Here is a 144,179-nt window from a genome sequence, read left to right on the forward strand (position 1 = left end):
ATTTATCCACATGTTTTCCAACAATTAATTTAATCAACATTGTTTTTATATGATATTCGTTAAATATTCCAAGCCGATATTTAACGAGTTATTCATTAACTTCATTGTCGAATTAATAACCTGTATGGCATGTAATCCGCTGCATTAATATATAAAATAATGTTAAACTGACGTATCCAAATTTTTAGAATTTTAATTGCCTTAGTATTAAACAATATTAGTTGTAATTAAGTCCAAAAAAGTATTTTCTGATCTAAAAAGGCACCTTATTGGTTCACAATTGAACGCACGTGAAATTACTAAAATTGCACGAGCTGACGACAACTAAGACATTTAAAAAGATATTTAAAATATAATCATTGCAAACAATAGGTATTCAAAACTAAATGAAAATATGAAAAAAATCAAGTTTCTAATTCTACTACTTTTTGAAATATAACACAAGGAAGTTTTTTTAGTTTCCGCAATTACCAGCTTCAGTAGCTGTTTCCATGGTTACAGCACACCGCTAAATTTCTACGACCTCATTTGAAACCTCAATTTGTTGCCGTACTGTATTTCTAAATAGGTGAAAAAGTTTTGTATGTTGGGTAAATTAAAATCCTTACGGAGGGCCCGTACACACGAAAGCTTCCTGAGTTAATATTGCTGTTTAACATAAAACATAAAAATCTATATTGAAAAGGGTTTACCCACTACAGCTCAAGGGTATGCTTGACTGATGGCTTCCTAACGTGAAAGAATTACGCATCCCTTATTGGGTTTCGAACCCACATCTATATTGGAGTATTACATGTTTTGCTTAATATCTTGAAAATATTTAATCAGTGAGAAAGTTTAAAATGTATCTATTAAAATATTGTCGTGGTAATGCCTGTCTCAAAAATGTCCATAATTTCTTAAATACTTTAAATAATAATTTGAACTTTACGAGGCATCAAAGACCGCAGATAACTGAAACAATACTGCATTTGGTGATGCAAGCATGAAATTTGGCATGTGTACTCGTCTGAGCCTACTTTTTTCAAAAAGCCCGTTAGCCACTTGAAAATTCAATATGGCGGCTATTTTTCAAGATGGCAGCCACAAGAAGTTGATTTTTGACTTGAACAGACCTATACAGAGTTTATTTTTGTCAATTTTGAGGAAAAAATATCTCTTAAGATGCTTTGCGTGTGCAAAACCTACTTTTGAGACATAAATAACTGATTTCAAAATCCAATATGGTGTCTTTTTTCAAGATGGCCGCAGTTTTATGTGAAAGAACTAATTTGCCATTAACACTGACGTTCCTAGTTAAATCAATTTTAATGTTATAGACAAATAACATATTTAGAGTGTTGAAGGACAGTTTTGTCTCGCCTGCGTCTTTTGAAACAGAGGCGTAGCTTTTCCGACGGCGACGGCAATGGTGACGGCGGCGGTGACGTTTTCTTTTCCTCAGAAACTACTATTTTTATCGGGTTGAAACTTTACACATGTCTTCATGGTCATTAGGCACTATACAAAGCCAATTTTCATATTCTGACATGAATTTCAACAAAATTACCCCCTTTTAAAATTGGAAATTGTAACGATAAGTTTTTGTGTCTCTGCATGGAATATATTTTTATCATGTCCCTTTATGGCCGTCACTGCTTGATTGGAACGTGTAGTCAAACTTTATATAAGGCAGACATTTTTAAAATTAAAGTGTATGTAGTGATCCACGCAGACACATCAATTTTGATAAACAGAAGATCTACTTTGTGTCATAGGTGAAACAATGCAGATCTACTGTACTTGTTTCCTCTGGAAGGCATGTCTCAAGACTTTATATTTTTGCAAAATAGTTGTCACATTTGCAGCTGTATGGATCTGTACACGGGAGTCCAAAACTATTGCATTTACACCTACCACAACATTCTGTTTTACATGCACATTTGGTCAGTTCTTTACAGCTATTAGCAACTGGTGGATTGTTGTCCAGTGTATCTGCCAAAGGTCACCATGTTTCTCCCATCCCCATTCAGCAGGATTCTCTACTTCCATTTGGCAAAACAGTGCAACCAGTTTGGTATGCAGCACGCTTTGTGTGTTCGGCAATGACTGCTGGAGTTGATGGAATAACATCATATGACCTCTGTTTTGGGGCAAACATGTCCAGTCTGACGCAATAAGGATGACAAACTTTTCAAGAACCATCTTGCCCTCATACGTCATCACTGTCCGATATACTCCTAGGTTCTCAAAGACAGCTGTCACTTCCCGGCAAATATTCCAAGTTCTACAGCCTTTTTACCCTTTCCCCAGAAACCTAACACTACTGATTGACATGGCCGATTAATTGAATGACGTCATGTATGGGAATCCAATTCAAATTCGTTCCCTGTTTGAAGGCTACCCACAGCTGTTCAAGGCTAAGCCCTTCCAGCTCAGAAAATACATAAAAAGCGATGACAACAAAAACGAAATGAGGTCATGGCGCTAGACGAAGGGTTACTAGCAGCGGGAAAATCTCACCCAATTGGGGTAGTTTCTTGGGGGATAATGATAACTAGACTGATCTTTTTTTTATTTTTCGGCCGACAGACATGTTGACATGCACACACAAATAACTGTAATTTTGACCAGAGAGGAAAAGACTGTATGCAATCAGGAAAATCAGTCTTGAAGGTCTGACGCCATGCAGTCATGAGGAACTCGATATACGGATGTTTATGCATGCATGCTGTTGTGGAGGGTCATAAACAGCTTGCCAGTAAAGCTACAGACACCGCTATTCATGGCTATTCATGTATTTTCTCAGCTGAAAGATCTTGGCCTTCGATAGCCTTCGGACAGGGAACAAATTTGAGATGGATTTCCATAAATGATGTCATTCAATCAATTGGCTATGAGAAAGCAAAAGGTATTGCTTTCTTTCATGCGTTTACAGGTTTTGATGTTTCCGGGGAAAGGTAAAAAGACTGTTTGACAAAGTTTTTTAACTTGGAATGTTTGTTCGGAAGTGACAGATGTCTTTAAGAACTTTGCTGTATATCGGTCAGAGATGAGGACAAGGGAGTTCGTGAAAAGCTTGTCATCTTTATGTAAGACAGGTCAAGTTTTATAGCAGATATTTATCGCGTCAGACTGGACATGTTTGCCCGAAAACAGACGTCATATGATGCTCTTGGCCCGACACAAGCAGCCCTTGCCAAACACACAAAGCGTGTTGCATACCAAGCTGGTTGTATATGGGGACAGGCATTGTTTGCCAAATGGAAGTCGAAAATCTTGCTGAATGATTTATACAGCTGCAAATGTGACAACTATTTGGCCAAAATATAGTCTTCAGACATGCCTTCCAGGGGAAACAAGTACAGTAGATCTGCATTGTTTCACCTATGACACAAAGCAGATCTTCTGTTTACGAAAATTGATGTGTCTGCGTGGATTGCTATATACACTTTAATTTTAATTTTTTCTGCGTTTAACTTATATAAAGCTGGACCAAAAGTTCCAATCAAGCAGTGACGGCCATAAAGGGACATAATTGAATAACAATCCATGTAGAGACACAAAAACTTAACGTTACAATTTCTAATTTTAAAAGGGGGATAATTTTGTTAACATTCATGTCAGAGTTATGGAACTTGGCTTAGTACAGTGCCTAATTGCCATGCAGGCGTGTGTGAAGTTTCAACCCAATAAACCTAATAGTTTTTGAGAAAAATACTTAATAAGACAACCTAATGTTAACACTTCTAAGTTAAAAAGGGAGATAATTTTGTTAAAATCTAAGTCAGAGTTATGGACCTTGGCCTGGTACAGCGCCTAATGACCACAAAGGCATGTGTGAAGTTTCAATTCAATAAACAGAGTAGTTTCTGAGTTAAGGACTTGACATACAAACTTAACGTTGACGCCGCCGCTGCCGTCGTCATCATCGTCCCGCCGAAAAAGCTACGCCTTAGTCCGCCATCAGTTCCTAAAGTCTCAGGCGAGACAAAACCTGTCCTTTAACGCTCTAAATATGTTATTTGACTATCACATTAAAACTGATTCAACTAGGAACGTCAGTATTAATGACAAATTAGTCCTTTCACATAAAACGGCGGCCATCTTGAAAACAAAACGCCATTTTGGATTTTGAAACCAGTCTTTTGTGTCTCAAAAATAGGTTTTGCACACTCAAAACATCTTAAAAGGTATCTTTTCCTCAAAATTGACAAAATATAACTCGGTTTAGGTCTGTTTAAGTCAAAAATCAACTTCCTGTGGCGAAAAAATTAGCCGCCATATTGAATTTTCAAGTGGCTAACGGGCTTTTTGAGAGAAGGAGGCTCAGACGAGTATACATGCCAAATTTCATGCTTGCATCTCCAAATGCAGTATTTTCCCGAATATATGACTTAATGAGTCTGCCAAGCTACTATGTTTGTTTTATTTATAATTTGCAAGAAAGCTTCAAGCTCATCTGAACCACTCTCGGGTCCACTTCCTGGAAAAATCAGTACTGGTATCATATGAGAGGTCGTGGTCATGCCCCTTCCCCCCCCCCCCCCCCCCCCCCCCCCCCCGCATTTGGGCATTACCAAGGGGAGCGGTGGTCTAGTAGTTAAGATGTCAGCCGCTAAATCCAGGAGTAGTGGGTTCGAGCTAGAAGGCGTGGTATCTTTTCCCTATATCTAAATAACTAAATAGTGAACTTGTTACAAACTGCTTTCAAAATATATATGAAAAATTCTCAACCTGTTTGAATTGCAATATGCTGCAGGAAAATGAAAGTAAACTAAACCCCCAGATGCACAATCTCACATCCTGAAAATCCTGCTTGTAGATCATAATGACATAACTTTCTGCGATACGAGCGACACAAACTTCTTAAGCTCTTATGCATAGTTTTGACAAAATTAAGGTCCATTACTCTGGTCTTGCTGAGAAATCCTAAACAAAACCTCAGCATACTAGAGAAACAAATCTTTGTTTCATGAATTAAAGTCAAACACGTAGATATATGAGACACAAATTTGACGGACAGGCGCGCAAGAGCATATTACGTACATTATCCTAAAATGGTAGGAGAGGGGCAAGAAAATTTGAGTCCATTGTTACAATATTGAATACATAACTTTTATCCCTGGATATACTCGATATACTCCAAAACAATAAATAAATAAATGTTCTATATCAGAATAACATTAGCTGATCTATTTTAAAAAGTCAACATGACTGCAATCATTATGCCTCGAATTCTGTCATTTTGGTTAAGGTCCACACGTACAGAAAAATTGGGTGAAGTATAAACTGGGTGAAGTATAGAGTTTTACACATTTGTATAGACTAAAAAATTACATGGTCTTACCCACGGACATACTTCTTGAACCAAGACAACTTTCAAAATCGGGTAAATATTGCATTGGATTACTTTTGTTTTCTAAACCTACAATACTTCGACAATAGTTACAGGCATTCTGTACAGATACAATTAAGAATGGAAAATCTAACAAAATGTAACAATGAAAATGTACTGTAGTTCTAATGGTAATTACCCCGGTTTCTGTCATCTACCTTCTTACATATATCTTCATTACATTATCATATCATAAACAAATAAAAGAAAAAAACGGAGAAACCAGTATCAATCAGCATATGTACAAATTTGATTAGTTTAATGTGCACTAGTCTTTTTCAACATAACAATAAATATTAACGAAAACGTATTCTGAAAAATACTCAGAACTTCTTGCTTTCATGATATGTGAAGGTCAAAGCGTTTTCAAAGCATTTTATAGATTAAACTACATATGTATTACTGACAACAATTACTTTAAAAAGGCAGCCATTTTACTTATATTTAACTTGAACTGTATCGATGGCTGAATTGTCAATATACCATGAATAAAAAAGATTATGAGTTTACTGTTTGCCAATTTTTAATTATATCAAACTACAATTTAGGAACTTATATAATCTGATATTAAACGTTTTGTGTCTGCTTTTCAAATAGCTGTCTACTCTTATTTTCCTTTCAAATTGACCACTCCAGAGGAATAAACAATTATTCTACTGAAGAATACACTGAAAAGTATAATCTTTCCCTTGTCTAAAATGGAGATACAAAATACATAAATAAATAAAGATACATAATTATGAAAGTATATGTCTTGTCTTCGACAATCACTTGCAGGTAAAGCAAGTTTGGATATCATCGCATGAAATGGTATTGGTGTCAAAATGATACATACAAGACGAACTATTAAGGAATGTCCTCTGACAGAAGCGTGAATACGTGTTGGCTTCAGTGAAACAAGTATAAACTCCTACGTCTTCAAAGTGAGAGAATGTAAATAATCCCTTCTTTGACCAAGTCCTCAAAATCAGCACCAACCAAGACATGCACACGAAAAATCCATAGATCACGGACAAAATTATATTCAATATCTCTCGTGTTATAGCTAGTAATGCTTTTATTTTCTCGCTAGAAAGAATGTGAGCTATCAAAAGGATCATCGCAGATATTTCAAGGAAGTCCTTTACACCGATATATCTGAATTCCTCCAGAACAAAACAATTAAAAAGTAAGATACACAAACAAAAAGCAAATGGTGCATTTTCCATAACGAATGCTTGAACAAGTATTAGCAGGATATACAAAATGTTTCCTAACTTTAAAGATAGTGATAGAATACATAGCTTAACTGCTTGTAGTGCGTCTTTAAAGCTTCTTGGCGTTTCTTCAGTGGCCACGGTTTCTGTGATTGTATGAGTTTTTCTTTTTGTAAAAGAACTTGTGAAGAAAGTGCGTTCCTTTGTAACTGTACCGCAGCATAATTCAGGAAACGTTGAGGGAAAAAATTTCCTCAATTTAGGATTTATTCTTAAATCATTTGGATCTCTAAGAAATATCTCCGTCGTGTTTTCATTGTTTGTTCTTTTTGTCAATATTTCATTTGAATGTGGTCGCGGAATTGTTTCTAATATTTCCTCAGATGCTGCAACTTCACTGTCTTTTCCCTTCTCTTTGTCATAAAAGTGCGTTTTGCGGTTTTGGTTAAAGTTTTGTTGTAAACTGGATTTTGAAATTGTTGAAGATGTTTCTCCCTTTTCCATCCGTTCATGGCAACAGGTATTTACTCGGTTCTTTTCGTCACTATCAGCTTTTGTTATGTTCCAAACGTTGTCAGTAGCATCCGTTGTGTTAATGCAACTGCACTTCTCAATATAGACATCTAGCAACATGGACTTCCAACCATACTGTTTTATATAAGGTATAATGATGTAACATATCTCGTACCAAAGCATCATTAACACGTTGGATGCTTTGAAATACCCTATTGTAATATTAACCAAATCATTATGATTTACTGCGTGAGTTTTCTTGATACTCAGTCGTTCCATTGCTTCGTAAGTCTTTAGCGAATTCGCAATAGAACATAGGTTTGGAAATCTCCTTTGCATAGCGTCTTTGTTGTAGTATTTTCTGATGCAGACTGAAACAATACCAGCCATATTTTCTGTCACATAACTGATTGTCTGAACAAGGTCATGACTCACTGAACTTTCAATCATTTTTCCTGCAAGTAAGTTTCTATCTGGTATCATATAATTTGGTAAATGTTTTCTCTTGATACCTCTTTGTAAGAATAATAATGCATCCAGCAATCTATCAAACAGGCATTCTTCTCTACATTCTAAGGCTGGATGTTGCTCTGACAACCAAAAAGCCACATTCTTCATTAAATATGACGTAATAGCTGGACAGATAGGCGCCAAAATGTGTTTTGCGATCAATCTCAGCAGTACCAAGAGTTTTATCTGTGTTTCATTTAGTGAATGCACAAGGTGAATCTCTGCCGGTGTAAAACTTATTCGCCATTGAAGATCTCTATCCTCACTGTTAATCTGACCAACCGGGACTACATAGGCAGGTAATACAGCTACAGTGCACTGGACTTCCTTTGATGGCCACTCAAACTCCCGGTCCCTATTTAACCACTCATCTAGATGTTTGCTACAATGTGCCGGAAATGCACGGACAAAATCTATTTCGAAAGAGCCAAACACCTCTTTTGGAATCGAAGGACCTTTTCGTTCCGTATACTGTGTATTAGAAGCTACATATCCCATCTTTTGAAAATAAATGTCTTCATTCTTTCTTACAAACTTATCGCTGGACAAATAACGTCTGCTATAAACAAGTCCATATTCAATACTTGTATAATATACAGGATTATACTCATGGTCAGGTTTTATGCGCAGAAATGCGTAACCGGGTGGTGTATTTTGATATTCAAGATTAAACACCACTCGTTTCTCTGCAATAGCATTATCTGTGTATTCTTTGCAAACAATTCCATGATTTATTTGCATAATATCTGTATCAGAATTACCAAGCGCCAGTCCTTCACGCCTGCTGCCAACAATAACTTTCTCTATATGATCAGCATCCAGAATTTTTCTAGTGGCAGCCGACAGTGCAGTTGACCGCTTATCGTACATCTCAATCCGCTGTTGAAATCTTTCTTTGCTAAATCCCACATGGTCCAGTTGTGCGTGCAAGAATAGAGACAGGGACGCTGTGTCGGTGGTTTTCATTGTTCGTCTGCTGCAGAAAACAAAATAGGATTTAGATGATTCATTTTAAGATGTAACGTTATTTATGACTTTTCAACACCTAATTGGAGTACCTGCAAGGCCTAAATTGCTTCACAATGAATCTTAAATAAATCAGTACAAACTAATACGTCAAGATAGTCTTTTTTGTTCATCAGACTAACCCCTGTCATCCGGGAAGAGGTGTGGCGATCGTGATAATGTAACTACTAAAAACGAAAAAAAGCAAAGGCAGATAATCTCTACTTAAACTTTAAATGATTTACCTGTTTCAGAAACTACAACAATGTGCTTAATTTTAACTGTATCCGTATGTTTCCATTTCCGCTGCACAGTTTGTTTATTTAATAGCCTATATATAGCTGTAAGATTTTTTATTATAATGAATAAGTAGAAGTAAACAGGTAAAACAGGTAAAACAAATTAGCGACCGCATCTAAATATCCGATGAAATTTCCATTTCTATTCGATTTGTTTACTAGAGCATGAATTATATGTTTTACGCACACATCATTTATTGATCTATCTCGGGCGTAGAGAGATCATAATTTTAATACGTTCTAGAAAGTATGACATTGTACAAACATTCGGTGTACTTTGATTTGCTATTGATATAAAACTGATAAATGTTATTCACTTGTTTGAGACCTACACAACAATATATTGTCAGAAATAAATTGATATAATTATGCGAAACTTTAAACTACTTTCGTTTTCAGTGACGGCAAATAACACAGAAATCGTCCTGAAACCGGTGACACTATGCTCGCAAATCCGTTACCAAGGCTCATCCGAAACCATTTCTTTGTGTGACCGACATCCTTAAGTGCGGACTTAGCTACGAAACATATAGATATATTTCTATATCAAAAAGGGGCAAGCAAAACATTTGAGCCGTGCCATGAGAAAACCAACATAGTGGCTTTGCGACAAGCATGGATCCAGACCAGCCTGCGCATCCGCGCAGTCTGGTCAGGATCCATGCTGTTCGCTAACAGTTTCTCTAATTGCAATAGACTTTGAAAGCGAACAGCATGGATCCTGACCGGTCTGGATCCATGCTGGTCGCAAAGCCACTATGTTGGTTTTCTCATGGCGCGGCTCATTTTATTAACGATTCTTTATATAAATCGCCGGTCCATAGTGTGTGCTATATGACCGGTCTATATTTAAAACATATTTTCTGGACATATACAGTGCAACCTCTGTAGAGCAACACCCTTTTGGAGATCACTGACTGTTATGTAGAGGTTGTTCTGGAGAGGTAAATTTGATGTAATATTTCAGCTTAGGGATATTGTGATGATGTTGTTATGAGAGGTTTTTGCTTAAGAGAGGGCTGCTCTGGAGAGGTTGTACTGTATGTCAAAATTTTATAAATAAAACTTTGAAAATATATTTTTATAATGACTTATTGAATTGATTACCGATACTTCGGACGTGGGCAAATATTATTGCCTATTTACCGTATGACTGGTGTTAATTAAATGACTTATCTATAACTTATAGTGAAAGTACGACTCAAGTTTATTTCAGGACCATGTACTGTATTCAAATGTGCTGACAGTACTATAGAAACTGTTCATAAGTATACTTACCTAATAATTATTTTACACAAATATCTTGATTTTAATATTACAGCCAAGTGCAAACCCTACTTTGTTTAGGTCTACTCAATGCTAAATGTAAGCTTGCGGGCGGTTTTACTTGACTGTGTGACACTGTTGTTTGGCCAGTAAATTCTTACGGGGCATCAGTCTGGGCCATAGAATTTAATTCTGGATGAATCTGTAGAAAAGTTATATCAATATTTTATCGGAGTTTGCAAATGCAGCTATTACAGGGGAGCCGCTCATAATGAAAATATGTTGCTAATTGTTGGACCCGTTTGACTAACAGGCCATTCTATGTTAAATAACGAATTGCACTTTCGGCTTAATGTCAAATCGTGATATTACGAAAACTGGTTCTTTTATATTAGAAAATATTTGTGTGATAATGATTTATCTGAGTTTTGTAACATTGAAAGTCCTATATGTAACGTTTGTTAAACAGAACGCATGACTAGCTGTACTGAGTAATGGATAAGTAAATACAAATGTAGCAGACTGATTCACATCGGTGAATATTGAGACAAGTCACTCTGGTCGAGGACTAAACAAACTAACATTTTGCAACTGAAAGCTATTAAAAATGCGCTTACCTAGTTTATATGAGGAGTACCTCCATTAAGAATAGAAATGGATAAATTTGAAAACCAAAGGGTAGAAGGTCGCAAATGTCCATTTGTTGACTCAGTAGGAAATATTAGATTGTACAACGTGTAGAGATTTCACAGTAATGCTTTTTAGGAAAGCTTCTTCATTTTAAAAAGAATTCTGAATGTTATCGAGGTTGGTTAATTAAGATTGTTTTTCGCTCATGCTTCTTTAGTACGACTTTGTGCCAAACCCCGTTTTAATAGATTTCAATGACGACTTTTTGGTTAATGCGTATAATGCCTTACTAAATTTCATCTCTGACCATGAAACGTTGCTTAAACGCTTGGAAAAGGACTTCGGGATCATTGGCAAACCACTACAGTGGATGACTTCTTATCTGAATGACCGCTACCAAACAGTCTCAGTAAATGGCGAACTATCTACTCCAGTCCATATGAAATACAGTGTACCACAAGGATCTGTCCTAGGACCGGAAAACTACATCATGTACACAAAATCCGTTAGTTCAATCTGCAGATGCCATGGACTGAATCATCACTTTTATGCCGATGACTTACAACTATACTTATCGTTTAAGCCAAAAAGTATTTCCCACCAACACGAAGTCCTATTTCGGATTGAAATCTGTCTCTACGACATAGTTTCTTAGATGCATCAGAACATGCAGAAGCTCAATACTGACAAAACTGATGTCATTTTGCTTCACACAAATCACACAAAAATACCCGAAGATATCTGCGTGAAAGTAGGACCCTCTCAAATTAATGTGTGAAGAATGTCGGTGCTAGAATGGATTCAAACATGGTCATGACACAGCACGTCAACACTCTCTGTAGAGCTAGTTACGCACAACTTCGGCAAATTGGCCACGTCAGGCAGTACATCACAGCTGATGCTACAAAGTCTCTTGTGAATTCTCTGGTTACATCGAAAGCAGACGACTGTAACTCGCTGCTGTATGGAATTTCCAAAGACTCACTGCAAAAACTTCAATGTGAACAGAACACAGCGGTCCGCATCATAACCAGGACTCCCAAGATACGATCACATCACGCCAGTCTTGAAGGTGTTGCATTGGCTTTCGGTTCAGCACCGCATTGTGTTCAAAATCTTGACACTTACATACAAAACCATAATGTATCTCCTAAGTACATTGTCGATATGCAGAACATGTACAAGCCTCGTAGAGACTTAAGGTCGGCAAATGGTCCAGTGTCTTTGGTTGTACCGAGGAGTCGAACAGTAAAGTATGGTGACAGAAGTTTCAAGCATGCAGCTCCAAAGCTTTGGAATGCCCTCCCAGCAAGCATCAGAGATTCAAGCTCACTGTCCGCATTTAAAAAATCTTTGAAAACGCATCTCTTTCACATATGTTATAGATAAATAACAAAATCTGAAATACTGTTGAAAATGGCGTTAAACCAAATCACATTCACATACTAGTACGTTATCAATAAATAACAAAATCTGAAATACTGTTGAAAACGGCGTTAAACCAAAAACCATATAAGGTTTGTTTCGTGTTGAGAAAGGGATTGGAAAGGGATCTCGTAATGTAATATAACGTTGAACATAATTTATGGATGATCTTGTTTTTAATTACTATTCATTTTAATCTGTTACCAATATATTTTCTTGTATGTAGGTGCATGTATGTGTTCTTTATGTTTTTGTAAAGCACTTTTGAACGTACATATTTTGTATGAAAAGAGTGCTATATAAGTTAGGTATAATAATAATAATAATAACCTGTCTGTTTATATCTATTACGAGAAACAGCTGCTAATTTGTTCATCATCGGTTAAACCTAACATTTACACCTAACATTTAACAATAAATCAGCACCTGTTTCTCGGATTCACTATGTAAATACCTAATGTATTGAACTTGATATGATTCTTACAGACACAGATAAACGCAATTTAAGTCTCTTATAACTCTTATACTGAATGGTCAAATACAATTGCTTGTGATACCGGTAGTTTGAAGTTTAATCCAAGTTAATGAATTGTCTTAAACATACCTAAAAATAAGGAAAAACTAAAGTATAACTTATATTACCAAAATACCTATCACTTGACATATCTGATGACCTCTCCTGGAATAAACATATAAATAGAATAACATCTAACTCTAACTAAACTCTTGGTTTTCTTCGCAGGAACATCATCAGCAAAAATGAGAAGATCGAGCAACTAGCCTATAAGACTCTTGTAAGACCGCAACTGGAATACTCTTCATCTGTCTGGTCCCCAGTATAACATTGATAAACTTGAAATAGTCAAACGTAGAGCTGTCCGCTTGGTTTGGTTAAAAATAAAAATTATAATTCATATGAGGACAATGTAACCTCGAGTCTGTGAGAAACGAACTTGAGTGGCAGATCTCGAAGGACAGACGAACTGAAGCAAGACCTATTATTTTTCACAAAATTGTTAACCATCTAGTTGAAGTCCCTCTGCCGTCATCATACCTTGAACGCTCCATGAGAATGACGCGCCATATGCATCCCCTCTGCCAATTATTTCGAGTTTTCTTCTTAAGTTGTTCGGTGGAACACATTACCTACTTTCTTGTAAGTGTTGAAACGGTCTCCGGATTCAAACCAGGACTGGCTAAATTAATGTTTACACCACAATTTTAATATTTGCTCTTATCTTGTTTTAACCCTACTAACGTCTTCCTTTCTGCACAAAAGTTTATGTGTGTATTTATTTTGCGGTTGAGGGGATAAAAGTTTAAGATGTTAGGATTTTGCATCTTTTAGCTCACCTGAGCCAAAGGCTCAAGGTGAGCTTTTGTGACCGCTTGATGTCCGTCGTGCGTCGTCCATCGTACGTCTGTCAACAATCTCTTGTCTGGACGATAATGGTTTCATTTTATGATTTGATTTTAACCAAACTTGCACACAATTTGGTTCTTTCTTGAACCTACCCTATCCCAACATGGGTTCCAGAGTTACAGCCCCTTTAAATTCAAAAATTGGTCATTTTTAGGTCTTGCACAATAGTGGGCTCATTTATGATTTGATTTTAACCATACGCATAATAGTGGGCTCATTTATGATTTGATTTTAACCATACGCATACTTGCACACAAATTGTACCACCATAGGATCTCGGTTCCTTTCTAGAACCAGCCATGTCCCACGATGGTTTCTTGAGAAACGGCCTCTGAAAGGGCCTGACAATGGCTATTTTGGTCTTGTCTGCACAATAGCAGGTTCATTTATGATTGGATTTTAACCAAACATGCACATAAGTATATAACCATAAGATCTCGGTTCTTTCATTGAACCAGCCATATTCCGCGATGGGTTCCAGAGTAAGGGCCCTTGAAAGTCCCAGAGCTTAGATATTTAGTATGTAGTATGCTCTGTAGTATGCTCTTGTGGTTCTATATCAAGATGGTTCAAATCATGACCATGTGTCAATATATGCCAGGCCCAGGGGAGGGGTGGGGCTTTTTTAACATTGACTGATATAAGAAAAATCTTCTCGTCCAGAACCGTAAGGCCAGGACCTTAGACATTTGTTATTTAGTATTGTCTAGTGGTCAACTTTAAGTTTTGTTCAAATAATGACCCTGGGGTCAAAATTGACTGCGTCTCGGGGTCAACAGGTTTTTGCATTGTATCATATAGAGGAAAACTTTAAAACAAAAATCTTTTCTCAAACAACATGGCCAGAGCTTAGATATTTATTATGTGGCATGCTCTAGTAGTTCCCTGCCAAGATTGTTCAAATCATGTCCATTGGGGCAATATAGGTCGAGCCTGGGTGGTCAGTTGTTTTACATAGACTTATTTGTTTTTGAAGCATTTACAAAGAAATTTGGACCACAAGTATAATGTTTGATACAAAGTTCAATACACATCTTGTGTCTTTTTAAGGTACAGCATAGAATTTGGATCAAGTGTATAACTTTTGATACAAATTTCAATACTCATCTTTGATAATCTTGACCACGGCCTGCTGACATACTTCCTTTTTTTAAGCTACAACAAAGAAATTTGGACCACCTTGTATTTTTGACAGATTTCAGTTGTTATCTTGAATAATCTTTACCTTGACCTAGTCAACTAGTTTTTGTTTTTGGAGCTTTAGCAAAAGAAATTTGTTCAAGCGAGCAATTAAACTCCGGTGAGCAATATAGGGCCGTCATGGCCTTCTTGTTTATCACAACTGTTAGGTAGCACCAGGCGGACTGAGTAACCGTCTTTTACTTTCTCTAACCCCCACGTATGGTCGTAATGTATCAATATTGAACGTTTGTCATGATGATGAATATTAATTTTTATGCTATCAATCAAAATATCAGTATTAATACTGTACCTTAAAATTTTAATACAGCTAGTATCTGTAATATATAATTTTATCATCAAGTAGCCGGATTTCTAGATCCGGAGTCTAGAGGTCTAGCGTTTGCCTTAACAAACATGACATAATTAATACATTTGAAAGGGCTTCATATATCGATCTCTATGTATTTTTTATTTATCTTCATTAATCTGATCACCTTTTACATACCAGATTCGATTTTCGTGCATGAACAGTTTCCTGCAAAATGTCTTAAGAAAAACATCCGACATCATTATTCTCTTTAAGAATCGTTAAAATTCACCTATTCAATGTTTTTGTTTTTTGTTTGTTTGTTGTTTGTTTGTGTGTTTTTTTTTTGGTGGGCGGGAGTGGGGTCTGTTGGCTTTTTTGTTTCGTGTTTTACCTGTTATTGGTGGTGAAGGCCTGCTTTAATGGAATTTGACCATGCATGTAGCTAACCGATAAATGGTACGGCTTATGACAGAGCTTGTACATGTCTCCCGCAAAATGCGTAACTAATGCTGTAGAAACTAGGATTTATTTGATTTTACACAGTTATAAATCTTATAAGTACAAATGTGTGTATGTCATTTGAATGAATCTATGTTTTTATTTTAATTACAGATTTCTTAGGGATATTTGATATATATGATTATTTTTCCTTTTAAAGCTTTATTACGAAACTACGGATTGCGAGAGTTTCCAATGACGCTTCTTCGGAGGGAATTTCTGAAAAATCTGTGAGGTAAAAATAAGTTTTCGAAAATTATACAATGTATACGTTAATTTGCAGATAAAAGAAGTCTAAATTTCCAAAGAAGGTATCATTCAGTAGCCCTGTATTTCATGCTGTCTGCTCTTAACTTCACTTTTGTTGTGTCTTGCGAATCCAAGGCAAGGGAGATAATAGACTGAATTAGATTGATAGACTATATATTTACATGTTCATTTTACCTTCAACAGTCATTATCGAGCCAACTTCTGATTTACTTCTGTCTGTCACTCTGTGTGTGTTTGTCTGTCACAAATCTTGTTTAGTCCAAATAATTAGACATGAAAAAGTTGTCATTTGACATTCAATATTCCGGCGGCACGAAATACCCAAATCTACCCAAATCTTACCCAAATCTATCCAGATCTTTCCCAAATCTACCCAAATCTTGATAGGAATGATCAAATCTTCGTAGTTTATGAATATTTATAATATATTTCAACATAAATATGTCATTTTGATGTATTATAACGATAATTAACTAGAAAATTCGGCGTTGAATTGAAATCGCTCAATATTTGTAAATATCACAGTCAAGTATTCTTACATAGGTGCTGTACGTAAGAATAATTGACTGTGATATTTACAAATTTCCCCATTTGGAGATCTCTATGAATCTCTTTATTTCATTTACTTCAAAACTATGGGAAAAAATGAAAAGAAAATATATCTTTATCATGATTGATGAATTATATTAACGTTTTACAATCATTGTTTTGGATGATAAGCCGGACGAGAGGCAACATTCATTTTCAGGAGTTCAGGATTTAAATTTTCTGTAATTCAAGTCGTGAAACGTGATATTCTAAGTTATTTTAATACAAAACATACCATATATTGATGAACTTTGTGCGGTTACGTCGAATAAAAATGGCGGCATCCATCACGTTTTCGGTTGCAGCGCCTACGAGTTTAATCAAAAAAGGTGTTTTTGAATGAAGAGCAGTATTATTCTAAGGCCAAGAAATGGACAGGAAATATTAGTTTCCGCTTTTGTTTACATGGACCCCAAAAGAGTCTGGAGTAGCCCTTCCGCAGACACAATATCCGTCATGGAATGCACGTGATTCTTTCCCGCCAAAATGATATTTCATTAGAACGGACAGCAATAAACAGCAGACAACTATGTGCATATATGATTAGTTTCTTGTTGTGTACGACGCTTTCTATAAGATAAGAAAATGGAAGGTAGGATTGGGTAGGGGGTCTGTAGGCATGCCCCACAATTTTTGTAGGTACAGGCTTCAAATTTGGACCACATGCATAGTTTCGTGTTTGGAAATGAAATTTGACCTTGATTTTGACCTAGTGACCTACTTCCACATTTCTCAAGCTACAGCCTTCAAATTTTGACCACATGCATAGTTTTGTGTTCCGAAATGGAATTTGACCTTGATTTTGACCCAGTGACCTACTTTTACATTTCTCAAGCTACAGCCTTCAAATTTGGACCATATGCCTGGTTTTTGTACCGAAACAAAATTTGACCTTTACATTGACCTAGTGACCTACTTTCACATTTTTGAAGGTACAGGCTTCAATTTTGGACCACATGCATAGTTCTGTATTCTGAAATAAAATTTGACCTAGATTTTGACCTAGTGACCTACTTTCACATTTCTCAAGCTACAGCCTTCAAATTTGGACCACATGCATAGTTTTGTGTACCAACCGAACTTTGACCTTAAGATTGACCTAGTGACCTACTTTCACATTTCTGTAGCTACAGGCTTCAAATTTAGACCACATGCATAGGATTGTGTACCGAAACAAACTTTGACCTTGACATTGACCTAGTGACCTACTTTCACATTTTTGAAGGTACAGGCTTCAAATTTGCACCACTTGCATAGTTTTGTGTACCAAATTAAACTTTGACCTTAAGATTGACCTAGTGACCTACTTTCAAATTTCTCAAGCTACAGCCTTCAAACTTGATGCACATGCATAGTTTTGTGTACAAAGAACTTTGACCTTGAAATTGATCTAGTGACCTTCTTTCACATTTCTCAAGCTACAGCTTTCGAATTTGAACCACATGCACAGTGTTGTGTACGGAAATGAAATTTGACCTTGAGCTTGTCAATAAGTCTTGAAATTTGGAACACTCAAAAATGGCACATTGGTGGGCGCCAAGATCACTCTGTGATCTCTTGTATTAAAAAAATTCGTTGTTGGAACATGAGAACAAGCCAGTACATGATACCTTGATTGAAAGAACAAATCAGTACCTAAATAAAAAAGGCCAGGTGAGTTCGATCAAGAATCAAAACGCAATTTTCTTTAAAAAGTCGTGATTTCGTTGTGTTTTTTTTTTTGGCACGTAGCTAAAAAGCCCTTTTTTATTCAGGCCACTGGGTTTAGTGTATCACTATTACGAGTATAAATGAAAGAATTGACATTATCAGCCAACTGCTGTTTAAACATTAACATCCTTTCTTTTTGGAAGCTGATCACATCATTTATATACTTAGACCTTGAATGAAATATATTATAACCTCAACCATTTTAGAGACGGTCACTGGTCTACAGAAATGAAATAATTTCAAGCTCTGAAGCATGTATTTTCATTTGGTTGTAAAACATTTTGCTTACAATTCCATGAAAATTTAACATAGCTACTGACACGAAAATAAAATGCATGTAAAACGCGGTCAGTAGCAAAGGAGCATCATTGAAGGCACGTGCAATTTTCCCGCCAAAATAATTGAAGAAACGTAGAAGATGGCCTGATATTACGAAATATAACACATAAACAATGTACTAAATTTGCTGTTAACAGTCATGGATTACACGATATTTAAGTATATTTTAGTCGCGTTTTCGTTAAGGCTGGCTCTTTACAACTTACTCCCACGTGCAACCAAATATTCGGACAATTCTGCCCGTCAGTGTAGGAAAATGTATAGATGATCTATGCCGAGCTAGCATATTTTCTACGGAAATACGGTTTTGGAAAAAAAATCATATTAAGCCAAGGGCATTTTTATTCTAAAACTTGCACGTATCATGTCCCGACGCCGACAAGGCTTTCAATTGCTATCTAACTTTACTGTTGGTGATTTAAATGAGTGGAGTGATCCTGCTCCGTTGCATTTTTCATTGTATTGTACATAAATTCCACTAAATTTAAACTTTCGGAAGGACAGCTCGAGAATTTGCTGTTGAAAATCGAAAAGCGTTTGTCACGTAAACTGTTTCGATTATAAATATCTATATTTTGAAGCCATTATTCACTACTTCAGCTATAGCACTATTGGTTACGACGATGGGAAAATGTCTTTATTGCCGCGGCAGTCCCGAGTTTGATTCCCGACGCGGTCGTCTTTTTTCTTGATTTGGAATTTTTTAAATATTTTAGAAACAAATATTCATATTCTAATGTTCATGATATGACCAAAACTTCAATCTGAAAGAAAAATTATTTTTTTAGCCAAATCTGGAGGCATGCTGCCTCCATTATAAACGCCACGTGCATGGCGGGAAAATGAAAAAATCAGTTTTATAGACATCTACTCAAGTGCGAAATACAGAAAAATCGGTGGCACGATGACATCTTGATTGACATAATTCTTTCGGTGACCATCAACGCTCTCAATGAAATTTAAAGCATGATCAAGACAGCAATTCCCTTGTTTTACATCTGAGGATACTTACGATAAATTTGAAATGAGATTGATTGTGCACCTTGTGAAAACAATTACGTTGTGGACACGCCGAAGTTATTAGCATTTTGGCGGGAAAGAATCACGTGCATTCCATGACGGATATTGTGTCTGCGGAAGGGCTACTCCAGCCTCTAAATAAATCAAAAGCGGGAACTAATATTTCCTGTCCATTTCTGATCCTGAGAATAATTTTGTTATTCATACAAAATCATTTCTCCCAATTAAATTCGTAGGCGCTGCCACCGAAAACAATATGGATGCCGCCATTATTCGATGTCACCGCACAAAATTCATCAATATATCGTATGTTGATATGAAAATAGCCCAGAATCTCACGTTTCACGACATGAATTACAGAAAATTTAAATCCTGCAAATGAATGTTATCTCTCGTCGCGCTTATCATCCCAAACAGTGCTAACTGTAAAGCGTTACTATAATTCATCAATAATGATAAAGATTTTCTTTTCATTTTTTTCCCATAGTTTTGAAGTAAATGAAATTAAGAAAATAGATCTCCAAATGGGGAAATTTGTAAATATGACAGTCGAATATTCTTACGTACAGCACCTATGTAAGAATACTTGACCGTGATATTTACAAATATTGAGCGATTTCAATTCAACGCCGATTTTTCTAGTTAATTATCGTTATAATACATCAAAATGATATATTTATGTTGAAATATATTATAAATATTCATAATCTACGAAGATTTGATCATTCCTATCAAGATTTGGGTAGATTTGGGTAAGATTTGGGTAGATTTGGGTTTTTCGTGCTGCCCCAATATTCTTACATTTTACCACAGGAGCCTGAAATTCTATCCAAAAGCCATGAAAAGTCTGTAATGCGTTTCATTCCTGGTGTTTTTTATTATATAGAAGGGGAGTCGTTTTTCATATTATTGTAATTGGTGATTATTCAATATAGCCCCAGACAACTTACCAATAACCTTAGATGGTAGATACAAGTGTAGATGTTTCTCTACAGGCAGATTACTGGGTTATGTTTATGAAGGACGTCTAGCCGGCTGGAACGCTCCACAGGAAATCACCCTTTTCAGCTTTCGGTAGGGCTATCCTCACATATGTCGGACCAGACCAGACAGGCACTACACTCCTCCCCGTCCTATAGAAGGAGGTAGTCTTAGACCATGGGAGTTAGCCATGGTCTCTTACTCTCAAAAATGAGAGATTCCTGGGTAAAACCAGTACTAGTATTGCGGCTTTTATGTCACAATACCACAACTACCGGTGACCATGGACATTTCATCCACAGTACACCGGAGTGAGCCCCTATGGCTTAACCGGACTCATCACCGTACATTGAGACTGGAGGGAGCTTCTCAATGTACAGTCTTTTTGCGTTATCACTTGCCAACTTGAGGAGGTCACCACAAGATTGGCCTCTGGCCTCAGCTACCCTGGATGCAACCCATCCAATCATATAGGGATTGGACTTTTTACAGCGTGGCGGGCTGAAATAAGGAGCATCCGTTTCAAGGAGAAAACGGGAAGACTCTAGTTTCCGGAGCATGTCTAGGTAGTCACTGGACTTACAGATCATACTTGTGAATCCAAAGTAAGTGTTAGGGAACACTTCTAACCATTTCTGTAATATGTCCAAAGACCCTGTAAAGCAGTGAAGGTGAATCAGCTGCTCCTTACTGACTGAGGGATGACTCTGTAACAAGTAAAACATAGTTAACAAAGACTCATCTGAAAGGTTTGTCAAACTTCTGCAATGAATAACGAGCACATGCTCCGGTTGCAGCAAAGTCAGGACTTGCTCAACCTTGCGGAGCTGTTCAGCCCATTTTTCAGCAGGTTCAGTTCAATCAAGACCTATCTCCCCCAATCCTGCTACCTCCGGAAATTGGAGAACTTCCGCCAGCTTACTGAACCCTTTATCGGTAAGCGCCTTCCGGGGGTGGAGTCCCACGACCGGTACGACACCCTGTTCAGACCATGATTTAATACCCTCCTGTGTAGGGTAAGTCTCAGGGTCACAGAAAACCCCTACAACTCCCACGAGGTGAACCTCGTGAGACTCTAGCGGGTTCAGATTACTCATCTCTTTCAGAGATGGGTTAGTCATCCCCCACTCCCTCATAGTCCTGTCAAGGTGACAATGACTATCAAAGGCCTCAGGCAACTTAGGGAGATTCTGTTGATCATCCTGGGACAGCTGAAATAAGTGTCCAAGTTTCTCAACCTGATGTCGCTCTAACATTGACATCAATGACAATAGAAAGTGCCAGTGCACCAAGGCCGTGACATCATTACCCTCCGGTCTTAATATCACGTCCCTAGCAACCGACACCCCCAAAGTCCTACCCAAATCAACCATTGCCTGCACAGTGGAGGCATCTGGCTGCTCAACCGAGGATAGTGGACTCAGCGATTCAATATAAACCAGTAAGTCACTGAGCTCCCGATGTGCTCCTGAAAGCCACCTGCAGCATAGCTTCAGGGCGCTTAACCTGCGTTGAGATATTTCATCTCCCGAAAGAGCCAGATTAAACACACCAGGCAAATGACAGAGAAGCGCATGTTTGCGACTAACACCTGCCCCACATCCTCCTACCGGACACCTAGGACACCCTGGTTGCCCTGTTTCTCCCAAAGACAGCTTTGGCCTCTTTGCAAGGGTTTCTCTACTCAGCGTGAACTGAACGGCTTTAACATGGGACCCTTTCCCCGGACCAGCAGGCTGCTTCCCCTTACTCGGCACAGTAATGACTAGCTGAGGCTTGTCTTGCCGAACAGAAGGTCTTAGTGCCCTCTCTGCCGGACTTCTAGAAACAGGGCCTTGGGGAACCTGCCCTGTCCCAGAAGCACTGTGCTGGGTCTTACTCTCGTCTCACTCACGCGGACGAGGTTTAACCGGACTAACCGGCTTCCCACTGCCTGAGGGTTTTGTTGGGCTGTTACCTCCCAACAACTTTTCGGCAGTTCCAGAAGAAACCGATTCTGACTCGCTGTCAGCCTCTCCCCCAACAAGCAATTGCTGCTCTGCCGGAGGGACCGACTCGAGATTCTCACCAGTCCGTTCAATAGCCGGATCTGTCCCTAATCGGATGTCCCTACTCTGTTCACGTAGGGCATCCTGCCACTTGGATTTACGAATGGGCCCCAAACGGCTCACATTCTGGGAAATCCACTCACGGGAGTGACACTGTAGAATGTCTAACTCCCTGGCCAGATCCCTTAACCAACTAAACTTGCCTGTTTCTGGCTTCACGGACATGGTACAACAGGATTTCAAACCTGTTCGGTCGCCTACTAGAGGTGATTTTTACGGCGAACTCCTTTGGGTTCATCAGGTTGCCCATCTTGAGCACCTTCATTACCCTGCCCAGACCGTCCCTGTATTCTTCAGCCATGATTCTGAAAATAGACCCAAAAAATGATCAATTTTGAGCCCTCACTCTTCTTAGACAGTCCGGACACTTATATTGATTTATGTCTAGTGCATCTGAAGCGGTTATGTTCACACAGGACCCATGGAACCACTCTTTACAGAAATCACACCGGATCATAAATCTACCCTGCCATGGCTTTCGACATAAGCAGTAGACTCTGTCGCTGCCTTTAGCAGCAGTTATGTCACCTGGATTTTGCTCCCAGTGCTTAATCCACCGTGGCACTTCCCTGTCCTTACACTGTTTTAGTCTATCATGGTTTACTACCAAAACAGCATTTCTTAGTTTAACACGGAAGAGGAATGATGACAATTTGGATACTATCACCCCTGGTCCCTTCCATGGTGGACAGAGCTTGCGGCATTTACCCTTCAATACCGCAGTATCAAGTAGGTAGACCCTATCACATACCTCATAATTCCTCTCAAGTAAACGCAAGTCATAATTGCGCTTCATTCTTTTTGAGGAAGTTTTCATCATTTTGCGAGCTATATCATGTGCCTCCCGCAACTTTTGGACCAATACATCTGAGTAATCACTAGGGGACTGGCTTTTACCAGATGCTGAGGAAACATTAGGTGAGCAGGCGCATTGACCTCCCGACCTAACATTAACTTATTGTCCGTAAACCCGGTCATACGGTTCACAGATAATCTCAACGCTCCAGCTATTTGCTGAAGGTGCAAATCCCACTGGTTTTGTGATTTGCCAATGAAACACCTAACCGCATCCATCAGAGTGCGATTATACCTTTCTACCTGACCGTTGGCAGAAGGTCTATACGGAGTAGTCCTTGCTTTGTGTATTTCAAGAACTTTACAGACCTCCGTAAACAGTTTCGATTCAAAGTTTCTGCCCTGATCTGAAAATATCTCAAAGGGCACTCCAAATCTAGTAAAGAAACCGTCCACAGCTGCCCGTGCAGTAATTTCTGCGGACTGGTTAGGGAGTGGTATACATTCCACCCATTTGGTGAACTGGTCCACCATCATAAGCACATACTCATTGCCCCTAGGAGTTTTAGGTAAGGGACCTAGGAAATCAATATGTACTCTTTCCATGGGCGAACCTGCCTGGTATTCAGTCAATCAGCACTTTCCTTGCCGATCAGCTTTCTTATTCTGATTACAGGTTTCACATTGCGACACATACTGTCGAACGTCCCTGCCTAACCCAAACCAGACAAATTTCTCCTTAACCCTCTCCTTAGTGCGTTTCACACCCTGATGCCCCGAAGATGGAAGTCTATGGTTGAGTGCTATAGCTTCCTCTTTCAGGCTTTCTGGTATAACAAGACGAATGTCATCTTGTTCTGAGTCATTCTGGTATAAAACACCATCTAACAGAAGAAATTGTTCTTTGTTTAACCAATTTGACTTAGCTCCTGGACTGGCACGAAACAGATCGGACGGATCCGGATCTATTCTCTCTCGTAACCAATTCAAAACAAACAGCAATTCCACATCCTGTTTCTGGGCATCTCTCAAATCTGCTACTGAGAACCCCCAACTACACAGCCTTGATTTATCCCTCAGAGTTCCTTGATCTGGTACCTGGGTCGAACTCAGAAGGCTAGACCCCTGACTCTGTGTAGAGTCGGAGTTACCTGTCACACCCGTAGGCACGGCAAGTCCTTTGTCCTTTCTGGGGGATCGGACCTTATACTGTGCACTTGGTTGCCCTGCAGTAGACACTGAACCTGATTGTCCAGAATCGACTTTATTACCGAGACCCTTACCCGCCTCAGTCTGATTTTTGGCACCCTTCCTCGTGGTTACCATATTAATGCTTGTAACTTCAGTTCCTGGGCTGTGCTCAGACACCTCCCAGGGAATGAGTTCTACAGCATCCCTGAACATATCTACCACAATAGGGCTTACTCCCCCAGGGTGGTCTACATCCATGCCAGATAAAATTACTTCATCTGGTAGGCTACTCTCAGAAATGCATTCTGCATCTGAGACTTCTATTGCAAGGGCTGGCTTGCCACTCTCACCTTCAGTCTTAGTGGTGGTTCCGTCTTGATACCCGTAGACAGTCGTTCCCATGCCTTTGTTGGTCCCAGGCTTCCCAGATGCTCCGTGATGGTCAACCACAGAGGTATTGTCTGGGTTACCCTTATTTACCAACGGCACTGCGTCGTCTACTTCTTCATAGAAGTTTTCCCAACTTTCATGGGCCTTCTTACAATATTTACACCCGCCACAAGGCAACTGTTCCAGTCGTGTACCAGCATGATACTCTTCGCAATGCCCGTCCTCAGCCGGCATTCTAGACAAAGCGTCAGCATTACCATGCTCACGACCTGCCCTGTGCTGCAGCACCATATTATACTGAGACAGCTCCTCTAGCCATCTCGCCAGTTGACCTTGAGGCTCTCGGAACCCCATTAACCACCTTAAACTCGAGTGGTCAGTCCGTACAATAAACGGTCTGCCAAGTAAATAGTGTCTGAACTGCCTGGTAAATCTAACTACAGCAAGCAGCTCCTTTCTTGTGACACAATAATTTCTCTGCTCTTTTGTAACAGCATAACTACCATATGCAATGACCTTTTCTTTACCATCTTGGACCTGAAGTAATTCTGCTCCAATAGAATTATTAGAGGCATCCGTGTCCAGGATGAATTTATCAGTTTCGGTTGGCAAGGCCAACACAGGCTGCTGCGTCAGAGCTTCTTTTAAAGCTTCAAAAGCTCTCTTTTAAGTTCTATTATAGTGCCTCTGAGGAAGGTTACTGCTGCAATATAGTTACATTAGTTAGAAATGATTGAAAACACTATTAATAAATGTGAAAAGTAGTAACATACCGTAAAATCATTTAATTTCGTGGGTATGAAATTTCGTGGTTTTGGTCAGAACGGCAATTTCGTGGGGATATGAATTCGTGGATTTCAACTTTTGAACATAAAATGAATGGGAATTTCACTTGTTCGTTGGGATTAAATTTCGTGGATTGACCACGAAATCCACGAAAATTAATCCCCCACGAATATTAATGATTTCACAGTATATATGGCTAAAAACTTCCCCTTTTTGCCTTAAAACAACTAAAAATTCTCCTTCCTGAGGGTATGGGTACCTGTCACCAAAAGTTGTCTAGTACCGTAAGTTATCAACGGAAACTTAAAAATAGGCGTTACAAATCAAACTGACCAGTTGTGATTTGAAAATGGCCATAATAACTTAAATAACGGTTAACCTTTCATCCAACTACTATATTCCCAGTTGATAACATCAGTAGTGACCAGTTACCATCATCCATTTTCTTACATTCTGCATAAAATTTCAATATAACTACATAAAAGAAGCAAACTATTGACCATTATTCAGAGCGAAAGACTCATAAAAAATATTTCAGCTGATACAGAGACAAAAAAATCAGATACGAGGTTAACCAAATGCGACCGTTTCGTCTAGCATCAATACCCCTAACTAGAATGATACTAATGCAGATGTAACCTGTGACCATTCCTCATCTTCAGATATCACCTGACCTCAGTTTGACCTTGACCTTGAACTTGACCTCGTTTTGGACTTAGGTTGCTTTGTATCGACAAGGATTCCACCGGGGGCATCAAGCGTTTATTGAACGCAGCTCCTTGTTATACTGATTTCAATACTCATCTTGAATAGCCTTAATCGTGATCTTCTGACCTACTTCCTTGTTTTTGAAGATACAGCATGGAAATTTGGACCACATGATAGAACTTTTGATACCGATTTCAATACTCATCTTAAATATCATTTACCCTGACCTACTGACCTATTTTCTTGTTTTTGAAGCTACAGCAAAGAGATTTGGACCACCTGTATAATTTTTAACGGATTTCTTATTGTGAAGAATCTAGCTTTACCATGACCTTCTCACCTTGTTTTTTTTTGAAGCTTTAGCAAAGAAATTTGTTCAGGCAAGCAATTAAACTCAGTTTCCTGCTTTTGGGACAACAATTTGAATAAGCAAGCATTAGTTAAAAACTAATTTATTTGTGTTTTTATTGCAAGCATAAGGATAATGTGTCTTTATAAATGGTAAGACGTTCGTAAGATTTTCTGAAAAAAACTAAGTATATACAAATATGGTGGATAGGGTGCATCAACCCCCATCATTTTATATTTTATTTAGAATGTTGTAAAGTAGCATTTTATGACAGTGAAAGCATTATAATAATTCAATAATATCATTCCATAAAAGATAAAATTTGAAATAAGAAATGTCACATCAATTTCATTTCGACATCCGAATAAAGGTTATACCAGTATTAGGCAAAAGACATTCAGAAATTTTGTTTTTAAAATCCTTATTAAATTTTACTGATCTATGTTGCTCAGAACAGCATCCATTCTCAAATGATACCTGAAGGGTAGTATGTTAAACATAATGTAGCTCATTCCACCAACCATTAACAGATATACATGTAGTTTATAGAGCCTTGTGACTAGATGGTGTGTCAATGGCAAGAAGTTCACTTTTTAGCTCACCGGAGCAATGCTCGGGTGAGTTTTTGTGATCGCTCGATGTCCGGCGTCTGTCTGTCGTCCGGCGTCTGTCGTCTGTCAACATTTAGCTTGTGTATGGGATAGAGGCTGTATTTTTCAACTTATCTTCATGAAATTTTGTCAGAATGATAACCTCAATGAAATCTAGGCCGAGTTCGAAAATGGGTCATCTGGGGTCAAAAACTAGGCCACTAGGTCAAATCAAAGAAAAACCTTGTGTATGCGATAGAGGCTGTATTTTTATGCCCCCGGCATCTACTGATGCGGGAGGCATATAGTGATTGTCCTGTCTGTTCGTCCGTCCATCCGTACGAGGTTAACCAAATGGGACCGTTTCGTCTAGCATCAATACCCCTTACTAGAATGACTTGATACTAATGCAGAACTGATGTATCCTGTGACCATTCCTCATCTTCAGACATCACTTTGACCTCATTTTGGACTTAGGTTGCTTTATATGGGCCAGACTCTTGGTTAACCAAATGGTACCGTTTCGTCTAGCATCAGTACCGCTTACAAGAAAGAATTGATACTAATACAGATGTAACCTATGGCCATTCCTCATCTTCAAACATCACCTGACCTCAGTTTGACCTTGACCTCGTTTTGGATTTAGGTTGCTTTGTATCGACAAGGATGCCACCGGGGGCATCAAGCGTTTATTGAACGCAGCTCCTTGTTCAATTAATCTTCATGAATTTTTGGGAAAATGATTACCTTGATGAAATCTAGGCCAAGTTTGAAAATGAGTCATCTGGGTTTAAAAACCAGGTCACTAGGTCAAATCAAAGAAAAACCTTGTGTATGCGATGGAGGCTGTATTTTTCAATTGACCTTCATGAATTTTGGTCAGAATGATTGCCTTGATGAAATCTAGGTCGAGTTTGAATATGGATCATCTGGGATCAAAAACTAGGTCACTAGGTCAAATAAAAAAAAACCTTGTGTATGCGATAAAGGCTTTATTTTTCACTTGATCTTCATGAATTTGGTTAGAATGATTGCCTTGATAAAATCTAGGTCAGTTTTGAATATGTATCATCTTGGGTCAAAAACTAGGTCACTAGGTCAAATCAAAGATAAACCTTGTGTATGCAATAGAGACTGTATTTTTCAATTGATCTTCATTAAATTTGGTCAGAATGATAGTGTGTGTGTTCGGGTTTAACGTCTTTTTCAACATTTTTTCAGTCATATAAACGACGGTGTCTACTTGTAGCAGTGAGCACAATGCCCAACTTTATAGTGCTGCCTCACTGGAATATCACGCCGTAGACACGTGGCATGATATCCCACCCAGTCACATTATACTGACACCGGGCTGACCAGTCCTCGCACTATCCTCTTAATGCTGAGCGCCAAGCGAGAAAGCTGCTAGTACCATTTTTTACATCTTTACGCAGCCAGGGATCGAACTCACGACCTCCCGCTCTCAAAACGGATGCTCTACCACTAGGCTGCCGAGGTGGTTTCAGAATGATAGCCTTGATGAAGTTAAGGTCAAGTTTGAATATGGGTCATCTGGGGTCAAAAACTAGGTCGCTAGGACAAATCAAAGAAAAACGTTTTGTATGTGATAGAGGCTATATTTTTTAATTGAGGTTGATGAAATTTAGTCAGAATGATTGCCTTGATCAAATCTAGGTCAAATTCGAATGTAGGTCATCTTGGCTCAAAAACTAGGTCACTAGGTCAAATTGAAGAAAATACATGTTTACACTTAAGAGACCACATTTTTGGTCCAATCTAAATGAAAATTGTTTGTTTGTTTGTTTTGGGTTTAACGCCGTTTTTCAACAGTATTTCAGTCATGTAACAGCGGGGTAATTGGTTGAAGAATATCTGTTTCCATGAAATCACTGTAGGTCAAACATGTTACGGTGTGTTTCTCAGGTGAGCGACCAAGGGCCATCTTGGCCCTCTTGTTTTACAAACGTTGAGTTTTAGTTGTTTGAGAGCATCATATTTCATTGACTTCGGTTAGCATTGACAACCAAACAGTATACAATTAACCAAAGAACTGAATAATAGTATTTAACTAAAAAGGAATGAAAATTACAACAGTGGTTTAAATTTTGTTGGTTTAATTACTTAATGTTTATGAATCATTCTCCTCGTATCATTACTAAAATGTGTGTGTCTAATATCTATCATCTCAAATTTTTGATACAATGGAGTGACCACAGTGTTGGGTGTCTTTTGGTAATTTGTCCTTGTCAGATTTTATGTGTGTATGATACAGGACACTGACTTAAAATAATCACTGATATTGCATTACCATGAAGAAGCAAAACATATTTTTCCATGTTATGGGGCAGGGGAAAGCTCTGACTTATGACTGTAAATGTATTTCTTATACAATTTTGGTCATTTCCCTTTTTTTTAAAAACACCTAAAGCATCACAAAAATGGTGTGGTTTTATTTTTATGCCCCCGTCATCTACTGATGCGGGAGGCATATAGTGATTGTCCTGTCCATCCGTCTGTCCGTTTGTTCGTCCGTCCGTACGAGGTTAACCAAATGGGACCATTTTGTCTAGCATCAATACCCCGTACTAGAATGACTTGATACTAATGCAGATGTAACCTGTGACCATTCCTCATCTTCAGACATCACCTGACCTCAGTTTGACCTTGACCTTGACCTCGTTTTGGACTTAGGTTGCTTTGCATCGGCCATCTCTTGGTTAACCAAATGGGACCGTTTCGTCTAGCATCAATACTGCTTACAAGAATGAATTAATACTAATACAGATGTAACCATAAGGTGCAAAATCTATCGGCAAGGATGCCTACGGGGGCATCAAGCGTTTATTGAACGCAGCTCCTTGTTCTGTCTCCAAACACATCTTTGTGATATGGCTGGATATTGCATATTAGTTCACCCTTCTGTTAGAATGAAGCGGTGTTGAAAGGTATCTTCTATTACTATAAGCAGTCTCTTAGTATAAAATGACCATTAAATTAGTAAGTAGGTCAAAGTCCTATTAACTTGAGAATCGAGATCTGTCTTGCAGTTTTTCAGAATTATGAGTCTTTAAGATTTTGGTGTAAATTTCTTAGTTGTTTTTTTTTTTGCTAAGGACTCGTCATTTTTTAAATGGCTTTTAAAATACCCTACCTTTGAAATTTTATGTTTTTTATTATCATTGGGTGGGGGAAAAAACCCGAGAACCTAACTATTTTCTTGCATGTATACTGCCTTATGTTAAGATATTACAGTGAGATGAGTTTTGGCACCTGCAGGCGATGCTGTTCTTGAGTATTGCTTTGAAATTGTTGTCAATGATCTGCATGTTCAAAACCTTTTACCCGAGTATTCCAGACCCTTTGGCCCCATGATTTAGCAGCACATCAGTAGAGGTCCACAATCAAATACCTTATCATGCTAGACACAATTGATTCTGCCTTTTCGAACTGTGTAGATCATGATCAGCCTGCACATTGCCATGCAGTCTGATCATAATCTGCACTGTTTGCCATACAGTCAGTATCTTTTTGGTAAGCACCCCTTTTAATAGTTAATGGTACTGTCCAAATTGAAAGATGGACAAGTACAGTTATGAAATTTAGCAGGGTAAGGGTTAAAAATGATACAAAATTTTCATGACTGACCCATCATCTTATGTTTATAGATAATAGAGAGATTACAAGGTTTATGGCTGTCATCAAAGACAGTTGTAACTCAGTTGAACATTCACCCACAGTGTCAATATTAAACCTCGCTTTAAAATTGGACACTATGTTTACTTTAAATAATGGGAGGATTTCTTAAATTGCTATCATTAAGGGTTTAAGCTTTTAAAGTCCTAAACAGGTTTTACTTAAATAGATACTAGTGTAACATTTCAGACACCAGTGCTTAATAAATTAAGAAGAAATGTTTTTGAAAATATTTTTTGTTGAGTGTTAGATTCCGAAAAGAATAACTATTATATAAAGTAAGAAATCAAGATTAGTCACTTTAAATGCTGTTAAAATTAGATGTTTATATCTAAATAATAATATTCAACAAATGCATAAATGAGAAGATAGTTTCAATCACAAAAATACCTTTATTTGTTAACAGTAAACTAGTTGTAACCAATCATGTTTCAGAGCTCAAAAAAGTTTCAGTCAAACAGTGGTAAATTATGTATATACCATGAATGTTTTATATCCATTTATTAAAATGATATTGAGTTATGATTTTAAGGACTCTGCAGACATTTTTTTATGATTTGAAAAGTAAGATATTTGATAATCTTGCGGTCTATCCGAGTTCCTTTAAGGGGCTGAATGGGTAACAGTTTTAATTGGCAGTTTAAGGGACTAATTCCCTCTCTGCCCAATAGGCTTGAGAATTTAGTAGTAAGTCTAAAGGCCACTTAGGAGTAAATCATGCATTATGGTGAGCATTATAATACCAATGAAAAATATTGTCCACAAAATTCAATTTGAATAAAGATATAGTTCTTCTGGAACAAATATGCAGATCCTTTTAATATGCAAGCAGAAGAAAAGTATTTGATTATTTAATGGAAGTTTGTAGTCTATTGATTTAAGTATATACTTGCTGCAGTCTTTGAATAACTATAACAAAGATCTTCGAAACACATTGATTTTTATCCGCAAGCTACGTTATACTTTATCTGTCTAATAAAGGTAATTGGACATGCAATTATACATGCAGGATTTCCGCTGTTAACGTAGACAGCATCAAAACACAAGAGTTTTAATTATCGTATAAATGAGATGTTACGATTCTGTAGCAGGACGACATTGAACGGAGCCTCTCCGTGGGATGTCGATCACTTAATTGGAAATCAATATCACCTGTTTAGAAACAAGGTGTTGTAAATATAAAGTATCATCTTGGGTCGTTTTAAAGTATGAATATGGGACATGGAACGTTAAACTTTAAATGAAATACGTTCATCAATATTTAATGAAATTCTGCAGGTTTAGGTGTAATGATGAATATCAGATATGCTTCATTGGTTATGATTAAATGAAATTAAGATATTATCAGAATATGAGGTTTATCTCTTGCAGTAACTGAAGTGGAAACTGTGCCGTTTTTGGAATTTTAACAAATCTATTCTTTAAGAATTTTCTTGAGATTACTTGTTTCATTGTTATAATCTGGTTATTCTGATATGATTGTGAATATTGTGAATATTTTTTGTCATTTACTGACATATTCTGTATATGGTGAATTTTTGGGGGCATTTAAATACCATTTACAAGGACTCAAAACAGTTACTTGGATATATTTCTAGGGATGATATACGTTATTGGGAATGTTTGAGACAAGTTATTTGAAAGATGGTAAGTAAGCTGTAATACCTTCAATACCGGATGTAAAAGTTCAGATTTGTGCGAATCATGATTTAAGTTTTGGTAAAAGAAAAAGGCAGGTTATTGTCTTAAATTTTATTGGTTTATGATATAAAGACAGACATTGTAGTAAGCTCTGTCAGTTTACATATTTTGCATTGGCAGTAGAGAAAGTATTCCGATATTATGACACTCAGCTTCTTTGACTTTTGACCAGCTCTTGGATAAAGGATTGTGTGGAGTCAGGTTAAATTCAAAGTTTAGTGGGATTCAATGTAATATAAATAATTGTTTTTAATGTCCATAACTAGTGAACAATAATTGAGCCACGCCATGAGAAAACTAACATTGTGGCTTTGCGACCTGCATGGATCCAGACCAGCTTGTGCATCCGCGCAGTCTGGTCAGCATCCATGCTGTTTGCTTTCAAAGCCTATTGCATATATAGAAATTGTTAGCGAACAGCATGGATCCTGACCAGACTGTGCGGATGCGCAGGCTGGATCCATGCTGGTCGCAAACCCACTGTGTTGGTTTTCTCATGGCACGGCTCATTATTGATTATAAAAATTCTATCTCATAAATAGCATAATTGTTTACTGAATGGTATTGTTTATTTATTTATTTTTTTGTTAATAGTTTATGTTTATTTGTTAATAACGATTTTGAATCAGATAGTTTGAAATAAATCGGTAATTTAATAATCATTTGACAAAAACTTTAGACAAGCATGACCAGTGTTAAGATGGTAAAGTTGTACATTTTGTTTGCATTCTTCTTTTTCTAGATTACTGTTTATTTGCATACTTTCTGAAAACATATTTTGGTGTATTTATATGATCCTTTTTGTCTTTAGCATGTTTACAGTTATGTTTTTAGGATCTGAGGATGATCTTTGAAGTTGTTTGCTGTGTTTTGGTCTCCGGTGATACTTTTTGATTTTTTGGTCTTCTGCGTAAAATCGGAGTTAAAATGTGTTAACATAGTTTTACATATTGTGCAGCACTTGCAGACAAGTGATGGCACCTGCAGGTGGTGCTTTTGTTTAGCTTTGTACCTCTAATGCTAAAATAGTGTTAATGCAAGTTTTTTTTGTGCAACAACATCAGTGTTGCAGAATCTCTCTGGATATGCCTAGGGATTCTACAGATATTATAACACAAGAAAAAAACGTTCATTACCTCTACATTGTAAATTTTGACATGAAAATTCACTATTTGAGCATGTTTTCTATAACCATTTTATTTTGTGTAGAATAAAGAACTAAAATCTGAACATTTTCGTTATATCCAGAAATTTGTTATAACTATGTTCAGTGTAACTTAAATTTACTCAGGTTATAAATATAATGTAGAGTTCATTTTCTTTTGAACAATAATTATTAAAGCAAATAATTATTTTTATGTTTCTTTGCCATTTTAGCTTTGTTTTACATTTTATGACTGTAATAATAAATTTATTAACAAATTCTGTACATAACTGTTAATTTAACTATAAAAAAATTACAGCCGCTATAGGTCTGCTTGATTATAATACTTGCCATAGCAAAAAAAAAAAAAAGACTAAACTATTGATGTTATATGTAGGGTATTCTTGAAAAATAAAAATGAAGTTAAGACTTAATGTAAATAATTATAAAAAAAAAATAAAGAACACTGAAAATGTGGTGGACTTGATAGTTATCTTAACCTCAAAGAGGCCAACAAGGTTCAAATGCTATCATTAAAGAGTCCAGATTTACCCAAGATATCTGACAGGTTTCATATCAATGGTTTTCGATGATCAGAATTTAATTTTGGTCTGAAGTAGGATTAATCAAGATTTATCTAGGGTAATATGTCCACAGTGACACGTTGTAACATTCTGGACTGTAGTATAGCTTGCTCGGGTTATCGCTTGTCAAAATATTGACTTAACGTCCATTTAAACCGAAGGTGGTTTTCAAGACATGCTAATTTTTAAATAGAGACTTATTTGAGATTAAGTAATTGACTGGATGGTTTTTAATTTCATAATTGACATCAAACAAGCCGTCATTTATATTTTTGAGGAACTTTTCATGGTATAGAATCTGATATCTGTTTTTGACTTATGACATCCGCAAAATTATTCTAATTGAACTGGTCATGTGATGCATGGAAATTTAAATTACACCTAGTCCTAGTGTTTTAAGTACATTTTCTTGTATGTATCTTTTGTGGCAGTTGTGCTCATAATGTAGATCAGGCAGTGTACCTGCTTGAGATTTGATGATTTTAACATTTTGTGAATAACTACAGTTTCACTTGCAGTGTAACAGTTTTAAAAAGTGGTTTAGTTATGTTTTTGCATGGATATAGTAGATGGTATCATATTGGGTAAAAATTTTGTAGCAGTTTAAATTAAGTTTCTATTGATAAATTGTGAATGGAAGTTTAATGTGATTTTTTGAATGAATGGCTCATTTAATGCTATGTAAACTTTTGAAATAATTCAAATTTGTCAATTAAAGTTGACAGATAGGTTTGAAAAGATTAAAGTTTTTGCAGTTTGCATTTATTTTGATGAGTTTTCTGAATGAACTTGAAAATCATGTTACTGTCACATTCTTGAAATGTTGCTTTATCACAAATATTGAAGCACAGATCTGTATGTTTTAAGACAGTCAAGAAGAGTTTTAATATATCTAAACAAGTGACCCTTATGTGGGGCCAATTTTTCACCCCAGGGGCATGATTTGAACATTTAACTTTGTAGAGGACCACGCCGCTATTAGCTTTAAGGCATTCAGGTTTTATGCAAGAATTTTTTTAATGTTTTTCTTATATTAAGGCTTTCTAATAAAATCTATAAGAAGATCTTTTGGAAACAAAGGATGCAACCAAGCAAAACAGTAACAGACTCTTGTTTGATTGAGTCTGTTTATGAAAGTTAAAGGAAAGTGCAACACCCCTCACGTCCCATAGCACTGACTTAAACGGAATTCTGTTACTCAGATATAGATAGGATTCAACGATTCCAAAAGGATCAGAAAATACTACAACACTGAAAACATTTGAGCCGCGCAATGAGAAAACCAACATAGTGGGTGTGCGACCAGCATGGATCCAGACCAGCCTGCGCATCCGCGCAGTCTGGTCAGGCTCCATGCTGTTCGCTTTTAAAGCCTATTGGAATTGGAGAAACTGTTCGCGAACAGCATGGATCCTGACCAGACTGCGCGGATGCGCAGGCTGGTCTGGATTCATGCTGGTCGCAAAGTCACTATGTTGGTTTTCTCATGGCACGGATCATTTAGTGAACCCCAGAGCTGGGCCTGTTTTGGCCTTGGACCTTGGTAGAAGACCACTAGACCATGTTGCATACATATCAACTATCTAAGCTCTGGGCCTTGCAGTTTTGGAGAAGATGATTTCTAAAGTTTTTCCTTTTGGTTGTAAATGACAACCAAGTCTGCATGAAATGTAATTCTTTGAACACTTTTGATATTTGATAGAGGACAATCCAAGAAAAATCTAGGCAAAGTTTCTTGATATTTTAATTCATTTATCAAAAAATCACCTTAAAGATATATTTGTATAGATTGTAATACAGATCTCTTGTTTTTTTTTCAAAAAGAAAATCCTAAAATTTGCCATTCTTTCCTAACATTTAACAAACCTTTGAACCAAAGGTCAACAGGTCTGAAATGTTTGTGTTACTAAAATGCTGAGTATGTTTCTTGAAATTAGATTAAGATACTAATTTCTAACATACGCTGAGCATTATTAGGAAGGATTTGATAAGTGTGCATGATTTTTCTAAAAAATGAAATAAAAGGTTGTCTATATATTTTCAGGATGGCTGACTGGAGTATACTGAAGTCCTCGGGCAATGATTTCCTGTCGTCATTGACAACATACAGTAACCATGACCCGACCTTGACCCAGTTTCACATGATGAGCAGTTTTATAGACAGAACATTCTCTTCTCAGAATATTTATAATGAAAATACATTCTGTACACCTGATAATGTAGATGAATGTTTGACCCATCTGAACCAGGTACTTGCCATTTTTGAGTGATGTTTTGTGGCCTTGACCCAGTTTTGTATGATCCGATTTTAGTGAGACTTTGGTCCGTATCTGTTACTGAACATGTTTGCTAAAATTTTATGAAAGGATTTTATTTCATTTTGCAGAAATTGGTCCATGTAGATAAACATAAAATTTACAAAGATTTTATGCTGTTCTTAAATATAACTTCAGTTTATAAAAAAAAAGCATCATGACAAACTGTACATGATAGTGCTTATATGACTGTATGCTTTATGCTGATTGCTATGTATTGGATAATTTAGATTATAGTAATTATGCTGTTCTATCAGAAATATTCACAGTGGATAGAGTTTTGCAGATTTAGTATTTTTACTATTTTGTGAAATCATAAAAAATTGTATTGTAATTAATTTTAAGGCTAAATTTTATGGCTTATGTGTTACCATATTAGACTGTAACTCTGTATTTGTGAAATTTTGACCGTTGTGAAGATGTCTGATTAAAAAGTATTAACTTCAGGAATTGACAGGGCTTGGTTTACAGCCAGTGAGTCGAGACGGCGTAGGATGCACAACATCACTTATTAACAGATTGGAGGAAATCCTACGAATGTACCAGAGGAGTAATAGAATAAAGGAGGAGCTAGAAAATAGGTAAACAGTTTCTACAGTTTGAATACAGCATGTAGTTACTCTTTTGATAAGCTTAGGTGTTGATCCATTATGTGCAATTTTTTTGTAATCATCAGTCTTGGTATTATGAAAACATCTAAGAAATAATGCATCCCAAACAGTGATTTATCATTGAATAAAATCATTGTTTCAAGTTCAGATGTGAAGGAATTGTACCATGAGGATACATTTAAGTGATATAATAATATGCACCTGAACAACGAATAATGATTTTAGTCAGGAGAAAGTCACTTTTGAGATATATTATTTTGATTCAGACATGAATCAATGATTATTTTATACATTCTCGATGATATCATTGACAACCACCAAATATTTGTCAATTTTGGGTGGTTTTCTTACTATGCCTCCAGCATCTACTGATGTGGGAGGCATATAGTGATTGTCCTGTCCGTTCGTTCGTTCGTTGTCCGTCCATACAAGGTTAACCAAATGGAACCGTTTCGTCTAGCATCAATACTCCTTACTAGAATGACTTGATACTAATGCAGATGTAACCTGTGACCATTTCTCATCTTCAGACATCACCTGACCTCAGTTTGACCTTGACCTCATTTTGGACTTGGGTTGCTTTATATGGGCCATCTCTTGGTTAACCAAATGGGACCGTTACGCCTAGCATCAATACCGCTTACAAGAATGAATTGATACTAATTAATACAGATGTAACCTGTGACCATTCCTCATCTTCAAACATCACCTGACCTCAGTTTGATCTTTGACCTTGACCTCTTTGTAGTCCTGTTTGACGCCATATAACCTATACTGTGTTGGTGCGCTGTAAAACCCAAATAAATAAATGACCTTGACCTCATTTTGGACTTAGGTTGCTGTATATGGGCCATCTCTTGGTTAACCAAATGATACCGCTTACAAGAATGAATTGATACTAATACAGATGTAACCTGTGACCATTCCTCATCTTCAAATATCACCTGACCTCAGTTTGACCTTGACCTCGTTTTGGACTTAGGTTGCTTTGTATCGACAAGGATGCCACCGTGGGCATCAAGCGTTTATTGAACGCAGCTCCTTGTTGTCTGCTGCTATGACATTTGACACTTTGACATATTAACAATTATGATGCTCAAAAGTGATTTGTTATGTAACAATACACAGATCTCAGTCTTCTATTTTAATAGGAAAAGTAATCAGGCCATGTTACATTTGTAGAACAAGCAATACCAGTAATAATTATTCTATTTGCTTACTTGATATAAAATTACTTTTATGTCAGAATTCATATGTTTTATGACGGGGGAGCTGTATTCCTTACATAAAAATTGTGGGGGACGGATAGCTCAGTGGTTTGCACACTGGCCTTCCAATCCTGAGGTCAGGGGTTTGATCCCCGGCAGCTACTCGGGAATTTTCAGAAACGCATTTCAGTGTTTCCCACCCAACTAGAGGTGTACTGGTCAGGAACCCAGGCAATCCTTGCGTGTATCAGTGCTATACACTGGGCACGTTAAAGAACCAGGCTGTCTAATCGCAGCGAGCTAGGCTAAGTTAGCCGGACAAGCCTGTATCTGATTTCTGATCTCTCTGTCATGGGGGCTTTGTCTCACTCTGTCCCTCTGGTCAGATCGCTCTGTCTGTACTAGTAGAGGGTGAATTATGCGCCCTGTGTGGCTGCATTTGAACTATGTAAAGCGCCTTTGAACGTGAAATTGATCATGAAAAGGGCGCTATATAAATCTGGTATAATAATAATAATAAAAACAACACTTTATAATGCATGATAAGTGAACAGGAACAATTAATACAGGTAGACGTATATTTGAATCGTTTTAAGTTGTTTTGATGGAACAATATTGCTAATTCATATTACTTTAATTGCGTTAAATGTCTGAATCTGTAGAACTTCAAGGGGCCTCCGTGGCCGAGTGGTTAAGGTTACTTCAAATCACTTGCCCCTCATCGATGTGGGTTCGAGCCTCACTCGGGGCATTGAATTCTTCATGAGAGGAAGCCATCCAGCTGGCTTACGGAAGGTCGGTTCGACCCAGGTGCCTGCTCGTGATGAAATAATGGACAGAGGGGCACCTGGGGTCTTCATCCACCATCAAAAGCTGGCAAGTCGCCATATGACCTATAATTAAGTCGGTGCAGCATTAAACCCAACAAAATAAATAAAATAAATCTGTAGAACTTCAAGACAGAAGCATACATAAAGATAGAGTACAAAGAAAGGGACGTAAAACTAATAGTTGTATTTATTCTTTTTTAACCAGAGTACATCGCATCAGCTGTGATGCCTCAGAGAACCAGTCAGTCATCCGCCGATTAAAGAACGACAAGGAGCGTCTGGAGCGAGGTGTGGCCCAGGAGAAGGAACAGCATAGACAGACACATAACAAAATTAAAAACCTCTCCACAAAGTTAAAGACCGAGAAAGATGAGGTATGAAGTGGTTTGTGTTTCAAGCAAAATGGCAGTTTGGCTTTTGTTTCGCAATTATTTGAGATCTTGATTTTCATTGCTCAGTACAATCTAACCTGTTTATAGCAGTGATCGAAGGGACAGATCGAGAATGATCATTTTAGACTGGTGACCATTATATCCAAATTACTCTGGAGACTGATGACAGCATTACAGTAAAACAAGTAGCACCTTGTTATATTAAACATACAATATTGAATGACAGTTACAGTGCATTTTGCTGACTTTTCTTGTGTCCGCTAACCATGTTAGACAGGGTCACACTATATAAATGGTCACTATATATAGGGAATTCCAACGGTAGCACCAGAAGGTGACCCTTCTAAGCAGGGTCATGCTGTATACAGGTGACCACTAATGCAGGTTTGACTGTAGGTTGTACTTTGTTTTCTTCAAGTAGACCTCTGTAGCCAAGTTGTTGAGGTCTCAGTTTTCTATGTCTATGGGCTGTTATTCTGGCTTGAGTTAAGTATTTCAATTGAAGATGCAATCAAGCTGGCTGGTTAAAAAACGATGGATCTACCTAAGTGCCCACCATTACCAAAATTAGGGATCTTCTTCAGCTAAAAGTTTTGAAAAAAGCCTTATCTGTTTTGATTGGACTTAATTTCCAGCAATTTGAAAACAGTTTCCTGCCTAGAAAGCGGTTATTGATGTGGTTCTTAAAAACTTGCGACTTGAATGTTAACTTTGTTGTTGCAGATTTTTTTTCTGTAATAAGAAAGAAAGAAAATGTGCCTACCAGTAGATTAAGGAATAAAATGCCCAAATTATAAATGAGACGACCATCTCATAAGCTTAGTGGAAGAGCGTCTGCTTTGAGTGTAGAAGGTTGTGGGTTTGATACACGGTGGTGTCGTACCAAAGATGTGAAAAACTGTACCAGTAGCTCCCTTGCTTGGCACTTAGCATTTAAAAAGGGAACTGGCTTCTCTTCTCTCATATCCTCGTGGCGATGGATTCAATCTGGAATGAGGTGTTGAGAGTGATTGATATAAGTTGTAGAACTTGCCTCACAATCCACCTAAAATAAGTATAAAATATAAATGAGATTTAACTTTAAACTGTTATTGAAAATATAAGATTGCAGGCTTTAATACATGGAGTTGTTATGTTTTTAACAACTATATTCAATATTTTGAGATAAATAGTTTTGTTGTTATATATATTTTTGTTGTTTTAGTCCTTAGCAACATTTTTTTGTTGTTTTTTCTTCTTTAGTTGAGACGAGTTCAGTCAGTTGTCAAAGACAGGGATGCTCAGTATAAGCATGAGTTGAAGAAGAAACAAAGGGAGGTAAACAGACTCATGGAGAAACTTCATCAGCTACTCATGGATAAAAATCCTGACAGAAGAATAGGTAGGTCATTTTACCATTAGGTGATTGAAAGTGTCATAATGGTAAGCCATCTTGCAGGCCAACAGGAGGTCAGAAGTTCTGTATTAGTAACTGTCTTTTCTTGAAATTATGATCAAAGAGGCTTTGGGGGTCTTTTAAAGTTAGAAAGTTACTACGGTAGACCTAGGTCAGTCAGTGTAACTTAAGACTCAATATGGACTAGTACACTTTAACATTTACCCTGCTAAATTTCTAAAATGGACTGGTCTATCATTCAATTTGGGCAGTACCATTTATTATTCAAACGGGTGTTCACTAAAAATTTACTGGCTGGATAGCAAATAGTGCTGACCATGATCAGCCTGAAAATTTGTGCAGGCTGATCTTGGTCTGCACTGCTTGCAAAGGCAGAATCACTAGCCGCCAGCAGGCTATAGGTTAAGGAATGTTTTGTGAAGAAGTGTCATTTTTCAATTATTTAAGATGTAGCAGTGTGCTTTGACACATATATATGTCAAAAGAATCGCCTGTTTGATAAACTGCACAAGATTACTGCTTCTGGTTTCTGCCCAGACATCGGGGTCAGATTTAAAGGTTGCAGGCATCCCAGACATAGATTTCTACAGACAGGTTAATTTCTGCTGCTCTCATTCACAATTCAAAAGATCACATCAATACCAGCACATTTCCTTCATACCTGAGAAATTTTAAAGAAAATTTTATGCTTTCTTAGATAGCCACAATATAAAACGGTAATGTGGAGTGAAGTTTCTATTATTAGCATTCATCTGAAACTTATGAAGATTGTTTCATGCTTGTCTTTTTCTGACTTATATGATTGTTTCAGGTTACATTATACTAATTCAGTCCCTTCTTTATTTCATTTAAACAATTTCAGCCTTCTTTAACCCTCATTTTTAGTACTTAAAGAGCATTTCAGTGATTTGAAAACCATATACAGCTAATTAGAATCACCTGTCTTCTTACCAAAGATAAAAGATGTTGAGATGTTATGTTACATGATAAAATTATACAAACAATAATCTGTCTTGAAAAACATTTTCTCAATGAATAAAGCTATCACCTGGAAATTTACATTGAAAATGGTCTATATCTTTTTTCAGTACAATAACACAAAGCCAGACATCCTTATATGACTCATTATACCATATTTCATCAACTAAATGGAACTGCATTTTGGAATACTTCCCATGTAAGACTAAGTAGCCACTCCCTAATTTGTGTAAACAGTTCTTCATTTTTATGCCTGACTTTTTTTTCGATGGGCTATTAAATATGATTTTTTTCTTCCACTGTATGGTCATAACATATATTTTGCAGGTATGGATATGGAGGGATATTTACGTAGAGGTGACAGTAAAAGAAGCACTTGGAAAAATACTGCCACCAGTAATAAGTAAGTTAAAAGAAGTATGATTTCATACTTACTCTTGAACGTGTATTTCTAGTAAATTTCAGTGCATGATTTAAAATGTCTGCTAAAATATGTCCAATGAATTTTATTGAGTTTATTAAATTTTTATTAATCTACATGTTAAATACTACAGACTTCAATAGTGGAGGAAGACTCCATTATGCCTTCCGGTCGTTATTTCAAGCACCTTGTTTGTGGGCAGAACTGCTGATCACCCACAAGCTGGGTGGATAGCTTCCATACATTAAAGAATTCTACAGTGTTTTGAACCCACAGTGATAAGGGGCAAGTGATTCAGTTACCATAACCACTTTGCCACAGAGACCCTGGCTCAGTTTTAACTACATCTACATTATTTTTATGCTTTTCTGCGTGATGGTTCAAACTAAATAGCTTTTAATATTAAAACTTTACAATTTCTTAGGCAAGAAGAAATGTATCAGTTGCTGATATCTAACTACGAGGAAAAGCAACAAGAACTGCGTGTAGAGAACAGTGATCTCAGGGACTGTCTGATAGACATGCAGAAAGAACTATCCTCTGTCTTAAATACCTCAAACACAAACATGACAAGTCTCCACTCTCAGGTATTTAGATTTTTTATGAGGAAAAACAAATACATGTATTTGATAGAGATATGCAAAAAGAACTGTCCTCTGTTTAAAGCCTTTCGAACACAGACATGACAAGTCTACGCTCACAGGTATTTAGATTTTTTCATGAGGAAAAACACATGTAGATATCAGGGGCTGTCTGATGAGTATGCAAAAGAAACTATCCTCTGTCTTGCACACCTCAAACAGAACATGACAAGTATGCAATCAAGGTATTTAAACTTTTTCATGACGAAAATCAAATACATATTTATATATATATCATAGATTGTCTTATAAATGTGCAAAAAGAACTATCCTCTGTTTTATACTCGGTCTTACACACCTCAAACACTTCTTCATGAGGAAAAACAAACACAAGTAGAAAAGAACTACCAATCTTATACACCTCAAGCAGAAACATGACAAGTCAACACTCACAGGTATTTAAATATTTTTCATGAAGAAAAATGGACACATGTAGATGTATGGGACTGCTTGATATATATGCCAAAAAGAATATCCTCTGTCTTATACTATATCTAACACACCTCATACTCAAACATGACAAAATCTACACTCGAGGTATTTAAACTTCTTCATGAAGAAAAAATAAATACATATATATACCATAAACTGTCGTATAGATGTGCAAAAAGAACTATCCTCTGTTTTATACTCTAACTTACACACCTCAAACACTAACCTGACAAATCTACATCTACAGATATTTCAACTTCTTTTGAAGAAAAAGAAACACAAGTCATGTAGATATCATGAACTATCTGATAGATATGCAGAAAAACCTATCCTCTTGTTTTGTTCTCTGTCATATACCTCGGACATGACAAATATACAATCACAGGTATTTAGTGCTCAGAAAATTGAAGGTTAAAATTGTAATAAGTGAAAACATTTGGCACATACAGTTCAATCTAGTATGATCATATCATATTATTTTGAATTTAAGATGTCCTTTCAGTTAAAACACATTTGCATGGCTTTCTAAGAATTTGACAAGCGTTTTGTTAGATTTTCACGTTTAACAATTTCATCGGGCATTTTGAATATGTAAAAAGAAAACCTGTTGAATACATGTATTTGGGATGTTTTTTTATTTATATATATTACTTACTTCTTTCTAAGCTGTAATACTTGTCTTTTGATAACAAAAATATGGAAGATATTTCAACAAGAACACTATTTGCTGAAGTCTTTATTGTTTAGGATTGAAGGAAAAAAATGTTGTCTGAAATTTGATAGTAGATATACATGGTTCTCAGTTTATATTGGATCTTTTTTGCGTTTCATGTGATACATTTTTTTCTTTTCAAGAATGGTGATATATCAGCGAGTAGCAGTGAGGAAGATTTGTCCACATCATCATCTATTTCACATGATCTCAATGATGGTATAATTATATTATATTTATAGTATTTCATTAAATACAGCTGCAGCTAAGTATTTCGAACTCAGTACAGTTGAAACTTAGTAGATCTTATTTCAAACTCATATATTTCAAAAAAAATATTCAGTTTCCTTCAACATTCTGTTCGTGTCAAATTGCACTTACTTTAACAGGTCAAATTCCTGTATGTATTAGACACTTTGCTTACATTATAGGCTTGAACATATTATAGGCAGTCATAGAGTAAATAAATACTTGAGGAAAAATGTGTCTCAGGTTGCAGAGTGCTCTCCGATTGTATGTCATATGTATATGTTATGTTTAAATGTACATGCTTTTGGGGCTAAAGCAACACATTTTGTGAAAAACACCTTTACCATGTGCTATATTTAGTCAATTCTAGTTATAATATAATGATTTGTCCCTTAGAAACTGAGGCACCAAATTCAACTGTATAAATACCTTTAAATCCACTGGGATAACTCTTTATCATTTTCAATGGCTTTGCTGTTATTTCTTGGTTAAGAACCATGAGAAAATAGGAAAGCATTGGTGAAAAACTTAGAAATAAAAGGAATACCATTGAATTGGTGAAGAATCAAGAAGTACGGAAGTCATTGAATTGGTGAAGAACTGTGAAATGATGGGAAAGCTATTAAATTGGTGAAAAAATAAGAAATAAAAGGAAAGCCATTGATTGGTGAAAATCCTTGCGTGTATCAGTGCTATACACTGGGCACGTTAAAGAACCAGGCTGTCTATTCGCAACGAGCTACGCTAAATTAGCTGGACAAGCCTGTATCTGATTTCTGATCTCTCTGTCCCTCTGGTCAGATCGCTCTGTGTCTGTACTAGTAGAGGATGAATTATGCGCCCTGTGTGGCTGCATTTGAACTATGTAAAGCGCTTTTGAACGTGAAATTGATCATGAAAAGAGCGCTATATAAATCTGGTATAATAATAATAATAAAAACCAAGAAATAATAGGAAAGCCATTGAATTGGTGAAGAACCAAAAAAGAATAGGAAAGCTATTGAATTGATTAAAAGCCAGGAAATAATTAGGAATCCATTGAATAAGTGAAGAAGCAGTAAATAGCAGGGAATTCAGTAGGTGAATAGGTGAAAAATCCAAGAAATGATAAGAAAGCCATTGAATTGATGAAGAAGCAGGAAATAATAGGAAAGCCATGAATTGGTGAAGAAGCAAAAATTTAAGCTATTGGAAGTTTTTAAAAGCAGTAAACAGATTAAAAAAAAAAAACTAGCAAAAGAATTGTGAAATTAATGCAAAAATTTAGCTGTTACTTTTTCAGATGGTCATTTTTTGCCAATGAAATGACAATTTTAGCCATAAATAATGTTATAATTTTTTTCAAATACTTCTGATAGGCCTCTTGATTTTGTAAAATTTAACAAGATGAGAATGTGATTTCTATTGAGTTACAATGTCCTTGCTAATTTTTAAAGCTATTAGGTGCTTTTTTGGAAAGTTTAATTATCTGTTTGTATTGACATAGATTTAAAATTCCTATATAGTTTGAACTGTAACTTGGGAAAGTTAATGAAATCTAAGATGTTAAATTCTTCTGATCTCTGTGGTTTACATTCAGAACTGTTGTTGTTTTTTGTCTTTTTCAGATTATTTTCAGATGCCTTATGATCTACTTAGAGAAAATCTTCAGAAGAGTTTTCAAGGCACGTGTAAACGTTTACGACAAAACATGAAAAAGTGTTCATCAAATACTCAATCCTGTAAGTTTCGATATTGAAATATTCTGAGAACTGATAAGTTTAAGACTAGTGGACATAAAAAAATATCTTGAAATTCATTTAGTTGGTTTGAAGGATTTTTTAGCTTGACTATTCAAAGAACAGGTAGAGCTGTTGGACTTAACTGTGCGTCAAAATCAGCACCCCAATTTGTTTGTTTGTGTGTAAGCTGGTATCTCAGTACCCATTATGGGAATGGATTGAAACTTCACACACTTGTTTACTTAGATAAACTTATGTACATTGTACAGGTTCCGTATCTCGGTTTTGCATTTTTAGCTCGTCTTTTTTAAAAATCTATGAGGTATTGTTGTCACTTGATTATCGGTGTCAGTTAAAATTTTTGTTTAGGTCCACCTTTTCTCAAAATCTTTAAGACCTAAAGCTTTGAAATTTTTCACATTTGTTTAGCATCATTATTTGATTATGTAGGTGAAGAATCATAACTCTGATTGCATTTTGTCAGAGTTATGGCCCTTTTTGTACTTAGAAAATTTGAGTTTTTTTTGTTAAAATTTTTGTTTAGGTCCATCTTTGCTCTAAAACTATAAGATTACAGATTATATTTGATAAAATAATTTTACAGTAGATTGAACAATTTATGTATTGCAGCACCAAAGTCTCATGTGAGACAGTCTAGTCAAGGTAAATCTCCATTGCACCATGTAGATGATAACCGGGAGAGTGAACGTAGACAGGAGGAGATGGAGAAGCTGAGAAAACAGATTGATAAATATAAAGATATTGTTAAACAACAAGAAGAACTTATACAGGTAGATTTCTGGGTATAAAGAACTTTATTTGATAAATTTGATTGACAAATAAGGAAGCGCTAACCGCCTCAGTAGCCTAGTAGTAGAGCACCCACTTTGAGTGGGGGGCGTCGGGGTCTTGGGTTCACATCTTGACCTTGTCGTACCAAGACGTGAAAAATGGTACTAGTAGTTTCCTCGCTTGGTGCTCAGCATTTAGAAGATAGTTCTAGGACTAGTCAGCCAAGTGTCAGTGTAATGTGACTGGACTGGGTATCATGTCACGTGTCTGTGGTGTCATATTTCAGTGAGTCGTGACTGTTGGGCATTGTGTTAACTGCTACAAGTAGACACTGCCATTTATATGTCTGAATTTTTCTTTAAAAAGACCAAACACGAACACACACACACACACACACAAATAAATAAGCCAGGCTAAATGTTCAGATAAATCTGATTTATCAGACAGTGGTTATCAATCCTATTTTCTTTCAGTATGTTCACTGACTATGACAATTGACACAGACAGAACTTCTAATGTTCATTTTTTTCAACAACTGGTACATTGGTGTGATGTTGTCAGTAACATGTCATGAAAATGTTAATGTTTCTGAAAGCTTTTTTTGAAATTTTACAGGTTTTTTTACATGAAAATGTTGATTTTGTGCTAACTAAGGTATGCTGAAAGTTGTATAAAAATTCATAAAAGTCAAAATAGAAATTAAAATAGTTTTGGTAAATGGCTGAAATTTTCAGTGAGAATATTACCATCGGAATCGTTTCTTTTTGACAGTTGTCAAAGGTAATTAAGATATTTTTAAAATTTGACAAATTCTTATTGCTAGTTTTTTTTTAAATGATACATTACATGAATGGTATAGTTGTATAACGGTATTTACTGAGTATTTCAGGAAAAACTTTGTTACTAGAAAAGGTGGGCCAAGTACAGTTACCTAAAGATGAGAGGCTTTAATCCTTGAATGTGCAGCATATGATTTTGGTTAGTTTTCAGAAGTTGTAAGGACTTTTCCTACCGTTCAAAATTTTGATGGGTTAGAGGGAAGGATTTCTTGAGTGCATATAAATTAAGAAGCCTGTGGACCACTTTTGCTTTTTCCCCCTAAGAATGTAACAAAAAAATTTAAACTAAAAAAAAAAAAAAACGATCTGTTGATACATAAAAAATAATAACAAAAAAAACCCAATCATTTTCAGCAATCCCTGAGTACTCAGTCAAGGTCAATGGAAAACACATTCCTTCAAGAATCTCAGATCCTCCAGGAGAAAGAGAGTCTGTCAGAACAGAGAAGGAAGTTTTACCAGGAAAAAGCTAACTTTGAAGAAGAGAGGAGAAAAAATGCAGAAATCTCCAGGCAGATTCAGCATGAGGTAATTTATTGAGAGGTAGAGATGAAATCTTTATTGAGGTAATTTATTATTGAGAGGTAGAGCTGAAATCTTTATTAAGGTAATTTATTATTGAGAGGTAGAGCTGAAATCTTTATTAAGGTAATTTATTATTGAGAGGTAGAGCTGAAATCTTTATTAACATTTATAATCATAGATGTTAAGGTAGTGGGTGCATTATGCAGCATTTTCAATGCAATTATGTATTCTTCCTATGAAATTTTTGCAGTCTCCAGTTGTTGTAAAAAAGAAATTTTCTGTTGAGATACTGTACCCATAATGACTATCGGTAAATTTCATACTTTCCATATGTGAATTCTGCAGTCTCTGTTCTTACGTAAAGGCATATGCTTGTTCAACTTCATTTATGCCCAAAGATAGGTTCCAAAATGAAAAACGAAAGTATGTAATCATACAAAAATTTCAGAGTCTCGGTATAGGTTTGCTACCTTAAGACCAAAAGGCTACCGAAAACATAATGGCATATAGTTGCCATTGCACTCCTCTTCCTTAAACGTTTTATCCAAGTCCATATTCTTCAACACATTAAGCCTGAAATTTAGATTTAGGCTTTAAAAGCTCTTTTGTTTGTTCAGTAACTGTTATGTTTTCACAGATTGTAATGAAACTCTTCTAGCTTTCAAGTGTTGAGAAGAGTTTAACGTTGTATTTCAACAGTATATCTGTTCTGTTGCAGGTTACAGATGCTAGTTAACTTATTCAGTATTCCTAGATTTGATTTAAGTACTAACCAGTGCTCTGCTTGTAACTGACAACTTCCCGATGTAAATTAGAGACTTAATGGCTTGAGACAAATTGTCGTCAGTCAAATCGTCACAGAAAAAATTCCTCTAAAATGAACTAATCCTGTTTTGTATACTGAATCAGTGTAAGTATCTTATATATTCAGTATCAAATTAAAAAAATGTATAAATATCTTAAGTAATGATTTATTTATTGTTGCAGAGGAAACAGCTTGAAGAGGAGAAAGCAAGCTTGCTGAGGACACAGATTATACACATGTCACCATACAGTAGCTCTAAACCTCCAACGCCTCCAAAATCTAAAGGTAGAATAACTTGTTAGAATAGTCTCTTTACTCTGTTTTGGTGAATTTATAAAAAACTTTTTAACATTAGGTGATTTTTTTAGCTCACATGTCACAAAGTGACAATGTGAGCTTTTGTGATCACGCAGCGTCCGTCGTCCGTGCGTGCGTGCGTCCGTGCGTGCGTCCGTGCGTGCGTAAACTTTTGCTTGTGACCACTCTAGAGGTCACATTTTTCATGGGATCTTTATGAAAGTTGGTCAGAATGTTTATCTTGATGATATCTAGGTCAAGTTCGAAACTGGGTCAACTGCGATCAAAAACTAGGTCAGTAGGTCAAATAATAAAAAACCTTGTGACCTCTCTAGAGGCCATATTTTTCATGGGATCTGTATGAAAGTTGGTCAGAATGTTTATCTTGATGATATCTAGGTCAAGTTCGAAACTGGGTCAACTGCGATCAAAAACTAGGTCAGTAGGTCAAATAATAAAAAAACCTTGTGACCTCTCTAGAGGCCATATTTTTCATGGGATCTGTATGAAAGTTGGTCAGAATGTTCATCTTGATGATATCTAGGTCAAGTTCGAAACTGGGTCAACTGCGGACAAAAAGTAGGTCAGTAGGTCAAATAATAAAAAAACCTTGTGACCTCTCTAGAGGCCATATTTTTCATGGGATCTTCACGAAAGTTATTCAGAATGTTCATCTTGATGATATCTAGGTCAAGTTCTAAACTGGGTCACGTGCCATCAAAAACTAGGTCAGTAGGTCAAATAATAAAAAAACATTGTGACCTCTCTAGAGGCCATATTTTTCATGGGATCTGTATGAAAGTTGGTCAGAATGTTCATCTTGATGATATCTAGGTCAAGTTCGAAACTGGGTCAACTGCGGTCAAAAACTAGGTCAGTAGGTCTAAAAATAGAAAAACCTTGTGACCTCTCTAGAGGCCATACTTGTGAATGGATCTTCATGAAAATTGGTCAGAATGTTCACCTTGATGATATCTAGGTCAGTTTCGAAACTGGGTCACGTGCCTTCAATAACTAGGTCAGTAGGTCAAATAACAAAAAAACCTTGTGACCTTTCTAGAGGCCATATTTTTCATGGGATCTGTATGAAAATTGGTCAGAATTTTTATCTTGATGATATCTAGGTCAAGTTCGAAACTTGTTCAACTGCGGTCAAAAACTAGGTCAGTAGGTCTAAAAATAGAAAAACCTTGTGACCTCTCTAGAGGCCATACTTTTCAACGGATCTTCATGAAAATAAGTCAGAATGTTCACCTTGATGATATCTAGGTCTTGTTCGAAACTTGGTCACGTGTTTTTAATAACTAGGTCAGTAGGTCAAATAACTAAAAAGCCTTGTGACCTCTCTAGAGGCCATATTTTTCATGGGAACTATATGAAAATTGGTCTGAATGTTCATCTTGATGATATCTAGGTCAGGTTTGAAACTGGGTCAACTGCGGTCAAAAACTAGGTCAGTAGGTCTAAAAATAGAAAAACCTTGTGACCTCTCTAGAGGCCATACTTTTGAATGGATCTTCATGAAAATTGGTCAGAATGTTCACCTTGATGATATCTAGGTCTTGTTCGAAACTGGGTCACGTGCCTTCAATAACTAAGTCAGTAGGTCAAATAATAAAAAATCTTGTGACCTCTCTAGAGGCCATATTTTTCAGTGGATCTTCATGAAAATTGGTTAGAATTTTTATCTTGATGATATCTAGATCAGATTCAACACTGGGTCACATGAGCTCAAAAACTAGGTCACAATATCAAATAATAGAAAAAAACGACATCATACTCGGTTTAAAACTGGGTCATGTGGGGACAGGTGAGCGATTCAGGACCATCATGGTCCTCTTGTTTATAGAAATGGTTGGTTTGGTGATGGTTTTTAGTGTTTTTTATGAAATTGATAAAAAGCTTCAAAATTATTTTTACTAATCTTTCTTAAGTTGAATTCTAACGCCTCAAACTAAAATCTGTGTAGCATTCTTTAGTGTTTCATTAATTTTGTTGCTTCTTTATGTCTTGTGGTGCTGAAGATCTTCATTGGATGAACTTGCTTCTTCAACTAATCTTCTGATTTTTCATTAGAAAAACTAGCTTCTTCAACTAATCTTTTTATTTTTCTATGCATTTCATCTCCTAGATAAAACACGTCTACTTCCATCCACTCCTGTATTTTCGCCAGCCCCAGGGAAGTCTAATAGTGCCTTAACCTCGTCGGCAGAACTTCTCAAAATGCTCAGTCTTTCCAAGAAGAAAAGTGTTCAGTAAGTGGATTTTCTTTTTACATTTAAGTGATGCAAGAGTAATTTTTTGTCAAGCTACGTCACATGTCCCATTGTAAATTGTATTGACAATTACTTGCAAAGCGCATAGGTAAGTATTAAGAGCAATAAAAAGGTGTTAAAACTTTTCTAATTCAGATTGTGAGTGTAATATCTGTGCAAAAGCTCCTTTAAGTCACACTTTCTCAAGAAGTACCAGTCTGGTGTATTTTAATACCACTGCAAACATGTTTTGAAGTTATGATACAGTCATGTAGAAGGTCTCCTCAATTGAGCATCCACTTGTCTTAAGCAGTCACATCTGCTTTTTACCAGTTTTAGCTCACCTGAGCCAAAGGCTCATGGTGAGCTTTTGCGACTGCTCAATGTCCGTCGTCTGTTGTCAGTCCTCCGTCGTGTGACGTATGTCGGTCAACATTTTCTAAAAAAATCTTCTTGAAAACCACTGGGCAGCATTACACCAAACTTTACAGGAATGATCCTTGGGTGGGCCCCCTTTCAAAATTGTTCAAAGAATTGAATTCCATGCAGAACTCTGGTTGCCATGGCAACCAAAAGGAAAAACTTTAAAAATCTTCTTGTCCAAAACCACAGGGCCTAGGGCTTAGATATCTGGTGTATAGCATCATCTAGTGGTCCTCTACCAGAATTATTCAAATTATCCCCCTAGGGTCAAATTTGGCCCCGCCCTGGGGGTCACATGGTTTATATAGACTTATATAGGGAAAACTTTGAAAATCTTCTTGTACAAAACCACATGGCCTAGGGCTTTGATATTTGGTATGTAGCATCATCTAGTGGTCCTCTACCAAGATTGTTCAAATTATCCCCCTAGGGTCAAATATGGCCCCGCCCCAGAGGTCCCAAGTTTTACATAGACTTGTATAGGAAAAAAAGTTTAAAAATCTTCTAGCCCGCCCGCTTAGCTCAGTAGGTAAGAGCGTTGGTCTACGGATCGCGGGGTCGCGAGTTCGATCCTCGGGCGGGGCGTATGTTCTCCGTGACTATTTGATAAACGACATTGTGTCTGAAATCATTAGTCCTCCACCTCTGATTCATGTGGGGAAGTTGGCAGTTACTTGCGGAGAACAGGTTTGTACTGGTACAGAATCCAGGAACACTGGTTAGGTTAACTGCCCGCCGTTACATGACTGAAATACTGTTGAAAAACGGCGTTAAACCCAAAACAAACAAACAAACAATAAAAATCTTCTTGTCTGAAAGCACAGCACTTAGACCTTTGATATTTGGTTTGTAGCATTGTCTTATGGTCCACAGCCAAAATTGTTCAAATTGTACCCCTGGGATGAAAAGAGGCCCTGCCCTGCGGGGTCCCAAGTTTTATAAAGACATATAGGAAAAAGCTTTAAAAATCTTCTTGTCTGAAACCATACGACCTAGGCTTTTGATATTTGTAATGATGCATTGTCTAGTAGTCCTTTACCAAAATTGTTCAAATTATGCCCCTGGGGTTAAAAGAGGCCCCACCCTGGGGTCACTTAGTTTTTATGTGAGTTATATAGGAAAATATACTTAAAAATCATTTGATCCTATTTCCAAGACTGTTTAATTATTATTACCTGATGACCCCAAGTAATATGATGTCACTTGACTGTGACCTTGACCTACTGACCTACTTTCTTGTTTTTTAAGATACAGCCTTGAAACTTTGATGACATACACAGTTTTGCACACAAATCATAAAACTGAATTTCATTGACCATGAATTTGACCCACTTACTTTCTTAATATTTTATCATCAGTTTGACATTTGAAACATGTAGCTCATATTATTCAGGTGAGCGATCCAGGGTCATTATGACCCTCTTGTTTATATTCAGAGCGAACTAACTTGTATTTGACAATAATCTGTCATAGCTCAGTTCCTTTTGCTCAAGGAAAAGGTCACATAAAGGTCAGCGGTCATGATCACAACATTTTACTTTCCCTGCATCAAAGCAGTGTCTTGGGGTATTAATTACCTTTAATGATAGCTCTTGTTCCCTCTCTTCAGAGTATGTCATTGGCTGCTCACTGATGTTGGTTTGAAACCTCGATTATTCTATATTTTAGTTTATAAGACAATATTATTAGTCATATTTCAAATTCATAGAGTGGAGAGCATCTCATAAGCGTGTACTATAAGAAAATGAAAAGAAAAAGAAACCCCAGATTGCATGTCCGATGTCTGGCTGCGTCTAATAAGCGAAAATATACAATAGGGAGTAGAATTTTTTCATAGACTGGCTTATGGAAAGTTGGTAGTTCGACTTAGGTGCCCTCTTAGGTCTGAACCATATTCAGCGAGAGATGCCTGGGTTCTTTCTCAACCATGAAAAACTAGAAAGTTGCCATGACCTGTGATTGTGAAAATGACCTGTGATTGTGTTGGTGTGATGTTGAACCCAAAGACAGTTATTTGGAGTATGTTTTTCATTAACTATGCCCCCAGCATCTACTGATGCCGGAGGCATATAGTGATTGTCCTGTCCATCCGTCCGTCGGTCGGTACGAGGTTAACCAAATGGGACCATTTCGTCTAGCATCAATACCCGTTACTAGAATGACTTGATACTAATGCAGATGTAACCTGTGACCATTCCTCATTTTCAGACATCACCTGACCTCAGTTTGACCTTGACCTCATTTTGGACTTAAGTTGCTTTGTATCGACAAGGATGCCAGCAGGGGCATCAAGCGTTTATTGAATGCAGCTCCTTGTTTTCACTTAAAATACACCAAAGTGTTTAGATTTTGTTATCCTAATAATTTATGTTGACAATCCTGAAGCAAAAATATATGATAGGATATAAAGACATACCTCATGTATTTCACAATAATATTCTCTGCAGGATCGTGTTGGTTATGACATTTGACAATTGGTCTCCGATCAGACTGAATTACTTTTCATAAGAATTATATTCCATTACTTGAGAACCACCATATTTTTATTGGCAGATTTATGCTTTTGGCATTGCATAAATGTATGTTTTTCAGAAATCAGCAGAAATGAACTGGTGAATATCAACTCTCAGGATTGATTTTTATCTGTCAGTCTATCTGGTTCCATCAACCTCCTTTTTCAGCTCGACTTTTCGAAGAAAAAATAGAGCTATTGCACTCGCCCTGGCGTCGGCGTCGCTGTTGGTTAAAGTTTTTGATAAAGTCAAATATTTCTGTTACTGTCAAAGCTATTGACTTGAAACTTAAAATAGGTATTTACTATCAAAGTCTATGCCAGGAGAAATAATCCCAATAACTGATTGAATTTTGGCAGAATTATACCCCTTTTTAACTTAGAATTTTTGGTTAAAGTTTTTGATAAAAGTCTAATATCTCTGTTACTGTCAAAGCTATTGACTTGAAACTTAAAATACTTATTTACCATCAAAATCTACGCCAGAAGAAACAATCCCCATAACTCTGATTGAATTTTGACAGAATTATGCCCCTTTTTAACTTAGAATTTTTTGTTAAAATTTTTGATAAAGTCAGATATCTCTGTTACTATTAAAGCTTTTGACTTGAAACTCATAATAGTTATTTTCTATCAAAGTCTACACCAGGAGACACAATTCCATAACTCTGATTTGAATTTTGACAGAATTATGCCCCTTTTTACCTTGGAATTTTTCTAATGGCAAAGCTCTAATTCAGAGTCAAGCACTGAGAAAAGTCGAGCGCGCTTTCTTACGGACAGCTCTTGTTTAAGTGTTAGGGACAGGAAATGTGTGCCATGGCTAGTGAAAGGTAATATAAGAATACTACTGAGAAAGTCCCTAGTAGATAGAGAACAAAATAAAAGCTGATAGCATGTTATGTGTAAGATAAGGTAAAAAAAGGGAGAATGTTAAAAACATACTTCATTACTTAATAGTTCAGTTCTGAGACAGCCTGCTTATAATATATGCATTGATGGATTATCTTAGGTGTACACACAAATGTTCCTCATGAAGAGACAATGTTTAACACATAATTAATGCTTGTTGGTTAAAGGTCAAGGTCTTTGTTTAAGGTCAAGCGAAAAGTTGTTTCTGCCCCATAACTTTTATTGCATCGAAGGGTTATTTTATTACTACACAAAAATTGTCCCCATGATTAGACTATGTGTCACACACATGATCCATAGTTGTCTGTCAAAGGTCAAGGTCACTATTGAAGGTCAAGTAAAAATGTGTTTCCACTCCATAAATTTTATGTGCATTAATGGATTATCTTAATACTGCAAACAAATGTTCCCATGATGAGACGATGTGTTGTCTACATGATCTATGCTTGTAGGTCAAGGTCACTATAAGTAAAATTAGTTTTTGTTTCTTAGCTCCTAAATGCCCTGTTCAAAGCATTGTTAGTCTTAACCACAAAGAACGAACACTAACGAAGTTTTATACCAGTACAAGACTTCTGTATTGCCACTGCAATACTAGATCACTTGTTTTCTCTTGCATTTTTCAGAATTATGGCCCTTTTTACCATAGGAGATTGAAGTTGGTATTGCTTGGTTAATTTTTAGATTCACTTTTCTGTGCTTGTGCAATAGCTTTGAAACTTATACAATTTTTCTTAATCAGAGGGCTTATAACACTGCATATTGCCTTTAAGTCAAGCACTTGCAGATGAGCATTTGAACATGCTGGCGGTACTTTTTTTTTTTTTTTTTTTCACTGTATGCTGTGTGTTATCTTCTCTAAATTGTATTTCAATCAAGTTTAGTATTTCCTATATTTAAATGAGATTGAAATTTCTTTACAGCATGCTGTATTCAGTGATTGAATTTTCATGCAACATTTCATAGTCACTGATTGACATTTTCTTGTAATGTGTTATTTTAATGATAGAAATTTTCATGCAGCGTGTCATACTCATTGATTGAATTTCATATACATGTTTTGTGTTATATTATTCACTGATTAACATTTTCTTTCAGCAGGTATGCTTTTATCATAGTATAGCAAAGCAAGAAATATAACTTGTTCACGAAACTTCATTTTAAAGTGTTATTGTCATGACTCACTTCTCTGTTTAACAACATATGACTTACTGATCTTATAAATGAAGATTATTTTTATCTAATGTTTGTGATGAAATTAGATTGTGACTGACAAGGTACATGAAATCTGGTTTCTTTCTGTTTTGTCTCATGAATAAAAAAAAAATGCAAATTTTGTTACTTCAGATATTGTATTGTTCTAAAGATTGTTCTAAGTACAGAAGAGCTATTTTCTATCAGTGTAAAGCTCCTAATGAATCTCTTTTATTTTCTATATTGCAGCAAGTCCCCAGACAAACAGTCCATGACAAAGTGTAACAGCACTGATTCTCTCTCCAGCTCCTGTCCGTCTGCTCATTCTGCACCATGTGATCTCCAGCATTCATCAAGGTCTTCCAAACGCTCATCATTTGAAAATGGTGAAAGTAAGTCCGGATCATCCAAACGCTTGTCATATGAAGAGATGGAGACTATGGAGAGATCTTTGTTTTCACAGCACATCAGACATAGATCTAGTAGTTTGTCTAGTCTAGATGGCCAGTGATGTGTGCTATTTATTAAATCTCACTAATATGTAAATAGTGGTCATACCAAATAGAAACATCCTAGACATAAAAAGAACTTATGGTAATTCTACATGTTAGGATCAAACTTTTTTTTACAATGTATCATTTGATTGAATGCTGATAAAAAAAGCTTGAGTTTTTAATACAGCAATATGAAAAAGTTGGACCTTGTGTAAGTTTTCATATATTTGGAGTCTATGGGAAAGTCACAGGTCACAGTTTTGAAAACATGTTTATGAATATTTTTTTCTCTTCTGCAACATAGATTTAATGAAACTTACGGCAGTTATAGATCAACATATTGTCTATTGTTAAATAAAATGTATTGGTCTGTGTGATTATTATTATTTTTTCTTGATATGTGCCCATTATTTTAAACAGCTGCAAAATCAAAGCAGATTTAAAGTATTTCTAGTCAAAACATTTTTTATCTCTAGAAAATAAAGTTTCCACTTTGTAAATGTACTCGAAATGACATTTATAGGCAGGATTACTTTCCTTTCCGCATGCCTGGTCCAGGCTCTTTTCCATGTTATCCGGATAAATGACTTTACGCCTTGTCTTCCACTTTATTGAACATGCAGAATTATCTTAATCACCTTTTGCAGCTGTTGGATGATTTATGGAGAAAATCCATTGCAAAAAAACACTAGATATTTAAAATTATATGTGCAGAAACTCTTTAGCGGGTGGGGGATTGGGGAGTGGGTGCATTTTTTTGTTTGATTTGAACCATTGTAATTATTAACTGTTCCGAGTGCTGGTAAACCATTCTCGTAAAAATAGTACAAAATGTAAATAGATCAGCTGAAAACAGTGATATTTTCTTCTTTTCCAATGAAGTTTTGTCGATGGAACTGTTGTAAAAATGGGGTAAAAAGGTGCCAGATCGTGGCTTGAAGAAGAAATATTTACAGTCAGAAACATAAACATTTATACTTCGACAAATATTCTGTTTGTTTCAAGGGATGTTTCTTTTTGTTATGACTCAGTTAACAAGTTGTGAATAAAAAGTGTTCAGAGAATTACAGGGTGGTCATAAAATCTGTGTACATTACTTGAGTTTAATTTGATACATACAGAAACGTCTGTAAAATGGCTACACTGAAGAAGAGGTTTCTTTACCCCTTATATCTTCTACACAGGTACAGGGAATTGTGAAATAATACATGAAAGTAGCCAGATGATTAAAATTCCAGTTTAACATACACTAGTCTTATTCGGTTAGGGTAAATGTAAATATTTGACCTCATTTCTGATATTGTGGGAAATGGTCCCAAATGCTTCTTAATTATAGGTAGAAGTTTAGACTAAGTTATTTAATTGATGTAAGTTTGAAATATTTCCTACCCATTTTCTGAACTGATAATAAATGTATGATAATTTGGCTGAGATTATATCATTACACTAGTTCTCATTAAGTGCCAAGTATTGCATGACTCTGCGTAAATTGCTGGTTATTAGTCTGTGTTTTTGCCCAGTCAGCAGTTCAACACAGATTTGCAGGGCTAAATTAAAAAAATAGAAATGGGAAAAAACTTTGAAACTTGTTTCTGATGTCATGTAATAAAGTTCTTACTGAATAGAATATCAGTCAATAGTAAAAACTATAATAGTTTGGACTATTGGCCGGCAAGTCATTCAGTGTATGTTACTAAGGGTTATTATATAGATTTGTTAGGTATCGGGGTTATACATGTACATAATTTTATATGTTTATTACATATCACACATTTTTTGTATGATCTCATAACTATGTACATTGTAGGAGGCCTTGACTTTTATATTCTCTGGACTTTAGTTCTGAGAAAACGCTTGATATAACAAAACTTGCCATATTGTTTTCAAACTTGATTCACTTATTTTGCGATAGTGCCTATAATGTTGATTTCTTTCTTCAAATAACTGACAAAAATAATGTAATATCAAAGGAGCTTAGAGAATGATTATAGAAGTTTTGTATTCTTTGAATTATCTTAAAATGTACAGAAATGTTCCTTTGTTTATCCTCAACTAAATTCCTCCCAAGTTATTCTGAATATTTTGAAAGCTTGCCCACCAAAGGGTAATTGGCCAGCTTTCTCTATATGGCTATATGGATAATTTTGGAAATCTCAGAAACTGCTGGCCTGATTTCAGAACCAATTTCACAACAAAGTTCTTTAGGTGACTTTCTATAAAATTCCATCAAATTATTCTTTTTCATCAAAAACATGCCCGCCAGGGCCAGGGGGTGGTAGTTTTCCTTAAATGGCTGTATAAAAAACTTTGAAAGTCTACCCCTCAGAACCTCTAGCCTGATTTAAAAAATGTTAGTTGTGTAACACTGTGCCAAATTCTTTCAAGATATTCTGATTTGTCTAAAAATGGGGAAGGAACTGCTTTCAATAATTATTATGTAGGATTGTAGAGATTTCGTTGCCAAAAAAATATGATGCTGATGTATTGTACATGTGCCTTTGATAATAGTGATATTTACTGAACCCGTTAATTTCAATTTGTTTTGTGTGTGGATTTGTGCTGTGAGTGTTGTCTCCCTTTGTACTAGGAGTGCATAGAGATTTGACATTGTGCGTTTATACTGACTTCCAGAAAATTGGTTGTTTCTTGTTAAGGCACAATTGTTTCAAACCACAGATGTTTGTGTGTTATGCGTGGATGTACATAAAGACATTTTAAGGGGCTGTAATGTTAGTATGCCGTAAGCTAATTTACAACCGTCCACCCTGTTGATACATCAGGTGTTGATATGAATGAAACATGTATATTTAGATGACTGCATTTTCTATTTGTCTTTTTGTTACTTATCTGCTTTTCTCTTTTGATTGCCATCAGTTGTATTGCCTTAAATCAAATCGAGAGGTTTTGGTGCTTGCTGCTATACATTCCAACTATGAATATAATTCTTGCTATTAGCATATGTGTAAAACTTTGTGGTAAGTAAGTGTCGTAGTAAGATCCACCTATTCCTGTAACAAAGATTTTGCAATAGTTGTAATAGGAAAATTTTTAATTTTCAAGACATTTCGATTAGTGGTAAATTCATTGTCGGGAAATTATGAGGAATTTTAGCCTTTTTTGACATCAGTTTGTTTAAAAAAAATTTTTTTTTTACTTTTCTTTGTGAATGGATTGGTATAAAACTCTCAAGTTATCATAATTAGCATAAACACAATATTTCCTAAGCAAAAGTTTTGTAAACTTTCTAAAAAAATGTTTTAAATTTGTGTTAACGCTTGATTTTTACAAGGGGAAAAATAAATTTTTTGGCCATAAAATTGACATTATTAAAGATATATTAGTACTAAAAGGACCTGCTACAGCCAAAGAAAACTTTTAGAAGCTAGAGCTGCAATTCATGAAAAACTTGAAAACTTGTGTTACAGATATGGTGGATTAAACAGGAATTACTGTAATGAATTTCTGTAAGTTGCAGTGTAAGTCAGAATAACTTCCAGAATTCCAAATTAATTATGTGATCTTCTATTCTTTATATTGTAAAGCTTCCAGAATGTGTTCCATTGTGTATAGGCTAACTCTTACTTTGCTAAATATGTATGTATATATAGATCTAGTATTTGTACTAAGTAATGCAAAGTGAAAGTACATGTTCAAAATATTCATGTATATACACACCAGTACTAGATATGCAAAAGACAATATATGTCTTGGCTAATATGATGGGTCTTACAGTGCTTTCTGCAACATACCCCATATTCTCTAATTGATTTTGCCTTGGCGACCAGTGCAGACCAAGATGAGCCTGCAGGCCTGTGCAAGCTCATCATGGTCTAAACTGTTCGCTATTCAGTCAGAAAATTTTCAGTGAACACCCTTTTAAATAATAATTAGTACTGCCCAAATTGAAAGATGGACCAGTCCATTTAATAATTAAGCAGGGTAAAGGTTAGCATTCTACTTCTAATAAATGCTCTCCATTTTCAAAAAAATATATAAAGTTATTTAAAGTTAATTTAGGTCATGAGAGAACACCAGAAATATGGTAGCGCTTTAATAAAAAAAATCCTTAATTATAACGGTATTTACAAAAAAAAATGTTAAAATACCCCATTTTATTTAAGAAATAATATATCTGATTTAGAGATTTGTCATTGAAGAAAATCATTGTCTGGAATTCAGATGTGAAGGAATTATATTACAAATGTGCAGCCTATATGATGTAATAATATGCATCTGAATGCCATGTTAGAATGGGCTTTAGTTAAGAATCCCCGTCCCTTTTGCAAAATGTTTCGCCCCCTGAGGAGTTAATAAGGGAATATAACTATATATGGTTTTAACACAAAATTATGCAAAAGTTATATACACCTTAAAAATATGCACATACAAAGATCTTACTACAAAGTATGCAAAAGTTAATATATAATCTTCCAGTATATGTTATATTTAATACTGCTTGGAACTTCACGTTCTGCATGTATAGCTTCCAAAATAGTAAATTGCTAATTTCTACACCCTGTACCATCTAACCTAGTATGAAATATGATATTTAAAGTGCACTTTGAGATATTTCATTTTTACTGGCTTTAGATTGAGACAGGAACTTTGGGTGGACATGAACTCATGGGTTTTGAATACCAAAGATAGATCAATGAATAAGAATTTGTTGGTTTTTTTCCCTTCCAGTTTGTTCAACCACATAAATCACAAAAAAGTAGACCCCTCCCCCTTGAATAATGCTGGTTTCATGGTGTACAGTCCGCTACAACAGTGCTAGACTGGCATCAGTCGTTAGAGTCCTTTAAAATAAATAACTCTGCCATATAATCCTTTTTAATAGCACTTTCTGAAGGAAAAATGCAGTATCTCTTATCTCTGAGAGATTAGCATAGATATTTTTTTTTAGATGTCTAGGTCAGTATGTAGAAACTACAAATTTCTTAAGCTCAATAGACTTTGTAAGGCTACAGCAGTGCTAATTCTTGTGTTATTTAAAAACACACGAGCCGCGCCATGAGAAAACCAACATAGTGGGTTTGCGACCAGCATGGATCCAGACTAGCCTGCACATCCGCGCAGTCTGGTCAGGATCCATGCTGTTCGCCAACTGTTTCTCTAATTGCAATAGGCTTTAAAAGCGAACAACATGGATCCTGACCAGACTGCGCAGGCTGGTCTGGATCCATGCTGGTCGCAAACCCACTATGTTGGTTTTCTCATGGCACTGCTCATATGAAGTTTAAATAGGAGACATGGTTGATACAGTATGACTTCATTGTAAACACCCAGTGTAACCAGTTGTTACGACATGACTACTATCTATTACTATGTTATGCATGTTACTTACACATGTCATTACATTACTTGTAACTACACTACTGTAATTGCATAATCTTGTAATGTTAATACTGCTTGTAATTATTACATTACTGTTACAGTACAATACTGTCAAAAAAAGAATGGTAACAAGTACTACTAATTCCTGTAAAAAGGTCTTAAACATGTGTTACTTGTTAATGTAAAAAGGTCCTAACCATTGTGATTATTTGCTGTAAAAAGTCCTGAATATGTCTTACTTATTACTGTAAAAAGTTCTAACCATCTGTTACTGTAAAAAGTCCCAAACATGTTACACCTATTACAATAAAAAAGGTCCTAACCTTGTGTTACTAATTACTGTAAAAAGTCTTCAACATGGGTTACTTATTACTTTGAAAAGTCATTAACATGTTTTACTTATTATTGTGAGAAAGGTCCTAACCATGTGTTACTGATTGCAGTAAAAATCTTCAACATGGGTTACTAATTACTGTAAAAAAGTCCTTTTCATGTGTTTTATAGCTACTTACACAAGCTTTCATCTAAAATAAGGGTGATACAACTGTGTAGAATGCAGACTGTAATAAAAATTGATTATATTCAGGAAATGTTTAATTACAGCCTTATATTTGTAACATTCCATGTATTCTAAACATATCATTTATATGGTTCGTGAACATTTTACAATTTTGTAAAACAGTGTTATTTGATGTTGAAAATAAAATTATTTTTGTGTAAGCTGATGAGTTGTTTTGTAACAAGCTCTCTTTAATTATTCAACATAGATGAAGTACAAAAACATTTACAACATTCAAAGACCTGCAGGTTTGTCACTCGTATCTGAAGACAGCCGGTAAGACACTAACAAAAATGCCCTGTTCTTTCCTACATAGGCGGGCAAATTCAAACCCTCTCTATACATGTTCCTTTTCAGTAGAGACGCTTAAAATGCTGTCGCAATATGCTACTTGTAGGTGTATGTGCATCACTAAGTGATCTTAATTTCAAGAAATTTAGTGTAAGTTGCAAAACAGAAAAGAATGAATAGTCCATCTTTATGAAATGAGCTGGGGAGGGTGTCATATGAATTTTTCAGTGTGCTTCAATATTGCAGACATTTCGTAGCATTGAACATTTTCTAGACAAAAAGCATAAATATGGAAATGAAGATTTTTTCCTAGCAAGAGCTCTGCTTGTATTTTTTTCAAAAGAGTCCTAAACTTTTTGTGCAGTGCGATAGACGTACAACTTCATGTCGTGAATACGGCATTGAAAAGGCGATTCTGTTCAGATCTCGGTCAGTCACAGCGGAAAATCGGCCACATCAGCTTAGATTTCCGACGTATTTAGTGCATTTTAAAGATAACTTTCTGACTAAATAAATCCGCGTGCTTGATAATTAGAACAATATCGACTTTGTTCCTTGTAATTAGTGATCAGTCGGAAAATATCATAATTTAGTGGAATCTGTCGTGGGGAAAATATAGCCTAGAATTATCTGAACGGTCGCGGTACGTTTGCTAAAGAACGAATTTTCAGTTATTGTACTTTATATGTGCGCAGATGTTTTTTAAACTAGTACGTGCGCACGTACAAAGATGTGCGCTGAGATTTTTTTGCTATTTTGAGATAATTATTTCATTATATCAGGCGGTGATTTTACCTATCAGTCGATTTTGGGAAGTATCGGTACTAGACTCCCATCCTTCGTAAGGAACTGCCAACTTTCCAACATTAAGAGACAGGCCATAGCTGGGGCTCGAACCTACGACCCACAAGCAGTGAGACGATTTCAAGCGACCTTAGCCACCCGACCACGGAGGCGGGTCACTTCCGACTTGAAAGATCAGACTTATTTATATAGAAATCTGATAGCATGATCTGTCTAATAAACGGAAAAACGAACAATATACCAGTAATTACAATTTACAAGTTTTATTTTACAGTTCACATGTAAACTGCAGTACGACAGGCTTGGAAGTGAAGACCGTTGCTTCGTTAATTTAGAATTTAGTTTTTTTTTTTTCAAACTCTTAACTTTCAATGAGATGAGGCTGAGAATAAAGAATAGTGTCACGTGAAACGAACAATAATCGGCCCATATTGCCATTTTTAGAATGAAAACCATCACGATAATCTTCGGTTCTAAATATTCCTCCTAAAATTTGTCCAATAAACACAAAGAACAATCAAAACATTAATAAAAGGGGGGGGACGGTGTCAATTGAAAAGTAAACTGAGAAGTTCAGACTTAATAAAACAACAACCTAGGAACACACATTGAATGTACTTAGTTACTACTACGGCAATTTACACTCTGGACTCTGGAACTTCTATCTTGTTGATACACATATAACATATAGAAACTTTGGTAATATGGGTACTTCATATCCCTCATGATGCTGAATGTGGAAAGATCTAAACGAAACATGTAGTGTAAATTATCATCATCATCATTAATATTTAAAAATCTGCGGGTTTTTTTTTTAAAGTAATTAATAATCCACATATGTAGCCCATGCACAACATTTATTTCCCGTTCTGTTTTTCGCCCATAAACGTTTTTCTAGCAAAGTGATCGCCAATTATTTCTCTGGTGTGAATATATCATACGAAAGGTTCTTGCGGGCACAGTTAAATAAAAGACAAGGCACAGGTCAATAACAACATATTTTTTCATCTTGTTGATAAAACTGTTGGCAAATTTTCAGCCGTACCGCTTCATGAAGGAGAAGTTTTTCTCCGCCATTTCTATAAAATTTAATACAGGTAACAGTGCTTGGAAATGTATACTCGGTTGCACTGCATCGCGATATTTTGGCAAAACAATACCATTTTCACAAAATTAAACCACAAATAAAATCTCTACCTGTTTTTCTGTCAAATGTTTTACCACATAAATGCAACCTGAAGCACAATAAAGATTTTTTAAGAGGTGCCCCTTTCAAAATACATGTGTTGAACCCACCAACCAACCCCACGTGTACGCTAATTAGCTCATGATTGCCGGGGTATTCAGATAATGTTATTAAACTTAAAACTTTATAAGACAAACGGTGACGTTTAAAACAACAAGAGCTGACTGATATGACAGCGTCGCTCGACTATTGGAAGCATTGATAGAAGTATAGGGTCAAAATAGTTTTCCTGAGAATTTTTCAGATAATAGAAAAGGAACAGTAAGACCAAACAAACCGACCATCATTTGTAGGATTTGTTTAGTCCTAGCACTGATGGCAAAGTGTGACCATGTTGGTAAGCAAGTGTTCAAAATTTCAAAGCCATAAAAAAAACTTAATAACAAAATATCGAATGTAGGAACCTACAACTTTCTATATCTAAAATACGGGCCATAACTGAGACAAAGTCCTTGTCATAAGTTATTAGACTAGAATGTAACAAGTGGTCAATTTTCAAAGCCATATGACAAACAGGTTAGGTAAAATACAGACTGGTACGAACAACTTAACTGATTTCCAAGTCAAAAAGGGCCATGATTCCGCAAAACAAAAATGGCAGAGTTATGTACTCTTGCCTACAGATAGGAATCATGATGATAAACAATTGTTAAAGGTTTCAAAGTCATAATGTCATGTCAATTAGCTTTGATAAAACGTTGACTTGTATGAAAACTGAACCAATTTCCAAGTCCAAAAAGGGCCATAATTCAGCCAAAATAGTTGACAGAGTTATTTTCTCTTGTCTTCAGATGCAAATCAGATGATAAACAAGTGTTCAAAGTTTCAAAGCAACATGTAAATAGTTTTGACAAAATATGGACTTGTAGGAAACTAACCAAATACCAAGTCAAAAGGCCATAATTCAGCAAAATAGTTGACAGAGTTTATGTAATCTTGCCTACAAGTATAAAATCATGATGAAAAATAAGTTCAAAGTTTCAAAGCAACATGTCAAAATGAATTTTGACAAAAATAAACTTCAAAAAAATTGTACAATTTTCCAAGTCCAAAAAGGGCTATTAAATCCGCCAAAATAGTTGACAGCGTTATGTTTCTCTTGCTACAGATAGAAACAGTTATAATAAACAAGCGATGAAAGTTTTTAAAAGCCAAAAGTCAAACACCTTCACAAAAAATGTGAACTGTCCTGAAAAACATAACAAGATTTCTAAGTTTAAAAGGGGCCATAAATTCAGGCCAAAATCCTGATGAGTTTATGAACTCTGCTAAAACCTAGGGACGTGTTGATTGTAAACAGTGTTGACATAACAAAGATTAATCTTAAAAGACTTTGTCAAAAAGTGGCCTGGTACGAAAAACTTAACCAAGCTGTGACGCCGACGTCGACGCCGACGCCGTGGTGAGTAGGATAGCTTTACTTATTCTTCGAATAGTCGAGCTAAAATAATTATTTCTAACAAAGTAATCAGCGATCAGTCATAAATGGAATAAAAGTGAAATTTGCAATGATTCATTGAAACATTAATTTTAAATTATGTAGAAAGTATATAAATTATGTAAGTTTCAAGAATGAAACCAAGATAACATTTTTCTTACTTAAAGACACTGACCACCAGATTTTGTATAAAAATGATCTTTCTTTAAAATTTAAGTTTGGTCATCTTATGAACATTAGAATATGAGTTTTAGTTTCTATAAACTATCTTAGAAATGCCAAATCAAGAAGAAGAAAAAGTATGTTCGCGTCAGGAATCGAATCCGGGCCGCCGTGTCAATAAAATGTTTTACGTCAATTCTGCCATGGAGGTTTTTGTAGTTAGATTGGTTTAAATCTCTTCAAAGGTAATACATAAATAGTCAAGTAAAATGGTGTAAAAATACTTCAAAAAATGGGAAAAGCATGAAACTTGGTACATAACTACTATAGGGCAAAATAAAAAAAATGACATGAACCCACACCTACAGAAACAGGGAATCCAATAAGCCGAAAAATCCAAGATGGCCGCCAAAAATGTATATATAATCAAAATATATAATTAAATAAATAAAAAATATTCTATTGACACTTACAGTCATCAGAATAATAAGCAAAAACCACGCTGCCTGAAAAAATCCAAACATATTATATTGACCAAAAAACCGCTCTCCCAACAAAAATGAAAAAAGTTGTCTCCCCAATGGATAAAAGTGCTATTAGCAGAAGGAAAAGTCATAATACATTTAAATAATCAAAAATTAAGTAAAAATGGTAACTGCATATCAAGAATGTTTAAAAATGGCAAAAAACAGTCCTGTGGCAAGAAATTTACAACAATTGTAAATTAATTAATTAACATACATTCGAACTTCGTTAACTGGAACCATTCAGACCGACTAAATTTATTCGAATTATCGGTAGTATGAGTGATCGAAAAATATATTATAAATGAATTGTTTGGGACCAGACGATAGATAAATTGAAGAATGGTTTCGAATTATCAAGGTTTGAGCAAACGAAGTTTTAGTCAGAATGTTATTTAGTGAATAAATGACTATGTGTTTTTCACTCAGTCATTAAGTTTTCCGTGACTCAGAATTTGTAAGTGTAGCTGTATTAATTTCAAAAAAATATACACTAAAGAAGTAATGACACTTAAAAAAACTATATAATTCATTAATATAATTAGTGTGATAGACCCAATGTTAACATCCCTGGCCTAACAGAACATCAAGAATCTTTTGAAAAAGACATTGCTGGTTGATCACGTAATCAAAATTGACATTTGCATGTCCCATAATATTCAGTTTTTGTCAAATTGTAAGCACAGTAGTGCCATAAAACAGAGGTTTTATAGTTTAATAGTCATAAGCATATAATGAAACAGTCACAATGCCCTGATCAAACTCAAGGCAAAGACCATGAAGAACATACAGCATCCTGAAAATAATGACGGCGGTGGGACGGGGAACAAACTCGAAAAATATTGCAGTTTCAAAAGTTCAAACTGTCGCGCTTTTAACATCCTTTATCCTGTTCTATCGGTGTCCAACACGTTCAATCGCTCATCACGTCCAGTGTGATCTTTACTACAATTTAAGATAACGAACAGTCAGATTGCACACTCGCTTACCATGCTTTAACATATGCTTATCACCTTTTCAAGCATTCGTCGGCTACATATAATACTACGCCATCGCCTCATTTTTTAATTCTTCTGCAAGTTATATTGACATAATTGGTCCGCATCTACACTCAACAACCAAATTACAAATAAACGACGACCCCCCACCCCACCAACGCCCCAATGAAGAAAAAATCTTATAGAGAGACTGCGTTGGAATAAGCAAAAGCAGTGTGAAAGAATATACGGAGGTCCAAACACGTCCACAACAAGCTGCCCGTGCTAGCTGAGTCCGATGATAATGTGGTAATTTCCAGAAGATGTTTGATACCCATTACTTGATTGAAAACGAAGTGATTGGGAATTGTATCCAGTATTCATACTTAATTTTCAGAATCTGAACCAATCATGGTGCGAACCTTTGCTGCAAAACTGAGACACAGAGATGTGTAAGACCGAAAAAGCGATTAATAACCTTATGCGAATCACTACCATGTGGCATGCACGTAGCATGGTCATAGCAGCACAAGCGGAGACGTTGTGAAATAACTTCCATAGACGAAGCAATAGCAATAGCCCACAATCGTAGATAAGTGTAGTTAAACTTCAATGACGTAGCAAGAACCAATGATAACCCCATGACAGCGGCAGTGAGCCCGCCCATGCACCATTCCCGTCCGCCCCCAGCATGTTACTAAGTCCTACTAGGTTTTTTAGTTACATCATTACACGTCCTTCCTGCATCCTTATTAGACCAGCGTTCTCACTACATTTGTTATGAACATGTCCAAAATTCTAACCGCGTTCCTACCCTCATGAAGACCATAATAAAATTATCATGTTCTAACGAATCTACTGTATTTCTCTACATTTACAAGTTCTTACTGCGTCCAGCTAGTAATTTACGACGTATGGGAACGTTGCTGAGTGTAACGGGGGTATAAATTAATGAGGCAGAAACTATAATTTCTACAAGTAAAAATTGCACTTATATCTATTTCTGAAGCACGCCCGCTTAGCTCAGTAGGTAAGTAGCGGGTCAACGGATCGCGGGGCCGCGAGTCTCCGATCCTCAGCGGGCGTATGCACTCCTTGACTAATTGATACGACATTGTGGTCTGAAATCATAGTCCTCCACCTCTGATAATTCATGTGGGGAAAGTTGGCAGTACTTGCGGAGACAGTTTGTAACGGTACAGAACCAGGAACCACTGGATAATGTTAACTGCCCGCCGTTACACATACTGAAAAAATGGTTAAAAACGGCGTAAAACCAAAACGAAACTGAAAAACTATTTCTGACATTTAACTGAAATTAAATAAAAGGAGTAACTTGAGGAATGTTCATCTTGATTATATCTAAGGTCAAGTATCAAAACTGGGACACGGCCTTCAAAAACAAGGTCAGTAGGTCTAAAATAGAAAAAACCTTGTGACCTCGTCTAGAGGCCATATTTATCACAAGATCTTCATGAAAGGTGTCAAATGTTCACACCTTGATGATATCTAGGTCAAGTTTGAAACGATCACGTGCCATCAAAAACTAGGTCAGTAGGTCTAAAAATTAGAAAAAAAAACCTTGTGACCTCTCTAGAGGCCATATATTACACAAGAATCTCATGGATAATTGGTCAGAACATTCATCTTATGATATCTAGGTAAAGTTCGAACTGGGGTCACGTGCCATCAAAAACAGGTCAGTAAGGGTCAAATATAGAAAAAACCATGTGTCCTCTTTAAAGCCACATTTTTCATGGATCTTGTATGAAGAATGGTCGAATGTTTCATCTGATGATACTAGTCGAAGTTTGAAACTAGGTCACGTGCGGTCAAAAACTAGGTCAGTAGGTTTAAAAATATGAAAAACCTTGTGAACGCTCTCTAAGGCCCATATAATTTCATGAAGGATCTTCATGAAAATTGGTTCAGAATGTTCACCTATGGGGGAAAAAAAAACTTTTGATATCTAGACAAGATCGAAAGTGGGTCACGTGCTGTCAAAAACTAGTCAGTAGGTCAATAATTGAAAAACCTAGTGACCGTCTCTAGAGGCCATATTTTTCATGGATCTGTATGAAAGTAGGTCTGAATGTTTATCATGATGAAATCTAGGTCAATCTAAACAGGGTCATGTGTGGTCAAAAACTAAGGTCAGTTAGGTCTAAAAAGAAAAAACCTTGTGACCTTCTCTAGAGGCTCATACTTTGTGAATGGATGTCTCCATAAAAATTTGTCAGACTGTTTCACCATGATATATCTATGTCAAATTTGAAAACTTGGTACACGTGCCTTAAAACCCGGGTGAGTAGATCAAATAAAAAAAAAACCTTGTGACCTCCACTAGAGGCCATATGTATCATTGGATCAGTATGAAAGTTGGTCTGAATGTTCATCTTGATGTTTTTCTAGGTCAACATCCGAAGCAGGGTCATGTGCGGTTCAAAAACTAGGTCAGTAGGTCCTAAAAAAAGAGAAAACCTTGTGACCTCTCTAGAAGGCCATAACTTGTGAATGGATCTCCCATAAAAATTGTCAGAATGATCAGCTTTGAAGAATCTAGTAAGTTAGAACTTGGTCACGTTGCCTAAAAATCTAGCCAGTAGGTAAAAAAATCGAACAACCCTGTGACCTCTCTAGAGGCCATATTTTCATGAGAACATCTGAAAATTAGTGAGAATGTTCACATAGATGATATCTAGATAAATTCAAAACAGGGTCACCTACCTTCGAAACAAGTCATAGACAAATAATAGAAAAACCTTGTACCTTCTCTAGAGACCCAATATTTTTCAATAGATACTTCTTGAAAAATTGGTCAGAATTTTTATCTTGATAATATCTAGGTCAAGTTCTAAATGGGTCAACATGACTCAAAAACAAGTCACAATACCAAATAATAGAAAAAAACAACGTCATACTCAAAACATGGTCATGTTCGGAAGAGGGAGCGATTCAGACCATCATGGTCCTCTTGTATGTCTCATTACCCAGTCACGCACCAATAGCCCCTCAAGTGCCATTTGCACCCCTTCGATAAAGTCTGCGAGGACAGACGTAATTTGTCAAAAGTATACTGAAAGCTCTCACACCTATGCAAGTTAACTAAAGTAGTTCCAATCTTGTGCAGTTTGATACTGACCAGAGTGCTGACATGTACCTTATTTCATGATTTCACTCACTGTCAGAGTAATATATTTCACAGAATGTACTAAGTGTAGTCCATGAAAGCAACAATTATATTTCAAGCCTTACACCTTCATTGTTACACAGTTAGCAATTTATTACGCAGCACATTGTGACTGCGGGTGCATAATAATGAAAATTGATTCATTTGATCCTACTAGCACGTCGCTATAATCTATTCTTGCATTTCGAAGTCCACCAGCTGAAAGTGGGTAGTTGTCTACTTGGATGTCCAAAGAAACTACCATTTTATACAGCATCAAAGTATAATTGACCTTCACACATACTCCATAATACTTACCAACAATAAACAAGGTTTCATAAAGAAGACTTAGAAATTTCATTTTGAAGTTATTGAAGAATCCGCCATTGCAAATGATGACCACATACAGACGACAAAATGATGTACAAGAGGAGAAAATAATATAACAAGCATTGTTCTCAATTTGTCCCTCAGTCTGTGTAAAATTTCTCAGAAACAATCTCTCCTTTGTATTGAAGAAATGCAGGATGACACTTTGTGTCATAACCGTGCACTATAGTTGCATAGCAACCACGATTTGTTGCTAAGGACAACTTTAAATGCCATTGGAATTCTCTTGCATTGCCATCTATCCATGTACAACATATCATGAAAATTCTGCAGTAGTAGCAAAGTTAATGCAGTCTCCCACTCTGCCATGGCTGACGTATAGACATGCATACAGGGGCAACTTCCATAAGCCCAAATCTGGCGAAATACTGAAAGGGGAATAACAACAATGTTTCAATATGCTGCTGTGAGTGATTCAAGTGAAAGAATATAAATTACAATATTAAAAAACAAAACATTCTTTAAAATATGAAAAACTACACAATGATACAAAATTAAACTAAGTTTTAAAGGTTAGATTATTGCCGTAACCATGGAAACAGAAAGAAACAACATCATATAGAATTGTTATATTTTGCATTAAGCAAATTTAGGATTTATTTTATTATATACATTCAAATTTAGTGCATTTTGGGGGTGAATGAAAATATAATGACCTTTCATTAGAATCTTCAAAGGCAAATATTGAGTGTTTGGTGGCCATTTTGGAAAAATGCCGCTATATCGGCCATCTAGACAGATAACAAAAAGGGTCCCATGAAAAAAATGTTTTCACAAGCTTTAAAAAATAGCTGATGCCATTTTGGTGCTTTTCCCAATTTCTTGAAGTATTTTGGCATTTTCTGTTACGAATTGATCGCACTAAAAATGTTGAACTCAAAGATTTACAATTTAATCTCAGTTACTTTGAAATAAAGTTAAGCTTATACCAAGCTGGTCTACACTTTAAATGCATGCAAATGCAGGCTCGTAAAAGTCAGCCAACCGCAGAGATGGCCCAGGGGCAAGAGAAATGTTTTAACAGAAACAGAACAGAAGAGTACCTATTAAACGAACGACGTCTTCAAGGTAATATTACTTCCAGCGTAAAATAATACATACATATCCGCCGATTATCTGGTTAAACGCTTTCATTAGAAAAAGATATGAAAAAGACACGTAAGACCCATGGCTAATTTTAGCTTGAAAAGAAATATAATCGTTTTATTATAATAAATCAAACGGCGGGGTCTGATAGTGAAGAATTGTGCCTGATTACAGAAAACGTATCAAGAAACGTAAATTTGATACAAATCTGATTAATTTGAAAGTAAAGATAATATGACTTGTATTAAAAAATGAAGATGAATGGAAATCCTTTGATGAAAGTACAGTTTGTAGACTTTGTGTATAATTTAATCATTTCCAACCTACGCAATCAATCTCGGGGGGGGTTGGGAAATACAGTGAAAGAGTAATCAGTAAGAACATGACCATATTTTTTCAGACATTAAAATGAACTGAAATATGTGTATAATGTGTTACCAGAGATACATTTATCGTTAATTTTCAATGTTTTAGATTGTAATTGCTGACAATATCTTAGGTACATTTTGACCAAACGTGTGACTTAGCTATTTTTTTTTGTTTTATTATTATTGTTTTGCTATATTTATAAATGGGGGGGGGTTATATAGTTATCAGTGCCAACTCTGCATGAAATTGTGCATGCCCCATTTAATTTTATACGCCGTATTCAATATAATTGCAAACGTTTATCTATTGTGAAGGTTAAATATAAATAGCCACTTCTCGAAATGATGAACAAACATACACACAAAAATAATTAATTTAAATTTAGTCTGGGAAACCACTTCCTCCGAATGTTATAAAAAGACAAAAAAATAATAAATAGTCTAATGGAGGTCCTGAAAACAAAAAAACTAAATGCAGATGTTCCTATAAAACATTGCAATTTGCTATGAATAGTTAAATTTCCATAAGGCCAATAAAACATAAACAGATGAGAATATGCATACTATACATTGGTTAGAAAACGACATACATTCCATTCATCACATTTAGAGTCATAAAGGGAGTAATCGACAATAATGTATCCAGAACTACTTCCCACATGTTAACCAATGATAACCATTTCATTGATATAAAAGATAAACAATTAAAAAATTTTGGCAGTCACAATTATAAATAATTGCATTAAATTATGAATATGTATTTTTTCACATTTATAACAGTAAGTTCACTGGGCCAATATCACTTCTAAAATCTGACTGGTGTAATCACTCGAACGAAAGCTATACAAGTTCTGATTTGGTTTCAGTCAACTGGGCCATATTAAAATCAACTCGTGTCAGAACTAGAGTTTCGTCAACTAACCTTAAAAATTGATGACGAATACAGATTTAGCGCTCATCTTTCCTACAGTAACTTGTGACAATACAAAATGTTAAATTAAGATATTAACGGAAGATAGACTCAAAGTGAGCAATGGGCTTCGGTTAATTTTAATAAAATTATGCCTTCAGTAAGGGATGTGAATTATTCAGATGGCCTGCAAAAAATATGTAAAACAAAAAACAAAAAAACAAAACAGTCTTTCAATGACTTTCGACTTTATGGTCAACGTCACAAATTAATAATAATGAACGACGGTATAATTTTATGACAAAAATTCTCAAGATATGATTAATAAATTTTCATTGAATTAATAAGGATATTTTAACGGCCCTGCTGACACGAGGCACCTTCGCCGATACTTTCAGTTATCGGCCCAATAACAAAGCCTTTATGAAATCACCATATAAACTAACATAATGCAAAGTACTGGCGAATTGATTTGCAAATTAGGGACCAGATCTAAAAACTTTGATTGCGAATGAACGAAACCTACATAAGTAATTATTAGATATTAGTATCTGGTGAAACTGGTATGAGTGAGTGTGTGTGTTCGGGTTTTACCTCCATTTTCCACAAACTTTTTCAGTCATATAAACTGACGTTGACCTACTTGTACAGTTGAGCACAAGCCAAACTTTAAAGAGCTGCCTCACTGAATACCATTGCCCGTAGACACGTGACATGATACCCCACCTGGTCACATTAATCCAGACAACACCGGCTGACCAGTCCTAGCACTACCCACTTAATGCCGAGCGCCAAAGCGAGGAACTACTAGTATCATTTTTCCCATAATATATTTATAAATATATATCACGCTTATGGAATGACGCGTGCCGGGGATCGAACCCCGCACAAACCCGCCCTCGAAGCGGAAATTGTAATGTATGAAGACCAAAAAAAGGAACTCAGTGATGATAAACTGAAATAAAACTTATATAACAAGTTCGAAATAAATCTGAATAGACTCACAGAAATATATTCAAACCCAACACATGTTAAAACTCGATATCACGACTCGCTAATCTCAAAAAATCGCATATCACGAAGACAATTTCACGTCCCGTCCAAAAAGACGTGCATAAAATGTAGATCAGTTGGTGATAGTTGAATATATTCATTTAAATAAAATAAGTCGAGTTCGATTATCTCGAAAACCATTTTCAACGTCCCGTCACAAAAAGATACGTGCTGTAAAATATCCATTAAGTCGAGTTTCGATTATCTCGAAGACATTTTTCACGTCCCGTCACAAAAAGACAGCATAAAATATCATTTAGTGTCGAGTTTCGATACTCGAAGACAATTTCACAGTCCCGTCACAAAAAGTCAAGACGAGCTTAAAAATATCAATTAATAAGTCAATTTCGATTAACTTCGAATTAAAACGCTCGATCCCGAGATATTCGAGATAACGAGTTATCGAATACAAATATCTTATGCTTTTTATAAACTGAAAGAGAGAGAAAGGAATTACATAACCGTTATAAAAGCAAGCAAATGAGAATACTGTTTAAAAAATTGTAAATGTAAAAAGTTGTACCACATTATTGGAATACAAAGCTGTCTAAAAGTATACTGAATAAATATCGCATATGGTTGCCTGTACCAATAAATGATCTTTAAAACAAACGAATAACCATTATAGCGAGGAATAAAAAACTGATGTTAGCATCTGGGTAATTTCTTTATAAGAAATATCCAAACGCTAAATAGTGATTTTAAATATTTATTTTAAACTACTGAATTGCAAGAAATTTTGTTACATAGAATAATTTTTAAGTTGTTAAAAACGCTACTTTTATTAATGCTATTTTTACAGCGTCAACATAATACAAAAGATGATATACCGATCAGCATTCATCGAATTTTAGGTCAGGTTAAGGCTTTACCTATTTACCTATCACGCCTTTATTATTTTCAAAAGCATATGTAAAGTAATTGTAGCATTTTATGCAATTATTGTGATTTACGTTACTACAGTACGTAAGATATAATAAAAGCCGCGCAATGAGAAAACCAACATAGTGCATTTGCGACTGCGCGTTGGTCAGGATCTATGCTTGTTCGCATTTCAAAGCCTATTGCAATAGAAGAAACCTCCAGCGAACACCGGGATCCTGACCAGACTGCGCGAATGCACAGGTGGTCGCAAATGCACTATGTGGTGTTTCTCATGGTGCGGCTCATATAAAAATGAAAACTGTGTTTTTATGTTATTGTTTTCAGTGCTATTTCTATCATATATTGCCATATTTTTATGAACTTTGTTTTAACAAGAGAGAATTTTTAGTGTTATCCTTTTAATTAAGAAAGTAATCCCAAAACGTAAAATACCGTGTTCCAACAAATTGAATATACTGAACAATATTATAACCAATATTAATTCTGTCGAAAATTCCGCGTGTAATTCACATCTGTTCACAACGAACAGGCAGAAAAAATCCGTATTATACCTTATGTTAATGAATGTTACTGACAGCTATTACCATTTAAAAGCATGAATCTGACCACGGTTATATACAGTTATATATAATATATAAACTTCAAACATATCATAACAACAGAAGATTTTGTTTGACAAACAAAACATCAAAATAAAAGGTGAGGAATATATAAAAGGATCTAATAACAGTGGCTAGAACATTAGTATCCTGTCTCCTGGATTTATGCAAGGTCTGGATAACACACGTTGCTTGCGCGCCTCATAAGATCTACATTTTATAAGTTATGCAACAAACAGCATCCCCAGATCGAGCAACTAATAAAATAACGCAAATATAATCATTTACCTCCTTGTATATTTCTGACAAAATTAAACGTACGCTTTAGTTTAACGGGTCGAAAAAACAAATCATTAATCCAGATGTACCTAGTTTTATAAAATATTCATTTTATATAATTTTAGGACTTGTACCCTTATAGTCCGTTTTTTTGTTTTTGTTGAAGTTGTTTAATCTGCATATACTTCTAAACAGTAGTTTGGCATTTTAGAAATATGCTTCCGTTTATAAGGGATAACGCATTAACTTATGCCTAACTGCTGAAAAACTGATTTTTTTTATTCAGTAGAAATAATCCATAACACTCCACATCTGCATATCATTCACTGAAAATGATATATCTTTGCTGATCTAAGCTACATGAACCATTGTTACAGTAATTAAAATTTAAAGCAGTATCCTCTGATTTTTGGCTTAAAAATATTTTTTATTTAGTTTGGAAGGTGTGGCAATTATGAACATTACAATAAGAAATATTGTTCAAATATTATAAAAATTCCAAATCAAGAACAAAAGATGACCCCGTCGGGAAAGACGAACCCCGACCGAGCCGCGTGAAATAAGACATTTTCCCGTCGACGTGTAAACCAATAGTGGCGCAATCGCTGAAGTAGTGAAAACTGACATTCAAAATATAGATAATATATAAACGAGACAGTTAACCTGAGTTAAAATGCGAGACAAACGCTTTTCGATTTACAATCGTAAAAGTAGAAAAAACAGCAAAAATATCAAGTTTACCGAAAGCATAATTTTGCGCCATAAATAAAGTTTTAAAGCCTACTTAAGAAATATTTCACTTATTTCAAGATATCAAAAAAATAAAAATTTTTTTTAGAAGTCGAACGATCTGGAGGTATGCCGCTTTATTTGCGATACAACAGAATGAAAAATTGAAGTCTCACTTTGTTCTTTATAGAAAATAATTAAAAATTAATTATAACTTAATGAGAATTCAAAACGTTATGCGCAAGAATTCCTCAAATTCTTTTCTCCGTAAAACACGCAAACGCAAGAATGACCGTCACGTTAAACGTGATGGTGGCGTCAATGTTTTTGTTGCGACAAAGAAAGAGCGCTACCTATTATATCCTCACCCTCAAATAAGATATAGCGCTAAAACGGCGCTGCTAATAAACTTTGTTTTATCTAGTCATTCATCAGATATCCACTTTTGCGGAACTAGGAATTGAATCACTTATTTTATCAAAATTTTGCAATTAAATTCAACAACATTGTTTTAGAAATTTCAGTAACTTTGGAAAAATGAGTGGTCAAATCAAGTTTTATTTATCCTTAAACAAAAAAGATATTGCTAATTCACTTTAACCAGCACTTCCAGCCGGAAATTATGAAAACCAGAAGTTTTTCCCGAATTTTTTCATAGAAACAGTATCAATGTTAGGAAATGTTCAACCTAAGAAAATAAGTGGTAAAATCAAAAGTTTTATATCCAAGAAACAAAAAAGTATATGCATTTATTCAATTTTCCACGAACGAATTACACAACAAAACGTCCATAATATATGACGTCCAGTCTGCACGCTGTTGCTCTTTCCACGACTTTCTAAAAACAGAAACAGGTAGATAAATAGAATAATAGATTACTGTCTGAATAAATTTAAATTTATTAGGCTCGTCTACCAAAAAATCTAAAGGCACGGCAGAGCCTCGCCTAATTAAATAACATTCTTCAACCCGCCGTAATAAATAAAAATTATCAGACAGAAACCTAATATTCTCTATTTTTTATCTACTTTAATAGATAAGGGCAAAAAAAAAAAAATTAAATTAGAATCGAAATAACTTATAGCAAAAACCGTGTTTTAAACACTATATAAACACTCAGGCGGTAATACGCTCGTACAAAAAATTTCTCTCGGCTGCGCCCTCGTGAAATTATTGAGCCCGACGTTAAAAACCGCCCCTCGTGCAAAGAAAGTGTTAAATAAAATGAAAAGGAACTTAAAGTCCGTGTGTGCACCTTTCTAAACGACACAACACGTCTGACGTCAGTTACGTTAACGCGCGTCTGATATCCCGCGCCTGAGATTAAAAATGTGCTAAAAGCATATCTCAACGAAATTTAAGCAATAAAATACAATAATAAAATAAAAAGAAAATTTCTTTGTATTCCATGAATATAGAATATCTCAACAACACTTGAAAAGTGAGAAATTGTTCATATTTTCACTCTCGTTACCGCTCATGAAAATATTTTGAATGATTCTCACATCTCAGTGAAAATATTGCCATATTCACTAAAAACAAGACAAAAGAGCCGCGCCATGAGAAACCAAACATAGTGGCTTTGCGACCATAAGGGTCCAGACCAGCCTGAGCAATCCGCGCAGTCTGGTTCATGAATTCTCTCAACGCATTCAAAGCCTATTGGAATTAGAGAACCCGTTAGCAACAGCAATGATCCTGACCAAGACTACGCGATGTATGGGCAAGCTGGTCTTAGATCCATGCTGGTCGCAAACGCACTATGTAGTTTTTCATCATGGCGCGGCTTTAAATATTCCCTTTATTTTACATGATCCGCATATTAACGTACACGTAAGTCACTAAAAATTGAGAATATCTATACAGCAGTAACCTAAACTATTTATACCGTTTGTCACTGTTCTGCCTCTATAATTTCTATAAACAAGACTATAGGGGTAGTATGTTTGTTAATGAATATTATATAAATGTATTTTCAAACAAATATTTCGCTTACACACTACTCTAATTGAAATTAAAAAGTTTTTATTATTCTCTGTAAATATAGATTTCATAAACGAAAAAATAATACAAAAATAATGCAAGATTGTATATTCTATCATGTCCTTTCATTGTTTGCTAAGTGGTTAATTTATAGATAAACTTAACAGACAATGAATACTATCCTAAAAGATATAAAAAATGGTTTAGCAGAAATCAACATTTTTGCTTCCGCATAAATGTATAACACATCTTGATAATAGAACCATAAAATATTAGGTCAGATTAAAACAAGATCTATTTACACAGTGGTGAGATGATTTGTTGCACAATTTTATTTACTCTCACGACGGACACAAAACAAGGTCTAAACTTTTTCACTTAGTTGTATTCTATGATTCTAACGAGTAATATTTTAAATTTTATTTGTTTTAACCAATTGCTTTAAGCTCAGCTTAGTTTTATGTGTAAGCCTAAAGCATAGAAAGGGTTTAGTTAAACTTAGGTTATTATGTAAGTTTGAGATATGTTAAATCTTATCTGTTGTCTACCTTCAGCTGAAAACACCTTTTTCTTCAAGCATAATTGAAAAATATTCCATTGATGGTCTATTGCCCAACCGTACAAAATATTACAACACAAGTAGAAACGAACCGACATTATGTAAAAGAGAACTACCAACTAAAAATGGAAGTTTTTTTTTCTTAACAATCGCTGGTTACTGCATGACATATATTAATGAATAAAACTCTACATGCACGATTAAAAAATTAATAATTAATAAAGTTAAATATATCTTTGATGGTTGGCAAAGCCCTTTCGCAATATATACAAATAACTAAAACGATTTAGGTCGATATGTATGATTTTTGTATATTTAATTGCAAAAAAAACATGCATTGGGAAAAATGTTGTTCAGTAATGGAAGATAAGCCTTCATTTGCTTTTTATTCTTGAATCCGTATTATTTTCATTCATTTCCCTGCTATTTTCTAACAGACCTATACGATGGTAAAATTCAACAACAACACGTGAATATTTATCTTTTATCAACGTTTCGGCGCTTACGCCTTCATCAGGATAAATACATAATAAAACAACGGACGTGACGTCATGAAGTTAACGTTACGTTGAATGGCGGAAAAACGTATTGCTTTTTTAAGTATACCTAAATCAATGTGAATAACAGATAACAAGTTTAGTACGATACGGATATAAGAATGTTTAATTTCCTATAGCAGTATATATATAATTATAAAAACAAACATAAATAGGAAAAAACGTAATAGTACTAAACATACACACCTTACACACACATCACATTGACGACAATTTACATGACATTTGACCCAGGAATTTACCTATATAACTGTCTGTTTTTACAATTTCCCTTAACTTTGAACTAAATGATGGTACTGTTTATAGTTAGTCCACAGATCTTTCAATTTCGGCTATGTTGCATAGTAACATAATAAACGGGCCCGCCACTAACTTGCTTGTATAAAAAGCTAACCTTGGCCTATGATGAGGCTGCTATCTTTGGAAGTCATTAAGACCGCACCATGAGAAAACCAGCATAGTGTGCTTGCGACAAGCATGGATCCAGACCGGCCTGCGCATCCGCGCAGTCTGATCAGGATCCATGCTGTTCGCTAACGGTTTCTCTAATTGCAATAGGCTTTAAAAGCGAACAGCATGGATCCTGACCAGACTGCGCAGATGGGCAGGCTGATCTGGATTCATGCTGGTCGCAAACGCACTATGTTGGTTTTCTCATGGCGCGGCTCATCTGTGATGTGAGTCGCTAACCATTACGATGAAAGACATTTTTGAGGAACCCCTGTTAAGAAATTTGCAAAAGTTGTAACTATTTATCCAAGAAAATATTTTACTATCACATCTATGAGAAACAGTTAGTTTGTAAAGTAAGCTATAAAATCAGTGGCCGATTTTGAAATACTCTAAAATGTATAAATTTAGAACTATTTTATTTTATTTTCAAATGTCGTGACCTTATGTTATAGTTACTAATATACTATATCTTAGCACTAATATTTTCCCTTCCGATTAGTTTGAAATCCACCATAATAATGTTTTAATGTCAGCAATCCATTTCAAGTGATTGTGTTATACTTAATATCATCAGACTCTGATTCGTATATCGTTTGGTACGTACTCAACAACAAGGCTGGGCAACCGTCACATGATCTAAATGCTAATGAAAGAACCACTTTTAAAGTCTTTAATCTAGTACCAGCAAGCAGCTCTATCAATGATTACATTCATTATATTCATCATTTTAATTCAACGTTGCCATAAAGTAAATATTTTAATGCATGGAGGAAAAATATACTATTGTTTGAAAATATCTTCTTTTTTATTTTCCTTTGAAGACCAGATTATTAGCATTAGCATACTTCAGTTTTATACATTTTCATTGACAAATTTTATAAAAGTGCATTTTTATTTTGTTTATTTGAAAATGAAATTAAAAGGGGATGTTTTTACTCAATTCATATGTTTTGCTTACCTTCTATCTATTTTCTTGTTGGTATATGTGCTCAACTATTCGAAGAACTGCGAGGGCTATTGCACTCACCTCAGCGTCAGCGTCAGTGTCGCATTGGCTCTCCTTTGATTAAAGTGGGTTTTTTATTTAGATAAAGTCGAATATCTTCTATACTTAAGGTATTCAATTGAGATTTTGACGTATTTGCTCAGGATGACACTGTTCATTAATGTGGCAAGTTGTATAACTCTATCTGCAGTATTTCAAGAGTTATTCCCCTTTTTAATTTAGACATTTTATAAAGTCCAATATCTACTTCATTACATAAGTTTGTTTGTTTTGGGTTTAACGCCGTTTTTCAACAGCATTTCAGTCATGTAACGGCGGGCTGTTGACCTACCCAGTGTTCCTGGATTCTGCACCTGTACAAACCTGTTCTCCGGAAGTAACTGCCAACTTCCCCGCATGAATTATCGGAGGTGGAGGACGAATGATTTCAGACCAATGTCTTTTATCAAATCGTCACGGAGAACATACGCCCCGCCCGGGGATCGAACTCGCGACCCCGCGATCTGTAGACCAACGCTCTCCCTACTGAGCTAAGCGGGTGGGCTTCATTACATAAGATATTCAACTGAGACTTGCTGTGCTTACTCATACTGACAGTGTAGATTAGTACGACACGACGTGTACCTCTATCAGCAGTACTGTATTTCCAGACTTATGCCTTTTTTACTTAGAAACTTTGGTAAACGTTTTACAAAGAGTACACTACCGCAGAATGCTCAAAAGCTAAACGCAGATATTTGGTTGAAACTTTGCTCAAATGGTGTGTGCAGTTGAACAAGATCACAACTCAAGTCCCATTTCTCTAATTTGATTTTGGACAATACACCTTTTCATAGTAGACAGAAAATCCATTTTACTGACAAGCTTTCAAATAGTCGAGCGTACGGACATGAGAAAGTTATTGTTTATTGATCAATTTACATTAGTTGCAAATATAAATTTACAGGGAATCGATCCTACCGATTTTCGTCGCTTCGACCGAAATCGTGATCGATCCCTCTACGGTAGCATTCGATATATACTAACACTTAAAGGTTGCTGACACTCAATATCCTAAATTGGGCAATGTTAGGCAGATGCTTCTTATTTACAAGTGTACGAATTCCAAATTCGTGAAGGGTCTTTGATTTAATTATTCTCGTGTGTCCTGACTCTCTCACTACTTCATATAATTACAATTGTAAAAATAGATCGACGTTACCTTAACGAACAAATCATTTTCGAATTTTTAACCTTCATTGTACACGCAAACAAATCAAACCTGGAAATTGAATTGTTTGCTTATTTTTAACAATAGCATAGCTGTTGCTAAGATATGCTCACGTCTCATTAAGTGTTTCTTGGACATTCTCAATATATCAAAAAAATTCTGACAGGACCGAAACCATCGTGGTATAAACATGTTTTCATTATCGTTATGATATTGATTTTACGTAAACCTAATTATCCGACCTTCTTATGAAGACTGATAGCATGAAAAGCAAAATTTATGACAACAGCACACGTTTTGTTTATAAAAACAGGAAGGCACGAAAAGGGGACACTTATAACAAATATGACTCTGTGTAAGATAGAAAAGAAATACAACTGTTAATCAAGGTAGCTTGTGCCACTACGGCCTCAAAAACGTAGCATGTTCCAGGAATGAGTACATTCTTTGGATAATTAGCTCCCCGATATGTCCCAGGGGACTGCAGAATGATGTTTCTAAAGTAATAATCTGGTAAAAGTTACCAGGGTCAGAATCATCAACACAATAGCGCGGTTAATTTGATGGCCGGTCTTTTGATATTTATTTGGTGTTAGAAATCTCGAAGTATTCTAATATTCTATAAACTAAATATCATTTTGGCACGTATGTAAAATATTCCCAAATACCAACGTTTGTAGTGTAGGTATTTATATAAAATGAATACAAGTTAAACGACCACTTATGTCGGTTGCGGCCACTAATGTCTCTTGTGGCAATTTTACGCTCCTGTGACCATTTACGTTTCTTTTGGCCACTCATGTCTCTTGTGGTCATTGGTGTCTCTTGTGTACCAATAACGGTTTTACAGATGTGCAAGTGTTGCTGATTATATCCACCCGTTACGAATTTTGAAAGTTAGACCAAACATAGCTTGATAACACAATGGCTGTCAATGTTTTACAATTATTTCTTTATTGTTATTAAACAAAATTAATATTTAAGAAATACGCATTTAGGAAATGTTAAAAGCAAGTAAATAGAGTTAAACTAAAAATATGATACTTGGCTTAGTCTGAGTTATCGTTATTTTACAATAAAACCTATTGTGTGAGTACATTACAATATTATTGTATTTCCAGATACTGATACTGTAGTTACAACCATCCTAAATACAGAATACAATTAATGAAATAGACCTCGTTGATACATAACTGCGATGGATATCTTAAACCAATATTCTGAATACAGAAACGCTGTTAGAATATGGAAAACTGTTCCCCCAATATTTATTGCGCTTGGAACTATGGGAAATCTGTTGACCATTGTTGTTTTAATGAGAAGCAAAAGCCGGGTGTCGTCAACCGCAATTTATCTGTCAGCACTAGCTGTTTCAGATTTACTCGTGCTTTGGACAGGACTATTAAGACAGTGGATCAACTATATGTTTGACATTGATGTACGCCATCTCTCAGTGGCAGGCTGCAAGATTCACATATTTACAGTCTATTTTGCTACACAGTGTTCATCGTGGCTTCTCGTCGCTGTGACGTCAGAGAGATTTGTTGGTGTGTGGCTGCCGCATAAAGTAAAACGAGGATGCACGCCGAGAATTGCCATAGTGACGATTTCTGTCATCGTTGGCTGTCTCATGCTTCTTAATGTACACTGGCTTTATGGCATGGGTGTCAAAGTCATTGTCTACAACAACGTAACCTACGAGTTTAAATGTAATTCCATTTACGATCACTATTACGATTTTCTTGGGTTCAAATGGCCGTGGATAGACCTTTGCTTTTTCAGCTTGGGACCGTTTACAGTCTTACTCATTGGAAACATTTCTATAATTGTTCGTGTGCTAATAAGCAAACATAAAACACGAACACAAATTGCGCCACTAAATGGAGGAGTAGGAGCAAAGAAGTCAGACAAGACTTCTCAACTAACAGCTATGTTGGTAGTCTTGAATGTCGTCTTCTTCGTCTGCACTATACCAATTTCTATTTATCTGATCGGGGAGCCCCATTGGTTGAAGACACTTGAGACTTATCACGACCTAGCCGTTCTAAGACTGTGGTGGGCTATAGTAAATACGTTTATGTATTTGAATAACACTATAAATTTCATACTATATTTCCTGAGTGGATCTCGATTCAGGCAAGAAGTCAAGTCACTGTTTTGTGGCGGCCGAGCTCGTACAATATTTGGTTTAGGTACAACGACACGTGTCGGACCTGGTTCCACTGCAATGACGTCAAGGAATGCACCAAAAACTGAACAAACTGACTGTGAACCGTCCACTAACATATCTGTTTTGCCAAATTCACAACCTTCTACCGGAAATGAAAGACGGCATCAAGTAGCATGGGAAAGTAACGCGTAAACTCCATAGACATTTTTTAGTTTAAAAATATTATTCCCAAAATGAAGTGCATAATTGATACAAAAGTCCTACTGTGATGAAGCAAAACCGGAAAAAGGATAAGAATGAAAGACAAATCTTATAGAATTCTTCTCTTACGGACAAAAATAAATGTATGAGCGCTATCGAACTAAAATCTGTAACGGGCTAGAATATAGTCTAAATGTGTAAAAAAAAAAAAATATGAATCATTATTGATGAAAAGAAAAAAAAAGGGGGGGGACAATGCAAGTGAAGAAAATTTTACATAAAAGTGGAGGATTTGAAATTTTAAAATATAAAAATAAATAAAGAAAAGAGAAAAAGGCAAAGGTATTGGATGTTCCCGGGTTTCTAAAAAGGGTCTTTTTTTCGGATATTATTCTGTACTGGTGAATATAGTATTTATCCTATCAGAAGGGCTGGTTTTTCCAAAAAGAAAAGTTCCAATTTAATGAATTTAGTACATTGTACATACTGTGATGAGTCAAAAAAAATATGAGCAAAATGCTGAGATGGCAATAGGCCTAATCTTAAGAGCGAAAAATTCTAAATTCCAATGATGTTAGGCACCACTGAAAAGGCAGTCATTTGACCCCCGCCAAATATTGTTACGGTCCGGTTTACCAAAAAAAAAATAATTATAAGGGTGATGGTGTTTTTATGATTCATTTAATATAGATTTTGGGGAAAAAATTCTTTCTAATTTAATATTTATGATACAAATTTTTTGTGATATTTTTTATGTAAATCGTATGGGATATAAGATTTTTATATTGTTTTTTTAAAACGACCGATTTTTTTTCCAATTAAAAAAAGACGGCTGAAAACTCTGAGTTATTATTCAACAATTCATTTTTCTGACGTCACAATTATTAGCGTTAGACGGCATAGCGGCGCGCTTAAAAAGAAATCAGCAGAAATCAGGTACATATTTGATCATGTGTTGATGGATATCGCCAAGGACGTAATTAATAATCCTTGAAACGTGTTAGAATCCAAATAATATATCTCAAATAGTGATTTGCCCATGAATATTAAAATCATTCTTTGTCGTTTAGATGCGTATTATTATATCACTCGGGCTGCGCCCTCGTGATATTAATTCCTTCGCATCTAAACTCCAAACAATGATTTTATTCAATTACAAATCACTGTTATTATATTATTTCTTAAGTAAACCGCTTCACAACGGAACTAGTGTTTGATATTTATCTTACACTAGATCTAGTTCCGTTGAGAAGCGATTTATCAAGCAAGTACAACTGTATGTTAATAGATCTAATGTCTGACTTTAGAACATGTCAAAATGAAAAGTTAATTAGTATTTTTTTTTATTTAAAATCTTCTGAATACACATTTAAAAAAAATATATATTTCAGAAAAAATATTAGCTTACACAGTCGTAGCACATTAACGACAAAATGTCACTTTGCAAGCATACTATTCTACACTAAACACGTTTTACATTAGTACTTTCTTGACTACAAGACGAAATTCGTATATTGACATGGTTGACAGACAATAATTTTGGCGAGAATATTCTACTTTGGTAATGAAAGCGTTTTAGTAGTTAATATTGATGTAAAACTTGAAAAATTCTCAAATATGGTAACAAAGTATTAAAAAATGGATAAAAAAATAAGAAACAAGCATTCGAACTGTCCATTTAATGAGATGCGAGCTATTTCGGACACTGTGACGTCAGAAGATCTCATAAAAATAATTTCAGCCGTTTGGTCATTTTAACACGTCATTTAAATCAAAAGTTGTGTCATTTTAACATCAACGTATTTAATGATATTTCTTGTAATTTCAATCGTCACAACGCCGTTAAGCGGCGATTAATAAAGATATTGTCTTCTTTTGTCTTGACAATCTTTCAACATTGTATTTTGAGATAAACTGACTGACGTATATTTATTTTCTTGCTACAATTTTAATACAGACACATGCTTTCAAACGTTCAAAATATTTTTAAATTATACATTTCACCAGCAATTTGTATGAGAATTCAATTTGTACTTTATCCTCGTTTTATGTCTACAGCTTGTTTTCAGTTTAAGATGATTAGATTTTTACCGAATTTCAACAAATTGCTCATTAGCGAAGTACAGAGAGAGAAACATCTGTACTTTTAGGGCAATCAGATAAAATATATAACCATTTTAGGTCATATTATAGTTATAAGATAAATAATAGAAACGTATCAATTTTATACCTGATGAAACAGAAATTCGACCTTGAAGGGATAAGCCGCTTAGATTCGCAATCAAAATTATTTAATCAGCGCAGTTCTGAAAGCTTACAAGATATAAAAAAAGAGATTTATGCCTTAAAATACATGATCTGGCAAATTATGTATTATAATAATAATATATTTTGATTGAGCTGACGATATATTTCAAATATTACATACACATTTCCAATTCCCGTTAAATTACAATGGTACCCGAAACGTCAATATTTTTGCTTATACTGACGCCTGAAATTTCATATCGGGTGCGTGACGTAATTTAATGTGTGTCGTTGCGTTAGTTCAGTATTGTCAATTTTATTCAGGCTATTTAATCAAGTCATGATATTTACATCACATTTATACATGTAGATATGTATGTAATAAAAAGGTTATTAGTTATTACCTTTGCATCGGGAAATATGCACTCGATCTTTAGCGGAAGAATATCGCGCTCCTAAAGTCGCGCAATATATCCGCTGCAGAACTCGTGCACATTTCCCGAAACAAAGCTAATAACCTGTAACTATTGATAAGTAAATGACCTAATATTTCCTCATTACAGTTCATTAACAAGACAGTTGATTAGGTGTTTTATAAAACGTTCTATTTTAAGCGACATTAAAACAACTCCAGTCTGAAATGTTTTCTTGAATTATAACCAAACAAGGCTGTAATGTAAAGGAATAAGGTCAGTAATTCGGTCGAAAATGTGCTTCCGTGGTGTAGTCGAAAGAAGTCCATAATAAATAGATCCTAATTTTCCCATTTTTTGCGCAAATTCGTGTAGAACGAGTGCTTTAATCACCATTTTTCACTACTAGAATACATTCTGCACGAAATGAGACGGTTTTCATGTTGATACACCCCACATGGCAAGTTTTGCAGATCGAAACCGGAAGTAGGTGTTTATTGCGCGGACGAGAGCAAATATGCGCCATTTTTAGGGTAGCAGACCACAACTGACTGGCATTTCACTAGGAACTACATAACCCCCTATTTTCTTTTCATTTTTTCGTTAATTTGTGATAGAACTTCCATGAAAAATAGGTGTAGGAAAAAGTGATGTTCTCTAAAGATACGTAAAGACGACCTGAAGTTGTCGTTTTTCATATGAAACAAAGAAGGATTTGAATTACTGACCTTTAACCTATAAGAGCTGAAATAAGACTTTCTCGAAACACATCGCAATTAGTCTTAATAGTCATAGATCGGTTGTATATGATATAAAAGGATGTTTCCAATGCAAAATAATAGTGAAATTTGAAAAATTTTGAATTTTGACCATATTTTGAGTAGATGCGCCTATTCAGCAGCGATTTCTGGGATTAAAAAGCCAATATTTTGTCTCCAGAATGTCAGAAAATGCACAAAATGCATCCTTCTGGGTCTTATTCATGACGGAATGAATGATATTTCAGAATCCAAGTGAAAAATCAAAGGCCTGAAGGGCCTGAGAGTCGGCTAAGGCCTAAAAAAAAATTCTTTGTTTCCGGTAACATGCTAAAAAAAATTAGGGTAGGTAGGTTGGAAAATTTTTTTTTTTGGATTTTTTTTTTATTAAGGGAGACTTTTTGGAAATTATTTTTTGTCAAAAAATGATTACAAATAAGGGGGTTATGCCTTTAGAGCATCAGTAAGTTGATTTCTAACATCACTGGCCATGTTTAAAGCACAAAAAGTGCAGTTTTGCATCTTTTTGTTAAAAAGTTGAAAACAATATTCTCCATGGTCATAAAAACATTTAGGGTCGGGCCAAAAAATTAGGGTAGGTCGGGATACCGGAAACAAACAATTTTTTTTACGCCTAATGATTGATGTACTGGTAGTATAGTCTACCAGTTTCAGTTTGGTTTTAGTTTTTTTCCCCAACTGAACAGAGATTTTGTTACAATAGATGAAATGGACATTCAATCGATGCCTAGTAAAACTTTGATTGACATTATACAAGTATTTAAACCCAATATATTTCTCTAAAATTGAAGAGTGGTTCGCAAAAATAAAAATGTTGAAAGTACAAACTACAATTTGACAGGTGACACTAAGATACTGCCCGTGACTATAAATATTTTTCCAGTAAACATTTGCCTCCGGCATTACCAAAACAGGCAATTATCGGCTGGTATATATCGCACATGATAAAATTTGAATATGAAAATTTATATATTGAAATTTTATAGCGCGGAATTGCCACATACAATTTGTAACGGATGGACGAAAGAACTGTTCAGATATTTTACAGATAAGGGCCTGGCAATAACCGTGTCACACGCTAGGTATTGTTCAATCATATTATAAGGGATGTGAATTCAAAGTATACTTACTTTTGCGTTTAAAGATATGTAAATGTTGCTGAGTGTCAATATATAGTGTCATGAATGTTTACACTGACAGGAAAATTGCGCATTCGAAACTAAGAGAAGTTACTCGGACTTGCTACCAATTTCGGAAAAGATAACCAATATTAATAAATGCAGTTCTTTTTTAGTTAAAACCATCATTTATTCTATTTCAGACCTGTTAACCCCTTCAAATCAATGTCAGTAGTCCCCAAATCTATGTACTTTCAATTATCCGTTTTGATTCATGTAGACAGACAGGCCCAGACTGGGCTGAAAAAATGTTTGAGCCATTTTTACGTGGTCGGTAGCAGGGTGGGTGTGGGGAGGGGTGTTCCTTCCCGCTTTGAACTGCAGTCAGATTTTGAAATGGGCATTGTGGCAGGTGGTAAAAGGGCAAATGTATCAAACTGTAAAGTGACAATATGGGGGGAGGGTGTGGGAGGATACCCCCTCCTGCAAGTAGGGTTTGGGGTATCACCACAAGGAAATTTTGAAAATGTAGACCCTTGATACAGCCTTTGGTGCGATTTCTAACTGAAAATTTTATGTTTCAATTTCTAAATATTACCTAGATTCTTTCTAGTATTACAATATTCAAAGTATGAATGACTGTCACTTCATATTTTTACTTTCAGGTCATGCCTCAGCACTAGAATATAAGTCTGATATTGATTCTATGTATGTATTATAAAAATAAATTCTAGAATCATTTCTGTTACAATAATATCTATCATGTCTGTTACTTTAATGTTTAAATTTCATAACACAGCTCGATATTTACCCAAAATATTATATCCGGATATGATTCGCTTTCTTTTATACTGCCAAAATCTCCAGTTTCAACAATATGTTTTACAAATTGTGATGATATGAAGACAGTTTAGCAGCAATTGGCAGTATCTGACATTGAAGTTTACGGTGAAATTATTTAAATCATTTCATAAAAAAAAATTGTTTCGTTTCGTCAAAGCACTCTAACATAGACGATCTACTTTCGATTTCAAAAACTACAAGAAAATACAATTTAATGTTTCGCCGATTTGTATATTTCTCGAAAAATAAGAAATAAAATCATTTTTAAAATCAGTAGTAATTAAACAAATCAGTAAGAGCTCTTTCTCGGGATAATTTATCCGCTTACTGACTGCAAAAATCAAGCCATGTGTCATCATGAAAAGCAGAATGGGTGGCGGTTTCATTTTTTTGCGAACCTGAATCGTAAGCAAATTATCCAAACCAGTCAAAATTCCAGAAAGGTTACGATCTAGAAATTTTTTCTAGTATTACAATATCCAAAGTATGACTGTCACTTCATCTTTTTACTTTCAGATCATGCCTCAGGACTAGAATACGAGTCTGACATAGATTATATGTAGGTGTAATAAAAATAAATTCTAGAATCATTTCTGTTACAATAATATCTATCATGTATGTTACTTGAATGTTAAAATTTCATAACACAGCTCGATATTTACCCAAAATATTATATCCGGATACGATTACACTTTCCCAGCAAACACACAACGTTAAGACAACGTTGTGTTTTAGTTGTATGTTAGTTGTGTTATTTTACAACGTTGTGACAACGTTGTAACAACGTTGAGAACTATTCAAAATAGTGATTTGAAATGTATAGGAGAAAGTCCTATGCAAGCAATGTGTGAATGTACTGAAAAGACCCTATAAAAAGACACACTGAGTTTTTATCTGAATCTTGTAAAATCTACAACGTTAGTACAACGTTGTGCAAACGTTGAGCTACAACGTTGTGTACGTAACAGTGCTGTAACGTTGTCACAACGTTGTAAAGTAACATTGTCACAACGTTTTACTCAAGTTTGAATCACAACGTTGTTAAGGTAACGTTATATTAACGTTTTTACAATGTTGCCAATTTTCAGTGAAAGAGTAGTTATGAAAGTATATTCAAAACCGACAGTTGCCTAGAAAAGCCTGCCTACTGGCGGAGCTACCGAGGTCGCCTGTTCAGCAGCTGTCAACTGCCTCATACGAGAACTGCTTTGCTACTCCCTTTTATACTAATTTTTTTCGCTCGATTGTGAAGAATAAAGCTTCGAGTCCGAATCCGGGAAAACCTTGGAATGGCGTTTAATGAGGACGTTAACTGCCATGACCCATTATTTGGGTTCAAACCCACGTCTCCGTGGTAAGCAGCCGACACCCTTATCTCCAACACCACCACTCCCCTTCTGCCGCAAAACATTGCCAGTTATATAGGTAATTTGTACAGCATATGCTGTATGCAGGTCTAGAATTTTCTCTTTTTTTTATGGACATTCTGTAAATATATTATCCATAAATCTGAAGATTTTTCAGTATAAATTTATAGACTGGTTGTATGAGATCTGTTAAAATTACAATTTAAATCATAACTGCAAGTTAAAATGAAATTTTTCACTCATTACATTAAGCATGTAGATTAAAAACATAGAAATTATTTCATACAGATGTTTGTTTGTTTTGGGTTTAACGCCATTTTTCAACAGTATTTCAGTCATGTAACGGAGGGCAGTTAACCTAACCAGTTTTCCTGGATTCTGTACCAGTACAAACCTGTTCTCCGCAAGTAACTGCCAACTTCCCCACATGAATGATCAGAGGTGGAGGACTAATGATTTCAGACACAATGTCGTTTATCAAACAGTCACGGAGAACATACGCCCCGCCCGAGGATCGAACTCGCGATCCATAGACCAACGCTCTTACCTACTGAGCTAAGAGGGAGGTCTTCATACAGATGGATCACTTTATTTATTTATTTTTTTTTTTTTTCACATTTTCCAAAAATTTAAAGTTGTCAATATTGACAGAAAATCACACAAAAAAACCCCTTCTTATGCATTTTAAGTTTAACCCTGCAGTTCTGACCAATTTTTAGAAGGATAATATCCCCCCCCCCCCCCACCCCCACCCCCATCATACCTGGGACCTACGCTTAAGCAAATTATGTATTTATGAGGGTACATCAGAAATACTGATGACCTGAACTTCAAACTTCTGAAAAATAAGCTTGTTTCTTGAAATAAATTAGGTTAGATCTATTTTAGTGTCAATATTTTGTTGTTGTTGTTGTTGTAGTATTTCATTATGTAAAGCTGACTTCGTAGCGATAGGTTCGAATCTATATTTTGCCATTATAATTTCGTTTATTTCAATTTAAGTTGTCGAATATACTGTAACATCATTGAACATAAATATTTTTTCGTAAATTTACTTTGAGTATCTCCTTCTTAAAAAGAAACGTTGATTCGGATGTACTGACACCTGAATATCTGCATGCGCGCCGAATGTTTACAAAGTCCGTTAGTATTTTTGGTGTCTCTCGGTGATACTGTTACACATTAGAACAACTGAATAAAATCTCCTTTCAATTAACTATCGATATATCTGGTGTTTTACGTAAGACTGAGGTAAGTACGTATAAATTAATATCTTATACTCTAGATTATTCTTGAATTCATTTTGGCGCAAAGTTATCCCAAGATTTGGGCCAAGTCAAGATTTTGTTGCAGATCAAATAGCCTACATATATGCGTTCGTTAACAGCAACATGAAATTTATTCAGTAAAAACCCTGTAAAGAAAAAAAACGAATGCAAATTGCTGCCATACCCCACCCACTTCTGTTAAACAAGAAACTTTCCATATAATATTCAGCACTCGTCTGGTAAAGGTAAAGGCAAGTTTTATTTACCATCGCTTGGTGAAACAATTAACATAAGCTCTCTAGAGCTTTTCTGCGACCCTATATTAAGAACAGTTAAAACCAATTATACCTCACCCCCTGCAATTTGCTGGTACCCATTTACAGCTGGGTCGACTGTAGACAAGCTTACTGTCGCTGAGTGGCTGCTTTTTAATTTCTGACTTTTGCAGCCACCGACGTTACAGTTTGACCGTCACAATATAAAACAAACTGTATACGTCGGATTAGTTCGACTAGGTCGACTGAGGCAATCGTGATAAAGTGCCTTGCGCAAGGACACACCGCAGTGGGAGTAGCCAGGATTCGAACCAGGGGCCTTCGCCTCCGTAGGAAAGCGTCTTAGCCCTCTCGACCAGTGCGTCCGCAACTATTTAATTTCTGTTACGAAATCTTTCAGTGCTTTCACGGGATCTACTTTTCAGATTATATTTACAGCACAACAGCGGATGTTAACTTTAAGTGCTGTGTGGCGGCCATAAAAGTCGCCCCGACTTCATCTCAGTGTTGATAGATTTTCTGGTCCTTTGGGATCATTGATTTCAACTTATTTAGATTTGAAGATTGAATACTGCTTAAGCCGGTGATAGGGGGCGTGGGCAGTGTTGCATTATCCATAACTGCTCATGAACAGACTCAATCAAACTGAGTCTGCAATTTTCACTGTTTGTTAAAATTGTTTTTGTTCTCGGTGCTTCCAAGGGATCTACTTTTCAGATTATATTTAATATTTTAACTATATAAATATAAAATCAGAGCTTCAGATAAGCTGCGTACTTATGAAAATAAATTTTCAGAAAACCTGATTGAATTATAAATTAACACAAGGAGTGTCTAGCCGTCCGGGTTACCGAATGCCAGTCTGACATTTAGTCGATCTGAGATCCCTTTACCAGACGGCTAGCAAATCCTCAAGGATTTTCTAACCATCCGGTAATAGATTTCCTAATGAATAAGTAATGATACCTGTTATTACTGAAAAAATATAGATGTCGATACTCGTCTGCAAACAAAACTTTGTGTGAATACATACTACAGTTTTACTTTTAATCGTGCATGTAGATACGAAGACTTGCATGTCAGTACTAAGGTCATATTATAAACTCATTCTAGTGTGAAAGCTAAGTCAGGTTTCTTTGTAAATCTTCAGGCCTTTTTACATGGAGAGGTGGCGAATAACTTAAATGGTATGATCCTCATGCCAAGTGGGACAGGAGAGGTCGTACAAATGCATGTAAATACCGAAACTTGCATGTCAATTCTAGGTACATCAAACATAGTAAACAAATTAAAGTCTGAAAGCTATCTCATGTTCCTTTGTCAATCCTCAGACCTGTTTACATGGAGAGGTGGCAGATACCTTAAATCGTTCGATCTTCATGCCAATTAGGACAGGAGAGGTAGTACATATGCATGTAGATACCAAGACTTGCATTTATAATGTAAATACCTAAGTACGTCATACATAGTAAAACCAATTCAAATCTGGAAGATATCTCATGTTTCTTTTGTCAATCCTCGGGCCTGTTTCTCATGGAGAGGTGGCGAATACCTTAATTGGTCCGATCCTCATGCCAAGTAGGACAGGAGAGGTGGTACAAATGCATGTAGATACCAAGATTTGCATGTCACTACTAATATGTTCATAGTAAACTAATTCAAGTCTGAAAGCTATAGTAGAACCAATTCAAATCTGGAAGATATCTCGTGTTTCTGTCAATCCTCGGGCCTGTTTACATGAGGGGTGGCGAATACCTTAATTGGTCCGATCCTCATGCCAAGTAGGACGGGAAGTGGTACAAATGCATGTAGATACCAAGATTTGCATGTCACTACTTAGTATGTCATTGTAAAACTAATTCCAAGTCTGAAAGCTACAGTAAAACCAATTCAAATCTGGAAGATATCTCGTGTTTCTTTGTCAATCCTCAGGCCTGTTTACATGGAGAGGTGGCGAATACCTTAATTGGTCTGATCCTCATGCCAATTAGGACAGGAGAGGTGTACAAATGCATGTAGATACCAAGATTTGCATGTCACTACTTAGTATGTCATAGTAAACTAATTCAAGTCTGAAAGCTACAGTAATACCAATTCAAATCTGGAAGATATCTCGTGTTTCTTTGTCAATCCTCAGGCCTGTTTACATGGAGAGGTGGCGAATACCTTAATTGGTCCGATCCTCATGCCAAGTAGGACAGGAGAGTGGTACAAATGCATGTAATACCAAGATTTGCATGTCACTACTTAGTATGTCATTGTAAACTAATTCCCAGTCTGAAAGCTACAGTAAAACCAATTCAAATCTGGAAGATATCTCGTGTTTCTTTGTCAATCCTCAGGCCTGTTTACATGGAGAAGGTGGCGAATACCTTAATTTGGGGTCCGATCCTCATGCCAAGTAGGACAGAAGAGGTGGTACAAATGCATGTAGATACCAAGATTTGCATGTCACTACTTAGTATGTCATAGTAAACTAATTCAAGTCTGAAAGCTATATAGTAGAACCAATTCAAATCTGGAAGATATCTCGTGTTTCTTTGTCAATCCTCAGGCCTGTTTACATGGAGAGGTGGCGAATACCTTAATTGGTCCGATCCTCATGCCAAGTAGGACAGGAAAGGTGGTACAATGCATGTAGATACCAAGATTAGTCACTACTTAGTGTGTCATAGTAAACTAATTCAAGCCTGAAAGCTATTACATGTTTCTTTTGTCAATCCTCGGGCCTGTACAATGGAGAGGTGGCGAATACAATGTACCTTAAATGGTATGATCCTTGTGCAAAGTAGAACTAAGAAGAGGTGGTACAAATGCATGTAGATACCAAGACTTGCATGATGAAAAATACCAAAGTACTTCATACAATATAGTAAAACTAATTAATTTATTTGGGTTTTACGGCACACCAACACAGTATAGGTTAAAAAAACCAATTCAATTCAAATCTGAAAGCTATCTCATGTTTCTTTGTCAATCCTCAGGCCTGTTTACATGGAGAGGTGGCAAATACCTTAAATGGTTCGATCCTCATGCCAAGTAGGACAGGAGAGGTGGTACAAATGCATGTAGATACCAAGACTTGCAGGATGTAAATACCTAAGTTTGTCATACGTAGTAAAAACCAGTTCAAATCTCGTGTTTCTTTGTCAATCCTCAGGCCTGTTTACATGGAGAGGTGGCAAATACCTTAAATGTTACGATCCTCGTGCCAAGTAGGACAGGAGAGGTGGTACAAATGCATGTAGATACCAAGACTTGCATGATGTAAATATTTAACTTTTAAGTATGTCATACATAGTAAAACCAGTTCAAATCTGAAAGCTATCTCATGTTTCTTTGTCAATCTTCAGGCCTGTTCACACGGAGAGGTGGCGAATACCTTAATTGGTACGATCCTCATGTCAAGTGAGACATGAGAGATGGTATAAATGCATGTAGATACCAAGCTTTGCATGATGTAAATTCTTAAGTTAAATTCTTAACGTACAGTTATGTCTCCTAAACTGCTCTCTAAATTTTCAAATAATTTTACATGCACATCACCATCATGAGCGCAAGGAACACGTGCATTTACATGTTACTTTGACCTTCACCTTGACTTGAGATACTTTTTAAAGTCAGTGTCTCCAGAAAATAAGCAATTTAGGTGCCATACGATATGGAGATATTCATCACCTTCAGTGATAGCTCTAGTTATTTAAATTTTAAAGATTTAATGACTGAAATTGAATCATTTGATACCATTAATGGCATAAAAAGTTTATTCAATGAGTACTGTCTTGTTCTTATAATGCGATCTACTTTTGTCAATACGATTGCTGTAGAACTGATTGGACCTACATATTTACAATAAGTTAACTGTTGTTCTGTTTCCTTTTTAAAAGTCCCAATATTATTGCACATTCGGTAGCAAAGATGTTGACACCCCCATGTCGTCTGATGATGACTTTTACGGGATCGAATAAGGTTTGGGCATTGTATTCCCTGAAAGGAATGAGAGGAGAAAAGAAACTGGAAGACCTGGCTATCTGCAGGCCAATGCTGGCTGCAGGTCAATATTGAGTAAGTTCTGTATACTGTTACAGTGTGGAGTAAATTTGTTTTTAACATGTCCAGAGAAAGAGGATCTATATAGGTAGCTTGGTAATTAAAAAAAAACATGTTTAGAATATTGATAACATAAATCATCATCACTGACAGGTATTTTTTGAGGACAATTCAGAAAAGAAAAAGCTCAGCTGGGCCTCATGTTCTCAAACCATTTTTCAGTCTCATTTGTTGTTTTATCTAAAACATCATAATCAATCGGGAATCCATTTAAATAGCTATTTTAGATAGTTTTAAATTTCATTTGTTGTTTCATTATATAATATAAGATTTAAATTAACATGTGAGCATGGCGTCTAATGTGGATGCCTCTTTTGTGATAACGACAATTTGATTACAACTTTTACACCACTGTAATGATTTTTTTTCAGATGCTCTTATGAAAACTCATAAGACAATAACAAAAAGAAAGAAGCTGAGGATGCTGTTTTTAAAACATGCTCCATTCAAAAAAGGTGGATTGAAATTTAAGGTAGGCTTAGATTTTATTGCTTTTCTATTGTTCAGTGTTGATGCTTTTTGGATAAGTCAGAAAATTTACAACATTAAAACAGCACTTGCTTGAAGGTCAAACTGACTTAGGTTACAGTTAAATGTATCTAAAGATAAGTGTAACTTGAGCTCTTGATAATCTTCAGCTTTACTTCTTTGTTTTTGGTGTTGCACTAAAAAGGTAAGCATAATTTGATTCAGGTTTTACTGCAGGATTCAGGATGGTTGAACTGATATAAAATTAAAGAACCAAATCTTCATCCTTAAAGTTTGCTTAAAACATAAATTTCAGTTTCAGAAACAATTTAAACAAATAATGTGTCTTTGCTCCAGAATCATTCTATCATTGACATTGTTTTACACAAGTACTTAATATTAATGAATTATATTAAAACAAAACATTCAATATTATTACAGAAAGGTGCGTCTGCTGCAGGCAGGGAGGATTTGACGGTCAGCCAGAGGATTTGGAGATATACTGTAATGTCTTTAATGTGGACTTGTGTGTGATTTAAGTTTTCACAAGGGTTTTAGTGTGTGTGAAAGTATGTCAGTTTTCAAAATTGTGCTATGACAATTTGCTCAAACTACATAACTCAAAGAACTTTAAAGCGGTCTTGTTGACGTCATGAGCTTTTCTTTAGTACCAGTATTGGTGATAAGTCGCCATATGACCTATCATGTGTCGGTGCGACGTTAAATCCAACAAAAAAAAAAAGTATTGGTGATATAGGCCCATGATTAATACTGTAGAAAGTGAACAAGTTCACTTCTCGATACAGATAATCATATAGCCTGATCTCTGAATGATATTTATGAACCAAAAGAAGGCATAAAATAAAAACATACAGTAGTGATTTAAATTATTGATATTGTTAAACTAGATCTGGGGCCTGTATTCCATAAAGGATCTTAGTAAAAAAAAATTATCTTGAACTTAATATTCTTCAATTAAGTCAAAAACTTTTCACGCTCTTTAAATATTTCACAGCATGACTACAAACTTGTATATTATACCAAAGAAAAATAGATTGGCAACTTGAAAGGCATATAGAGCAAATCTCGCCAACATCACATGGCAACTGAATGAGATCTCCTTTTAGTAAGCATATTTGATCACAATTGATCAAGTCAGCAAACGCTTTGAAATAAGAAAACTTGATCGTTTGTGTATAATGCTAATGGTACTTTTTTAATAATGTTATCAGTATTTTCTACACAGGAAAGCAATGAATTTTTGATTGGAAGTCTGAGAAATCAACAGTTGTTGAAAAATGGACTCGATTCGGTTTATTACGCGCCAGTGTAACATTAAATACTGACCACGTTGAAAATTGACCCCATAGATCCTTTTCAACGTTGAGAATTGACCCCGTCAACATTTCAACATTAAATTTTGATCAAAAGATCCTTTTTCAACGTTGAGAAATGGCCCCACCAACATTTCAACATTAAATTTTGATCAGTGGGGTCAATATTTAATGTTACACCGGCTGTACCGCCAGTTTAATACTTCAGTAAGCATCTGTTGATTTGATCACAACTGATCGGCAAACACTTTGAAATAATATAACGCGCTAACACGAGCTGATGCAAGACTCTCTCCAGTTGCCATTCTGTGTATTTTATAGTTCTTTGACACTCTGAAGAGTAAAATTAAAATGATTGAACTCCCTTTAATATTGAAAATAAACAGGGTAAGGAAAAACATCAAGTAAAAAAAAAAACCTGAACTAAATATAAAAGTTTGCCGAGATTCTTTATGAATAAAGTCTCAGATAAGCTTTTCATGTTGACTGATTTTTTAGCTCCGCTATTTAGAGAAAATACCATCATGAGACGGAGTGTCATGCGCAAGAACCAGGTCCCTAGGTATAAGGTCAAGGTCACACTTAGAGATCAAAGGTCAGATTCAAGAATGACTTTGTCCGGAGCATATCTTCTTCATGCATGGAGGGATTTTGATGTAACTTGGCACAATTGTTCACCATCATGAGACGGAGTGTCATGCGCAAGAACCAGGTCTAAGGTCAAGGTCACACTTAGAGGTCAAAGGATACAAGAACGAAAGCTTTGTCCGGAGTATTTCTTCTTCATGCATGGAGGGATTTTGATATAACTTGGTACAAATGTTCACCACCATGAGATGGAGTGTCTTGTGCAAGAACCAGGTCCCTAGGTCTAAGGTCAAGGTCACACTTAGAGGCCAAAGGTCAGATACAAGAATGACTGTCCGAAGCATTTCTTCTTCATGCATGGAGGGATTTTGATGCAACTTGGCACAATTGTACACCATCATAAGACAAAGTGTCATGCGCATGTCCCTTCTTTAGAATTACTTCCCTTTGTTGTTACTATAAATAGCTTATATTGCAACTTTTTCATTACTAGTTGTGGGGGAAAATCGAGACCACTTTTCTGTAGTAAAACATGCATATTACATCCAATGTTGAGGTGTATTTTGACCTATCTCTACAGGGTAAGGATTTTTGTGTGTACTTAAAAAAATTTTTGGATTTTTTTTTTTTTTTTTAAGATTAACTTCCCTTAGTTGTTACTATAAATAACTTGCATTGTAACTTTTTTATAATTGACCATATGGAAAAACCAAGACCACTTTTCTGTGGTACAACATAGATGTTTTTTTTTCAATCAGTAACTTGAGAACCACTTTACCCAGAATGTTAAAACTTAATAGGATGATTGCACATGCAGAGTTTACGACCCCTATTTATTTTGGGGGTCACTGGACCTGAACATGAGAAACAATTTCCATTTCATAACTTAAGAACCACTAGACCCAGAATTTTGAAACTTAGTCTGATGATTGGACATGCCAAGTAGATGATCCCTTTTGCAGCCAACCATCATTGTCTCTTTGACTTTTGCTCCTGTCCCCTATTGACTTCTTGCCTATATGACTATGCATTTGGGGAGAAATGCATTTTTCTTCAAAATCATCTTCTAGTTCACCTTTGCCGAACTTGCAGCTCGTTCCTGTGGGCATGTCATTGTATTAGATTTTGTTATCGTTAAACTACTTAAACTTTTTGTATTTAATTAAATTGAATTATCGTTATCGTTAAAACTACATAATCTTTTTATAATTTTGGATTTGAATTATCGTTATTGTTAAACTACATAAGTTTTTTGTATTTGATGGATTTAAATAATTGTTATGTATGCTTTAAACTATATTGTATTATCAAGGGGTGCAGTATTCCCATATACTGCTTAAGGGATTACTTTCGTTGTTTCTGAACTTTAACGAATATTTTAGTAAATTTTATAATTAGATCTTGAATTAAAATATGTAACTGAAATTTTGTTTTGCTTATTTATTTAAACATGAGCTGTCAAAAATAGGTTGTATTTTGGTGGTTTCACAACGTTAACCAACAACGTTGTCACAACGTTGATACGACTCCACATTTTTACGTTGTCACAACGTTGTATCTGACCGCAACACAACGTTATGCCACAACGTTGTCGCAACGTTGACACGACTCCACACTTTTACGTTGTCACAACGTTGTTTCTAACGTTGTCACAACGTACAGCACAACGTTGTAACAACATTGTCACAACGTTACTGTGCTTCCTGGGTTTCTCCAGTTCCAACAATATATTTTACAAATTGTGATGATACGAAGATATTTAGCAGCAATTGGCAGTATCTGACATTGAAGTTTACGGTTAAATTACCTCTTATTTAAATCTTTTCATAAAAAAGTTGTTTCGTTTCGTCAAAGCAGCCAAACATAGACGATCTACTTTCGATTTCAAAAACTACAAGAAAATATAATTTAATGTTTCGCCGATTTGTTTATTTCTCGAAAAATAAGAATTAATATCATTTTTAATATCAGTAGTAACTAAACAAACCAGTAAGAGCTTCTTCTTCCGATAATTTATCCGTTTACTGACTACAAAATTCAACCCACGCAGTCGTAGAAGCATTATTATAAACAGGTCACGCGTGTTCGCCGAGAAGTGTCCAGAATGTAGTTAGGATTCATCCGCGAAGTCTCGCGGAAGAATTAACGTACTGCACATATCTTATTCGGGTCATTTAAAATGAAGCTGTCATAATTTAATTTCATCGATGTGCTAAACTCTTTGATAAGAGACATTCCAATGCTTTCAGAGGTACCCACTCAATAAAATACTAGCAGTATGTTCTGAAACTATATTTTGTCTTTCGCTGGATGTTACGCAAGCTTTGTAAGTCTGCGCAATTCATAAAATGCACAGCACAATAAATTTGTTACTTGCGCAATGATTTTAAAGATTATTTTTTGAAACGGACAGGGTAACAAATGAATAATTTGGCTAATAAGTTAATATGCAGTTTTTATTTGAATTTGTGAACATCATATTTGCTATTTTGTGACAAAAGGGCATAAAATTCGTCACCATAATCATATGCGCAAATGTATTACCAAATCCCGCAGAATCGTTATGCGTGTTTATGCTTAATGAGTTACCGCGGAAGAAAATACGTGGCTTTATTCGAGTACTGCACAATTACAAGTCATAAATATGACAGATTACATCGTATATTGGTCATAGCAAATAGGATTGACATAAATGAACTTCATTCGATCAATGAACTCTTTGAAATTAGAGACAATCCAATGGAACTACATCACTTCGCTGTGTTGTGAGGCCATTTAAGAATGAGAAATCGTGCGATAGCAAGGACTCGTCAAACGCTTGACAGCGTTTAGCCGACTCAATAATGCAAACGAGTGAAACTTTTACCAAAATATACAATAAATGGACCATAGGGTCAAAATTTAGCCCAGTAAATTGGTAGGGGGTGGCTTCTATTAAATGTCTATATTTCTCTAAAATCTTGAAATTTCACAATGAAACTTGGCAATATGTTTGGTATTACATCTTTCTTGAAAATAGGCATGAAAATTGTGTGATATTTGATAAGAAACATTTCTTATAGGAATAAGGTCAGTAATTCGGTCGAAAATGTGCTTCCGTGGTGTAGTCGAAAGAAGTCCATAATAAATAGATCCTAATTTTCCCATTTTTTGCGCAAATTCGTGTAGAACGAGTGCTTTAATCACCATTTTTCACTACTAGAATACATTCTGCATGAAATGAGACGGTTTTCATGTTGATACACCCCACATGGCAAGTTTTGCAGATCGAAACCGGAAGTAGGTGTTTATTGCGCGGACGAGAGCAAATATGCGCCATTTTTAGGGTAGCAGACCACAACTGACTGGCATTTCACTAGGAACTACATAACCCCCTATTTTCTTTTCATTTTTTCGTTAATTTGTGATAGAACTTCCATGAAAAATAGGTGTAGGAAAAAGTGATGTTCTCTAAAGATACGTAAAGACGACCTGAAGTTGTCGTTTTTTATATGAAACAAAGAAGGATTTGAATTACTGACCTTTAACCTAAATGAACCGTTATCATAAAAGAGAACAAGAAAATTTCGTGCAAGCATTTATCAGCTGCTGCATCTCTCTCATGCCTGTAGAAAGTGGACCCGCTAGGACAATGTGTAACTCCCGTCCGATTACGCTGTTTCCATCAAGGTTATAATGCAGTAATTCGGTCCAAAATGTGCTTCCGTGGTGTATCGAAAGAAGTCCCTAATAAATAGATCCTAATTTTTCCATTTTTCGCGCATTTGCGCGTAAATCGGGGGCCAAATGGGCATTATTTCACTCGTGGAATGAATTTTACATAAAATAGAACACTTTTCATGCTAATATTCGCATGTTTTCGAGTTGTTTACTTGAAAACGAAAGTAGAGTGTTTATTCTGCGGACCGCTTTCTGAAATGCGGCAATATGAGGGTACCTGACTTCAGTTGACTTGCATTTCACTGCATACTATTCAACACCCCTTTTTCTTTTCGTTTTCTTGGAGCAAATGTATGGATATCTTGTGGAAAATAGGTCTACGACGGAGTGAAAATCTAGAAACAGTAACAAAATTGTTCTGAAGTAGCTGAATTTTATATGAAACAAAGAACAATTTCTTTTATTGGTATATAGCCTCAATCTCCAAGCAGAGTTGTCGTTCGTGATCTTCACTATCACCGGAAGATCGTGACTCAATATTAGATTTCGGCATTCTTCGCTTGTTTCCGGAAGCAAATGTACGTATGAGCTAAATTTACGGAGTGCCGAAATGACGCACAGGACTACGAAATCGCACGGAGATTACCGCTTGTATTTACGAATTCCTTTACCTTAATTCATGTGTAATGTATAGCTAAAAGATAATGTTTTTGACATTGTCAATGTCCATTTAGTGTCATCGAAATGAAATTAATACTGTTTGTCACTAAAGTGCAGTTTATAATTAGTTTCAGATGGCACATCTTCAAAATCTCTTGGTGTGTTTTGTTTGTATCCAAATTTTGCAGGATTGTCTGATAAATCTGTGACGTTGGTATATTTACTCTTGCAGCAAATAGAAGAAAATAAAATGTTTAGATATCAACAGTGACTATCATATTTTTATGGACCTAAACAATACTTTTCTCGAATTATCGACCAGGCATTTCGTGCAGACAAAAATGTAGTTTTTTACGGTGTTCCGTTGGGGCCATCGCAGTTTCGCGTTGTCGTCCTAAAAGCGAAATCGCGAAAACACGATATTTTGACGCGAAAACACGATGCTATAACGCGAAAACACGAAGCAAAAAATATCTCGTTTTCGCGCTGTTAATATCGTGTTTTCGCGTTTTCGCCCTCGATCTGCCATCGCCTTTTCGTGTTTTCGCCTTCGTGGCAAGTAGGGCGAAATCGCGAAAACACAATATTGATAGCGCGAAAACGCGATATTTTTTGTATCGTGTTTTCGCGATCTTGTATCGTGTTTTCGCGTTTTCGCCCTCTCAACTGCAAAGGCGAAAGCGCGAAAACACGATGTTTTAATATCGTAATTTCGCCTTTCGGTTGGACTTGCGCAAACGTTTGCAAGACATTTCGAGAGACCGTAAATTCGACCCCGATACATTTCAACTCCAACTCCTTGGACATTTCGACCCGTCCTTGGACATTTCAACCCCAATCTAATCCTTTTTTCGACACCCATTCTGTGATATGCATGGAGGTTAAAATATGTAGCAGTGTAGTTATTAATCCTTTAGAGTAAATTGATAAAGATAATATGTATAACATGTAATAGAATGATGAAATCAGGATCGAGTTGGTCTTTTGTTTTTGAAGGTGATATAGGTTTTGATATTTTTAATATTAAGATAACTGTTATTCAATATTATCCATGTATATGCTTGCTCGCCTGTCTACCTTTTCATCGGTCAAATAAGGTAGAACTTGCTAAGACTTTACTGAATGTGTTTTTACATGAAATCTGCTTTATAACTAGAAGGCAGTCTGAAGGATATACTTACGTACAAGTTTACAAGTACATTGTATTTTATTTAGAGCAGGGAAATGTCTCTAAATGTATTCCTCTTTTTTGTAAGTATATATATAAAAATACTATGTGAATCTAGGCGATGCTCTTGTTGAAAAACACGCACTAAGTGTATAAAACGGCAATGTTTAGCCGCATCTGCACTTAGAAAATGGTAACATACTAATAGAATAACAAATCAAATTATCAACTTTAAGATGTCATCGTCAAATCTCAAGTTAAGCCCCTTTCCCCACCCCCTCCCCGCCCAAAAAAAAATAACATTTGGATTGGCGGGAAACACAATGGAACGCTTTTACATTGTTGTGAATTAAAGTCATACCGCTTCTCAAATAGCTACAAGGTCAGAAAAAGATAGAAACTGGTAAAGTTCTGCATGCCGGGAATCAGTTATAGTTTCCATACAGCGCTATATATAGCCAGAAAAATGCTTGCATTCAGATTTACAACAATATAAAAATATTGAATATTTTGCTATTATGCGAAATAAAACTTGTTTCTTTTACATTTTCACACTACTGATAGAAATAGGATAACCACCCAAATCGCATCATACTTTATTTGCAAAAATGTAAATAGCACGTCGGCTTGAGTTTCGTGTTCAGTTGAGAATAAGCCCAGTGTCATAAAATGCTCTCTCTATATTTTATCCATATATTGTGTGTCATTTTGTCTGTCGTTTTGTCTGTCAGTCTGTCTGTCTGTCTATATATATATATATATATATATATATATATATATATATATATATATATATATATATGTGTGTGTGTGTGTGTATTTTTGTATGTCATTTACTACAGATGGAATCTGCGATAGATTGTCCTTGAAATGAAAAAATATCCTGTGACAACTAGCGGAAGCTAAAAGAAGGAATTTCAGATTGGGGCAGATGTTGTTTAATATATGCATGACGATATACCATGTACAAGTCTTTAATACCATTCTGTCGAGCAATATTTAAAGGTTTGGACCAAAGAAGTTCCATGAAAGGAAAGTTAAAAAAAACAACATCATTTTCAAATTTAAAATGTGTTGGTGTGTATACAATCAGAGAGTATCCAAACGGTCTGAAAAAATGGTAAAAGCGTATATATATCTTTGTTTATTTTATGTGATTACTTTTTCAGTGAAAACACATTTGAAATAGGACTAGTTGTTTTATTGTTTCTGTTTTATTGGTAAAACATTCGTGAAAATTTGGTATCCTTCTTCTCGGCCTTTTCGAAAAAAAAAATGACCGAAAGGAATGTGAACGTGAGTTTAAGATAAATATGTATTCAAGTTCATTCTATTCATTATTTATTTGATTGTTGTTGGCGTAGTCCTAGCTAGTTCAATCCATTGCTAATCAGTCATGTTGTAACGTAGCGTGGCCATTTAATACAACAAATATAACCTTTTAACCAGTTTTATTTAACACAGCAACAGTCTTTATTATTTTAAACATAACATTTTTACGTAGATATTATCAAGTGAAGGTGACCTTATCAATCTAGCATTTCTACCCCATCTCTCTCTCTATCTAGATAATTATGTTTCAACATATATATTTAACTAAGCAGTCTAGCCGCTATGTAAAATTAACATATTTAACTTTGATCCCGGAAGTAAATGGTATAAACAACTAAGTATACCTGTTTAACCCTTGGGCTACATGTTTTGTGACAGGTTTGATAATTCAGCAAGCTTTCAATATTTTCAAGTTATAGATCAGAAAAAAATAGAATATTTATTTAGATTCAAGCATTACAGCTTATCATCTTTCTCCGTAACATACTAAACAATGATTTATAGAATATACAATATTTTAAACCTTTCAAACCTGTTACATTATAATAAGTGCAGCAAAATTTGAATTTTGAGACACATTTTCAATTCCAAGACAATGCCTGGGACCGTTGTAAAATTGCATTGTTTTATAAATAAGTGACTTTAGTTCAGTTAAAAGTCTAGATCTTATTTGGAAAGATGTCGGGGTACTGGCAGAGTTATTTTGTTTTTGTAATGTTTGAATGAAATTATAACATTTGAATATGCAAATGAACAATTTTAAGCATGGTTCTACATAAATTAGTTCTGCACAATTTTATAAACCGAAAGTAATGAAGTAACTTCATTGTTCTGGATAACATGAAATATAGCCTAGACTCGTCATATATGATCGAAAATCTATGTATGAATTTTTGGTGGTCATGCGTATAATAAATGAAATTGTCACTATTTTTCTTAAAATGTAATTGTTAAAATGTTGACAAATGAAATAATTCCAATAATGTTTTCAAATCAGACAGAATTTTTAGACATATATCATAATATCTAAAAAGCACATAGAAATATACATTTTAGTTGGCTATATATATTCCAGTTTATATGTACATAATTCAAAACGGTGATGAGAAGTTTTAATAAAATCTGCAAAGTAGAAAGTTTTCTGTTTGCAAAAATATTATCGAATGTCTTGTGTTTTACTTTGTATTCATACTTCAGGTTACAATTTTCTCTGAAGAGGTCACATGTCCTACTGAAGAGAACATCTTTAAAAATACTTCATCTATGTTAAAATAGTTTGGCTATAAATGTATATGCGCATTTTAATACCAAATAAATAATATGTTATGTTACATTTGTGACTGGAAAAGTGGTCCTATTGCCGATACGAAAAAAAAATTCAAATATCCTAAGATCGCGTTTCTCGAATTTACGGTCTCTCGAAATGTCTTGCAAGCGTTTGAAGGCGAAATTACGATATTAAAACATCGTGTTTTCGCGGTTTCGACTTTGCAGTTGAGAGGGCGAAAACGCGAAAACACGATACAAGATCGCGAAAACACGATAAAAAAAAGCATCGCGTTTTCGCGCTATCAATATCGTGTTTTCGCGTTTTCGCCCTACTTACCACGAAGGCGAAAACACGAAAAGACGATGGCAGATCAAGGGTGAAATCGCGAAAACACGATATTAACAGCGCGAAAACGCGATATTTTTTGCATCGTGTTTTCGCGTTATAGCATCGTGTTTTCGCGTCAAAGTATCGTGTTTTCGCGTAAAAATATCGTGTTTTCGCGATTTCACCCTTAGGACGACAACGCAAAACTGCGATGGTCCCAACGGAACACTGTAGTTTTTCCTATCTTTTGTTTTTTAATGTTCTCTCGAAGTAACATTAGCGATTCTGGGGCCGCTGTCTCGAACATACCTTAAGTCCTATGATGTTCGTAAAGGGTACGTAAGGTATTCGTAGCGGATATTTCCTCTATCTCGAAAGCCTCTTTATTTACGACACTTCGTAAAAGTCCTCGTAAGTTAAGGCTAAACAAACCACCCCTTAGCGTTCTCGTAACATATAAAATATAATGTATTTCTACCTATTTGAAGGTAAATCTGTTTGTTTCTTATTGTACCACGCTGAAACTGACGTGAATATATTATTTATAGAAGTTGTCATTCCGTTCGCTCGTGTCAACGAACATGAATTTTTTTTTCATATTGATGGATAAACTTAGTGATTTTAGTTTGTTTTTATAGATAAAAACGCACAATTAATTTTGTTTCACAGCGAAGGAAAATGCTCTTTAAAATTCATTAACACCTGTCCGTTTGTTCATATGGACTACCGTTTTAACGGTTATCAGGTACACGTGCATTTGGTCGTAAATGACGTCATTACATGAATTATCCATGACTTACGATAACGAGCGCTTTACAAGGCGTTAAAAGGTGTGTTACGTAATATGCAGCATATGAATTACTGAAGTGCAAGACTAGGCCTTAAAGGGTAAGCTGCTTGAATTAAAAATTAATGAGCGCTGAAAAGATAATATGAAGTAATGAGCCGCAAATTTTTAAAAAAATTTGGAAAATTACTGATTCATCTTTTCCTTAAGCTACAGACTTCAACATTAATTGGGCATTGACCCGAATAGATATATGTTAAGTCATATATTATTTCCTCATTATCGTTTGTTTACAAGGCAGTTGATTAGGTGGTGTACGACATTTAAACAAATCCGGTCTGAAGTAGTATTAAGAATAATATGAAAGTCTTAACCAAGGTTTTGATGCTCACGTACTCTTATTTTACCATAAGCAAGACTTATAAAAAGGGCACAAAAAATGAAATCTGGAAATTGTCCGGTTTTCGACAGGATGTAGTTAAAACCAAAGAGCTATAAAAATAAATTTATTTTATACTTCTTTGTTAAAACCTTTATGCGGCGGAGGCTTATGATAAATATAGTCAACTTAGTTCGCTCAAATTCGCAGGGTACCGTGGAATATTTTTCGAGCCATTGGTTGGTAGACCCAAACGAGTTTCCAGTAATTCCATATGTAATCAGGGTCAGAAGTTACCAGATAAAAATCCATAAATTTTAAGATGTACTACATATCACAGTAAGTAACTAAAATGTAGTTAAGACATACGAAAACTGTACAGAAACTAATCAAATATTATCCTTTTCATATGATTTTTCAAAACTGTCACAGATACAAGCAAGGTTTCCCGAAGATGCGTTTATCCGCTTAAAAAGACACCTATTAAGCTTTCGCCTGCTGGCGGCAAGTGATTCAGCCTTTGCGATCAGTGAAGACAAAGACTGAGAAAATATCTCAAATGTCGACAAGACATTTATTTCTCACTTATCGGACAGAAAAATCTCTATTTTTAGAAGTGCTGGAAAATCTTATCTCACATGGGTTATCCCACACTCCTGTGACGGACTCATTCATGCGCTGAATATACATATTATTTATGTAAAATAATTAAAAATCAGGTACCTTTATCTTTTCTCTCCGTTCCTTATAGTGTATTTCTCGATTCAAAATTCATTACTTTATGATAAGAACGTACCGTTACGTTACAAACGATAAAACTAAAGCGGAACTTTGTTATTGTGCGTCACTAAAATATCACGACGTCACTTCTGCTTACGGACGCCAATTTCCCGCGTTTTAAGTAGTTTCGTATTTTATGCTTGTTTTTATTGTTTCTGTTGTGGTAAGTGAGAAATAGAATCCATCATTGGTGTTCGGTGAAGATCGGAAATCCCAACCCTCGGGCGCACCGCTCAAGTCTTAAACTCGGCTCAGCCTCGTTTAAGACTTGAGCGGTGCGCCCTCGGGTTGGGATTTTCTGATCTTAACCGAACACCAATGATGGATTCTCTATGTCTGTTTTCCCGTCTACAGTGTCTTTTATCCGGTTCATAAGTATACGTGTACCCGTTTATTGGTGCAATAGGTTATTTATAAGTGCTTAAGTGTTATTTATGTAACGTATAGAACTTGCGATTCTACGAATAAACCACAAAAAATGTTTAAGAGGAAATGGATAATTTGCAGTCATTTGTAGTCTGTTTAAATTGGATTCAGCACCGTTTTCAACAGTATTCATGTACATGTGTTTCAGTAATGCAACGTATAATAGTAGTCAACACTAATTTTACAACCTTCCTACATCAATAAAGAGTACAGGATACATAGATATTTTGTCATATCGTCAAAAAAAACCAAAAAACTTTCTCATGCCATAAGATCGGACATATATGGTTGCTGATTTAGGACTCTTCATTATGTATCGTTAACGTGCGTACATTTTATGTAACACATTTCATTGTGCCGTACTTGCACGCTCGCCAACGCGCCATAACGAAATTTGAAAGTTTTGTGTACGTAACAAAACGAAACCAACAACGTGACATAACGAAACATAGAAGCATTTCATTTCGGGCTGGTGCGCATGCCATCAACATAAGACGAAATGAAATGTTTCGTTACTAGTGTCGCGTTGGCGTGCGCGCTATAAACAAACATCTCGTTTTGACTTGTTTGCGCGCGTGCCAAGACAAAATAAAATGTGTTGTTGTCTCGCGGTGGCGTGCGCATCAGGACGGCACAATGAAAGGATCTACATTGCATAGAAATTCAAGTTTTTCTGATTGAATTGAGGGGAGACGTTTTCATGTTGTTGTTGTTCATATGTCATTTTTTGTTTACCTTGGAAATTAGTTGATAAAATCTAGGACACTATCTGTTTGGCTTGAAAGTTCTGCAGCTCGGCTGGTATATATTTTGATTAGGAAATCAGTTTGGTTCAAATAAGATTTTACGACACAGTCTGTTGGTCACAATTTTTGTCCAATGCGCTTGGTGGTTTCCTGAAGCCATTTTGATGGGAACCATAAGAGGACGGGGAACTGTAACCGTTTTGTTGTTGTTGTTCGTGACGTCACTACCGGCACCGACACTGCTTCGCGGTGAAGAGCAAACGTCATTCGATTGATCAGTAAGATTGGTTATATTTACCAGACAAAATTCTTATGAGACTGACTTCCATTTAACTGATAAATTGATAAAGGTATTTTACAGACACATTTTTGAAAGAAAATGAAACATTTTTTTCTCTATTCCTAGAGGCCGCGTTTAAACGATGTTGTTCATTGCAGACCTGGAGCGGTCTTCTCCGGAAGTAATTATCAATCAGAGCGCACGGCAAAAATACGCAAATTTTTGCATGTCCGCACGCATTTAGTGTACATATATAATATGTATAACATACTGACTAAAGGTTAGGGTTAGGATTACCATGGTTACAAAGTATATACATTAAAGATACTTATCATTGAAATCGCTTGAATTCAGTATATACCGGAGTCTATAATTTATCACAGGCGATCCAGTCTTTTAAAAGTCACACTTGCGTTTAAATGACGCCACGCTTATGGCACATACGTCATTTTGTCACGCGTAACGTTACGCGAGCGCAATGTGTAAACTGTTGTTAAAACCATTTTAAAGTTGAAATTAAAAACATGTAAGATCAAATTTATCTTTAACTCGTTTACACAAGATTTTACATTTTGGATTATTATCCTGGTGAGCATTGGTGATTTTCATTATTCCTAATTTTCAAAAATGCGATAACGGCCAATAGCAAATGAAGCCACGCTTGAAAGAACAAAATATGCGGAGGGTTCAAAACCGTACATAATCGGGGTTTTCCGTCGAATTGGCAGCGGATATTTTCATAAACTGAAACTGGTAATTTAAACAGTAAATATGACTTTACATTGCATAGACATTTCCTCTTACCGCATGGCTCCGTTTTGACAGCGTTAGTATTGTGCGTATCAGCCCGAAAAAACCAAAAACTAACCTGACTAGTAGGTCAGTTTATCCTACCTTCATGCAAAATAAAGGCAAAAATCAAGGGGTCAGATAAATTTTGCTTTATTTGGTCAGTGACTAAATAAAGCTTGGCGGACTACTTTTTGGATTTTTTTTTAAAACGACGCCATCTTGTTTTTGAGCATAACTGCTAAAAGACATAGATTCTCTATTTATGCAATTATTTTCATAAACGCGCTTTTATTAGGTATGTGAGACCATCACAAATGTATAGTGTATGCATACCGTACTTGCAATTACTACAAAAAGTTTTTATAACGGAAACGCTCGGAGAAACGGAAAGTGACTCATGTATAGCGTTTGTTCAGAATTTTAGCTTTCTACTCGTCAATCTAGGAATATATTGCATCTGTAATGGAGTGTTATTGAATAAAATCATCGAGGAAACGGTTTGCCTATTCGTTTTGTCAAGCGGCGATATGGCGTGTATATAAGTCTCGTCAATCGTTTGCTTGGTGAGGATGGGCAATCCGACATTCAACTGAACTTCGGACAAAACTTCACTTGGCAGCAAATTAAAATTATTCTTTAATGTTCAGCAGAACAGAGAAGTCAGACACAAAGCAGAACAAGGTTAGCCTTTGTTTTTCGGCTCTAATTTTATAATATTTTTATTTTAAATACCTGTTTGTGTAATGGTGGGGCGTATTAATTTCTGTGCAAGACAGACTCGGATCTAGTTGGTGGTAAATTTTGAATTTTAATTAAAGAATGATTTTAGATCAGAAGGTAGGATAAATAGAACATTAGGTTACTGTCTTATAAATTTAAATTTATTAAGTTCGTCTACGAAAAAATAAAAGTCTCGGCAGAGCCTCGACTTTTATATTTTCTCCGACTCACTTAATAAATTTAAATTTATAAGACAGTAACCTAATATTCTCTATATACTAAGCATGTAAGCAAAACTTCCAGTTAGACCCATACATTTTTGCCACGTATCCTGGCACCTGGAATAAAGCAGAAAACGTACAGAATGTCGCTTCTGAATAATTGTTTTCTTGTGTAATGGTATTAGAGAACTTTCTTTCAAAGAATATTGACAACTGTAACATAAATCACAATGCTTACCTGACGTCGTGATATTCCTGCTTCCAACATTCTTATAGCAAGTGCCCTTTCATCGAGTCGCATCCGAGGCATATTCAGTTTATTTAATATTTTCTGGTTTTTGCTTACACAAAACGCCAGGCTTCTGTAGACACACAACAAAAATTAAATTCAACCAAATTTTAAGGATGCAAATGAAAAAATCACGATTTGCACGCGCACAGCCAAGCACGGGATTTTCGCAAAAGTAAAAAAATTCTTCCGATATTTGTGTATGCATTCAGGTCAATAAAATGATGTTTAAACTACTGAAATGGAGGAAAAAATAAGAATACAGAGGTACATTGTCGAATAAATATAGTGTTGGAACTTACTACGCTTTTTTTGCAGTTCAGGGGCATAGACTACATTTGTTTTAAAAGTTGCCATGTAAGCATACATGTTTAGCTCAGATAGTAGATCACAATGCTTTGCATCCAGAGGTCGCGATTGACTGTTACCGTTCTCCGCATTTTAGTCATACGGAGATCTTAGTTATTGTTTTGTTTGGTCATATGACAAATTTTCACCTTTTGATGGTAGAAGATGGGCCCAGTTATTAACATTTTGTTGAGTTCCGTTTTCTCCCAAGAAAACTTCAGAAAGTATATAATTGTTCTAGTTTAGATGTAGTGAAATTAAGCATAATGTGTTTACAACCCCGCCCCCCCCCCCCCCCCCCCCCCCCCCCCCCAAAAAAAAACAAAAACAAAAAACAAACAACCTACTATTATGATAACCCTATCATATTGACTGATTCTTACACATTCGGTTTTTCAAAGAAGGTCAGTTAACAAAACTAGTGATCTGGTGGTGGACGAATGACGCACTGTTTTCTGTCAAACCACAACGCGCCCGGGTATCGAACACGTGTCCTTTACTTTCACAGACGTGTGCAGTACCTACTAAGCCTAACTGGATATGCTTACTGTACTATTGGGTTTTAATTTGCTTTACACAGTTTTCGAAACACGAGGGCGTAGTCGCGATGTGGTCGTCGTAAGAATTGTAAATATGAAAAACCCAGGCTAAATATAGACTTTTTTAACTTCTACTTTCACATACAAAATGTTGTAAGTAAGGCTCTGATTGGCTAATGGAAGGATCGTCAGAACGAGGCTATCAATAGCACGTCTTCAGATCCAATGTGCATAGCGTTAACTCACCCCGTTTACCCGGAAAAGACGTGTTATTTTGAGTCTATTTTATTCATTTCGTAGCTACACGAGTAAAACAATGAAAGGTATGTATGCAGTTGTCCTTCCTCTACACGGAGGTGTAATTTTTTCCTATCACAAAAGTCGGATCAGATTTAAGACTTGAAAAACGTTCGGTTTTTCATTCAACACTGTCCCTCGGGTAGGGAAAACCCCGTCTTACACAGACAGGCATGTAAGATCCTTATAATCTATATTTCAGACTTCTGACCAGTGTTCAATCTTGACTTTACCCTGTTAAATTTCTAAAATGGACTGGTCCATCATTCAATTTGGGCAATGCCATTTATTATTTGAAGGGGTGTTCATAACTTGCCAATTGTCATTACGGGTTCACTACCTTAAATAATAAGTTGGTCAAAACGTTACTTCCTGTGTGTTCAAGCCTCAGGCCATATCATATGTACTGATAAAACGAACGACGCTAATATAATCGCATAAATATTTTGGCATTCCTGGGTGTTCAAGCCTCAGGCCATATCATATGTACTGATAAAACGAAGGACGCTAATATAATGGCATAAACATTTTGGCATTTGGATAGCTAAAGATGATTTTTTTCCTGTAAAAAATAGTTGAAAATATGTATGTTGGTTGATTAGAACAGTGCCATGTGTGATAACGTTAAGAACATAATGGCATTACATGTATATATTTCAACCTTCATCAAACAAATTACATCGATATTACCTGCGCCTTCCTTCAAATTAAGTTAATTGATACGCTTTTCCCCCATTTAATTAGGCCAGTCCCTGCAATCACGCCATTTAATTTTGTACTGTAACGGTATTCTTTTTAAATGTAATTGTCCGTCAGTTTCACGCGATTTGTTTTAATGGAACTAGAAAAAGATCAAAGCAAATAATTACGACCGTGCGAATCATTAGCACGCCATGACGTTACTCACGCGGCTACACGCGCTTTACAGGAAGTAATATATAAATGTATATATACGTGTACATTCAAAACAACTAGTGTGGGATGAATTATGACTATTTATTTGGTAATCCGTCTCGATGTGTCAGAACATGCATTACCACTCCGGGAGAACTACGTTCCAACGTAAGTCAAGTCTCATCGATATCATGTGACATACCTCAACGATGAAGCTACGGTATCGCTTCGAATGACCTTGTTGATTCACTTATTATGTGTAATTAAGCATATATTTTACGTTTTCATAACTGAAAAGATAAGTTTGATGTGTAGAAGATATATTAGCTATTTGCAGCATTTTGCAAGACATAGTTACAAATACACTTATGTAAGCTACATAAATGTTGCAAGGCCGCAACGATAACATACATTATGTGACAACGTCTCACATACAGTGTTGCAAAGTCTCAGCATCATAATTACCATTTGAACTTGTAGAATATTAATTACACTTATTGGATAGCACGTACATGCGTACGCCGGTAATCAATACTGAATAGATAATCAGGATCGTATAGCATTACTTCAAGAACTTTCCACATAAATTAGCTATTTCGTAACAAATGTTTTCGACATCATGTGCAGGCGTATTGCTCATTTTGTTCGCATATAATAATTATTATTACGCCGTGCAAATGTATGCCTATAAGGAACCTGAGACGTCATAACTCGTAACCATACAAGGCGCAAGTGCCCTCAGGACGGATATTTCTGTTGAGTTCGTAAACACATAACTGATTTTTTTCTTGCGTATCGTATAAAAAATAGCGTTTCATTCTGACAGATCATTTTTGTTGCATGCCGTATTTTACAGATAACAACAGAAATTTAAAAGCAATTAGAAACACTTTATTTGCAGTACTCATTCTTATGGCAGAGAATGCACCCACAGCGCGGGAAATGAACGTCCGTAAGCCGAAGTTACATTCAAGTGAAGCACAATAACAAAGTTCCACTTTAGTTTTATCGTTGAAAGCGTAACGGTATGTTCTTTCCGTAAAATAACGTATTTCAGACCGACAAAAATACTACATGTAAATAGGACGAAGAGAAGGTCTTAAGGTACATGATATTGTCTAAGTTCACATATACAATACCATATAATATCAAAGCAGCACAAGTTGTCATAACCAGCACGAGAGCCATCGCATGGGGTGCCAGATGGGTTTTGCAGGCATTGGTAAAGTAGACGGAAAGGCCAGTCCGGTGTAGTTTTCCTTATTACGTATCTGAAATTATTTCAATTGAGTTTCAATGGACTGCGATCGTGCAATATTTTTCCTTACTATATACGTTACTATAAATATTAACAAAAGGCCGTTTAAAACGGTCATTACGGCTTCTGTTTATGTATCCATAATGGCGCAGTGCGCCTCTAGCGCCATAACCATAACGGCCCCGGGTAACCAGAACGTCAACGCGTTTTGATGTTGAGGCCATGAAGCAACATTATTTATGGCGATTGAAAGGTCGCTGAATCAGATCGATTGTCAAATATTGATGGCATTGTTGATAAAAAAGCAAAACAAATAATTCTTTCAGGTGATTGGAAAATATATAAAATGAAAATACCAAAATAGATATGAAGTGAACGTATATGATAAAAAAATAACGGCTGGTTGTGCCTTCTAGCCGCAATGAAAGCACAACCCAGACGTATATTAACTTCGTAGCAATTCTTCATGAAATGATTTTCTTTTCAACCCTAAATTATGCTTTATGTAAGAAAGTACAGCTATCAAGGCATTTGATTTTATACAACATGTAGCCTTTTATCCAAATGGTATAGAAACAGAAAAACCCCAGTAAATGCTTGAACAAATGAAAAATGCAGTTTAAACTTTTCTTACCCGATTATATGTGTAATAAACAGGTAAATAGATGGGAGAACGGTGTCTTTTAGTGATAATGGCCCTAAAAGAAAATAATAGCCCTCGGGCTATTATCACCTTGGCAGGGCCATTATTACTCAAAGGCACCACTCTTCCATATATTAAAACTGTACATATTGCGGACAACGCTTTCATATCGGAGAGTAATGTTTTCTAAACGTTTAAATGGAAAGAATTGCGTGATGTCCATGACGTCAACGCGCACGTTGCGACGTCTATTTGACGTTTCAACTTGCGGAAAATATGAATGCGCGTCAGCTTGATTTGTTTATTAGATTTTCGGAGAAATTCTTCTCGTAGTTTTCCTGTTTTTCGTACCAGAAAGAAAATTTAGACATAAAGTAATTACTTGATAGTAGGTACGTAATAAAAACGTTATCAATTTTGTATGTGGATACATGTATATGCACTCGTTCTTTCGCGGATGCTGCAGAACAAGTGCATTATATCCACATACAAAGTCAATAACCTATAAATATTGACGTTTTAGTTTTATTTCGGGTGCGTGTCTTCAATTGTGACGTCTGTTTGAATAATACACACGTAGTAATTATATATTCTTTTTAGATTTACATCGATAAATAAGCATTCATTCTTCATAAAGTCGCGCAATATTTTTCTATTTCCACCGCAGGACGCGTGCATATACCTAGATACAAATCTAATAACCTACGATTACATGCTTACTTGAGGTTCCTTAGTTGCGTCCTGTGCTTCAAAAGAATCTTTTTACAGACCTAATAATAATTAAGGTGTGCGCATGCAATAGTATAAGTCAACTCCGCGCTTCCCCGTACATATTGCTAGTAAGATGTCTTGGGGAAACCGTCAAATGATAACATGTAAAAGAAACGGATAAAAAATACTAGTAGATATATACATACTTTGAACCAAATCTGATTTTCAGTCATAGACTTACTGGTATATTTCACTCGAATATAAGTAATGTTTAGCCGCAAGACTTCGATGAGTGTCAGTAACGCTTACCTATGTCGCGTTTAGAGTTAGTATCATCATCGGTTAGAATGAGGAACATGATATTAAATAAATATTAATGTTTTGATAAATTTATGCAATTACTTTTAGAATCTGAATACATGTTCAAGTCAAGACATAAGTAAATATCATAAAAGTAATTGCTATATATGAAAATAATATAAGCCGTGTCATATTGAGCGATATGGTAACCAGAAGTCGTTGAGATATGTCACATGATATCGTTGAGACATGACTTACGTTGGAACGTAGTTCTCCCGGAGTGATTACGGTAGGATTTTTGTTGATAACAACAACCTCCAACCCCCAGCTCTGTGCATTTAGCCACTAGCAGTTAGTCAAAAGAAGAGTTTCGGCACGGATTACAGTTAAAAGTCATTTAAATCTAAATAAAGCTAGATCTGTGAAAAATGATCAAACCCGAGATTCTGTAACAAATATGTAGAATTGTTATCATTTTGCAGGATTTTGTTTACTTTATGACCCTGTGTCTGTAATATTATGTACCACTTTCCTCCCTGTGCGGAATTCTACAGCTGTAAAAGGCTTGCTTTTTTTTGTTCAATATAAAAGTTTTTTTTTTTTTAATTGAACACTGACTGTATAACTGTTCGAATTTCGTAAATAAGATACAGCTGTGAAAAAAAGTTACTGCTGTAAAGATGAAAAAGTTGCAGCTGTAAATATGGGAAAAATTTACCGTTACAAGCGTTGAAAAGTGGGCATTATTTCAGTATTCGAAAGCTGAGAATACAAATGGTTGACCAGAGATTCACTAGAGAAACTAAATAAAGCTAAATAAATGATATAGTAAGCAACGAAAAATACGGAATATACTAAATAGCATACGATATAGCGATTGCATTATTCATATTTACAAGGTGGAAACTATTCATCGGATTTTGTTTGTAAAAAAACATTTTTGTCACGTAAACATTACAATATTGAAATTATTTCTTTTAAGGTCAGTTAACATATACACCGATCCGAGACCGGAACAGAACCCATGCAGTTTATTTTTTCATTCGCCAAGTTTTGAACCGAACGTGTAGATGCATATATCGATAAAACCGACAGATGCGCCCCAAAATATGATTATTGCATATTAAATTTCACCAACTTGGCACATACCTCGTCTTAGTAGTGGAGCTTCTATAAAAGTTTCATAGAACTCCAGCAGAGGAAAGCGTAGCGTCCCACTGTAAAAGGGCTGAACACTTAACATGCGGTGTGTCTCAAAACAGTTGGATCATAACCTCTTTTAATAAAACGTTTAATGATTTTACTAAATACGCTTGAAAAATTGCATGACTCAAAATCTTACGAAGTTTGTAAGCCACATCCCCATAAAAACGGTTTGTGATAAACCTTCTCGCAGAAGTGTCTTTAAATTGCTATTGTATTTTAAAACCAAATCTGAATTACGATGGTAAAATTTAGCAAAGTATTTACATATTTTATAATAACGGTAGCCCTGTTGAAGAAGCTTATTTGTAATATATTGATTACGTGTATTGAAATCCTCAACATGACAGCACGCTCTTGTAAACCAAATTAACTGAGAAATATATATCCCATAAGATGTTGCCTGGGGTACATCCCCATCCAAATGGGAAATTTACAATTCTAAAATTAAAATCATCCCTCTGGTCATAAATTTTGGTATGTATAAAACCAAACCGAGCCTGCAACATTTTCATGTATGTCGTGTTGGGCGACCTGTGGTTTTCCGAGGCCACTTTGACAATTCTAAAAAGAATGATCAAAATCCTAACTTCTGGTTGACATACCTGGAAATGGTATTATAATGGTATATTAGTGTTTCTGTTGGTCACGCGAGCTATAAGGGGTGGTATTTTGGATCTAAATCCCTCCGTATTTCTATGCAAGCTGCCTTTATTTCATAGATAAGATGATATAAATTTTGCACGTTGGGGAACTGTCTTTCTGTCTTTCTGGCCAATGCACATCATCTGCCTCATAAAGTCTTACAACACTTCAGCAATGATATCGTTAAGGTTAAGAGGTCAAACACCAAAGTCAATCAGGTGGATCCTGATCAAAGCCGAGAATGGTTGAATTCAACTGGGAAGAAAGGTGGAGGAATAATTATTATAACGAGAACCCTAGCTGGTCTTAGTAGACATTTGCAAATTAATTCGATGCCGAATCCGAATCTGACTTCGGGTGTAGTTTAGGGACTTTCTCAAAACAATTACTAGCAGTGGTTCAAATAATAAACTAGGTTGTTGGCTAACATTTTAACTTCGAGCTGTTTTTGTCGATTGACTACATATTTTGCTAAACTGAACCGACTACCAAGTTGTCGTCCGAATAAATGCAAACATTTTACTGTATACAGAACATACTGAAGACATTGAACAGATCGCACCCCTGTTTTTTTGTTGCTGTTGTTGTTGTTGTTGTTTTCAGAATACTGCTGACCATATTCCTAAGTAGTCGTCGGAATAAATCAAAACTTTACAAGTTTTAGTTTCTTTAAGTTAGTGGTCCCATAACTCCAAATATAATATCTACACATATTACATCTATTCTTAAAGTGTTGTTCATTGCATATGGAATTAAAGCTGTTACAACATTTTTTTTTTCTTAATACGTGGTAAATACACTTTAATTGCCAGGATACGAAGCATGTTGTGATTTTGGTTAGATCTATCTACAATGTAATTGTAAAATTCCATTACAATGAAGAAAATCGGCGTTAAGAAGAGAGTTTCAAATAAGCGTGGCTTTCTACTCAATCCGTCATGCTGTAATTATGTAGCGTTTCATGTTGTAAATAATTATATATGAATAAAATATTGTTTAAACCAAAATCGGCGTTAAATAAAATAAAGCATACGAATTCCATTAATAATTTTGCTATTTCTGTAGGTTAAGATTAACGTGATAAATTCATCAAGTGTTCTACTTTTTGATACCAAAATATGCATTATAAAGCATTTGATTATAAAAGGACAGATATCGTTTTCTGTATTACATAGCTCTGAAATAGGAGATATGAAATACATAATGCAAGAAAATAACCAAATGCAGATCTTGGTATGACTGAATCACTTTCCCAGATCGCATTTTATGTTCTCTTAATTTCTTATCTCGTAGGCACCTAGTAGGAAAATGCGTGACAAGATTTATTACTGTATGTTATACCTTATTTCCTAAACTTATCTAGTAAATAATGACATGCCGACAACTAGATTCTTTCGAACTTACGTACTTATATAAAAATATATACTCCTGAAAATCGCCTCAACTTCACATTTCCCACAGCCCAAACAGGCCTAATTCTTTGAAAACTGGACAGTAGATTCAGAGTACAAGATTTAGGCCGTTCTGCTTTTGACAAAGAAGACTGCAAATTATCTGAAGCAATCTGGCAGAGGCTCACCAAAGAAGCATTTCCGTGGATTCATAATGAAATCAGCATAGTAGTTCCTGAAAAGGCGAGTCTCAAAAGTTCAGTTAAAGCTATATAGACCATATAGAAACCTTCATCCACCCCTGGCGACCATGTTACACATAGCGAAATTATCTAAAGAAATTTGCCAGAGGGCCACCCGATAAACAACTGTTCACAAGAGCCATTACTAAAACAAAATTCTGAAAGATTCGACAATTCTATACAACTAACTTGCGGTCAGGACTTTGGTAGATTTTGTTGAAGGTTACTCAAGGAACATTTCTGTGAAATAATTTTGAAAAAATGTCAGTGAGGAGAAGAACTTGTACTTTTTGTAGCTATCGCAACCGTAACTCTGCACGGATGACCTAGATGTTTATGTATCAAACAGAGCACCTACAAGAAATGTTGATGTTAAATTTGGACAAAAAACTGACTCGGTTGTTAAGGAGAAGATGCTCATGACAAAAAGTACGGAGGGGCTAATGGCGGACGTACGACGGACATCCAAATAAATACACCACGAGCACGACATGCTTAGTAGAGCTAAAAGTGCTCAGGATTATCCGTAAAAGAAATTAGAAAATTAACTGCAACACGTCTACGTGTAAGGCAAAAAATCTTCACTAACCTTTTCAGAAAATTATCGTAAATCTTAACTGATCAATGACGTAAAGATATGTTAGAATTACGAAAGAAACATCTCTTATTTTGCAACTCAGAACGACTAAGGTATAAGTATAATCTGCAGGTACAAATTCAAGCTTTACAAGAAACTAACTGGATAACGTACAACATAATACCAGAAATCCAGAAATAAGAAGAAGCATGATGTCCACTATCCTCCCGTTGTGTTTCCTCGGACAATGGGTCAGAGCGTCTGAGACAAAAACCCTTCCTTGTGTGGCTTTAAAAAAACAAACTTAACAGAATAGTATTAACAGTATAACAGTAAGGACCAAACATTAGCAATGATCTAGTTTAAAAACCCGCGTGATTCAAGATAAATAGTGAATTAGATAGACCAGTACATTACGGATATGCCCGATTGATGTAAATAAAAATATAAAATATTTTGAAATTATACCTTAAAATACAGTATGAATATCGGATTACGATCTCGGAATGGGTATAGGCTTAATATGAAGACTTCTGACCAGATTTATGTACAAATTCAATGAGGAAGACACACTTGTGCCCAAGGAAACATTACAGTGCAGGCAAGCTGTGGGGAAACCAGCTGAAAATCAGTTCTAGATTTGTTACAAAGATAAAATGTGGCGGATCCGCATTTGTAAGTTGAACGTTTGCTGTATGTAGTAACTAAAGATATTGCCAGTGACACCATAGAAAAAATCCTATTGTCTGCCTTGCAATTAGGCCAGGAACAAATCCATAATTTTGTCAAGGAGGGACTACAGTGTCAAAACATTGAAAATGACTCGAATGTTCAGCTACCTGATACACTCAAAAAGAACAGTCTATCTTTATTTGCTTCATTGTACAATACTGACATAGCATCAAAGCCAAAATTGAAAAGGCAGATCGAAGTACCTACATCGTTCAGTGACAGCATATAAGGCAGGCAGGGGCGTTAATATGGAGGAAATTCTAAAACATGAATTGCTGCCAGTTCAAGGACATTGAGATGAGTGATCAAAAGAAACATACAAGGAAAGTCTGCATTTATTGTGGATGGCCAAGCGTTAGTATAAAACCTGAATATAGAAGGAGAAACAACATTTGGTCAGAATGCTGATTTATATGTTGATGCAGTTATAAACAACGGAAAAGTATAAAATAATCGATGTAGTGTTTGACCTGTATAGGCATCAGTCAATAATATCAAACACCAGGAAACAACGCACATAGACATATCAACCAGTGAGAAGAGTAAAAGTAGGGATATACCATTACCGAAAGCACTGGTGTTGCTTTTTAGCACTTCCTGCAAATAACACAGACTTAGCTAGATTTTTATCAGGAGAAAAGAGGTTGGTTGTTGGTGGTGACTTTCAGAAAGTACCCATTGAAAGCAATGCCAGCGAACTTTATTTGAATACATTAAAGGCTATACATGACAAAGCTGACACAAAAATCATTGTCCATGCTGTTCACTGTAGTAATCTATCACATTTTTATACTGTTGTTTTGTCTGCCAGAGATACTGACGTTTTGTTTCTGCTCTTACTACGCAACCTGCAGGTAATTTTAGTAACAGTATGGATGACGGCTGGAACAACATTTTATTTCTTTGGAATCGATGTAGTGTAGCTCAAAGTCTGCATTTAAAGTTTTAACATCAATACAGAACTGATAGAAGGTCTTGAATATTTCTAACTGCCTGATCAAGTAATGAAATCTTTGAATATTATATTGTAAAAATGTATAGTCATGATACTGACAGTGCTCGAAAAGTTAGGTTCGGCAGGTATACGGGTCCTGCACACATTCCCCAGCCAGTGATACCTGTTCATTTCACATAAGAAAAGCCCATTATCAAGCTCTGGTATGTAATCGAGAAACTGTTTCCATTCCAGACCTTCCTGCAACTAACGACATCGGGAAGCAGATGCAGATGACACACTTAAGCCTGTTCCTATTATTCGTGATTCCACTTATCAAGCCTGTATTGGAGTTTATTGCTTGCAAGTGTACATCTGAATGTAGGACCCTCGGATGTATATATAAAAGCGCTGAGTTCCTGTGCACACATGTATGTTAATACGATAAAAGCATTGCAAGCTGTATGAAGTCAAGGCAGTGAATTAATAGATGAACTTAGACTGTGAAAGCATACCTTAAGATTCAAATATTTCATTCTAAATTATTTTGAAATAATCATATGATAAACAGTTTATTGATTTACTTGTGATGTAAACTAATTCCAACATAAAATTATAGGAATTTATGTTCTCTTGAGAAATAAATCTATGTTATTTTTCAGTAGGTACAAAAGAGCTATAATTTCTGCTTCTATTACTCTAATCCAGTCCATACGATATAACATGCCTCGATTAATCAATTTCACGCACGAGCAGGTCACGGATGTGGTAGTCTGCCAATATCTGAGGAAAATGTGACTTATGATGGCATTTTTTGTAAATGCTCGGATATTATTATAAAAGTGTTCCTTAGGATCAAACATTAAATTTAAAAGGGGCTGTCGCCTTATGGGGTTCCTCATTACAGTATAATGGGGTCAAAGGTCAAATGAGTGCATTTACAGATAAACTATACCGCTGTTCACTCGTTTTATTTTCATAAAACATCTAAATTGGTTTAAATATTGTTTTTCAACGCTCTTTAGTATTTTGTAAATAAAACTGATGATAATATTAAAAATATATATACATAATATATATATATTATATAGAATAATATATATCTAGGAAATATAAATATTTGGCATACGATGGCAAAGTGTGTTATACTTGACATGTTTGCCAATCTATATATGTAGATCAACTGCAAAACTATTTTTGGTACCGTCGTATCCAAGGGTTATTTTAATGTAATTTCAAGGTCACAGACATGTCAAGGTCAAAAATGAACTTTTGAAAATGACTTCTAAGGTACTAAAGGAAGCAAAATAGTGCATTTATTGATAATAAACTCAACAACTTTTCTAACTCCACACCTGTTTTTTTTTCTTTTGTCGCCAAATTTTGACAGATTTGAATGATGTTCTACACAATGTTTAATGATTATTTTATTATAATAAAACATAAAAACGATCATAGCCTGAATTATATTCATTTAACCGTAAGGGTAACAATAAGGTAACCCTTAAATTAAAAGTCACATAATTAGTAAATTCGTCACAGCAGAAATTCAAAGTATCATATTCTGAATGTTCAACAATGTTTAGTTGAAATAGAACATCCGTCAATATCAGGTTTGTGATGTCATTAATGACACCAGTTAATGACAAAATTGTTTAATACTGCAGATGGCAGTATTTTCCGCATAGAGACCAGCACCAAATTGCATCCATTCTGTGACGTTTTATTTTTAGGTTACCTTATTTGAACTGTCATATGGTTCAATGAATGTACGCACAGTTGATATCGCTGTTACGTTTATTTAACTGAACTGGTCATTAAACAATGTGTCCAATTTTCATTCAAATCTGTCAAAATTTGGCAAAGATAAAAACAAAAGTCAGGTAGCAACAAAATTTGAATTTAAGCTTTGAACTGACTATCAAAAGATTATTTACATACTGTACACCTTTTGATAAATGTGTGGGAAAGGAAAAATGTGGTTGGTTTTGAGGAGGAAGACTACAACGAAAATGAATTACATATAAATATATATAAAAAATTCTCACATAAACAGTTAAAATCACTTTACTGTCATGAATACAACCAAGTATTTTAGCTCAATAAGGAGAGCGCAGATCTAAGGATCGCGGGGTCGTAAGTTTGATCCCAAGGAGAGGTGTATGTTCTCCATGATAATTTGATAATAGACATTGTAAGGAGTAATTTCGTCCTCCACTTCTGAATCATATGGAAAAGTTGGCAGTTACTTGCGGGGAAAAGGCTAATACTTGTAGAGACTCCAGAAACACTGATTAGGTTAATTGACCGCCGATACATGATTGAGATACTGTTGAAAGTAACATTTACATATATGGAATGCTTCTCCAGCTTCTAAAGTAATCATTTGAATACTGGTGATAATTCATTATATGATATATATTTATGTTAATTTGTCCACGCGGTGATTGTTAAATAGGACCATTTTAGAGGAATAACTGAAATATAGGTCACAATACACAGAACATGTACGGTAATGAACAAAACAGAACAGATCTGTAGGAATTCAGTTAGTTACTCTATACACCATGTCTTTGATTTGCTGTAATTTGTTTCCTTTTTTACTAACAGTCAGACATTTATCATCATATTTTATGTATTTGTAATTTAATAAAGTAGAACATTTCAAGAACTATCAACGAAGCTCTTAATGCGATTTTTGCATTATTTTATTCTAAAAATTCAGCACGCTATTTCTTTTTCGAATCTTATAATTTTTGGCTTTGCTTCCACACTCTCACTTCCTGTTCAAAACAACAGTTGAAAACGAATCAGATCATAACAATTTACACTTCTGACACTTGGTTTCAGACAGGATGTCTTTGATTACATTGTGAAAAGAAAGCTAGTATCTTGACTCTGAAACATTAGTCATTCATATGTTTTACAAATTAAAATGTAAAAATAAAGATATAAAAACACCAGAAAGGTTGCTTTAGATTTATTATAATAGTAACATTAAGGCAGATTCAGTGAAATATTGAAAATATACCTTTCGATATCTTCATGATTACTGACAGATGATGGTTCAGCTAATCAAAATGATGAATTATGGCCGTTCAATAGTAACTTAGAGATATACAATGTGTAAAAATAACTTTCTTCATGATGAGAAGACTGAGCATGAAGAAGAGATTTGAAATTCAAAACGATGGATTTATAATAAACAAATACTGTCGATTGAATATGTCAGGCTAAGACGTCTATAGCTTGTGCTCACATTTGTTTCATTTTATAACATCAGATTCCTTTGTGATACACTGGTAAGTTTGCTCTACCCGGTTGTATCACCAACCAAATACTCGGAAATCTAAAGGCGTTGTAACAGGCAAACAAACATGCTTACCCCTATATTCACAGTCATAAAGATAATACTAATGATATTCGATATACTTTCAAATTCACTGACAATTATTAAGCCTTTTTGAGTGTGACATTGATAGAACCAACATAAACAAACACTGGTAGTTACAAAATTGTAGATATTGAAAACACCTGAAGAGCGGTTACCAGTCCTTATAATAGCCTAATGTTAATGTGCAAAGAAATGTTTTTTAGCTGATTCAAAAATATGATGAGTACCATTTTCATGCTAATGAAATGAAAATAAAAACCACATAACATTTGCGGTTATCTAATATCTATATTCAAATATCGCTTACTTTTTGTACATAGATGGTATTTCTAAACGCCCACGCATTCCTTAAATTACCACAGCACATGCGTAAACCACTGGAATAGATTTTTAATTGACAGGATAGACCATTTTAGGTAATGCTTGAGAGAATTTGCACATTTCATACTATCTCACAAACAGACTTAATCAAACTGAGTTTGCTATTTTACGTCCTTGAGTTCTATGCTTCCGAAAGAATCTTTAGATCTGTCAATAGTTATTACAGTCAAACTATGTTCACTAGTGCTCGAAGGGACAAGCAAAATGTGTTCGAGATATCAGTAGTACAAGCCAACGTGAAGTACACATTATATAGACCTGACAATGAGTTCTAGCCAAGAGTAGTACGCGAATAATCCTAATTCGAGCAAACGAAGTTTAACTGTACCAGTCTTATAATACGCGCCATAGAATTTTTCTACCTGTACTGTTCATACAGACGATCATATAGGCAATCAAATAGCCTTTTTAAAAAGTGTTAGCCTGAAAATGGAAGTTTTAGAATATCAAACATGAAAAAGATAGCTTTTATAAATGAACAAAATATCAGAGCGTACGAAAAATTAAGCTCATTCTATAGAAATAACGCTAGTCGTTTTGAATTTTGCCAGTCTCAAATGCAATAAATCTACACGAAGTAATTTATTTACTTCTAAAATTCATAATTATCACCGAAAAATTACAAGTTTATATTAAAAGGTAGCAAAAATGGCGAAAATCTGACGTTTATGACAAATATGCACTTATTGACCTTTGACCTTGTGCTGTGACCTTACTATGACCCTTAGAAGGCGACAGCCCCCCCCCCTGAAACTTTTCCATTTTTTATAAAGTTAACAATGAACATGGCTGTCGGGCATTAACAAAAAATGCCATCAAAGGCAATTTCTAGGCCACTTTTCTGGATATATAGGCAGACTATCCAAAATATTTCGCCGCCATGTTTATTTCAAGGAATAAAATATATGACTGTTCTTTTACCTGAGATTTCCTTACTGAAATATGTATGTCTCCTTATTCACGGTTAGAGATATCCATTTAGTATAGTTTTTCACTGTCCGATCTCCTTAATCTGTTACCGATCCTTCTCGTTTAAAGAATAAACGCAATATGTAATGATAGTTTTTCGCTTTACACACCTCCCCTGGACAAGAAAGCCGTCTCACTTAAACAGGCTGGTAACATTGCCCGATCGGGCTTTCGACACAAAAACTAATATTTCTTGAAAATAATGAAGATATTTCTTTCAAACTTGGTCCATATATTTAGCGTAACATATGATACAAATTAAAATAAAAATAACTTTGTTGCCTTCAGTTTTGGTAGAATTATTTCCCCTTTTCAGATTTTTATGACGCATAATTTTTGAAGTCCAAAAAGATACGTTTTAATGCTAAGTTTAAAACAAAAAAGGGTTTAATGGCTTTCTAATGCTCTAAATTATTGCGCTAGTACATGAATGTATAGATTTTACTGTGCTCTCACTTACAACATTATAGAGAAATGTTAGTTGTAAAAATGTTGTTCATACATCTGCACTAGAAACAAAGTATTAGCCCTAAATATATAGAAAAATGGTATTGGCGCACAAGTTTGGAGCAATAGTAAGCCATTGAACCCTTTTCTGTTTTAAAATTTGCATTAAAACATATTTTTTTTTGGACTTCAAAAATTATGCTTCATAAAAATCTGAAAAAGGAATGTAATTCTAACAAAACTGAAGGCAACAAAGTTATTTCTGTCTTAACCTGTATCATATGTTATGCTTAATAAATGGACCAAGTTAGAAAGAAATATCTTTATTATTTTTAAAAAAAGACTAATTTTTATGTCGAAAGCCCGATCGGGCAATGTTACCAGCCTGTTAAAATTTGTAAGCATCCGCTGACAAAATATTACTGAAAGATCGAAACTTTTTCTAAAATAAAGTTGAATTTCAATCATTTTCAAAAACTGGAAATATTACACATTGTGTTGAATTTATAAATAAAACAAAAATCCCCAAAAATAAACAATTTTAGATCTTTTCCGGGAACTATACGTTTCAGCCGAACAACGCATTTCAAGATGACACAAAACTGATTTCTCTTCGTAAACAATGTCAAAGTTCACCTGAGGAACATTGCTGAAAAAGTAAAAGTGCTTACTTGTTTCAGTTTTACGTCCTGTAGAAAACAATCAACTTTCAACTTTAAATGCATAGATGTTCTATAATTATTCCAATATAAAAAACCGTCCGATCTTTTCCGTGAGAAATAAAACGAAGCAAATTTAACTATTTGTTTACACTTCAACCATGTGAAATCAAAGGCATGTATTATCACGAGACTCCCGTGCATTTTGAACCTCGTGGTGAATAAACTGAATTTACTTTAAAGTATGGTGTCTCAGTTGAGTCAGTTATTTGTTCATTTCAGAGAACATACATTAAAGAAGTGTTTCTAAGATTATGCATGTGTAAGAATATTTACTAGTCTGCTTAATATTAACGACGATAGAAAACAAGTGTGCACTCGGCAAATAGCAAGTCTATCATTTTCAGGTGTATACTGAACACTGATCCCAATGTTCGTAATTTTCAGATAAAGAACTCGTTATCCTTGGTTCGTAGACAGTCTTAGTACTGGACCGCTGTTTCTGCTGTCAACACCGCAGTAATGTAAAGTCAATGTCCATTTCTATGCCGGAATTTCAATGCACATTTATTATCGTTTAAATCTATGAAAATGTGAAAAAAATCATTGTTTAACGAAGAACCGAGATGCAGAAAAGTTACTTTTGAGACATTGCTGATTTTATCATCAGGTTTTTCGCGTGAGAAGTTCAACTGATTGCATTTTGTAAAATGTTTCGTAGTTATCTACAACTGTATACAAATTGTATTACCTCCATAAACATATTTGGCTGTACATTTTTTTCTGCGATTTATTCTCACTGTGTTTTCAAAAACATGCTGCATTATTCTCAATTGTTTAAAAAGTCGATAGATCAAAATTGGTTAGTTTACGACGCATGAAAAAATCTAATAAGGAATCACTATACACATCGAACTTGTCCCGGACCAGTATGCGGAAATACTGTGGCCTAATGTTTCAAGATTGTCTAAAAATATTTGCATATATCGTGATAAAGCAAATATTTCGATTGTTTTTATAATTTATAAATGTAGGGATAACGCATGTTTTTTTCGTGTTATAACGTCTACAGAATCCCGAGGGATTCTGAAAATGTTATAAAACGAAAATAACATGCGCTAACGATATTCTAGCATAAAACGCGAAAAAAAAATAACAATAAATGAATACATTATCCCTCAACATCATTAAATTTCCATGAAATGCGCGGGAGTGTCAGAGTTGTTTCTTCACGTTGACGTCATTTCCATTTGAATTATCCGTTTAGGGGCAGTAATACGTTTACGCTCTGCCACGAAACGCACATATATAAAAAGGTGTTATAACAGCACGTGAGCGCGAGAATCTCTCTGTTAACACACGTTTTCTCTCCTGTTAAAACACCCCCAAAACGTGACAAGAACAACAGTTTTACGCTAGAATGTAGGGATAACGCATGTTTTTTCGTGTTATAACATCTGCAGAATCCCGAGAGATTGGTTGGTGCCCGAGCCCGTTAGGGCGAGGGTACCAACGTATCCCAACACGAAATGAACATGCATTAACGCTATTCTAGCATAAAACGCGTAAAAACTGATAAATGAATACAATGTCACTCAACGTCATTAAATTTCCACGAAATGCGCGGGAATGTCTGAGTTTTTTTTACGTTGACGTCATTTCATTTTGAATAATCCGTTTTGGGGCCGAATGACGTTTACGCTTTGCCACAGAACGCGCATAAAAATATGTTATAACAGCACGCGAGCGCGAGAATCTCTCTGTTAACACACGTTTTCTCTCCTGTTAAAACACCCCCGAAAAGTGGCAAGAACAGCAGTTTTATGCTAGAATATACAATCACGTATGAGTGAGAAAGTTACGTTAAGTAATTTCGGTAGTTACCGCAGGAAGTGCCGAAAATTCCATTTCCACCAAATTTTCCGTGAGATAAGCAGCGCGTAAGTACATAAATTCCACTATAATAAATTAAACCTTTCTTATACTTGCACAATCCTTGAAAAGAATTTTGGATCGTTGCCAGATCTTGGTCACATTAAGTCTGAGACTTGTTTTACAATTTTAGGCAGTTTGTACACCATACGTACAAAAATCATTGTCCGCACATTGCATTACTTTTATGTATGCTGAAAATAGCAATATGTACAGATTTATTTTCGTTTTAATAAATGAGGTGGTCAGATTTGAAAACAGATTTTGTACTAAGTTTAGTTCTATTCAGTAAGACAATTCTCCTATGCACTAATTGAAACTTTGAACTAACGTTTGCCATTCATGAATTTTTAATAAAGTATTTTAAAAGGATTTATAAATCTAACCAAAAATTTGGAAAAATACAGGTAAAATATATTCTTTGTTTATTTCCAAATTTTAGTTTTACTTTTTATACAGCTACTTTTAGTTCAGGTCTTGCAAACTGAGCTGTTTTTGTATTCTGGAACAGCTGCATTTGAAAGCTTTTGTTCACTATATTTTCACACTTCAAATGAAGGTCACTCTAAATTCAGGATGGCGGAAGTACCTTAAATTAAAGATGAATGAAAAGTTACAATAATTGGCCATTAAAGCTCTTGAATACAATGTAATTCTAAATATTTCCATGTGTTATTTATTAATGTCCAACAAACATCGGTTATTTACGATATATATATAAAAAAATATATATATGATTGCAAATTTGGGAATGAATGAACCACAGGAGCCTGAAATTCTATCTATAATGCTCCAAAATGGCTAAATATAAAAATGACCCCTCCTATATATATAAAAAAAGAACAGGAATGAAACAAAACCGTACCCCGCCCACTTTGTGTAAACAAGAAATTTCGAAAAACAAGCAAAGCATCTCTATACGAGCGGTCTTATTTTGAAGAGGACAAAAAGATCTACTAGAAACACTGCTTACTGTAAACTGTCTTCCTTTTAACTAACACAAAATCATCATTTTCAATACCTTTTCGTTCATCGCCGAAACCATTACGTGACGTCACATACATGTACCTGTTTCACAGCCTCGCAGTTAATTCGATGTACTTTCAATTCGATAACAAATTAAGGGTCATATGCAACATTTTTATAAAAAACACAGGATTTCCATACCATATCGCAGCGCTCAGGTTATCTGCCATAATAAAAAATAGTCACTATGGAAGTTTCCAATTTTTAAATTTCCCTCCAGTGAATAATGGAGTTACTTCCCCTTTTGTTTACGTTTTTGTTTTCAAAATATTAGTTTAATACATTGACAAACAAATGCAAATATATAATTTTTATTCATGGAAAAATGAACAATAAAATATAGAACATAAACAATATCTTACCTTTATTTTGTTATCGAATTGAAAGTACATCGAATTAACTGCGAGGCTGTGAAACAGGTACATGTATGCGACGTCACGTAATGGTTTCGGAGATGAACGAAAAGGTATTGAAAATGACGATTTTGTGTTAGTTAAAAGGAAGACAGTTTACAGTAAGCAGTGTTTCTAGTAGATTTTTTTGTCCTCTTCAAAATAAGACCGCTCGTATAGAGATGCTTTGCTTGTTTTTCGAAATTTCTTGTTTACACAAAGTGGGCGGGGTACGGTTTTGTTTCATTCCTGTTCTTTTTTTTCATATATAGGAGGGGTCATTTTTATATTTAGCCATTTTGGAGCATTATAGATAGAATTTCAGGCTCCTGTGAATGAACGCATTGCCAATAGCAGTTGAATACTTTGAAAGCGTAACAATCTACACCAAACTTAAACAAAATGTGTTCGACCATAAGATCTCGGCAAAGTTCGATAACCTGCCAAATCGGCCAATGCACCCTTGAAACTTGTTTTTTTATAATCAAAGCACTGAAAGTCTGATAAGGCAGTCAGTTATAATCAAAGCACTGAAAATCTGATAAGACAGTTGTGGGCGACATGCTCTTTTCTCAAAAGCATCTCTAGTTGAAGAAATATAATATCGTGGATATTTATTTTTGTTCTATTTATATAATTTTGATGGTATCCTCATGATGAGGATGTTGATGGCGACGTTGTGCTATTAATCATACCTTTAAACACAAAAGTAAAATATGATGATGGTGATGATGATGATGATGATGGTGGTGGTGTTTATGATGATGATTATTAGTCTATGCATTTTACTGTACATTAGGCGATAATTACAGCAGTACTATATTGACCTTCCGAAACTGGAAACAGTTTAAAAAATTAATCATGCATTAAGTATATACATCAGTACAATCTTTTGCTTCGTTTTATTTCTAAGTAGGTATTGAAAGGAAATTTCTTTTGGGTGATGGATAAAGAAAACATACAGGTGGACAATGGAAATTTATACTGTTATTTGGTAAAGTTGTTAAAATATGTCCTTGGTAGCAATACCTGAAGGTAAGTAGTCAGGTAAAAGCTACATGTTATTAAACCGTCGTCTTTGGTCTGTTTTGCTCTGCCATCTAAATCGGTTAGTGACCAAATTATCTATTTAAACGCTTGTTATCAAAAACTGTTTTGATGTGGTTGTTGTAGAAGCAGAGGATAAATTTCGTTGTTATTGAAACGTTGTTATTAGTCCGTTTTGTTCTACCGTATGTGATACAGGCTACACATAAGTTTGTGTCCATAATATCTATGTTAATGCTTGTTATTAAACTGTTTTCCTGCGGCTTTTGTAAAACAGGTTGTCTATGTAGGTTAAATTGATCGAAGTGATTTGAACGGCATATGTCATACAAATTTTGCTTTTGAAATGCGACTTTGCTTATTCGGTGCTAGATGCTTTTTGTGCCTGTATGTATTACGTATGAGAATATTTCGTATTATACTGCCAATGATTTGGTCGTAAGAAATTGCAATAACAATGATTCTTGAATATTGCGTCAGTATGATATCTTACTGCCGCCATCTAACTAATTATTTTCGTTCACAGTGCCAAATCTAGGGTTGTACGCCTTGTGTCATTATCGTTATAATGAATCATTCATCAATAATTTAAAAAAAAAAAAAAAAAAAAAAAAAAATGTATAGTATTTGTTATTTAAAGATTTGAATTGGCGACATTAAACCCATTAAAATAGAAAAAATAATTTTAATATTATATTTACTTTTATTTAGTTCCTTGTGCATGCAGATTCTACATCCTCTTGTCATTGGCGTTGTGCTGTCGATATATGTTATCATACCGGAGCCAAGAAAGAAGAACTGTCGATTCAAACACTACACTAAGAATAGAACGGCGGCATGAGAGCACTGTCGAACCATTTATCGGATTGAATTAAAGACTTTGCTAAATCTAAATATACACTGGGAGTGACAGGGTGTCATGACCTCGGTAGAGTTCTTTCACCTTGGACTGGCGAAAACAAACGGAAACTTTGCTAGTAGGGTAAGCAAAAATAACTATTAAGTAAAAGTATTGATCTATTCAAATATACGTAACTGCATACTTGAATAATGGCTGAATTCAAAAGTACGTGTCTTATAAAGATTATCGCCTGATATATTTCGGATTAGATCCAAAATTTGCGAGAAAAAAGTAACTGCTATATAGTGTTGATTAGGTAAAATTAAGAGAAATATTATCAAATAGAGTTGATTATAGCTTATAATGCCATCTAGTAGGGTAAATAATCCAGTAGATCTGATATTATTAAAGAAATGAATGTTTGCACGTGACTGTTCAGTAATTAAATACATTATTCAATGTACCTCTTAATGGGCAAATTTTATTTCATAAAATATTTGGTGGCCCTCAACACACTTTGTGCATTTCTGTATGGCATATTGTATACACGTCTATCAGCATACTTTAGGCAATCAGAGCAAAATCCATTGTCATCATGTTGAGAATTCGTTGAACATCTTGGCTTCGGATTTTCGGTAGCTGCATCTGCTAGCACAATTCGCATTCTTTCCCCTCCATTGTCTAGTATATGTGTGCTTATCATAAATAGAGCTTCAGCATCATAGCGTTGCCTATTTTGTTTCTATGCATTTTGGCTAGAAATCTATCATTTCATGCTTTTTCAATTTTTATGATACTTCCATCTCATACAATATGCCATGATATTTCATTAATTTCTGTAATAATATTATAATAATAAAAGTCACGGTCTTATCCCATTCAATCAGTATTTGTTATTTATTGTCAATAGTCAGAAGCGACAGGCTGCTTTTACTAATATATCGTTTAAATCTAGGCCAATTCTCGTCATGGTTAAAACAACATGTCTCTCAGAGTGTGGGCGAGTCTGTCGCTTCTTATATTCATGTCCTGTTGATAAAATAAAGGAATTTATGTTCTCTTGAGAAATAAATCTATGTTATTTTTCAGTAGGTACAAAAGAGCTATAATTTCTGCTTCTATTACTCTAATCCAGTCCATACAATATAACATGCCTCGATTAATCAATTTCACGCACGAGCAGGTCACGGATGTGGTCAATTTTATCATTTTATATTTCAAACCGGTTTATTCCTTCACAAATAATTAAGCAGACAAGTCGATAGTTCGTGTACAAAAATACCCACCCTCCTCACCCTAACAATTTTGAAGAAAAATTCTGCTGCTGTTTTATGCAGGTCATGCCACATACTGCCGCGCCAGTGTATAGTGCCTTTTATGGATAGAGACAATTATTCTTCCAAGAAGTAAATAGTTCGCCACCAAGTATATGAAAGCTTCATTACGGATTGTTTTAGAATTTGCTTATGGATATGAAAGTGTTTCATTTACGTAATTCATCGTTTTTATGCCCCCAGCATCTACTGATGCGGGAGGCATATAGTGATTGTCCTGTCCGTCCGTCCGTTCGTTCGTCCGTCCGTCCGTCCGTATGAGGTTAACCAGGTGGGACCGTTTCGTCTAGCATCAATACCTCTAACTAGAATGATTTGATACTAATGCGGATGTGGCCTGTGGCCGTTCCTCGTCTTCAGACGTCGTCTGACCTCGGTTTGACCTTGACCTTGAGCTTGACCTTGTTTTGGGCTTGGGTTGCTTTGTATCGGCAGGGATGTCACCGGGGGCATCAAGCGTTTATTGAACGCAGCTCATTGTGTATTTTTTTCATTTTAATTTAGTATTTATTTGAATATTTGATTTGTCTAAATGTTACGACCTGTATGATGTTCAATTTTTTCATTTAATACCAGAAAAATGAATGTAATTGTTCAAGGAAGTCGTGGGGTGGGGGGGGGGTGGAGACACCTTTCTGTTTGCAGCATTCGATATCACTACCTCCCCCCTCCCCCTCCAAAAGAAAAATACTAAAAGTAAAGGGTGAAAAAAAAATAAAAAGATATATAAATAGGAGTTAGGGGTTAGGCAGCCGGCTCGCAGTTTCCCGACTTCCCGTTTAAAAAGCCCTGTCATTTAAATGAAATAGATTCTGTGAAATTTTTAAGGTTGTGTAGCAAAAGAAACTGTTCAATTTTATTCAGTTAAGAAAATATTATATTTTGTAAAGTATGATAATTTTGTAGTATCAAGTAAACACGCGTCAGCAGCAGCGGTCTTGTTTATTTTGCTGCAAAGTATCCTCTTCTTAAGAGCCATAAAATATCATTTTAAAGACTTAAATTTTAATTGTTAGTCGTGACTTTTGTTCTTATCATGGCCGATACATTGCTGCATAAACATTGCAAAATATGGTCCGACAAACAGGTGCAGGAGTAGTAATATCTTTTTGGCAATTTTGTTCAAATTTTTACAGTAACTGATGTCCGCCCATTACATGTGAGCTTATAAATAAAAATTGTGATCCACAAAATTGGCATGCCTTTGAATGGCTTTTGATACAACGTCTGTATCGCAAAAATCCAAGCTCACTTCCTAGGTTGGCCACTAGATCAGCATCTTAAGTTTGGCGTTCGACTGGCCTTCTCTTATTATTGGTGTTAAGGGCGTGCGCTTCTTAACCGTTAGAGGGGGCCTTGACCTACATGGTCGGCCGTTCAACCAAATTCCTCGAAATGACTGTATCTTATATGAAACAGGGATTACAACTCTTCGGCCAGTTGATCTTAGATCCGTCGAAAGTTGTTTATAAATGTGTACTTGTAAGTCAGTATATATTGTATATTTATATATTTGTGGATCACTTTGCTACAAACCTCTAACGCTTGGGTATGTTGAAACAGACATCATCCCCCTGTTTATGTTCTTGAGTGCCGCTTAGTGCAGTTGATTGCTTAACTATTGCACGGCACAAGTTGCCCGATCCTCACCTTGCATCCGTGTCTGTTGCGTACAATGTATAATAGTGTTGTAATAATGTATTCTCTTGCATTTGCGATGGATTCATATTTTTATTGTTTTAATACATTATCATGATGTTGAGAATTCGTTGGACATCTTGGCCTCGGATTTTCGGTAGCTGCATTTGCTAGCACAATTCGCATTCTTTCCCCTCCATTGTCTAGTATATGTGTGCTTATCATAAATAGAGCTTCAGCATCATAGCGTTGCCTATTTTGTTTCTATGCATTTTGGCTAGAAATCTATCATTTCATGCTTTTTCAATTTTTAGCTCACCTGAGCAATGCTCAGGTGAGTTTTTGTGATCGCTCGATGTCCGGCGTCCGTCGTCTGTCTGTCGTCTGTCGTCTGTCGTCCGTCAACATTTAGCTTGTGTATGCGATAGAGGCTGTATTTTTCAACTGATCTTCATGAAACTTGGTCAGAATATTACCTTTATGAAATCTAGGCCGAGTTCGAAAATGGGTCATCTCGGGTCAAAAACTAGGTCACTAGGTCAAATCAAAGAAAAACCTTGTGTATGCGATAGAGGCTGTATTTTTCAATTAATCTTCATGAATATTGGTCAGAATGATAACCTTGATGAAATCTAGGCTGAGTTCGAAAATGGGTCATTTCGGGTCAAAAACTAGGCCACTAGGTCAAATCAAAGAAAAACCTTGTGTATGCGATAGAGGCTGTATTTTTCAATTGATCTTCATGAATATTGGTCAGAATGATTGCCTTGATGAAATCTAGGCCGAGTTCGAAAATGGGATATCTCGGGTCAAAAACTAGGTCACTAGGTCAAATCAAAGAAAAACCTTGTGTATGCAATAGAGGCTGTATTTTTCAATTATTCTTCATGAATATTGGTCAGAATGATAACCTTGATGAAATCTAGGCCGAGTTCGAAAATGGGTCATCTCGGGTCTAAAACTAGGTCACTAGATCAAATCAAAGAAAAACCTTGTGTATGCAATAGAGGCTGTATTTTTTCAATTGATCTTCATGAATATTGGTCAGAATGATTGCATTGATGAAATCTAGGCCGAGTTCGAAAATGGGTCATCTCGGGTCAAAAACTAGGTCACTAGGTCAAATCAAAGAAAAACCTTGTGTATGCGATAGAGGTGGTATTTTTCAATTGATCTTCATGAATTTTGGTCAGAATGATAACCTTGATGAAATCTAGGCAGAGTTCGAAAATGGGTCATCTGGGGTCAAAAACTAGGTCACTAGGTCAAATCAAGGAAAAACCTTGTGTATGCGATAGAGGCTGTATTTTTCAACTGATCTTCATGAAATTTAGCCAGAATGATTACCTTGATAAAATCTAGGCCGAGTTCGAAAATGGGTCATCTGGGGTCAAAAACTAGGGTCACTAGATCAAATCGAAGAAAAACATTGTGTATGCAATAGAGGATGTAGTTTTCAATTGATCTTCATGAAATTTGGTCAGAATGATTGCCTTGATGAAATCTAGGTCGAGTTTGAATATGGTTTATCTGAGGTCAAAAACTAGGTCACTAGGTCAAATTAAAGAAAAATCTTGTGTATGCGATAGAGACTGTTTTTTTCAATTGATTTATGAAATTTGGTCAGGATGATTGCCTTAATGAAATCTAGGTCGAATTTGAATATGGGTCATCTGAGGTCAAAAACTAGGTCACTTGGTCAATTCAAAGAAAAAACTTGTGTATGTGATAGAGGCTGTATTTTTCAATTGATCTTCATGAATTTTGGTCAGAATGATTGCCTTGATAAAATCTAGGTCGAGTTTGAACATGGGTCATCTAGGGTCAAAAACTAGGTCATATCTAAGAAAATGCTTGTTTTATCGCAAGAGACCAATTTTTTGGTCCAATCTTAATGAAAATTGGTCAGAATATTTGTTTCCATGAAATCACTAGGTCAAACATGTTTTACACTGTTATGGTGTGTTTCTTAGGTGAGCGACCTAGGGCCATCTTGGCCCTCTTGTTATGATACTTCCATCTCATACAATATGCCATGATATTTCATTAATTTCTGTAATAATATTATAATAATAAAAGTCACGGCCTTATCCCATTCAATCAGTATTTGTTATTTATTGTCAATAGTCAGAAGCGACAGGCTGCTCTTACTAATATATCGTTTAAATCTAGGCCAATTCTCGTCATGGTTAAAACAACATGAGTGTGGGCGAGTCTGTCGCTTCTTATATTCATGTCCTGCTGATAAAATAAAGTGTCCTATACAACAGTAGCTTTGCTGTTATAATCATAATGCCTTGTTTGATAAAAATTTTATTTTTAGGAAAATGTTTTTATTGATCTTTTTCCTCTTAAGTTATCACACATTTAAATTTTATCAATGTATTTTATTACTATGTTGCACATTTCTTTTATAAAGAAACCCACATATCTTGGCTAATTGTGATACTATTGCATATTTATATTAAATATATCTTACTTTCGTGGCCATTTTGTTTTCTGCCATGTTGACCTATAAAATATTATTTGTCTGATATATCTGCATGTAGTTCTCGTGTGGCTATCAGTGTGTAACATTATCGCATTCGCATTAACCGTTAATAGTATTTATTCTTAACCATTGGTATTCAAGAAATTACTTGAAGTGTTAAAGACCCGCCACAACCTAGTTACCTACTTTCTTCCTACATGAATTTGGTGCAAATAATTCTGGTAATACTGGTATAATACAGCTACTGTGAAATCATTAATATTCGTGGCGGACTTAATTTCGTGGTTGAGTCAATCCACGACTTTTAATCCAAACGAACAAGTAAAATTCCCATTCATTTTATGTTCAAAAGTTGAAATCCACGAATTCTTCTCCCAACGAAATTGCTATTTTGACCAAAACCAAGAAATTTAATGCCCACGACATTAAATGATTATACAGTTAATTCTACAAGAGGACAAGATGGACAATTTAGTCCCTGTTTTCACAACGTCATGTGCAAACTTATTCAGTCATTCTCTTCTCAGTATAGTTTTATAAACATAGAATAATAACTATCTTACACTGTAGAAGCAAAGTGTGGTCTAAACTCACCTTAATAAAGCACTGTGCATACTACAACATTAATTTAATAATATATTTAGTCATTAAACACATTGTCTTAGCCTTATATATGTCACTGTCAATTTGTAACTAGATACTTGTTATTTCGCATTGTCTCTATGCAATAAAAAATGTATAATTACCATCATGGAAATACAAAAGAATACAGTTATTTTGTGGTGTATCTTTAAGGTAACTTGACAAATGGCCACTACTGACCTTGACATTTTATAGGGAAAAAGTACAAGTATATATAACTCTCAAAATATACTAAGTATTTAAAATTGAACCTCAAACAAGAGCTGTCGCTATTAGTGACAAACGCCCTCGAAGTGTGCACAAGAATGCTACAGTAACTGTTGTCTGCGCAACATATGCCAGAATAGTTTAGGTATAAATAGTTTTGTGACCAGATAAGAAAAAGTTCCCCAAAGGTAAGCTTGACCTTGGAGCTAGGGGTCTGGGTCTTGAGCATGACACACCAACTCATTATAGAGAACAATTGTGACAAGAAATTTTAACATCCCTTGATGAATGGCAGAGTTATTGACCGTACAAGAAACAAACAATGTTAACCTTTGACTTCTAAGTGTGACCCTGACCTTGAAGCTAAGGGTATTGGTCTTGCGTCTGACAAGTCATTTCAATATAGGGAACGTTTATGTCAAGTAATTTTTAAATTTCTTCATCGATGGAAGAGTTATGGAACGAACAAGAAACAGACTATGTTAACCTTTAACCTCTAAATGTGACCTTGACCTTAGAGTTAGGGGTCTGGTTGTTGTGCATGACACGTTTTTTCGTTATGGGGAATATTTATGCCAAGTAATTTCAAAAGTTCTTACTGAATGCCAGAGTTACGAACCGGACATGAAACTGGCCGGGCTGTAACTCTGTCATCTATGAATGGATTTTGAAATAGCTTGGCATAAATATTTACCGTAATGAGACGATGTTTCATGCGCAAGACCCAGACCCCTAGCTCCAAGGTAAAGGTCACACTTAGAGGTCAAATGTTAATAGGGTCTGTTTTATGTCCGGTCCATAACTCTGCCATCCATTAAGGGATTTTGAAATATCTTGGCATAAATGTCAACTATAATCAGACAATGTGTCATGCGCAAGACCCAGATCCCTGACTCTGCGCTAGTCAGTAGTTCACATGTATTTACAACTATGCTTTG

The 144,179-nt window shown here is 35.5% G+C and overlaps 4 protein-coding genes and 1 long non-coding RNA gene across 11 annotated transcripts; 3 read left to right on the top strand and 2 right to left on the bottom strand.

Moving 5' to 3' along the window:
* Nucleotides 1–5,598: 5,598 nt before the first annotated feature.
* Nucleotides 5,599–9,038, bottom strand: LOC128555744 (uncharacterized). 2 transcript variants are annotated; one of them, XM_053539059.1, is made up of 2 exons: nucleotides 8,847–9,038; nucleotides 5,599–8,569 (listed from the first exon to the last, which is right to left on the bottom strand). In XM_053539059.1, the coding sequence occupies exon 2, from the start codon at nucleotides 8,560–8,562 to the stop codon at nucleotides 6,145–6,147; it is 2,418 nt and encodes an 805-aa protein (XP_053395034.1). In that variant the 5' UTR covers nucleotides 8,563–8,569; nucleotides 8,847–9,038; the 3' UTR covers nucleotides 5,599–6,144. The 2 variants fall into 2 exon arrangements, with proteins under 2 accessions (XP_053395034.1, XP_053395033.1); XM_053539058.1 differs by having other exon boundaries at nucleotides 5,599–8,572.
* A 6,683-nt stretch (nucleotides 9,039–15,721) lies between these two features.
* On the top strand, nucleotides 15,722–63,593 carry LOC128555745 (afadin- and alpha-actinin-binding protein B-like). Of its 6 annotated transcripts, none has more exons than XR_008370314.1 (15): nucleotides 15,722–15,869; nucleotides 36,626–36,830; nucleotides 37,344–37,477; nucleotides 39,751–39,919; nucleotides 41,180–41,318; nucleotides 42,639–42,714; nucleotides 43,157–43,319; nucleotides 44,661–44,736; nucleotides 46,374–46,487; nucleotides 47,118–47,278; nucleotides 48,473–48,646; nucleotides 49,631–49,733; nucleotides 51,877–52,000; nucleotides 57,291–63,027; nucleotides 63,062–63,593. XR_008370314.1 is itself a non-coding variant. In XM_053539064.1 (15 exons), the coding sequence occupies exons 2-14, from the start codon at nucleotides 36,627–36,629 to the stop codon at nucleotides 55,029–55,031; spliced, it is 1,653 nt and encodes a 550-aa protein (XP_053395039.1). In that variant the 5' UTR covers nucleotides 15,722–15,869; nucleotide 36,626; the 3' UTR covers nucleotides 55,032–55,035; nucleotides 57,291–57,420. The 6 variants fall into 6 exon arrangements, 5 of the variants coding, with proteins under 5 accessions (XP_053395039.1, XP_053395035.1, XP_053395040.1 ...); XM_053539064.1 differs by lacking the exon at nucleotides 63,062–63,593 and adding an exon at nucleotides 55,016–55,035 and having other exon boundaries at nucleotides 57,291–57,420; XM_053539060.1 differs by having other exon boundaries at nucleotides 57,291–63,593.
* Nucleotides 20,869–21,267, bottom strand: LOC128555946 (putative deoxyribonuclease TATDN2). Its single transcript, XM_053539792.1, has one exon. It carries the CDS (start codon nucleotides 21,265–21,267, stop codon nucleotides 20,869–20,871), a length of 399 nt encoding a protein of 132 aa, XP_053395767.1.
* A 21,714-nt stretch (nucleotides 63,594–85,307) lies between the features above and the next one.
* Nucleotides 85,308–86,471, top strand: LOC128555947 (neuromedin-U receptor 2-like). Its single transcript, XM_053539793.1, has one exon. The coding sequence runs from the start codon at nucleotides 85,308–85,310 to the stop codon at nucleotides 86,469–86,471; it is 1,164 nt and encodes a 387-aa protein (XP_053395768.1).
* A 7,556-nt stretch (nucleotides 86,472–94,027) lies between these two features.
* On the top strand, nucleotides 94,028–100,277 carry LOC123565674 (uncharacterized). Its single transcript, XR_008370415.1, has 4 exons — nucleotides 94,028–94,498; nucleotides 98,678–98,855; nucleotides 99,272–99,372; nucleotides 99,810–100,277. It is a non-coding gene; the product is annotated as an uncharacterized LOC123565674 (long non-coding RNA).
* The last annotated feature ends 43,902 nt before the right edge of the window (nucleotides 100,278–144,179 follow it).

This window comes from Mercenaria mercenaria, chromosome 3 (genome assembly GCF_021730395.1).
Source record: "Mercenaria mercenaria strain notata chromosome 3, MADL_Memer_1, whole genome shotgun sequence".
Taxonomy (NCBI): domain Eukaryota; kingdom Metazoa; phylum Mollusca; class Bivalvia; order Venerida; family Veneridae; genus Mercenaria; species Mercenaria mercenaria.

Coding starts and splice junctions, on each gene's coding strand:
- LOC128555744 (XM_053539059.1), bottom strand. CDS start 8,562: ATGAAAACCACCGACACAGCGTCCCTGTCTCTATTCTTGCACGCACAA.
- LOC128555946 (XM_053539792.1), bottom strand. CDS start 21,267: ATGTTTTACTTGTTACAGAGTCATCCCTCAGTCAGTAAGGAGCAGCTG.
- LOC128555947 (XM_053539793.1), top strand. CDS start 85,308: ATGGATATCTTAAACCAATATTCTGAATACAGAAACGCTGTTAGAATA.
- LOC128555745 (XM_053539060.1), top strand. CDS start 36,627: ATGGCTGACTGGAGTATACTGAAGTCCTCGGGCAATGATTTCCTGTCG. Junction 36,831..37,343: donor GTTTGACCCATCTGAACCAG/GTACTTGCCATT, acceptor TATTAACTTCAG/GAATTGACAGGGCTTGGTTT. Junction 42,715..43,156: donor AATACTGCCACCAGTAATAA/GTAAGTTAAAAG, acceptor ACAATTTCTTAG/GCAAGAAGAAATGTATCAGT.